The 144,179-nt window shown below is 41.7% G+C and overlaps 5 protein-coding genes and 2 long non-coding RNA genes across 46 annotated transcripts in view; 5 read left to right on the top strand and 2 right to left on the bottom strand.

The window, feature by feature from the left end:
- The first annotated feature begins 28,878 nt into the window (after positions 1 to 28,878).
- On the top strand, positions 28,879 to 40,183 carry lancl1 (LanC antibiotic synthetase component C-like 1 (bacterial)). Its single transcript, XM_031291673.2, has 10 exons — positions 28,879 to 29,121; positions 29,494 to 29,628; positions 29,724 to 29,841; positions 32,973 to 33,183; positions 34,108 to 34,255; positions 34,704 to 34,850; positions 35,287 to 35,469; positions 36,832 to 37,008; positions 38,501 to 38,573; positions 39,423 to 40,183. Exons 2-10 carry the CDS (start codon positions 29,542 to 29,544, stop codon positions 39,497 to 39,499), a joined length of 1,221 nt encoding a protein of 406 aa, XP_031147533.1. The 5' UTR covers positions 28,879 to 29,121; positions 29,494 to 29,541; the 3' UTR covers positions 39,500 to 40,183.
- A 3,549-nt stretch (positions 40,184 to 43,732) lies between these two features.
- LOC116044471 (myosin light chain 3, skeletal muscle isoform-like) lies at positions 43,733 to 47,239 on the top strand. Its single transcript, XM_031291674.1, is given in 7 exon segments — positions 43,733 to 43,778; positions 43,781 to 43,827; positions 44,320 to 44,350; positions 45,837 to 45,980; positions 46,256 to 46,426; positions 46,541 to 46,618; positions 46,718 to 47,239. Coding segments are annotated over 7 exon segments (531 nt in total). The 5' UTR covers positions 43,733 to 43,747; the 3' UTR covers positions 46,747 to 47,239.
- A 2,680-nt stretch (positions 47,240 to 49,919) lies between these two features.
- Positions 49,920 to 56,622, top strand: acadl (acyl-CoA dehydrogenase long chain). 2 transcript variants are annotated; one of them, XM_035998614.1, is made up of 12 exons: positions 49,920 to 50,341; positions 51,253 to 51,429; positions 51,785 to 51,922; positions 52,015 to 52,179; positions 52,270 to 52,336; positions 53,192 to 53,356; positions 54,176 to 54,277; positions 54,936 to 55,049; positions 55,534 to 55,661; positions 55,763 to 55,849; positions 55,940 to 56,073; positions 56,116 to 56,622. In XM_035998614.1, exons 1-11 carry the CDS (start codon positions 50,253 to 50,255, stop codon positions 56,031 to 56,033), a joined length of 1,326 nt encoding a protein of 441 aa, XP_035854507.1. In that variant the 5' UTR covers positions 49,920 to 50,252; the 3' UTR covers positions 56,034 to 56,073; positions 56,116 to 56,622. The 2 variants fall into 2 exon arrangements, with proteins under 2 accessions (XP_035854507.1, XP_031147532.1); XM_031291672.2 differs by having other exon boundaries at positions 55,940 to 56,622.
- A 1,117-nt stretch (positions 56,623 to 57,739) lies between these two features.
- Positions 57,740 to 116,314, top strand: LOC116044463 (microtubule-associated protein 2-like). Of its 16 annotated transcripts, none has more exons than XM_035998600.1 (19): positions 57,740 to 57,949; positions 79,013 to 79,078; positions 88,352 to 88,420; positions 95,206 to 95,350; positions 96,644 to 96,718; positions 99,101 to 101,803; positions 102,019 to 102,216; positions 102,417 to 102,551; positions 103,317 to 103,372; positions 105,464 to 105,481; positions 105,979 to 106,164; positions 106,291 to 106,405; positions 106,679 to 106,729; positions 107,655 to 107,965; positions 111,530 to 111,622; positions 112,231 to 112,323; positions 112,873 to 112,954; positions 114,188 to 114,300; positions 114,418 to 116,314. In XM_035998600.1, exons 4-19 carry the CDS (start codon positions 95,212 to 95,214, stop codon positions 114,625 to 114,627), a joined length of 4,578 nt encoding a protein of 1,525 aa, XP_035854493.1. In that variant the 5' UTR covers positions 57,740 to 57,949; positions 79,013 to 79,078; positions 88,352 to 88,420; positions 95,206 to 95,211; the 3' UTR covers positions 114,628 to 116,314. The 16 variants fall into 16 exon arrangements, with proteins under 16 accessions (XP_035854493.1, XP_035854489.1, XP_035854495.1 ...); XM_035998596.1 differs by having other exon boundaries at positions 95,174 to 95,350; XM_035998597.1 differs by lacking the exon at positions 57,740 to 57,949 and adding an exon at positions 78,825 to 78,859 and having other exon boundaries at positions 95,174 to 95,350.
- Positions 116,315 to 125,206: 8,892 nt separating this feature from the next.
- On the bottom strand, positions 125,207 to 130,605 carry LOC116044466. Its single transcript, XR_004103676.1, has 2 exons — positions 130,560 to 130,605; positions 125,207 to 125,538 (listed from the first exon to the last, which is right to left on the bottom strand). It is a non-coding gene; the product is annotated as an uncharacterized LOC116044466 (long non-coding RNA).
- An 89-nt stretch (positions 130,606 to 130,694) lies between these two features.
- Positions 130,695 to 131,466, bottom strand: LOC118494461. Its single transcript, XR_004896598.1, has 3 exons — positions 131,274 to 131,466; positions 130,916 to 130,969; positions 130,695 to 130,793 (listed from the first exon to the last, which is right to left on the bottom strand). It is a non-coding gene; the product is annotated as an uncharacterized LOC118494461 (long non-coding RNA).
- A 6,694-nt stretch (positions 131,467 to 138,160) lies between these two features.
- The window catches only part of LOC116044460 (protein unc-80 homolog), a 53,887-nt gene continuing 47,868 nt past the window's right edge, over positions 138,161 to 144,179 (top strand). For 23 of the 24 annotated variants that reach the window (XM_031291659.2, XM_031291655.2, XM_031291658.2 and 20 more), the window contains exons 1-7: positions 138,161 to 138,423; positions 138,897 to 138,945; positions 139,285 to 139,441; positions 140,098 to 140,438; positions 140,909 to 141,032; positions 141,112 to 141,176; positions 141,471 to 141,613. In XM_031291659.2, the coding sequence (XP_031147519.1) occupies positions 138,332 to 138,423; positions 138,897 to 138,945; positions 139,285 to 139,441; positions 140,098 to 140,438; positions 140,909 to 141,032; positions 141,112 to 141,176; positions 141,471 to 141,613 (971 nt within the window). In that variant the 5' untranslated portion in view covers positions 138,161 to 138,331. The remainder of the gene's footprint in view (positions 138,424 to 138,896; positions 138,946 to 139,284; positions 139,442 to 140,097; positions 140,439 to 140,908; positions 141,033 to 141,111; positions 141,177 to 141,470; positions 141,614 to 144,179) is intronic. The other variant, XM_031291651.2, reaches the window with a different exon arrangement.

Here is a 144,179-nt window from a genome sequence, read left to right as displayed (position 1 = left end):
CGCGAGTTACAATGCATTTTAACGCAACATTTAGTGGTGCATTGTTTTTTTAAGAATTCACCAACACCGCGACACATTTCTTCACAGGAAAAAAAAAAAGCCGTATTATTTTCCTGTCGCTGTATTCGATGGTTGAGATGACTGCAGAGACAGATACATTTGCGATATGGACATTTTCAGGAGTTATTACGCTGCGTTGAAGTGAGCTGTCCTGTTTCTGTTCCCGTGGTCAGAACCAGAGACTGTACGGACAGCATGTATGTCCCAACAGGTGACGGTACGTCAGCGGCTGACCGATATAAACATGTCGGGAATTAATGTTGAGGCTTGCTACACGTAAATATCATTGCATTTTTATCAGCCGTGGAGAGTAACTATGCCTGTAGTGGAATGGCTTCGAATGACGACCAAAAACGCTTGTCTTTTACTGTGACCATTTACTGTTCAATATGTTGCAGTTTTACAAACAAGAAAGTGAACAACTTGAGCCTGACGGACATGTTGCTTCTCAGTAAGCTAGCAAGTAGGCTACACAACAGACAACTTCCGTGTAGCCTACTTCAAAATAAAAGCACTTCCTGTGACGGTTCGCAGTAAAACTATATTACTGTTAAATAAGGTTGTGTAGGCTACCTTTTCACAAATCAGCTGTATATCAAGTACTGTAAATAATGTTAATAGTGAGTTTTAATCACACTATAATTGAACATTTCCTTTAGAGTGTTTTAACCTAAACAACATGAATTTCTTATTGAAGTGCTATAAACAAACATTTTACAACAATGCCATACTTTTGAGTATTTTCATTTTCTCCTACTTGCCTATTATATGTTTTACTTATCTATTTTGTATAGCTTTAGTTACTTTGCATATTTATATTAATTATACAAAATATGAATAATCTATGATGTATTAAAGTGGATAAAGACGAGACTTTATTGATCCGGTGGTGAAATTCACAAGCTAGCTACCAAATCAAACTTCCCCTGTTATTTTGGTGAAAGTAACTCAAAAGTAATGCAAAAGTAGTGTAACGCATTACAATTCAGAGACAGTAATATTGTAATATAACTAATTACTCTCAAATGACAGTAACTAGTAATCTATAATGTATTACATTTTGGAAGTAACTTGCCCAACACTGATAATAAACAGGTACATTTTCAATAATAGTACAGGTTTAGGCTTTTAAAAACCTCACAAATACAGAACAAACATCCCCACCCTCCCCCATCCCACGGCGACCCCCTTACCGACCCCTGTCCCTGATCTCTCGACCTCCCCAAGAAATAAAAAGGAAACAATACAAACATACAGATATAATACCTGACATGATAAAAATGAGTCAAATATATTTATGCTGCACTCTTTCTTTAACCAACCAACCACAGATCTCTCCATCATAACTATGTCTAGAACAGAGTTGGCCCACTGCTGCCATGACAATGTGTGAGGCGGTTGCATCGCAAAGCCAACATTTTCTTTGCTGCAATGAGACCAGCCCATAGTATACGCCTCTGCTGTAGAGACAATTCTAAGGCAGTCTCATCATTAAGTAAAAGCAAGGTCGGTGAAAGTGTAATATTCACTCCAAGCAGATCACTAAAAGTGAGACATACAGTATATGTCTCCAAAAGGCAAACACATTGGGACACTTCCAAAACATATGTGTAAATGACCCTGAGACATCAAGTGTAGATAGCTCACAATTAGGAGATGGGATGATTTTCATAGCATGACGTTTTCTTGGAGTAAGATACATTCAGGCGTGGAGTGTGTGTGTGGAGTCTTGTAATCTGTGTATAGCAAGTCTATGGAAGCCCACTTCCACGAGGAGAAAATGAATAAAAAAAACTACTGAAAACTTGGGAATGATAAAATTCGTAATATTCATGGTAAGACACAATGAAGAGATACCAAAAAAGTGAAAATATTACTATCATACTTTTACTATCTCATAATTTAGAGCTGCTCTATGGACGGCAAAGTTGGTCTGTCGCTCGTCCCACCACTTTGATTCAGTCTGATAACAACTACTGAATGAATGAATGATTGAGTCATGAAGGAATAGTTGTAGATATTCATGGTGCATGGAGGATGAATCTTAATTACATTGGGGATCAGTAGGTCAACATTTTTGCTTATCCTATATTTTTTATTTCCAACCGTTTTTTACAAATATTAACAAATACTTCTGCAAAACAAATGACATTCCCTATGCCTCACCTGTATGTTTAGTGCCAACATGCAAAACTAATATAGTAAACATGGTAAACACCATACTATCAGCATGTTCACATTGTCCTGAGTATGTTAGCATTCTGACATAAGCATTTAGCTCAAACTCACTAGAAGGGCGGTAGACTCTTGGTCTCATTAGTATCCCTTAGTATCTCATAATTTGAACGTACCATGGATTTTTCATGGTACGTTTTTCATGGACAGTGTCATTGTTCTTTAAAGTTAAAGGTCCAGAGCTCTGCAAGAGAACGGCTTTTTATGACTGTCAACATAGCTAGCATCTAACGTTAGCTACTCCGCTGCGCTGTGGCGTAATGTCTGGCAATGCGAGACTAGCGTCTAGCTAACATTGACATTGTGGGACGCTGCGTTCTCAACCTGGCAACCCCCGTGAACTTCAAGTCTGGGGAGGAGGGGCCGGGGAAGACAACTCTCTCCAGTATTTTGAATTTGGGCTGCGGTAACCATTTAAAACGTGACATTGCACCTGTTTTGTAGGTCTTCCATGCACAAAGGTGATGGCAGAACAGTATCATATTGACTATTATGTAATGGCTTTTCTCATCTAGATCATCTTACAATTTTCTCACCTCTTTTCCTTTTTATCACTCATTCAAGCGCTCCCGACGTTTTAATCATTGTAAAAGGTGGGTTCTGATAAGATAGTGAATACAGAAGGGATATCATGTGGAAAAAAGGTGGACTCTAGATAGAATCAAAACATACCGATCTCTTGAAGTCTCTCTTTGCCTTAGGAAATCCATTATTTGGATGATTACCTTCCGCTCATTAACCAAGCTGCAAGCGCAACCGACGGCATTCAAAACGGACTTGCATTAAAATGCAGCTCAAAGTCCACACACTCTTTTGGATCCTATCAGAAGGTGAAATCTCTCAGCCAAATTGATCCGTTTCAACACACATCCCTAGATTACTTTGTACAATAGATTAAAGGACTGTCGGGGGGGGGGGGGGCATTAGCAGATATTCTCTTTTGTCAGCAGAATGGTGAGAGAGTGGAAAGTCCATGCTGACTCTGTTTAAGTCTGCTCACTGATGCTTTAGTCTCACTGTTAAAATCATAAAAATTGGTTTTCAGTATTGGGGACGAAGCGTACAACACAGAAGAGCGCACTATATGGAACTCATAGAATTGTAATCTGTACTCATTATATTCAATATTTAAGATATTAAACAATGTTGCTCAGTCAGGCCTGGTATTAATTGTCTGTGATCCGCCCATTTAATCCAAAGAAGTAAAATGTAACATTTAATTAACACAATATGGTGGGGTTATAAAGTTGCTTTTAAAGCTTTACTGCGTAACTAACGAAGCGGACCAATTTGCGGTTTCAAACTCTTTTGCGGCTAACAGAAGGATTCAAATGGACTGTATTTATATATCAATTTTCAAGTCCAAACCACTACCCAAAGCGCTTGTACATATTACAGGCACTATACACACACTATACTCAACCTTCCGATTGGTAGACAACCACCTGAGCCACAGCCGGCCTTAGAAAGCAGGCTAATCGCCAAAAGTCAAAGCCGCAGGCAGCATTGAACGGGTTTCGGTCTTTACAAAGCGGAGAAAGTCACTTCAGCTGGTTTAATTCTGTATTGAAAAAGGGATGAGATCAAGTACACACCTCTTTCAACAATACGAATGATGCAGCAATTTAATAAGTCCCGCAGAATTGCGCAAGAAGAACTTGAGTTATGGGCAATTTCCTGCTAAGCCCTGCCCTTTGCCAAGTTCTTTGATTGATGGTGGCCATGTTTTTTCACCAATCTTGCTTATTTACAGGAGAAATACTGTATGTATCTCAGTCCCGCAAGGCCGTACATCAATTTTGATGTTGATAGAATGTTTTTCACATTATGTAAATTAGCAAAACACCATCATGGCAGATGGTCCAAGAGGCTTTTTTGTAGAGCACATTGAGCTGGACTTGTTTGAGAAATTTCAAGTCAATCAGACTCACCGCCCATCACCATCCATCACCATCAGTTATGGTGACAAATGTAATGTCTCTAGCTCGTTCCAACCCACAGTAACTTAAGAAAAGGCATAATTTAGCATATAATGCTAAATAGGCCACGCCCACAGGGCTTAGGTTTGAACCCTAATTCGTTTTTTTTTTTTTTACATTCTGAAACCCTACACATATTTGGTTATCTAATCTTTATTGCTCAATATTACAACTGCTGATATCACTTTTAGTCAGAGTTGGGCCTCCTACACAAATCTGAAGGGTCGCAAAAATGATTTACAAGATAGGAAATTCTCTTTAAAATGCCAAGTACATCTTGCAGACAACTATTTTATAAAAGCAGGAAAAGGCCTTGTAACAGGATCATTTAAAGTATATGGAATGTACATAGTTTCTTTACATTTGTTTTTCATCTTGCAATTTAAATTCTTTCTTTGTCATTTTTACCTTTCATCTATGTATATGCCCCATTAGCCAGCATTTTGCTGGCTGTTTCTCCTGCATTTTAAAGCTGTAGTTTACTGCCAGCATGCTCAGTCAGGCTTGTGATCCACAGAAAATGATGAGGCAAAAGCATAAAACCGGCCAAAAAATATATGGCTCTGGATGAAAATGGATGTCCTATATTTGAGCCACTTGAAGGGGGTGCTTGATTTAACCAACCAGAAACTTTCACTACCTTAAAGTTATTCATCCTCCAAACCTTTAAAAGCCCCATGTCAAGATTATTGTTTTTTCACAATTCCTGTAAGGAAAATTCCTTTTGCTGTACAATTGTGTAAGCCATCAACCTTTCTTTAAGATAGACTTTGAGCACCATTGACTTTTTCTGACCCACTTCCATTATTTTTTTCAAGCTGTCTTTATTTAGAGACGTTGCTTGTGAGCATGACTAATAATGTCTTTTACTTAACTGGGGGGAGGAGATAAGTAGAAGAGCATCTGAAATTGATAAAGGAGGACCCTGGGGCTTCCACCTTCACTATTCAGACTATATGCTTCTTAGCACCACCTTAAAAAAGAACACAATAGTACAATCACTGTGCATGATACAACCTCATTTTGATGGTTCACCAATCTTGGTAACATTTCATCGAAACCAACTGTAGAATGTTTTCGCCTGGAGCCATCCGCTTTTATGTTTATTGGATATTTATGATAAATTCTAAACATTATTTGGATTTAAAGTGTTGCTTTTTCTAATAGGAAATGGTGACTGTACTGTACATCACAAGGAAACACAGGTGGGACCTTTAAAGCTGACATTTCAGTTTCAAATAATATATGAGGACTTTGAAAACTGTGCCGTCTTGGAGATGCTGGGGAATTATGGAAATGCAACCTCAGCAAGGAATTGACTGCCCTCAGCTAGGAAATTACACTGCAACAAAATAATTAAAAGCCATGTCTAATTTAAATACATGCCACTGCACTCTAAAATACCCCTCAGAACCCTCGGTGCGAGTCTGGAATATGCCGCCTCCACAGGTTTTGAAGTAAAATCACCCCGCAGGCGTCTGCGCCCAAGCAACAATGATTGGACCTACCTTTGAAAAGTGTAATAGAGAAGAAAATAAGATGTAACTCTTTCCGCAGAATCAAAACGGTGCCTTTGACTCTGTGTCTGTTTTGTGTGTGCGTGTGTGTGGCAAAGAACAGTGTGGATGCATGCAGAGACAGGGAGCAATAAGGTGAAATAGAGACGAGTGGCTGCAGAGAAAAATAAGCAGTGAAGATGGGGGGGGGAAAAGGAGAGGAAAATGGTGTGTGTCCGTTTACAGCAAGCATCTTTTTTTACTGTACTTCATGTGTGGGCATCAAGTCTTTCTCTTACTTGTATGCACCTTCCACACATGCATGCACACATATCTATATACTATACGTGGCTGGTATAGGTAACAGCCCTATTATAAGGCAGTGAAGCGGCTATGCCACTATCCTGGCCTTGCTGACAAAACTCTAATGTATGGAGCCTTGTGCTCTCTGTGCTGGGATTCAATTAGGATGCCTAACAGTAGGGCCTGCCTGGAATGGGATGGAGGAGTTACAGCCCTGTCATATGGGCCCAGTGGGGCGGCAAGCCTCCACTCTGTCTGTCTAATACTGGTGTCACAGCCGCAGGGAGTAACCCACTGCCTTGGGCTCCGATTGACTGAATTACCTCACTTTGTTTTGTTTTGTCTCCTTTTTACAGCTGCACTATGTAAGACTTTTATTTAAAAACAGCATTTTGTCAGCCATGCATGCACAAATGTATGCTCTTTGCCCGAATGAAATTCAAGTATTTACTGTACACTTCTTAGCCTACAGGAAGGAGACTTGAGAGCCCAAAAATGTCAAATGTTTGCCAAAGTGTGAGATTGCTTTTTGAATCCTTAATAGCGTCTTTAAAATTGAGTTAGTAACATACATAAATTAAAATATCAGGACCGCACAATGTAACCTGGAGGCTTATTCTGTAGTGGTCATTTAAAAAAAAGTATAGGGGGGTAGGAATGGGAAAGTATGCAAAAACTAGATACCAAATGCCTTAGTAAGACAGACTGTTTTCCTCAAACAGCTCGGCACTGTAGCAAATATTACTCAAACAGGAGGAAATAGTGCATTTGTTGGGGGGACTATTTCCACCTGTGGAATAATACTTGTGCACTTGTGAGTATTTACAGAAGCAGGATGGTGTGGGACCTCTCCTGGAACCATCACCTTATCGTGGTGGAGAGGTTTGTGTGTCCCTATGAACCTGAGGGCTGTGTTGTCTGGAGCTTTGTGCTCCTGGTAGGGTCTCCCAAGGCAAAGTGGTCTCAGGGGAGGGGCCAGACAAAGAATGGTTCAAAAACCCTATGAAAAAACGAGGTAGAGATGGAGTGACCCTGCCTGGAGGAAGCCCGGGGCCCCCGTCTGGAGCCAGGCCCAGATGGAGGGCCCGTCAGCGAGCGCCTGGTGGCCGGGTTTGCCACGGAGCCCGGCCGGGCACAGCCCGAAAAAGCTACGTGGCACCTCTCTCTCCAACCCATGGGCCCACCACCTGTGGGAGGAACCGCTGGGGTCGGGTGCGCTGCCACATGGGTGGCAGTGAAGGTCAGGGGCCTCGACGGACCAGACCCGGGCAGCAGACGCTGGCTCTGGGGACTTGGAACGTCACCTCTCTGTGGGGGAAGGAGCCGGAACTTGTGCGGGAGGTGGAGCGCTACCAGTTGGATCTGGTGGGGCTTACCTCTACGCACAGTCTCGGTTCTGGAACCATACTCCTGGATAGGGGTTGGACTCTTTTCTTCTCCGGAGTTGCCCAGGGTGTGAGGCGCCGGGCGGGTGTGGGGATACTCACAAGCCCCCGGCTGAGCGCCGCTATGTTGGAGTTTACCCCGGTGGACGAGAGGGTCGCCTCCCTACGCCTGCGGGTTGTGGGGGGGAAAACTCTGACTGTTGTTTGTGCGTATGCACCAAACAAGAGCTCGGAGTATTCGGCCTTCTTGGAGACCTTGAATGGAGTCCTGTATGGGGCTCCAGTGGGGGACTCCATAGTTCTGCTGGGGGACTTCAACGCGCACGTGGGAAATGATGGAGACACATGGAGAGGCGTGATTGGGAGGAACGGCCTCCCTGATCTAAACCAGAGTGGTTGTTTGTTGTTGGACTTCTGTGCTAGTCATGGATTGTCTATAACGAACACCATGTTCGAACATAGGGATGCTCATAAGTGTACTTGGTACCAGAGCACCCTAGGCCAAAGGTCAATGATCGATTTTATAATCGTTTCATCTGATCTGAGGCCGTATGTTTTGGACACTCGGGTGAAGAGAGGGGCAGAACTGTCAACTGATCACCATCTGGTGGTGAGTTGGGTCAGAGGGTGTGGGAAGACTCTGGACAGACCTGGTAAGCCCAAACGGGTAGTGCGGGTAAATTGGGAACGTCTGGAGGAGGCCCCTGTCCGACAGACTTTCAACTCACACCTCCGGCGGAGCTTTTCGTGCATCCCTGTGGAGGCTGGGGGCATTGAACCTGAGTGGACAATGTTCAAAGTTTCCATTGCTGAAGCTGCGGCGGGGAGCTGTGGTCTTAGGGTCTTAGGTGCCTCAAGGGGCGGTAACCCACGAACACCGTGGTGGACACCGGTGGTCAGGGAAGCCATCCGACTGAAGAAGGAGTCTTTCCGGGATATGTTATCCCAGAGGACTCCGGAGGCAGTTGCAAGGTACCGAAGGGCCCGAAGGGCTGCAGCCTCTGCCGTGAAAGAGGCAAAGCAGCGGGTGTGGGAGAAGTTCGGAGAAGACATGGAGAAGGACTTTCGGTCGGCACCAAGGTGCTTCTGGAAAACCGTTCGCCACCTCAGGAGGGGGAAGCGGGGAACCATCCAAGCTGTGTACAGTAAGGATGGGACGCTGTTGACCTCAACTGAGGAGGTAATAGGGCGGTGGAAGGAGCACTTTGAGGAACTCCTAAATCCGACTAATACGCCCTCTATGGTAGAGGCAGAGCTGGAGGATGATGGGGGATTGTCGTCAATTTCCCTGGTGGAAGTTGCTGAGGTAGTTAAACAACTCCACAGTGGCAAAGCCCCAGGGATTGATGAGATCCGTCCAGAAATGCTTAAAGCTCTGGGTGTGGAGGGGTTGTCTTGGTTGACACTTCAACATTGCGTGGAAGTCGGGGACGGTGCCTAAGGAGTGGCAGACCGGGGTGGTGGTTCCCCTTTTCAAAAAGGGGGACCAGAGGGTGTGTGCCAATTACAGGGGTATCACACTTCTCAGCCTCCCCGGTAAAGTCTACTCCAAGGTGCTGGAAAGGAGGGTTCGGTCGATAGTCGAACCTCAGGTTGAAGAGGAACAATGCGGATTCCGTCCTGGTCGTGGAACAACGGACCAGATCTTTACTCTCGCAAGGATCCTGGAGGGAGCCTGGGAGTATGCCCAACCGGTCTACATGTGCTTTGTGGATCTGGAGAAGGCGTATGACCGGGTCCCCCGGGAGATACTGTGGGAGGTGCTGCGGGAGTATGGGGTGAGGGGGTCCCTTCTCAGGGCCATCCAATCTCTGTACGACCAAAGCGAGAGCTGTGTCCGGGTTCTCGGCAGTAAGTCGGACTCGTTTCAGGTGAGAGTTGGCCTCCGCCAGGGCTGCGCTTTGTCACCAATCCTGTTTGTAGTATTTATGGACAGGATATCGAGGCGTAGTCGGGGTGGAGAGGGGTTGCAGTTTGGTGAACTGGGGATCTCATCGCTGCTTTTTGCGGATGATGTGGTCCTGATGGCATCGTCGGCCTGTGACCTTCAGCACTCACTGGATCGGTTCGCAGCCGAGTGTGAAGCGGCTGGGATGAGGATCAGCACCTCTAAATCTGAGGCCATGGTTCTCAGCAGGAAACCGATGGAGTGCCTTCTCCAGGTAGGGAATGAGTCTTTACCCCAAGTGAAGGAGTTCAAGTACCTTGGGGTATTGTTCGCGAGTGAGGGGACAATGGAGCGGGAGATTGGTCGGAGAATCGGCGCAGCGGGTGCGGTATTACACTCAATCTATCGCACCGTTGTGACGAAAAGAGAGCTGAGCCAGAAGGCAAAGCTCTCAATCTACCGGTCAGTTTTCATTCCTACCCTCACCTATGGTCATGAAGGCTGGGTCATGACCGAAAGAACGAGATCCAGGGTACAAGCGGCCGAAATGGGTTTCCTCAGGAGGGTGGCTGGCGTCTCCCTTAGAGATAGGGTGAGAAGCTCAGTCATCCGTGAGGAGCTCGGAGTAGAGCCGCTGCTCCTTCGCGTCGAAAGGAGCCAGTTGAGGTGGTTAGGGCATCTGGTAAGGATGCCCCCTGGGCGCCTCCCTAGGGAGGTGTTCCAGGCACGTCCAGCTGGGAGGAGGCCTCGGGGAAGACCCAGGACTAGGTGGAGGGATTATATCTCCAACCTGGCCTGGGAACGCCTCGGGATCCCCCAGTCAGAGCTGGTTAATGTGGCTCGGGAAAGGGAAGTTTGGGGTCCCCTGCTGGAGCTGCTACCCCCGCGACCCGTTACCGGATAAGCGGAAGAAGATGGATGGATGGATGGATGGAGGATGGTGTGGGATCGACTCAAGAGTGGCAATGTTCATTGTAATGAAGGAGCATGTCAGCCAGTGCTACGGTGCTCTTTCAATCCTTGGTTTGTATCCATTGTGGATGCATTTCCCAATTGTCCCGTAACCATAATTTTCTGGGTGATTAAAACCCCATTCATACCCTAAAATACATGCTAGGAATTCAACAGCTCCATAAAGAGTGGATAAGAAGATGAGCAGCATGAAAGCTAAAAGCAAATACCAGTGGATTAACACTGCTACCACAATTCTCCTATAAATTAGACCAATTTAATAATTTATTAATTTATTCAGTACTTATACCTTGTTGAATTTGCAGAATAAACTGTGTGGAGGTAGCCTGGTCCTACCAGACTCTCGTACATTTCATTTGTACAGAGAGTCAGGCCACTCTCCATTGACAAGTATCCTTGAAGGCAGGTACTCTGTTGAAGTTTAAAACTATTGGATCTGCCCAGAGCCACCCTGGATCTGCCATAACCAATCGCTAACATTTGGTCGTGACATATGTCATGCGCATGTGCAACAAGAGGGGAGACCGACAACTATCGGCTTATATTTAGCATTAGCATCACTAGCGTTAGCCTTAGCCAACTCCTTCACCACTAACGGAGCGAGCTGGAAAATCTAACTTTTCCCGAACCCCGTGGGGAGGAGGGCCACAACATCATGGCCACCAACAAAACTCAGCAAAGATTGTTCTTGCTCGGGCTTTAACTTCTGGATATTGGGCAGCGTTGCCACAACGGACCAAATGGCTTCGCTCGCATCTTTCTAACACACGTCCTCAACGTCATCGTTCTCAGCCATTCCCTCTGTTCGCTGATTGGACCAAATATTTGGCCGGAGAAAACCCAAGAATATACCACAAAACCCAGACGGAGTAGTGAAGGGAAATGAAAATTGAGCGGAAGTACGTAGGAAGGCGGAGCCAGGCTAGTGTGGAGGGGCATCAGAATGTATTTTTATTTTATGTGTGGAATATTTGACTGTGTAAAGAGTAGTAGTCATGTTTTGAATTGCCAAAAAAGGGGTCCTGCTAAAGACATACAGTAATTCATGATTAAATTTGGATAAACTGGGAAAAAAATGTCAGCCTGCAATTTGCCCTAATTCACATGGATCCCACTTTAAACTACTATTTGCCATTTTCTGAATTGTCCTCCTTTGTGCCCACTCCAAACATCACGCCAGTCTCCTTTAACCTTCCTCTGATTGGTGCAGCTGCTGAACACAATACATTTATTTCAGCCTCCCTCCTCCCCATGTGAGGCCGTGTCTGCAAGCCAGGCCAAACAACTTTCCCGACATGAAAGCCAGATCGGAGTGTAATCAGGGACGGAACCTCAGAAGCACACACCCGCTTCAAAACACTCAAGGTGAGCACAAACACGTAACCAGGTAGAGTTATTCCTCCACCCGACGCTGAGGCCTCAGCGGGACGGTGGCCCCACCAGCGGTGACTCAGCGTGGAATTATCAGGGTGGAGGCCAGGCTGTGGCCGAGCAAGGTGACAGGGATTCTGGTGAGGAGGGGTTCTCCCGCCATCAGCAGACCCAGCGTGAGATGTGATAATCACCGACCCAGCACGGGCCCAAACCAGGCCGCTAACCAGCCATTATTGAGTACAATCACGAAGAGGGAGGCCCATCAGAAAGAGAAAAACAAAAAGACACAGCAGTCTGACAGAAACACTATTGGGATGAAAGAAAAAAAAAAAGTAAAGTTACTGAGTGAGCTGCAAGCTCCTGGTACTTGAAATCAGCACGTACGTGAAAATCTGCAGTGAAATATTTTCCAAGAAGAGTGCAGAAAGGGGAAGTTGGAAGTTATTTTATAATCAAATCTGATGGGATGAACCAGAAAAGAACAACATTTCCAATATATGAAACCCCAAAGAGTTAAATATTAGATAAACTGGCAAAATATTAAACACGTTGGCCCTCCGTGCTCTATAGTCTATATAGCACATACTTTCATTATCATACAAATACATATCTTACAAACCCACTTTTTTCACTTATCTGATTTCGGCTCATTTGCTTATTTTGCCCAAACTAAACAAATGTGTATTTTTCCTGTAAGATTTGCATTGGGATCCTTAACACAAGAGCTTTTTTTCTTTTAATGTACCTAATTGCATTGCGCTTCACAGATGATTGCACACATTGAGAGCGGTTTTGTATGATAACTGCCAAACGTACAATTACAAGTCCCATTAACGTCCTCTTGAAAAGAATATAGATGCACAAAAGAGATGGACTGAATACATGAGCCTAAATTACAGACAGTCGATACCTCTGCTCTTTGATTGTCACGGAAACACAATGAAGTCTTTAGTAGTTTTACAGAAGAGTTGAAGGTATGGTGTTTTTGTATCTTGGGGTGACCAGGCAGGAAAGTGCGGGGGTAACTTTAAATCACACTCTAATTCAACAGAAGATGACAGCCATTGTCAACATGCTTTGTATCGAGTTTAATCCCTGAAAGAGAAAGTAATTCAGTGCCTCTGCATGCTCTGGTAGATTTTTTATTCACTGTATGTGTGGAAGGTGGGTGGTGGTGAGCTGTGTGTGTGTGTGTGTGTGTGTGTGTGTGTGTGTGTGTGTTGAAGGTGGGTGGTGGTGAGCAGTGTGTGTGTGTGTGTGTTCTTGTTTGACTATATTCGTGGGGTCCAAAAACCGGGAGTCCAGTATACTTGTAGGGTCCCAACAGCTTTGTGGGGCCAAAATGCTGGACCCCACAAGTTTAAAGGGCTGTTTGAGGGTTAAGACTTGGATTAGGGATATAATTAGGTTATGGTTAAGGTTAGGGTAAGGATTAAGGTTTGGCATTTAGCTGTGATGGTTAAGGTTAGGGTAAGGGGCTAGGGAATGCATTATGTCAATGACGGGTCCCCACAAAGATAGTGAAACGCACTATGTGTGTGTGTGTGTGTGTGTGTGTGTATGTGTGTGTGTGTCTCCATCAGTGGCTGCATGATACTTCTCTATTTTGTTGTCTTTGCATAAGTTAATATGAGGAAACCAGCCCTGTCTCCTAAAAAATTACGTTCTCATACAACTAAACGCGCTCAAAGTCTGCATAGGGACGAAGTCAGAAAAAAAACACAGAACTTTGGCTCAGGAGACTGCTGTTTGTGTCCCGTGTCAAACCAAAAGTCAATGTTAACTCATTAGAACTTACGTAACGTACTTAACGAACAACACATACTTAAGTCACTTACGTAACATAGTTTAAAAAACGTTCCCTCGAGGATGCAATTTTAGGAGACAGGGTTGGAGGAAACACATTTAGAGATAGACAAAGCTGGTCAACAATCAACATCCACATACTTAAGGACAATTACAGTATGTGCTTTCGAGCTTACAGTCAAGTCAGTTATTGCATTATCATTCCTTTGTTATGCCTCAGTTGTCTCCATTATATCATGCCTCTGTTGTAGGTGCAAGAAATGTGACATTTTATCTCAGGTGCATTAAATAAGAATTACTTTCTGAAAGCATCTCATTTTTTTTTGGTCCAGTGCATGTTCCAGGATCTGATTGTGTGCCACGTATTCACATCCTCCAGACTGTAATTGCTAGTTGACTCCATGCAGCTTTTTTTGCCATTAGCACTTAGAAGATAACTTTGGATTTTTACCCTTGGCTGTTTTCAGGCCAGTTTCTGTGGTGATGAAAAGTTTGTTTTTTTATCCTTTCAACTGTTTCTGAATAACTTAAAGGACATATCAAAACACCTGTAGCATACAGGATGTTGACTTTGGGAAATATTGCAGTGCTTTGAGCTGAAATTTAATTGAGTCTCGGGTCTGAGAGCAGGTATAGAGATGGGGGGGTTTTGTTGTGCTGGACTTTATTGTTGAGCTCAGTGAAGCATCTGTGGCTGTGAGCTTCACATGAAAGAAGTTTTTGAAAGAAGAAATAAAGTCTTAGAAAGTTGAAGTTTGAAAATGTCCTCAATTAAATAAGCAGGGACAATGATAGGGATAGACTCAGCCATCTCTAAAAGCAGATAAGAGCTTGGAAAAGATGTTTTGTGCATCCATGTCTGTCAATCTGTAGATATTTGTTATTGTGAACTCTTTATCTGTGTGCGTGTGTATGTTTTCCAGACTCCAAAACCGCTGAAAGAAATCTTCAAAAAAAAATTCATATTATCTCTTCGACAACAACCTCAGGTTTTGTTTTGTTCTTCCTGGCAAATAGAGTTTTTAAGTTAACACAGAAATCGATTATTGTCCTATCTCGAAGCATCAATATGTCTGGATACAATAATAATAATAATCAGAATTAACTGAGTGTGTTCCACAAAGACATATTTTTTGAGACTCTACACAGCTCAAACTTTTAGTAGCTAATCATTTTATGGTGTATAGCTGCACTCGCGGCACCCTTTCTTTTCTCTGCTTCTCTTCATAGTCGTCAGATTAATCTACCATATAACCAATGATATAATCAAAGTAGATGGAGGCAGGCCAGTATAGCCCGATCCGGCAGGGAAGAGTTCTAGCCCGACCAGGCTCCTCTCCTCAAACCTGTCTCTCCTAGTTATGCTGTTATAGTTTTGGACTGCCGGGGGACTTCCTTCCTTTGACACACTAAGGTCATCTCTCCTCTCTCTTTCCATCTGTGTGCATCCATGTCCCAGAAATACTTGTTACTAACCTAGCTCTGGGGAGCTTATTCCCCAGAGTCCTTATGTGTTTCTTTTGCCCAGCATGTTTTCTTGGATTAGGGTGGAACCTAAATCATGATTGCAGCTGTCCCGGTGGTCCTGCTCCGCGCCCTGCTATGCCCTGTTACACCCTGCTACGCTCTGCAGTGCCCTGCTACGTCCTGCTGCATCCTGCTACATCCTGCTACGTCCTGCTATGCTCTTGTTTCATTATCTTTATTATGACTATTATTGCCATTGTTCATCACACCTCCAACCGGCACCGTCAGACACCGCCTACCAAGAACCTGGGTCTGTCCGAGGTTTCTCCCTAAAAGTTTTTCCTCGCCACTGTCACACTAAATGCTTGCTCTTGGGGGAATTACGGGAATTGTTGGGTCTTTGTAAATGATAGAGTGTGGTCTAGACCTACTCTATCTGTAAAGTGTCCTGAGATAACTCTTGCTATGATTTGATACTATAAATAAAATTGAATTGAAAATTGAATTGTATTTTTATTCTTACATACGCAATTAACATAGACCTTTTTCTTAAGTTGGTGAAGACATATTTTTGCAACTTCCAAGGATTTGCTGTAGTTTCAAGAGCTGATTTCATAACTGAAACATTACCCCCTGGAACCCGAAAAGGAAAATGAAAGTGATTAGGAAGAAGAGAGATGAAGGATAACTGCTGAAAGCGAGTCCTTGAATAAGAATCTATGAATTATGACAGATTGGTCCTGCTCTGAATATAAGCAATTTGTGGGACAAAAAATAAGTGTATTGAATTATACATGTCACGACTCCAGTTCATCCTCACACGTTATCCCAGAATCCTTTTTAGAAAGTCTTAAATTGACTACAACGACCTTTTGGGCATCATTTCAGTTGATCTTTTTCCATCTTAATACCATTTTGGAACCTGAATCTCTGCCTTTGTTTCCAGTGCTTTTGTTGTGATATATACTGTATGTCACCCATTCTGCCTCTCAGGGAAGTACATCCATGGACAATGGCTCGGTCTGACAGCAGAGATAAGCCTCCTCGAGGTTGCTTTTGTATCAGTATGAATCACTTTCACCAGCACTTCACTGGGTGTGTTCTCACATGGTAGGCGGGATATCCGTCAGGACAAAGACATGAGTATAGGGACAAGCTTGTGTTGAAGTGCGGCCTGCAATCCCCTTGGCGGCTATCCTCTGCAAACCAAAATATTCTTTGACTGTATGTATTCGGGAGCTTCAGGGGTGCAGTTAGGCTGATTTTGTCAGCTACGTTCACTGTTTCCCCCTTTTTCAGTCTTCACGCTAAGCGGGATGCAGTGATGTGAGGGTGGTATCAATCCTCCCATTTAACTCTCAACAAGAAAGCATACAGTATAAGCATGTTTTCCAAACAATTTCTTCTTTTCATCTGTTACCTCTAATTATGTTTTTTTTTTTTTTTTTTCAGAATTACGAGCCTCTTCAAAGAACACCATGTTGAATGTGAGGCTCATTTGCGCCTCCCCCCCCAACAAATTGTTTTCCTTGGTTAATCCATTTAGACGCTGTTCTAAGTAAGCTGAAACTCCACTTTCTGTTTAAGTCGGTGGGCATCCTCAGGACCTATTTTTGCATTTAAAGAAATCAGTTAGCAACATACACACACACACACACACACACACACACAGAGACAGCCGCGAGAGACAGACGGGACCACACCTCATCCTCGCTCATTATTAATGTAGGGGTCAGGTTGGACACGAACACTAAGCAAGACACAAAAAGCAAGAAACATGATGTGAATTTTAAGAAATGAAAGGAAACGGAGCGGGTGAGGCAGGCTGTGGTGAGACGCTCTGACTAATGAGTAGTCCTGTGTTGCTGTAGCATCAACGTTTCCCATGCTGCGATATGTGTTTGTTCAACATGTTTGAAAAATGCATAATTGGGTAAGTTGATGCTTGTGAAGAAAGAAAAACTCCCACAGTGCTGGACTTGCGCTGCTACTCCTTACCACCTAATGGTATTATTTTTTTAGGTGAAAAAAAGGTTATTAGCTAATGTAATACCTATGTTTTAATAATACATATTTGGTTTTTGTTCAAGCTTCTGCAATTATAAAAATTGATTGTTTCTACTGTTCTAAAAATGGGTTCACGGTGTGTTAGGATTTACATACAACAGAACCTCTCAAATACTGTGCAATTTGCTTACTAAGCAGCCATTTTACAGGACTTTTACATGAGTAATTTAAAAGCATTTTGCAGTTTTACATCTGCACATCTTCATGCTGTTTAGCTTTGTTGGGAAACATTTTATTTCACTACTTGAAACAAATGAATGAGAGATGAACCTGTCACATGATGCCTTTACTCTGCACGGCAGCTGGATTCAAAATCACAAGATCACGCAAGACTCGCAGGATCACATATCACATGGAAACCTATCTTGTCAGGCTTCAAGTGAATGTATTTGTGTCCAAACAGCAGCCGACCGAACCAATCAGCGTCCGGGGAGGAGCTACAGGCAGATACGGGCGTAGTTTAGGCGTGTGTGCGACGGCCATGGATGTTCGGCCGTGACGTTCAAAACAACAGTGGCGGACATGATAGTAAGATGGTTCATCCACTCACCTGTCAGGTATTATTTGAAAGTGCCTGCCCTTTTCCAAACCGTTTCCAGTGACGGCTTCTCAGAAGGTTCTGTGTTAACAAACCATCTGGCGCCCAGATTAATGTTGCCCACCCTCTGCCGCCAAACTTTAAAATCTTAACTCACAGTACAGGCTTGATATGCCACTCAAAGCTGAAGGAGGACTGTCTTTATTTCACTAAATGCTGTGTTCAATGGAGTTTATTGGTGTTCAATGGAGTCCCTCAGTGGCTTTAAATATGGACTATGTCGCAAAGTATATTTTCTGAAAATGAACTTGAATACACTTGGAAATAACAATTTTAACAATTGTCAAAACAACTGCTCTAATTAACACCAGAAGCCTCTTCTTCAATCCACAGATTCTGATTAAAAAACAACCCTGGTGGCACATTACAAAAAGAGGGTCATTGGCTTCCAGGCTCCAAGGCAGAAGCTCCACTAGCTGGAGCCTGGACTACTAGCAGGGGGTCCCTCTCTCTGCAGGGGAGACGTTGTGGGGAGCTAAGGCAGAGAGTGCACTGCCAGCCTTATGATTCCCTCCACGTTCCTCTGATTCCCAGCCACTCGCAGATCAATAGTGGTCTTTGAGCAAAGCAGGGGCCCTATTGTGGCTTCATTCACCAGGGCCAAGCTACGGTGGCCATTGGTGCAGCTAAACCATGACAGATTTATCCTGGCCTGGTTCTCCCATTAGTCAGCCACCACGGGTAAAAAGCAAAGACCTAAGGTCCCCTAATGGGAATTTAATGCACTTCAATGTACCTGCAGCCAAATAGAAAGAAAACGGCAGCTGTTTTTCCCTCCACCAATGACTCAAGTGGATATTAGATCTCCAGTCAGGCTGACATGTATCATAAGCAGAGAGTCTTTGTGTGCAGAAGCAGCTCTAAATTGGAATCGGGACATTGAATGCACTTGTGTGCCGCTGTTGGGTATACTGCTTAGTGAAGGGATCGTTTCTTTTACTGGGAAGGAAGCATGTGCTTTATGTGGAGTAGGAGGTGTAGGTGTGTGTGGTTGGACATAAGTCTGTGCGTGCGTGCGTGTGTGTGTGTGTTACCTTCTTGGTTAATTTGTTACATGTTACCAGATGAGAGGAGATAAATTCTTAAAATGTGTTGGCTTAACTTTCCCGATAAATTGAATGAATTTACAGAAAATTCTGTTTTGGAGCAATATAAGCACAAAAAAAAATCCTAATTTTCCACTAAAGTAGCTTCCATATGCAATATGTAATCTAGATGGATAAATGCATCATCCCATACAACCCATCGTGTATCTACTGTGTAGGCCTTGTTTTTTCTGCTTGGCTGAGGCCTTAATGAATTGAAATGACCCACTCAATTTGACTTTCCAATCCAAACTTCTCTTGAAGAATCCTCGTTTTTAGTTTTATATTATAATTGTGTCTGTGTCCTTGTTTAAGCACAGAGGCAAAAGTAAACACTGTTTGTAATGCTAAATACTTTCTTGGGTGGATCAGCCAAAGAAGTATTCCATACACAGCTGTATTTCTATCTACGAGAGACACTAAATGCTCATTTGTGAGGTGCAGCCGGTTGTGGTTGGTTGGGATTTTGCAGAGCGGCGTGTCTCAACAGGCCGGCAAATTTTTTTTTTGCATTTGTTCGGTTGCCCTTTTACTTTGCTGTTCATTTTTTCGTATAATAGTGCTTCCCCTGCTTTATCAGCGCTTCCAGTAACTATTTACTATTACAATTCTCTGTCTGTGATTTTAGCTGTGCAGTCAGCCTTAACATAACTGGGAAGCACACAGGCCATGCTCTCTTAAAGCACTGTGCTGTGGCCCTTCTGTGCTGTTCATGCCAAGGGCCACGACACTGACTCTCCAGCTATAAAGAGGGCAAAGTGCTGGGCCTGGCTAGCTGGTGGTCATAACCTTAGGAACCCTCTCTTGGACACAGATGCATGCGCACACAAACTCTTGAGTGCAGGATGAGTATAAAACACGACAGTATTGGCAGGTCCCGGGGTGGCTGGGCCTTTGTCTGCCCCCTCTAAGGTGTTGGGATTCATAATGACCCTGTACTCTTCTATCCGATATTGAGCGCTTTTGACACATAAAACCGTTGTGGCGTGACGAGAAATATCCACTGTCAGCTCACATCTGCGCTTGAAAGATTTTAAGCATGGATGGAGGAGAGGGGAGAGGGGATTGAGGGAGAGATGGACCAGAGAGGGTGGGAGGCACGTAGCAGAGGAGGAGGCAAAAGGCAGTCTGCATGGCAGCACAGCATGATTCATGTGCCTGAAACAGGACACAGGCTTTTTCAAAAACACACTTCTGTTACTCTGGCTTAGTCACTGGTCTGCTGACTAATACCAAAATAGTGATTCAAGCTACAGCACAGTGTGCCCAGCTCTGGCCTTTCCTGTTCTTAACATTGGTGTCTGGTAAATCCTGGAGAAACTTGGAGAGGACAACAGATCAGTAGGTGCACAGATGGATGGAAGTTTGACAGATTAATGCATAGATGGATAGACGGATGGATGGTAAGGAGATACATGGATGGATGTTAAATGATGAGGATGATGAAAAGGAGGATAAATGGATGGATGGATTTATGTTAGATGGTAGGTGGCTGAAAGGAGGGACACATTCACGGATAGATGCGTATATGAACAGACATATAGACAGATTACACAAACATAAATACAAGCAAAATATATTTTAATCCATTACAAAACGTTATATGTAATACCTTCTTTAGCACATTTACTTTCTCTAACAGAGCAAGAGCTGGCTCTATGTGCAGTCACTGTGGCTGAACAGACAAACAAGTGGCATCTTCAGAAAATGATAATTAACTTTAATAACAAGTGAACACACTGTTTATAAGGGTGTGTTGACAGGTAATCTTTTGACAGAGGCAGTGCAACAATGACTTATCAGCTCCAAAGATGTAAATTAAATGTATTTAGTTAAATACTAAGTCAAAAATCAAAGCCACATTGTTATTCCCAGTGTGGCTATTAAACCTACAAAATCAGATGCACAATTTATGGCAAACACAAGTAAACAGCCTTTGATTTTTACTTCACTGTGATGTTTTCAAGCGGTGGGCTAATGTGATTTTGAATGATGAGACGTGCTCAGCGTGTCTCCTAACTCACAGAGGGGTTTCAGGTAGTTGTACCTGTTAGCCGGCAGTTAGCCTAAGTGTCTGATCGGGCTTCCCTGCGGTGAGGCGAGAACTTCAGCTCCGTGGGGGAGGAGACAGGAGGAAGGTGGAGGCGATTAGAATCGTGTGCCGCCTCTCAATCATGTCATCAGTCTTTTGAAACGAGGGAAGATTGTTAGTGTGTGACTGCACAAGTCAGCCCAACTGGAGTACCTGCATGCCTGAAATGTACACAAGTGCATGTAACAACTGTTCGTGTGATTGAAGGTAAAAAGTTTGTATATCTGCAATAATTTGTTTCATGACAGATTTAATTTTTGTTTTTTTGATTTTGAAAATGAGAAATATCTAACTTAAAATTTAGACAATCCCAAATAAGAATGAAGAAAAACTAGTCCTGGTTTTACACACCTTTTATATTTGGCAGATGCTGCGTTCTAGTCATTAAGTCATCTCTTCTCACTTCAGAAGCTCAGCTATTCTCTGCCGGATTTCAAGGCTGCTAGTTGCTGAGTATACCGGTCCGACTGCCCTCGCCATAGATTGATGTTTGTTTTTGTGCCTGTCTCCATACATTTGAGTATTCTGACGTCTCTACTGGTTTGCATTGATGCGTTGATTAAGCAAGCTTTGATTAGCTTTGACAAGCTCTGTTCCTTATTTAGTGCCCTATCTAACTTACAAGTTAGATAGGGCAAGTGTCTGCTAGTTTAAGACCGACGCAGTAGTCAATTTCCCGTCCAGCACCCACGTCATTTAAATAGCAAATGCACCTGCGCTCATCTGTGCGCCCATGGGCGTGCTGATCTTACAGGGAGGTGTGTTCAGGTGCATTCTTGGCATATTGCTATCTTCAGACAGCGCGAAGTGATCGCACCATTGACCAACAAAAACCTGGTCTAAAGTCAATAACGCAGCATTTCATTGTTATTTTAACAGCACATTAGTAAAATGCGCCTAGGCTTATGCACAGTGTGTGCACACTATGCTTGTTACACACACACACAGGGAAGCGCAGCAGCACACAAACATGCAAAAGATTACAAATAAAAATATTACGTTACAAATCCGCCATCATAATAGCAATGCGCCAAGGTACAAACGCGCCTGGCTTTTAAAGGGAATGGGAGACACTGATTGGTTTTTGCATGTTACGTCCAAAACACACCTCTGATTAATGAAGACACTAAGTACAACCCTTTTGAACCATGGGCCCGGCACACGGACCCTTTTTTCTGCCGTCAAACCAGCAAAAGTGGATTCGGACACGCCCTAAACGCACCTGCACCTGCGCTTAGATCGTTAAAATAGGGCCCTTAGTCATGAATTTGTAGAGAAATACTTTTTTTTCAGGGGGCTTTAAATTTATAATGTTTATCTGTTTGATACTGCTTGCATCCTTGCCTACACACACGCAGTGGCAGCTCACCTGCACACAGAAACACACAATCACACATCACAAATCTGGTGTTTTTTTGTTATAATCTACTGTTGCGTTCACTACCTCAGTCTGTTCCTGACCAAATATTTGATTTTCTATTCCATCTTTTATCTTTCCAGCTTTAAACTCCAGCAGCACTGTTAGAGCCACCTCAACCCCCTCCTTTATTCCTCTGTAAACTGCTTCCCCTCTCCATCCTCTCCCTGTTTTTCCCATGGACAAGTTACCCTCCACATCCCTGCTTGATTTCTTGATTTCATCTCCTTCTTCATAACTCCAGTAGCTTACAGTACTACCTGCCTTTTCTGTGTGTGTTTTATAAGCAGTGGGAGGTCTTCGGACAGAACAGAATCTTAATTTCAACCCCTTCCCAAGCTGTCTTGTAAGAGCTTATGTGTGCCTCTCTCCATGCTGGAGGCCTTCATGGGTGCTGAGTGAGTGAAGTAAAGCATGGGTGGACCGGTGGCATGGTGATTGTGGTGTGGTCTCATGGCTCTGCACAATCAGAGTGTTTTTTTAATGAGGTGCCTGTTTGTTAAGTCCACTCAGGGAGGCTGTGCAAGTGCTTAGCATTTGCTCTCTAATTAGGAAAGCTAAACAGTCCCTATTGCTGAGGATCAACCATTAGTGGGGAAAGGAGGCGCTCAGCGTGGCTGTGCATGGGGTGCAAACTGCTGGAAGGAAAAAGAAAAGAAACAATCAAATGTGGAGTTATTGTCATTGCAAACAATAGACTCACATTTTTTGGAAGATGGGAATCGATTTCCACAGTCATAGCAATGATGAAGAAACCAATCACACAGTGTGCCAGCAGGTACGTGAGGGTAAACTCATCAAGCATGGCCAAGTCATTGCAAGGAGTCCACCTAGCGGTGCTTATCAGAATTGCAGCGAAACATCACTTTATTTGTCTGAATAGCAGCTGGAACTGCGAAGGTGTTGACCATTTCATCATCTTTAGTATACGCAATTTACAAAACTGAGTGGTCACAACCATCAACTGCTATCAAGTGGTGATGGCCCACCTTTCCTTAGTGTGTGTGTGTGTGTGTGTGTGTGTGTGTGTGTGTGTGTGAGCGGAAAACATGTTTCCCAAGTCCAAGTGCAGCACAGGGAGAGCCATGATGAGGGTGTTGACAGGGAAAACAACGCCATTCTGCCACAGCTCCTTTTATCCACAAAATAAATACCTCCCTGATTACCCCATTCCCTGTCATGCAGACTGCTGTTAAAGTGCAAGAAGAGACAAGCGCTTTTTAGATTAAGACCCTGATCAAATTTCTCAACTCAATTTCAGGGTGAGAGAGAGAGAGAGAGAGAGAGAGAGAGAGAGGGGGGGGGGAGTATTGCTGTGGAAGGACTGGAAGAAGAGAGAGATGTAAAAGTGTGTGTGCTGCTCGTAATCAGCTTTCTTTGTCTGCATCCGATTCACTTTGAGTAAAGCTGTCTTTGATGATAGTGTTAATGTAAGCTCCGGCTTTCAAATAGTCGTAGCAACTAGGTCACCTTTTTGGTATTAAAACTGCCAACAATTGCTGCTGTAGCGATCATTTTCAATATTTACAAATCCGGTCTTTTCAATAGCAAACTTTCACTTCAACAAAGATTATTTTTCTCTAATCAACACATTGCCATGTATGTGGATGTATTATATAACAGGCCTATAGTAGATATAATGCAATATAATGAATAAACCAGTATTTTCAATACACCACTAATTACCCTGAAATGGTTTGGAGAAGAAGAAAAAAGTTCTTAACACAACTGGAAATTTTCTGGAGCTTTCAACCATACCTCATGGCCTTCATCCCCACATGCTTGTCCCGTGGTGACAACCATCTCCATGACAACTGAGCGAACTCCCTCTGCTTTTGAAAGACATGAGATGAGGCTGTAAGATCTGGAGAATGTACAGAATGTGGACAAATGTGTTAAGAATTCCTTGTCCAAAGATTGCTTATTGCCTCTTTTACAAATATATATTTACCATATGCACCATATACATCTGAATAGAATAATAATAGAATAGAAGAAGAAAAATATGTGATGTTGCATTTTTTTGAGATGTTTTTTTTTTTTTTGCCAAAAAGTCCTAGAGTTTGTCAATGTTTATATTTAACAAAAACCTCAAAAGTGCATATCACAGCGCATAAATGGTATGCGTGAAATACCATAATGACCCATGCTGGCAGTCTCATCCTTAAAATCTATGAACAGTAAACACCTAAAGCACTGTACATGACCCTTTAACGTGTGATTGTGTTTATTATGTGTGCTAATGTGCATTTACAGTCCATAAGCTTCTCCTTTCAATCTATAGAGCTTCTAAATGGGATCAGATCAAAAGAGATTTACAGTACAGGCACATTTCTCAGTGCAACACTCAGTGTTTGCTTGTCATGTACTGGATGAGCTGAGAAGGTTCAGTACCATTGGTGTGACTCATGTACACTACTTCTCTTTATCCCACGATAGCATTGAATATTACAGTGAGGGTAGCACCCTCCCCTCTCCCCCCGGCTATGTGCTCCCTTATCTATTTCTTATGGACTACTTTCACTCATCTCTCTCTTCCTTGTTTCAGTATTTTTCCCTCTCCTTCTGCTGCTTCAGGTTGTATGTGTCTATGTGTCTGTCACCTCTCTCTTGCCCCCCCCCTTCTCTCCCAGACAGTTGACTGGTATGGCAACACCAGGCTGCATGTATTTTTAGCATTGCCACAGATGGGGCCATGGCAGAGACCAGAATGTTCTTTGTCTCAGCTGTCAGGCCGTTCCCCGGGACCAAAATGGATCCCGTCCGCTTGGTAGACCCCCCCCCCCCCCCTTTTTCTCCAAATTCACGGTTTTGATTGTGTCATTTGGCATGGCTAAATAACAGTTGAGGGTGCAAATGGAAGGTGGTGAAAGGAAAAACTCACAGTTGCTGTATCAGCTCTTCTGTGGGAGCTGTATCCACACCTATGATCAAGCAGAGGTGAAATTGCAGGCCATACCTCGGCAGAAAATAAGATTTATTTCAAAAGCAAGCTCCCTGAAAGGACAGAGCACAGCAGATATCAGTACATATTACCCGGCTAGTCATGAAAAAGATAAATGTTCTAACATACCACATTTTGTAGTGGGAAGAATATCCATATGAAAAGTTTGTTTGTTTTTTTACATGCAGAGGGAGTAGAAAAATATGCTGCAGGCTACGACTGGGGGTCAAGTGATCGGCTTTGAGCATCACAGAATGGAGTCCGCTGAGACTCTCCTCTGGCAGCGTTCACACACTCTAAGCCAAAAACCGGCCACGTGAATCTCAAGGATCAACAGGGAGGTGGTGGGTGGGAGAGGCAGAGAGGGGAGATGGTTTTAGGGGCAAAGAAGTCACAAATGATCCAAAGTTTGGTTTGTCAGATTGTATTCACGTGATCATATTTATTCGGTGAGTATGACATGTTGTGTGACTTTCATTTGCTATATCTCCATTACCATGGTAACACCATTAAGAAGTGTTTCTATGGCTCTAGTTCACAGGTACTGTGTACTCAATACTACTCCACTGTGGATTTTAAAGTATGCCGTTAATGCAACAAATGAAAAGACAAAAACCAACAATGCATTATTAGTCCATCTCTCAATGGCCGCAAGCCCATTGGTTCCTAAGCCTTACATTTTTAAAAACAGCTCAAAAATATAGTTTAATTTTCTTTAAAAGGGGAATTCATTTCCCAAAACAGCTGGGCGCTGTAGTTTTTTTAACAAACGTCATGAAACAGGAGTAAATAGTACAATTGTTGGGGACTATTTTAACCTTCCTGTTGTCCTCGGGTCAAAATTTGACCCATTTTCAAAAAGTTTCTATGTCACAAATTTGGGTTTCTTTCAAACAAATTGTTACAAAAAAAAACCGTGGCTGGTTCCAAACAACTACTAGTAGTAGTAAGTAAGTTATCAGTTCACTATTTTCATTGAATTTGGGTGTTGTATTCAATTTTATGGCATTTGGAAAAAAATTATAAAAAAACGTTGAAAGAAATCGTCAAAAAAATCGAAAAAAAAAGTTCCAAAAATATCGGGGGAAAAACGATGAAAAAGAGTTTTCCCAAGTGTCGAAAAAGAAAATTTGACTCAGAAAAATGGGAAGACATCACAAGGCTTAAGCATTTGTTGTCAAAAAGAGAAAAAACAATAATCAATATCTCCTCTAATTCATATTTATAGCTGGTTTTCCCAGTGGCACAGTGGGAGGGAGATTCAGGTCAATAATGTGTCTTTCAACAAGAAGTTCTAATCAAGCCCGAAGGTCTCCTTCTGAATGGTGTTGCATTCTGAGCCGCATTTCCATTCCCCGTCCCTCAAGGCAAGGTAAAACAGTCCCCAGGTATATGAGCAAAGGCTCTATACTTTGTGCAGAATGACTAGCCTTCACCTGCAGCTCGGTCAGTTGATATGGAAATGACGGGCGGCCAAGTTCTTCTAACTGAAGGGAAATAATGGAGCATACACACACATTAAAACAGGACGGTAAACAAAAGAGTGACAGTGATGACTGTAGCAAATCTGGTGCTTTGGTCAATCTAAGTGTCAGCTTAATTTGCACTTCTCAAAGACAAGGTTACACACATCATTAATATTGGGAGCATAAAAGGACAACACATCCTGCATTTAAGCAACTCAATGTTTCTGTTGCATACAGTCAGGATGAGTGTTCAAGGTTTGGACAACTCGAAGTAAGCAAAAGAAAAATTAACAAAAAAAATTTAAAATAGGCTGGGAACTTAAACTTCAATAATTAATATTGTTTTTTAAAGCTTTTATCCATTGAGTCACAAAGGATTGTCTGTATAAAAACATGTCAGTACTCTTGTGGGAACCTATTGAAGTCAGACTACATGTTCAGTCTATAGCGTAGTTTAATTAGGACTCTGTTTTGATGATGTTAACTAAGTCTGGAGCAGAAAGCCAACTAAAACCAGAGAGAATCAGGAGGATGAAACATGGGAAGAAAGGTGAAGCGACTGAGGCATATTAACAAAGAGAGAACAGTAATCACAGCCCTTCAGAGGACGTATCCCATTGCACACTCTCTCTCTTTTGAATGTGCAATGTCTTGCTGCCACAACAATGTAGTCTTTCTCCACATTGTGCCGTTCATAGGGCTGAACATTCAAAGGGGGAGATTACAGGGCTGGTGCAGCTTCCATCTCTGCAATAAGTGAGAATGTGGAACACCAGCACTGAGACTTAGCAGTGTGCCAATCAATACCAGCGACTACAGTAACTATAATCACCATCCACACGAATGACATGTTTTCATGGCAGTGAGTTAATAATGTCACCACCTAGGAGGAGAGGGTAAAATATGTTCTGTTCCCCAGAACTTTAATGATGCCGCACAGCCATGGTTAGCCCATGTAGAATGTGTAGTGATAGCATAAATCCACATTTTGTATTCAGATGTGAGAATCTTTGAAGCTCTTTTAGTGTGTCCAACATAAACCAGACCACAGGGACATTTCAGCATAGACATGTGTGCTGCAGCAGTTTATGCAAGTGTACCGCCACCACAGCGGTGAAATAAAAAGCCTGATTGATTGTGCAACCTTTGGAAATGTTCATGTTGATGGGCTAATGTCTGAGATTAGACACCTGTGTGATAAAGTCATTCACGGCTCCACGGGGAACATTGTGCATTGAAGTCAGCTATTGTCGCAGGTCGAGCTCTGTTTGCACACAAGACCTCCATGTCATGCAGTCCCCAAATACATAAGGGCATAGATCACCATTTGGTTTCTGTTTCACCATTTTGTCTGTGATTTGTTAAATAGGGTCATTTCAGCTTCACCTTTGATCAAAGCAATCTTCCCCATATCCGTCTCTGACTGTGTTATTTCATTCATTTATAAAATGGCAACGTAATACTGTGTCTCATTGAGTGGGTCCACAGTTGAAAAATAAAATTACTCGGAAATGCAAGAAGGCCTTTGTGCTTTTCCTCCAAATAAATATATTGTAGGCTTTATACGTTTATGGTCTCTGGCATGTTAGTTATGTTGCAAAAAATATATAGTTTTACATTCAAAATATACAAATAAACTGATAAAACATGATGCATTGTTAGTTAAAACCCAACAGTGTATGGAGTATTAGACCATATCAGCATACCCCAGTGTTTTTCATGTTTTTTTTTAGAATATTTTAAAAATATTTCTACTACACATATTCCCTATACTGTATGCATTTTTTGCAAGGGAATCTGGGACTCCTTACTATTATTCCTTTAAATGTTAGGTAAAGGATTGATATTGAAAAAGAATAACTCTGATTTGGAGATTTGAAGAAATGTAAGTTCATTCTTGAAGTTGGAAATAGTTGTTTGAAAAAAACAAATCAAGGTCCACTTAATGGCTTTTTCCAGGGCTTTCATTTTTCATTGGAGGATGTAGTTTGCTGAGTTGTTGAAGCTCCCTTTTACGTCAACATAGATGAGATATCTTAAAATGAAAATGGATGATAGCTTAACAGCTGCACGTCTTAACAAAGTATCTCCATGACTGACAACTGCACAAACTTCTAATGAATCACCTGATGAAGACAGACAGACAACAATGTAACGCTCTAGGAAGTAAGTGGACTTACTTCAATATATGAGTGACTTATTTTGTATTTTGTATTTATCACTCTAGTATTAAAATGCATCTCCCTTTTTGTCTTGTGGGGATGGTTGGTTATTTATTTATTTACATTTTTTTCTGTACTTCGTGTCTTTTGTGATTCGTGTTTAGAGGACTTTTTCCACTACCACAGCATCCATTTCTTGTTAGCTGTAGTAACACCTGCGTAGCATTAGGTGGCAGCAGCGCGCAAGCTAATGCTACAATCCCCCCTCAGGAAAACATAAAGACGAAGAAGATTTGGCATCAACAGTGCACGACTAATAGCGGAGGTAACTGTACCTATTCAATGTTTGAATCCTACAGTTTAACGTTACCATAATTCTTGACTTTGAATAGAAATTGCATATCTCCAATTCATTGAAGTTATAATGTGTTAATTTATGCTATTGCGACAGTAGTTGCACAAGCGAATGTTAGCCGTTAGCCTTAGCGCCGTAGCTTAGCTAACCAGAAGCTATAGCGGGCTAAGCTGTCATTATTTTATGCGTGTGTGGGTGTATGTAGCTCTACAGAAGAGGCTTACTGCGTTGTGTGGCTTGATATTTCGCTATAAGATCGATTGCGTACTATTTTTAGCCTTCTATTACACTCGCGTCGAGTCTTCTGTCTCCTGCGCCTTACATTGCCTCATCTCTCTGCAGATTATTGTTTTTCTGGCCCAGATATTTAGCAGAGCCAAAACTGTGAAAATGGACACAAGAGCCTGGAGGAATCCATATCATGACTATGATGGAAACCCTGCGTCCACACAGGCGTTGTTTGACTGTCAAGGAAAGGTAATGTACAAAGGACGTATATTGCGTATGTGCATGCAATTAATTTGATTACAATACGTTAACTCTCATAATTTAACGTTTTCTGTGTCTTTTAGCTCACAGCAGAGTTTGCCCAGCGACTGAGCAGCAAGATCAGTGAGCTTTTAGCTGTCATGGAAAATGGCCTGAAGTCTGCTGACCCAAGAGATTGCACCAGTTACACCGGCTGGGCAGGTGAGAACACCATTACATGCGTGCATGAAAATGTTTTGATAATGCTTCGATTTTTCATACTGATCTAGTGGTGGGCAATATGACAATAAAGGTTACATTATTTTTTTTTTTTGCAGGCAGGTTCACGATCTTATCAATTCTTTTTCATGTTAGTTTTTAAGACTATTTAGCAAATTACTGAACAGTACAAACAAATGTCCCTATTTAAAAACTATAGTCCTACAAGGTAAGAGAACACCACATTTCATTCTCAAATTTAACACTTTAACTTTCTTTTCCAAATATTTATCATTACTTCTCAAAATCCATGATTTAGATTCTAGGGCTTGGTCGTAATGCTTTTTGTCCTTCGATTCTTTCATGATACTTGGGTGCCGATTCGATTTGTATTGCAATTTTTCATGTATTGCGATTCTAGAAGTATTGCAATTCTATAGCATTGAGTATTGCAATTTTCTTTTCTGTTTTTAACAAAAACAAAAGTTGAATAATACACTTCTACAGACAATATACCATAAGACATTTCTTAAAACAAATTGTTTTCTTAAAAGAATGCACATAACATGCATTTTTAAAGAAGTAATAACATGTACAACGGAGTGCATTTACGTTAACAGCTACATTTAGCCTAGCTGCCCTAGCATATTAAGATAAGAAGAAGGCCCACAGCACAAATAATCTAATAGATTCACTTTACAGCACTCACTTACTGTTAGTCCTGTTATTTCCATCTTCCAAAACTGTATGCCAAGTTAATTAGAGCACACAAGGCCAAATGCTACATAAGTTACCATATGAACGGCATTTAGTATTAAAAAGGAAATTTTTTTTTTTGACAGTCCGGTGAACACTGGCACGGTGCTGACTCAGTGCGCTGGGGTTACGTTACATAACTGCGTGCCATGTTGGCCGAGAAAGCTGAGTTTTCCAGTTCGCAGAGTCTACATTTGCCAGGTTGCATTTTGCATGAGCTACTGACGCCCCGCCCAAAAAAAAGTGTAGCCGAGGGTTAGGAGTTACGCCTATACTTATGCAGGTAATAAAAATGTATGCAGGTAATTTAAAAAAAAACAAAAAACCCTGAGGCTCCACAGTCCAAACCAGCATGAACCAAGAGTAGGGTTGGGCATCGTTTGGATTTTAACAATTCTGATTCCAATTGCGGTTCTTCCTTTCGATTCCGGTTCTTATCGATTCTCGATTCCGCTTACTGTGCTCCATGGCTGCATCACAACAAGCGCCTGGCCGCTACCGAAACCAAAACTTGCGCATGTTAAATTTGGAACCCATGATCAGATTTGAAACCAAATCCTCCAAACGATTCCAATAAAGAAACGATTCCAAGTAGGAATCGGTTCTCGATGCCCAGTCCTAACCAAGAGGACAACAGCTCCTTTATAATGTTCCACATTGTCCATGGCAGCCATTACAGCTTCACTACTTCCATTTTTACATTTCACAATAAAAGCCCAACTCAAGTTCACTCAGCATTTGCTAAAAGGCATCTTAACAAAAATGGCTTACAATAGCCTCGGGTGACATCAATTCTCACTCATCCTCTGCCCTCTCGGCCCTGCTGCTCTTGGTTGTCTTTTTCAGTTTGAGTTCCTGAAAAATATCTCCAGCACACTAACAACAACAACAACAACAACAACAACACACAACAAAAACTGCCCACGCAGCAGAATGATTCCGTTTCTGTTGGCATCAGAAGAGCAAAATGAGCAAAGGCACCACCAGTCTGTGTTTGTCCTTCAGCTCAGGTTCTGGAGGGTCCCCGCCGGCCACATCCTCCCTGCCGCAGCCTCGGCCTCTCTCTGCTGCATTTCTTCGGCCGTATACTCTGGCTCGAATAAATATGGCTGAATATCAGAGTCAGCCAAGACACTGTAAAATGTATCATCGTCCATAATATCATCAGCGCTCATATTTTTGGAATGCCATTTTTAGCTGTTGGAAACGCAGAGCGTTTGCAATACAGCTCAAGGGAAGAAAACAAGAAAGTTCTGTTTTTGAGCGCCATCCAGATCACGCCCCCTGGCTGCGTGGAGCCGAAATCCAAGCTGAATAGCCTGTAGTTCTTCCTTGCCTCCAACGACATCCCTGTCATGTCAATGGATGCAGGAAGATCAACACGTTTTGCCGCTGCAAACTTAGCGTTCTCCGTCAATATAGCACGCATTGAGGAATGTATTGCTTCAGTCGACTGCATTTGCCATCCACACTGATTAGAAATCCACATTAACCCTTGTGTTGTCTTCACTGTCGTCCATGAGCTTGTCATTCTGGGTCAAAATTGAAAAATGTGGGGTTTTTTTTTAATCTTTTTTGGTGTTTTTTTTTTTTTTTTTTAAAAACGTTTTTGTCCCTTTTCAACGCTTTTTTTTTAAATTCATGGACAATAAACCTAATAAAATGACAAAATACCTAATTTTTGAGTTTGAAAAAAGCAGATATGAATTATTTTGACTAATAGAATCGTTACGATCAGATGATGAGTGAATCACAGACTGGTTTATGTCAAAGTTCGGTCAGGATGCTGTTTTGAAACCATTTTATCATTTTGGGTTTTTTGTTTTTTTCCAATGCCATGAAATTAAATGAAACAACCAAAATTCAGTGGATGTAATCATTAATTTTACCTGCAAAGAACATGGATGTTTATGTTGTATAGGTTCCATACAACGTACATGCATGCATCCAAGTTATTTTGGGGGAAAATTTGGTTGTTAAGAAACCCATATTTATATAACCCATGTTTCTGATATAAAAAAAAAAACTTTGAAAACTGGTCAAATTTGACCCAAGGACAACACAAGGGTTAAAAAGTCGCACAATTTTTCCTTTTTTTTTAAAGAAATTATTGAAAATGTGAATCCATAATCAAAATACTTGCATTTTGTGTCAATTGATTAATTGACCTATTGTTTCAGCTCTACTTCGATTTCATATTATTTGCGTTTCAGTCGCTACTCTTTCGTTCTTCGGCGTTGTGCACATATTCCAAGATTAGGTTAGATTCTGTAGGTAACCAAATGTGCAGCCTTTCTTCAGTTACGGTTTGAAACGGCCAACTTTCCCGAGTCGGCTTCCAAAGTTTACAACAATAACGTGTATCCGTCTGTCCACAGGCATTGCTCTGCTCTACCTGCACCTCCACAACGTGTTCAGGGACACCTCCTTGCTTCAGAGAGCTCTGGAATATGTGAGCCGCAGTCTGAAGTGCTTGACCCGACGTCATGACGTCACCTTCCTATGTGGAGATGCAGGGCCCCTGGCTATCGCTGCTGTGGTCTACCATCGCCTGCAGAGGGTGCAAGAGACTGATGAGTGCATCAACAGGTCAGTCGGGAATACCTATATATGCCATATGGGTTTTTGTAGGTATTTGTTTAGATAGTTATGGTTTCTTAGGTATGTAATTCCATACTTTTTCCTTTTTGTTAATTTTTTTGCTTCTTATGTTTCGTATTACAGGCTTGTAATGAATTGATCCCGATCACATTGTGTCACATTTAAGAAAGAGTCTTCTTTGCCAGACATAGTATTCTGCAAACAGAGAAATCTATTAAATTTGGTGGTGGTTTTGCACTCTAGGTACTTATAATATGCAGTTTATGTAGTTTGCAAAGGTATTATTACTCGGCTAAATATGGACATATAGAGCTGCGCAGCTCTATATATTATATTTATTTAATATTTATAATATTAATAATAATTAATAATATTTATATTTAAATATTTTAATTTTTAGCTACAATTTTCTATATATAAAATATGATCACGCTTATAGATCAAATATATAATGCAACATACATTTCTTTTTTGCACCAGTGTATTTTCTTAAATATAGTTTCACTAGAAATAATGATGCTATTAGAGCATGCTATTTCATTTTTTCTTTTTGAACAATCGGTGTTGTTTTCCAGTGTAGTGAAATGCACTCACATGTCGCTGCAACAGTGTTTGGGAACATGCTGCTTAAACTAAATGCTTGTGATTGGTCAGACTGTTTATCTGTGGCCACTTGATTGGATGAACCAGAGCATTACTTCAAACACAATGGGTGAATATCGCTCCTGATCCAGAGGTAGGATTGTGCTCACATTTATTATACTATTATTTTTTTTGTACACCGTTATGGGTCATCATGGATAGTTCATTCACGATGTATGTGACATATGTGACATATCACAATAGTCGGTCACTCATGACACAAGGTCCTGCCGATTCATGAACACTGTGTCTTCTGTGCTACTCTCCCAGACTGCTGCAGTTTCACCAGAATGTGGTGAAAGGTGTAGGCGGGCTGCCTGATGAGCTGCTCTATGGGCGGATGGGTTACCTCTACTCCCTCGTCTTCATCAACCAGCAGCTTGGGCAAGACAGGATCCCACTGCAGTACATCCAGCAGGTATGGTTAGAAACGGGGCACAGTCTGACAGAAATTGCACTTCAAAAAGGACTTTTTTTTATTTTTTATTATTATTTATTTTTCTAAATCCCGGACTGGCCGACTGATCATCCATGACTTCTTAGGCAGTACTGTCCTTAATGGTACATACAAAGATCTTTATACAGTAACCATAGACAAAGAGGACATTGAACCAAATTGGATGAAAGAGTCGGGTGTAACTTCAAGAAAAAGACGTGATGTTAAAAACTTAAATTTAAACGTGAAACAGAATTATGGGAAGTATCACTTTTCAGGTTATCATCCTGCTTCTTCACCGTCTAGTTTGCTGCACCCCCCCCCACCCCCCCCACCCCAGCAGTCTTGATTTACTGCTGGCTGCTTATCTGCTCGCTCTTGTACAGGTTAGGTGTGTTTGTGAGGCGGGATGTGTTGTTTGCGTCCTCAGATCAGCGAGTCCGTGCTGGTGTCAGGCGAGCAGCTCAGCAGGAAGTTCAGGGTCCAGAACCACAGCCCTCTGATGTTCGAGTGGTACCAGGAGCAGTACGTCGGCGCCGCCCACGGCCTCGCAGGCATCTACTACTACCTCATGCAGGTAAAACTGCTCTCTGAACCTATAAAAACCTATCAACATGCCCATCCCGGGTTGTCAGAGCCCAAGATGACATTTTAAAATTGCTTATTTTGTCCGACCAACACTCCAAAAGCTAAGGATATTCAATTTACAATACGATATAAATCAAAGGAAAGAAGTAAACACTCACCATTGAGAAGCCAGAAGTGTATTTGGCAATTTTGCTTGATAGAGCACTCCAATTGTTGATGAATTTATTAAGTGACTTATAACTTTAATCAGCCCAGTGTGATATGATTATGATTGTGCCTATCAGGCTAGGTTAGGTGGGCTCAAAAGTTGATTTCAGACTTCTTCTTCTTTTTCTGTCAAACTACCAAAATTGCCCCACGTTTGATTCTTCCACCTCTTACTCCTTCACTCATCTGTAAACACGGTGCGATCTCTTCCCTCGCAGCCCGGCTTCGTCTGTGTGGAGGAGTACGTGCACAGGCTGGTGAAGCCCAGCGTCGACCACGTCTGCCGTCTGAAATTCCCCACAGGCAACTACCCTCCCTGTATCGGAGACGATCGCGACCTGCTGGTGCACTGGTGCCACGGATCCCCAGGGGTGGTCTACATGCTCCTGCAGGCATACAAGGTACGAAGGAGTTGGGAGTTCTGAGTTCTTTTGAAAAATGTGAGACGTTCACTATCTATCAGTTACCAAAGGTCATTCACGAGGTGCTTCTCATGTCGCTTAAATTGCCTCCTCGGGATAGCTCAGTTGATAGAACGGGCGTCCATATATAGAGGCTTACTCCTCGACGCAGTGGGCCTGGGTTCTACTCCGACCTGCGGCCCTTTGCTGCATGTCATTCCCCCCTCTCTCTCCCCTTTCATTTCTTCAGCTGTCCTGTCAATAAAGGCCTAAAAATGCCCAAAAAACTGGGAAGAAAAAGAAAGAAATTGCCTCCTCCACTTGCCTCCCTTCCTCGCGTCTTAGTCCCTCCCACCAAGGAGGCACGGGAGACGCGAGGAAATCATGGGAGTAGAGAGGAAACGAGCAAATGTGTTTTTAGAGGGACGAGACGTCCTTTCCTCTGAACCGTCACATGAATATGTCAGCTGTTTGGGCGGAGTTAGCAACTCCTTCAGCTGCACGGCTTCCGGGAAGGCTGCTCTCGTGCATCCTCGCCTATAGCTCCTCGATGATCCCTCCTCGATGCTCAGTCCTCAGGGCAGAAATTACAGCTTTGAGACGGCCTTCACCGAGGGGGGACAGAACAGCTTCCGGTTAAGCCGAGGAGGAGTCGAGGAGCTATCAAATAAGGGCCATGAGATGCAGCTATGGAGTCCAATCGTTTAGAGATTAAGAAGAGAGCAAGAAGAGAGCTCATCGACAGTCATGGGGCCATCTTGTGGTGAAGTTTAGTCAATTTCTGTTTTTAATCTCAAAGGCACTGTATTGTATGAAATGTATTTAGCTGCTTGAAATGTCAGGTGATTCATATGAATCACATCTCCACAAATATTGTTTTTTCCATTTCTTATTTTGAAGTAACAGTGACGTTTTGAACAAACATGCTAACACACCCTGAGGAAGGCTCAAGCCGACATGCGTCGGTGTATTTCTAATGTCTTGCCCATATTCATTAAAGGCCTTTTTTTTTTTTTTTTATATCACTTTTTTTTACATGATTTTGTCTGACTTTCTTGGTCATAATTCTTCATCCTTTTTGTGAAACATGCTTGATGCTTGATTAAGGTTATTTTGAACATGTTAAAAAGAAATGTAAAAGACAAATTAGAACATGTACATTTCAGAACAAGCAAGAAAACCAACAAAAACAAAATACTCGGCAAACGAGTACTTTTCAATGGATGTTGTAAATGATTCAAATAAGGATTTCCATGTTAAAAAAGGAGAACTTTTCTAGCCCTATCCCCTTTTTTGATCCTTAACATCAATCCTTACATTTTATTTTCACTTCCTTTTTTTTTTTTTCTCCCTTTGTCGCAGGCCTTCGGAGTACCCCAGTACCTGGAGGACGCCCTGCAGTGTGGCGAGGTGGTGTGGCATTGTGGCTTGCTGAAGAAGGGCTACGGGCTGTGTCACGGTGCGGCGGGAAACGCCTACACCTTCCTGGCCCTCTACCGGCTAACGCAGGATCCCAAGCACCTTTACAGAGCCTGCATGGTGAGAGCACATAACGTGATGTAATCCGTTTACATCATTCACACAGTGCAGCAGCCATTTGAGGGACCAAACGACTGCAAATATTAATCGTGGAATGCCCGCAGTGGATCCATCTTAATTAGTTTCCAAATACTTTGATGAATGCCTCACAGTTTTAGAGTGAGGAATAGGGCTCAACAGTGTGGTTCCGGAAGCAAAAATCACATTGATTTTTTCTCCTTAAGGATTTAGATTATTAGCCATAATGTCTAAACCATCAGAAGGCAGACTGACCCAGAGCTACGTGGTTGTGAAACGGAAGTTTCTGCTCCTGTAGGAGCTAGAAGGCTGCATGAAATCAACCCTCGTTTTAAGAAAAAACATGTTTTCTCCGCGATCTTATGGAGAAAAACTACAGTACCCCCAATCCTAAGCGTAACTGCAACGTCTCTGATTGGTCCAACTCGCTGTCGCCATAGAAACGTTTACCGTGCCCGCAAAACCGCGAACGGCTAGAGCGAGAGCTTCTGCTATTGAAGTCTATGGTATAGCTAAGTTTGTGTTATGTATATGTTTTATGCAACAAGCATACGGAACGCATGCCTCTTTGTTTTCACTTCTAGTATTGGTACTATGCCAAAATAACTCAAATAAATACATATTTGAGAGGATTGAAATATAGATTGATTGATTGATTAACTAAAGCCTATTGATTAAGACATACAATTTGAGCAAATCAATCAAGTTCTTCCACTGCCTCTACTGGTCTATGGATTTGAATGCTTCCTTACTCGTTCAGCTAATACTATAAAAGTTAATGTATGTACCGTATATAATGCCATAAGAAATAGGTCATTTTATTTAGATTTTTTAGATGTTGTCTTTCCTTGGCTTTCTCTGACTTTGACACTCTCTAAACTCCGCTCAAAAGGACTTCTGTAACCCCTCGCCCAGCCTTAAAATCGAAAATGATCCGAGAAGCGGAGGGCATGTGAGAGGCAGGGCCTTTTATGTTTCTTGACAATAGGTCGGTAGCTGTCGAGCGGGACTGGTAGCGAGCTCTCTTTGGATGGGCTCCAGGTGGCACGAGTCCCACGTGTACTGTCATTAATATGAATCTATTCATAGCGGATGGAAATGGACTCTTCAGATGTCCTGCTGAAGCTCTGTTTCAAGCTCCCAGTGCAACAATTCAATTAAATTTTATTTACAGTATCGAATCATAACAAGAGTTATCTGAAGACACTTTACAGATAGAGTAGGTCTAGACCACACTCTATAATTTACAACGACCCAGAAATTCCAGTGCAACAGAGCGACCTTGTGGTCATAATCCCATGGCTCGACAGATACTAAGATTTCACTGAGTGGAGCACAATTTTTTTTTTTTTTTTTTTTTTGCAGTTGTTGACATTGCTCGTTCTCCTGAGACTGTTCAGGTCCAGTCCACTGTTGTGATAGGAATGTTATTATGACACAGCCTGTCTCTCTGTCTCCCTCTGTCTCTCTCCAGTTTGCTGACTGGTGCATGAACTACGGCAAACATGGATGCCGAACACCTGACACTCCCTTCTCCCTTTTTGAAGGTAATGCAATATGTGATGACATGTCCCGCTTGCAAAAAACAAGAATCCTGTTCTTGTAATGCTTGGTTTGGCAAAAAACAAATACAGTTATGTATACATTTGTACATGTACAGGAAGCAAAACGACAAAAACAGTAGCCTGGTTGACACCAGACCCTTCTCAGTTGTAACTGAGAGTGGGTCTGGGGAAGGTTCATTAACAGCCCATTTCCAAAGGGGCGTTACCAACGGACGCCGCTCAAATGCCTCTGGGCGCAATTGGATAGTCCTTCAACCAATCAGACCAACGATCCGGGTGACGTAGCAGCTACAGCGGCATCAACGGGTTGCTGCGCTTTGGTGGCCGTCCTGTTGAATGTAAACAAAAAAGCTGCTTGCCATCGCTGCGCTATCGTCATCGTGTAAAGCCCGCCTCAACGGTTGTGATTGGTGCCTCGATTTGGAAAAATTGGAAATGGGCTTGAAATGCAAACTGACAAATCTAATTTGCCGGAAGTTCGTCAGGGTTTTCCCAGGCTACACAAACAGCCCTGCAATAAATACAAGTTTGCTTATTGTGTTCAGTTGTTGTTGCGATTGTCACAGCTAATGGGTCAACTTAAGGGTAAACTGTGAGGACGTCCTCAGTAGTTTTGTTGTTGATGTCCATCTGTATTGGTGGCCACTGGATCTCTCTCTCTCTCTCTGCTAATGCAGTCTTCCTGCATTTGGCACACTGAACGTCACCATACTGTTTGACACTTTCACAGTTGCAACATTGCATAATTTTGCACTTACTGATGCACCGTATTGTGTCTGTGACATTTTGGTACCGTAGCTGTAAACTCACCATGTCGCGTTGTGTTCACAGGCATGGCCGGCACCATCTACTTCTTGGCCGACATTCTGCAGCCAATGAAAGCGAGGTTCCCAGCCTTTGAGGTGTAAAAGTTTCTCCACAGGTAGTCCTCCCCCACCCACACTGTGGGCAAATATAACAAGGAGAAGACTCCACACTTTTTCCTCTCTGTCACACACACACACACACACACACACACACACACATGCATGAACACACTACATTCACAAACAACACGACATTGTGCCATGTTTTTCCTGCTCTTCTCTCCCGGGAACTTTACATGTTATTAACAGGATAAATCCTATACTCGCATCTCAACTACATAATTGTCTCAAAAGAAATGTCAAAGGTGAGAGCTTGCCTCGCTTTTTTGGTTCCTTTTTTTTTTTTTTTTTGTGTATAAATTAAATTCTTGCTTTAAAAACTGTGGCTGTTGCTCAGATTGTGACGTCTTTTGACAGTTTCAACAAAAAGGAAAGAAATTGATTTCATGGCTGTCAAAACATCAAATAAAATTGTGGTAAAACTAAATGGTGTTTTGTTAACCCTTAACAACTGTGTATTTCTATTATTCTGTAAAGCTTGACATGTTGATAAGGAAATGGATGCTTTGGTTTGCTATTCTGTTTTCTTTTTCAGAGTCAACAGCAAAGCTAGTAACAATGCACTAAATATAATGCAGTACCATGTGTTAGGGGATTAACCCCAGAGTGTAAACTGTTGCCTGTCCTTTGCACTGTCTGAGCAATAAATCATGTCTTTTTACAGCTGTCGCTCTGTAGTGAATTTCAGTGCCTCCTGCTTTTGTTTTGGTGAAAATGATGCAGCAAGGAAAAGCCACAAGGGGGCAGCAGAGAGTCTGCAACTAATATGTGACTGTGAATTAATGAATTAATAATGAATTAATATGTGACAATTGACCACCTGGCAAATTAAGTACATTCACCTTGTCACTTCATGAAAAGGTTATTTGACAGTCAAATGTTATGCTAATCAGGTTACATTTTCCATATTCAGTAGATGTATGGATACTGCTTACAATATGGTATTAAATGCCCATGATGTGATCTGCTTTGACCCTTGTGTTGACCTCGGGTCACATTGACCCGTTTCAAATTTTAGTTTTATATCAGAAAATATGGGACGTAGAAATAAGCGCTGAAGATGTGTAGAAGAAAAATTTAAAAATTTAAAACGTTGGAAAAAGCAAAAACAAACTGTTAAGAAAAGGTGTCAAAAACGGCGAAAGAAAAGTGTGTTTTTTTTTTTTCAAGGTTGACGGGAAGACAACACAAGCGTTAATTATGTAAGGACTGTCTTAACAGGAATGGGGAAGACGTACACCTGTCATTGTAAACGCTCGGGCTACATCTACACTGCTACGTTTTCATTTTTAAGCTGCGTTTTGAGACATAAAAACTAATCTCCTTCGACACAAAGAGTTTTAGCTCCAGCAGCAGAACCAATCTTGGTTCGTATTAACACGTCTGACGACGCATATCACATGACCATTCCCATACGCTGGCCATGCGCGCGCCAGTGCGAACAGGAAGCAGATTGTTTTGGAGCTACTCTGCGGTTCAAAATCATGGTTGTATAAGTTGAAAATACTTTGTAGAAAGAAAGACAATGGATGAGAAGTTTGATAAAACAAAACCGTTTTAAGGCATATAGCTTGCAAAAGAAGCCACAAAGGTGTCAAAAAATCCTCCGTCCCATCCTCCTCGGGCCACTTGGCTCGGGGTCTGGTCTCTATTCCAAATAAGGCTCATGTAACACTACTTCTGACCATGCGACGACACAATGCCACCACTCTTTTTTAAGCCCACTGCCCATGCTTCTTTTTGACATGACTCCAGCATGGGTCTTGGAGGGTTTGCTGTCAGAAGGGGGGGGGAGTTTTGAAGAGCAGGAGCGTTCCTTTTCTCCACCCCCTTTCTCCACAGAGCTGGCCCAGCGTAAGGAGAAACTGAACACCTACAGTAGGAATGGGGGTAAAAATAGAGCTCATCTGTCCATGGGCGTGGTCTCCTGGACATGTCTTTCACTGTGGTTTCACTCCGTCTCACAAATGGCCTCCAACTATTTTCTGTTATTCAGCTGCAGGACATAACCATTATGGTCTGACAGCATGTATACAGAAGCTATTCACACTGGTAGTGAGCTCCTCTAATCCTGTGCACGTTGCCTGTATGTGTATTTGCACTTGCTCTTCCTCTCAACTTTCGTTTGAAAAAAAGGTTTTCTTCCCAAACCAAATGCTCTCAGTTTGACATTTTTTTTAAGTTAGCATTTAAAGATTTCCGGTCCATAAAAGACACTCACTGTACACTGCACGAAATCAAGTACAGTCCTCCATTAATTATTGGGGGAAAAAAAACGTTTAAAACATCATACTGAATATACAGTGGCCATCCGAAGCTTGTGTAGCAAGTGCAGAGCTAGATATTTGGGATGTGGACTGCATCTCATACTACTTCAACCTTTTAACACAGTGAAAAGTTACGGGTCAGCATATGAATGTATACACAGATTAAAAGACATGCATCATTTTATGGGAAATGTTTTGCAGTTTTAACAAATAATTGGAAAATATGACCAGAAGCCCCATACTTCTGATAACAAATTTGAGTATTCATTTAATGCAGATGCCATAGACAATACAAGAATTATGTTTATAAGAAACATGGGGGAACAACAAAGTAGATAACAATTTTTAAAGAATTAACTTTCTGTTAGAATAAGAGTAATACACACATCACAAGTTCTTCAGTACTTTCAACAGAAAAAGCAAGCAGGGACCATCGCTTTTTATTTGGTTCCACAAAGTATAACAAAGTTGTCAATTTTCCCCATTTCTTTGATTTTGCAAGGGACTGTTGCCTAGAAAGATAGTTACTCCGGTGAATTTGTTTTATAGCACATGTTACTATTGTGTTTTATGCATCTACTGCATTAATAATACATTCGTTTTGATATTGGCATCAGCACCATGGAGAGCTCTGGTGGAGATGGAAAAGCGACTGCTCTCGGGTTATTTAACCTACATAGATTATGCAAGTCTTTACTTCTGGGTAACTTAACCAATTGTTATCGTTTTACAACCTCCATTTCACTCCAATGCATTATAGTGCTCAATGTAACTGCATTAACTTTGGGACGTCTGTATTACTTAAATATTGCAGATAATCTGGCGCATTGATTCTTTCATTTACGAGTTTCTAAGAAAAGGTAATGCATAAACCTCATGCAGTAGTGTTTTTGTGAAAGTATATGAAATTCAGTTCTTATGTGAACTGCCACTCAAAGTTGCCTTTTTTAACCCTTGTGTTGTCTTCTGGTCGTCCATGCACTTTTGTCCTTCTGGGTCAAAGTTAACACTTTTTTTGACCGTTTTTTAAATATTTTTGACACATTTTCTGACATTTTTGTCACTTTTTTTCCTCACTTTTTTCAATGTTTTTGTCACTTTTTTCCACATTTGCGATGCTATTTTTCACTAACACCAGCTTTTCATGGAATTCATGATCAATAAATCTCATTTATAGGAGATTATACCTAATTTTGAAATTATGAATGATTTTGACTAATAGTATGTCGGTGGAGAATCACAGATGTGTGTATGTTAAAGTTTAGTCAGGTTTTGAAACCATTTGAATTTTTTCAAATGCTATAAAATTGAATACCCACAATTCAATGAAAGTAGTAATCAAGTACTTGCAATTGTACTTAATTTCTTGAGTAATTTGGTTAAAAAGAAACCCATATCTCTGATATAGAAGTTTTGAGAATGGGTCAAATTTGACCCGAAGGCAACATGAGGGTTAAAACCTGCGTGAATGAAATCAACTTTCCAAACAGTTTTTTTGCCCTGCTGTTATTTAACCATAAGAGGAGGAGCACTCTCACTGTTTAAAAATACCACCTTGTAAAGGAGCTCTCTGGGCTTGGAGCCCCTGAAGTGGCCCACTACTGTAGGTAGATGAGTTTTCATTCTTCACACTGTCACGGTTCAACAGTGTATCCTCCAAAATAAGTCAACTTTAGATACCAAATCAATGAAAGCATTTTTTTCTTAATAGAAATAAGGATATATATATATATATATATTTTAAACAGTTTCATATCTTGAGACAAGATGCACGTTGACAGTTATTTGGCCTTCTAAAAATATCCCTGTCCCCTTCTAAAGGCCTGCTCCCACTGCAGAGGGCGCACAGCTCTCCTTTCCGTTTGCCCTAAGAAAGTTAAAGATGTTCCGACGTGTCATCTGATCCGCCCTATTAGCATACGTGACGTCTCACGCCCGGAATAAATAAGAGGGGGCTTTGACCATGGCTCAGGACCACTCTGTCTTGGGACTTCGGTTTGCTTCTCTGTCTTTCCGCTACTCCAGCTGCTACTCTCCAAAATGGTGTGTACATATTTGTGTTTTGGACCTTTTATGGTGGGGCGGTGCCATTGGAGACTTTTTTTTTTTTTTTTTTTTTTTCTACCAGGGAAAATTCTGTGTGACATTTGGATTTGGATACCATCTTTTCAAAATAAGCTCAAAATTGGGTCTAAATTGGCATCACTGAAATTGTGATAGGGAAGAGAAATCAAGATCATTTGTGAGAAAAAGGTTGAAAAAGGTTGTTACTTTGGGCCCAGGACAACTGATTTAAAATACATCCATATATCCAAATGCCAATAATACAGATATCTAGAATTTCACCATGCATCACATGTATTTAGTCCAGTTTTTGCCAGTTTACAGAAATAAATTCTTACATTTAGCATTGGTAGTAAATCTTAAAATAAACTGGATTTTGTATGTTCAACTTCTATACTCATTTCGCTATTTGTATGCATTCATAAATGTTCCTTCTTGTTTGTGTATATTTGCATTTTTGTGTATTTTCAGGCAACGGAATTCACACCCGACCAGATTGAGGGTAAGTGAAGAAACAGCGAGATCCATCCTCATCCAAATAACTTGGCATGTGAAAAATGGGTTGTGAGAATACTGCTCTCTCATAATCATGCAGGGTGACAGTTACTAGATTAAGCCCCCCCCAAAAAATGTAAAAAAAAATGTATCTTCCACAGCTCAGTTTGTCATTTTTGTAGTGAGAGATTTTTTTTTTTCACAATAAACAAACTTATTGAATCTTTTAGGCCAAACTAACTCCTAAAAGTTATAAGAAGGGATGAAGAAAGTTACATACTAAAGACCGCCATAGCACATGCTATTCCACGAACTTGTCCAGTTGGCAAGGAGAATTTGAGATGCGTCTATTCTAAGCCGACGTAGCCCAGTCTTGTGTCCCTTACACAGCAGAGGTGTTAATCCCCAGGTCAAGGTTTAAGATGCACGCCTGGCAGCATCCTGTTACACAAGTACATTCAAACTGCGATCTCATAGCACCATCCCCAACTTTTTTTTTTCAATTCTGAAAGATGTGTCCTCTATAAACATTACCGTATGTTGCGTGGAAGACATCTGTTGTAGCTCTGTCAATGGGGGGAGGACAGGTCTACATAATGTTCTAATATATTCCTTTTAGAAGTGATAGATAGTAGTAATTTCCCAGTAGTTTGTCTTAGAGTTAGAGGGCCAACGTGCTTTGTGTCAAGTTAATAGGTATGTATTAATGCCACAAGCTTTGCACCCAAAAAAAGGAAAGAAGTGCTGCTTCTGCACATTCTGGTACATTTATACCACAGTGGAATACATTCAGGACATGCAAGACAAAGTGTTGATTACAACACAGTCAGCATTCTTATGTTCAACTCGAGCAGGGCCATTGGGCCATGACTCTATATGGCGTTTCATGGGGTGTATCAGTTTGCTCCCTAAATGCCTCCCAAATGCAAGCGGAGGCAGGAATGGAGAGGGGTCAGAAGTGTGGGGGGGGGGAGGGAGGTGTAGGGTACAGCTGTTCCTGCTGCTGCTGTTCAGAACATGAATCTATCAAAAAGGTCACTTTGAGTTGGCTTCCCGGTAGGATTCATAGAGATAGCCAACCTTTGTTTAGGCCCCACTCTGTACCTTCCTTCTCTCTGCTTGGGTACAGCTGTCGCTTCCAGTTATCTGGGAACAATGACGAAAGTATGTGGCTTCTGCTGCCGCTGATCCTCCGACACAGTGTGGTGCCACACAGCTGCCATAGCTGACTAAGAACCCTGTACAATTAAGAATAGAAAACCCAAAGGCGATGGATCTACACAAAAAGAGAACATTGATGTCTTAACAGACAAATCAACATAAAAAGGATTACACTATTTTGCCATTTAGGTTTTTTTTTTTCCAAAGCCCCTTATGCTACCATAGGCCCATTTCCAGTGTATTGGGAGGACATCATTTATTTGTTTGTTTCTTTTGACCAACTTGTGTCATTACTTTGGAACTCAAAGTTCTCTCTTCGCTCTCTTGGCCAGACTTCAAGGAGTCTTTCGGCCTCTTCGACAGAGTCGGTGACAACCAGGTGGCCTACAACCAGGTGGCCGACATCATGCGCGCTCTGGGCCAGAACCCAACCAACAAGGACGTTGCAAAGATTCTGGGCAACCCAACCCCCGATGGTGAGTTGCGAAATGCAGACAATCATTCACAAAGCTTATAGACTTAAAAGACAATTCTGATATAAAGGTGAATGCTAAAATATAGCCTACTGTAATAGTAGCACAAGAAGAGAGTCTTCAAGTAGGTAGAACTCACCTAAGCGTAGATTTAAGGCTGTGGTCAACAGCTGGTTTTCTGTGACGCTGAAACATTGAATGAAAGCAGTCTAAACACAAACGCGTGGTCTGTGCTGACTTATGATGTCGTTCATGTGACATTTTTTTTTTTTTTAAAGACATGGCCAACAAGAGGATCAACTTTGATGCCTTCCTGCCCATGCTGAAGCAGGTTGACGCCGCACCAAAGGGTAGCTATGAAGACTACGTTGAGGGTCTGCGCGTCTTCGACAAAGAGGGCAACGGCACAGTCATGGGCGCTGAGCTGCGTATCGTGCTGTCCACCCTGGGTGAGTCTCAAGTTCCCCAAATATAGAAGCACACAAATATAGTCTGCTTGGCGCGTGCAGTATGTGAGCATGTGTGTGAAATGGAGAGTGACATGGATCCTTGTGCGTCTACAGGAGAGAAGATGACTGAGGCAGAGATTGAGGCCCTTATGACCGGCCAGGAGGACGAGAACGGCAGTATTCACTATGAGGGTAAGCTTTGATTTCCCAGCATTCAGTGTCTTTTTTTTAAATTATATATATATATTTATATTATGCCAAATATTTAAACGTGGGTTTGTCTTTCTCCAGCTTTCGTCAAGCACATCATGTCTGTGTAAGAGGCCAGCAGTAGGAGTGCTAAAGAAACTGTAGGTCACCTACAGACAGCCTGACAGTGTTCTAAACATCTACACTGTACCAAAGACCAACCAAGGAAAGACAAGGACTATGTACAAGGGATGTTGAAGCAAACCCATCTTGTTGTTTATTTTGTTTTCCTTTCCATTTCGTCCCAAACCCTCCTCTCTCGGGACATCACCATCAACTCTCCATTGCATACCACCAATCACATGGCCTCTACTCCACCCGGGGCGCGTCTCCACTTGCCGCATGGGGTGAGGAACGGGGGAGAAGGGGTGACCGCTCATCAAGTGAGGGTAGATCCCTCCACTCCCACCGCCACCTCATTCAGTCACGCCATCACTGGCCCAGCAGTGCCAAAGGTGCTGGAGAATGGTCGTGGATAGACGGCCAAAAGTCTCCCACTTCCCTGAAAAGTTTTGTTTATCGTCACTGTTCATTTCAGAATAAACTTTTCCAACGTACATCCAATACGGGTTGATTGTTGATCTTTTTTATTTCCCACATACATACAGTTGTAGCTATGCTTTAGTATAGGGCAACAGTACAGTGTAGATGTATGACTTTTCAAAGACAAAAGTCCGTTCATCCTCCCACAAATAAGAACTTGAGGGCATAATAATTGTATTTACACAGTAAACATACAGGTGTGTACTGTAGGTGTGTACAGTACACAAATAGACAGATACAAACAAGGAGAACAAAGACAGTTGAAGTTAAGCTGTTTCTGTTACAATACAAATAGTCAAAAAGCAATATATACATGTGTATATATATATATATATATATATATATATACAGTATGAGGTGGTTGGTTATGTACAGTATATGTATGTCTATATATAGAGTATAGGGTATGCAGGATTTATATTTGAGAGTGATGGATGATATGTCACCCAGCCTAAAAACAGCAGATTGCTCCCTTACTGCACCGCAGAGGAATGCTGACACCTGTGAGGGAAGACGGTGTTGGGGATTTCCTCCTATGTGTCCCCCCTTTTGGGACATTGTGTCTGACTCCAATAAAAGACCTATATATCCCCGCGCATTTGTTGCAAATAAGACGATAAGATTAAGTCAAATACATTTGTTTAATCAGTCAAGCATCGGAGTTTCAATACACAGATCTATGGGATCACAAAGCACGCAGAGACTAAGTTTCCCTAGCAACAGACAAAAAGACGGAGCCAGTCCACGTATTTCTAGACTGTCAGACCTTGTGAGCCCCGATCTATTCTTCCCCTCATCTCTTATACTTTCTTTCTTGGGCCCCCTCTTCTTCTTCTGCACCGGGACTGTTATCTTCACACAACACCCGCCAGGGTGGGGGCCACTGTATTATGTCTCGTCCTCATTTGCTCTCACGCACAGCGGTACATTCTGTTCCTGTTACATTTGTTATTGTTACTCATTGTACTTTGCTCGAGGCCACTGTGACCTTAACTATCTTATATTTACCCCTTAAGCGAAACCATCTGTGCGAAAAGCATACACCAGAACACACATGGTCTCTTATGGAAACCTTTTACATTCTTATTATATTTATCTGCAAATAGTAAGAACATTATTCTGCAACGGACACATTGCAGGGGAGTGTTTGAGCCAAATCAAACTTACAAACCAAAGCAAGTTTAAATACAATTTTATTTTATTTTCAGTCATAGCATGTTTAAGTGTAGTCAAGAATCCCTGAATTGCATCAGACTGACAACCGTTGCCGGCAAACACAAAGTTAGAACTGCTTGTTACCTGGATATTTATATTATTGGATAGTCTTAAGGAATTGGTGACACTCTTGGCCTCTTTAAAAAAAAAATCTGCCAACCAAGAAATACTCTGCTCACCCTCTACTAAGAAACTTAAACTGCTCTCTGCTCACTCAACTTAGAACCCAGGACAGTCTCAAATTACCCCCTATGTTGCATTCACGCAGCCTGGACTCTCCCTTGCTTCAACCCCTATATAATGATAACACTGAGGACTATTCTGATTAAATGTTTTTTTTTCTTTTTAAGTGTTTATATATATATATATATATATATATATATATATATATATATATATATATATATATATATATATATATATATATATATATATATCACATAGCTCCAGTGATCTGTTGAAGAGCAGTTTAAAGATGGGGGGTCCAGCTGGAAAGCACATATCGTCTGGGCCTATCAACAATATGTCTAGCATACAAGGGGTCCACATTTTAAAGAACGTCTCCTGAGTGTATGAGCTATATCAAATAATGTAGGCATGTGTTCAATTATAAAACTCTGCAGGTCTTATTTCTCACATACAGCTAGGCTTGTTGTGTCCTTGTGAAGCACATACAAGGAACATTCTTGTATGTGGAACAAGGAACACACACACACACACACACACACACACACACACACACACACACACACACACACACACACACACAGTATGTAACTATTAGTCTTGCATTGCCATACCTTCCTATGTAACTATTGACCTACCTTACACAAGACAGCCTGGGGCAGACAGGTTCAAAGTTGCCCCCTTGTGGCGTAGAGAGGCTGTGTGCTGACTTATACACACGTCATGTAACTTTAAAAAAAAAAGCCAAGGTTTTGTGTTTAAATCATTTTCTGCCACCACAAACATTGTGAAACAAGGCAGTGAAACGTTAGTTAGTAAGTTTTTTTTTTTTTTTTTTTCTTTTTTCAAATTAAATTATGTTACATATTAGATCTCTGCCTATGCCAAAATAAGACGGTACATCTAAAGATTAAACCCTCTTATTTCGGTTGGATAAAATACTACATTTCTTTACCAAACAATATATGGTTATTTGTTTTTGTTGATTATGTCTTATTATATTTTTATATTATTATATATGACAATGTCTCTTATTTCTTTATGATGTTGCTGAATACATGCTATCGGATTTTTTATTTATTTATAGGCCTATGTATTTTAAATGTGGACATGTGATTGTTCGTACTAATTGTGCATGTATTTTAGCAGCGCTTAAAAACAATAATTACTGTAGGCTAATACTACAAGTGTGTCTGCAACAATTGTAACCTACCAATAGGTGGCATGGATGTGTAGGAGCTAAGTGAGTCTACAGGGTGTAATGGAAGAAGAAATCTATCTGGGCAGAGAGAAGGAATCGGCGAGAGGTACCACACATCTGCTGTTGTCATGGACAAACCTTCTCCGAAACCTTCTCCTCCTTCCAAGTCACATTTTAAGTTTGTTTGGACAAAATAGTACACAAATGGACGTTAGTGGCGACACACTGAAATAAAAACGTATTTAATTGCTACACGTAGGCCTAAGCATACGGTTATGGTAAAACGTACTTTACTAGCTCAGAAGGAGGAGCCAGTGACCGACTACAGTGATCCATCCTCCTGTGTGATCCTCACACAGACGATCTTTGTCTCGTTTACTGTAGTCTACGCTTGTACTTTTGTACGTGTGAGTTTGCTTGCTTTTGTCGAGGATGTTTGTTAAAAAAGTTAGCAAAGCTTGTCTTTCTGGGCTGAAAAATGTCTCTGGGCGAGGACAGGTGGTCTCCGTGGCTGCTGCAAGGTAACATTTTATGTATAATATTAATAATATAACTTTTGAGGTGGAAATATGTGTCAATGATGGCTAACATCGAAAAATATCTAAATTCCTACACGGTTTGATTTATGAATTAATTATATGAAGTATTTATAGTCCATTATATTAGGAAATAGTATCTTTTTTCGATTGTAATCGACTCGTAGTTGTCTGTAGCAGAGGTTAGCCTCCAGGTCGCAACAACCTTTGACACACTTTCCTTGATAAGTAGCCTGTTAAATAGATGGAGCTTTATTTTGAAAATTGTAACCAATAGGCGGAAATGCAGACTGTAAAAGCACACTAGATTAACAACGGTTGTAATATTCAATGTCAACATTTTAATGGTCGCTTATTGTTTTTTTTTGTTGTTTTTTTTTAAACATTATTCTGGTATAAGTACGTACAAATAAACGACTTTCAGGACTCTCCATGTAGAGCTGACCCATTAGTTGATTAGTCAATTAACGTTAAAACAATATGCAACTCTTTTAATAATCCATTCATCTTTTAGTCATTTTTCAAGTTCCAGCTGTGATGATTTGCTGTTTTATCTTATGTTATCTTTGTCTAACAATAACCTGTTGACAAAACAAGACATTTGATGACATTACATTGGGCTTTGGAAAGTTCCAATTAGCTTATTTCATTTTTTTTCTGTTGCTTTTAAACATTTCACGATTAACTGAGAAAGTAATGGATAATAAGAATATACCATTAGTTCAGCCCTACTGCCAAGCTAATGGTAGCATCTTAAACTTAATAATATTATACTTCCCATAATCACCTGCTGCTTTACCAAAGTGAATGCACTTGTCATGGGTTGCCAAATCAGCGACTCGCTGGCTTTCAAGAAGAGTAGGCTTCTATTGGTTGAATTCTCTAATTCCTCCCAGGCTGCACAGTCAGGCCCAGGAGCTTGGGCAGCAAGTCCCCTCGACCCGCCCTGAGACCTCCAGCGCCAAGACCCTGATGGACATCGGGACCCGCCGGATCTTCAACGAGGACCATGATATCTTCAGGCAAAGCGTCCGCCGCTTCTATCAAGAGGAAGTGATTCCACACCACAAGGAGTAAGTGGAAGCATTGCCCAGGCCCAGGCCCTCTGTTTGAAGTCACTGCCAACATTTCTTGTTGCAAAGTCAATCAGACGACTACAAAGACAATATATCATGAGCCATTTCTAAGAAGAATGCACATCACATGTCAGTCAGTCAGTCGGACATTTATTTTATTTGTAAAGAAGTACATGTATACATATTTAGGTGAATCATTGGTTAAAAAAAATATCATTCTAGGGAAAAGAATCGATTTTAAAAATCGTCGCAACTCCCCCCAAATACATACAATTTTCACCCCACCTCTATTACTTACTTAACCTTCATTGTCTTTCCCCACCTCACTACAATTCCCTTTTCCTTGTTCTAGGTGGGAGAAGGCAGGTCAGGTGAGCCGGGAGGTGTGGGAGAAGGCTGGTGAGCAAGGCATGCTGGGAGTAATGATACCAGAGGAGCATGGTGGCATCGGCGCAGACATCTTTTCTGTGGCTGTCACGTGGGAGGAGCAGTGCGTTTTCTTTTAAAAAAAACACAACTAGTCATATCTGAGATCAAACACACATAATTTTTTTATAATAAGGTTTTATTTTGGTCTTCCAGAATGTATTCCAACTGCACAGGCCCGGGTTTCAGCCTGCACTCCGACATCGCCATGCCCTATATCTCTAACTATGGTAGCAAGGGACAGATTGAACGCTTCATCCCCGAGATGACTGCTGGGAAATGCATCGGCGCTATTGCCATGACGGAGCCAGGAGCAGGCAGGTCCGGACTCAAGCATAGTTGGGACATCAGCATGCATAGCACTAATGTGGTGTATCTTTGGTGACCACGGCATCTTTTTATCTATTTCAGTGATCTTCAAGGTGTGAAGACGTACGCTAAGAAGGATGGCGGTGACTGGATCCTCAATGGAAACAAGGTCATTCAATTCAATTCAATTTTATTTTATTTCAAGTGCAATATCACCATAAGACAAAACACTGTACAACAGGGAATTCAGTAAAAGTTAGGATTAAAAATGCTAAAAAATTCATCAAAAAAAATCATTGCGGATATATAGGTACATAAAAGTGAAATAAAAAGTGGTACAAGGGGAAAAACAAAAGATAGAGGAAGTCATATTGATGGTCCATAATGTTTGGAAAAAAGAAATGTTTTGAGTTTTGATTTAAAAGTGGTGATAGAGCTGGCTTCTCTGACATACGATGGAAGGTTATTCCAGAGGTACGGTGCTCGATAAGAAAAGGCGCGGTGGCCTGCCGATATCTTTTTGACCCTAGGAATGTTTAAAAGATTGGTACCCAGGGAGCGGAGTGGTTGTGCGGGGGTATAGGGGTTAATCAGTTCGGCTAGGTATGAGGGTGCAAGGCCATTCAGCGTTTTGGGGGTTAAAAGGAGGATTTTAAAATCTGCTCTTGCCTGTATGGGTAGCCAGTGGAGTGAGGTTAAGACAGGAGTTATGTGGTCATATCTCCTGGCCCTTGTCAGTACCCTGGCTGCTGCATTTTGGACGAGCTGCAGGCTTCTAAGTGAACATGCAGGGAGGCCAGAAAACAGGGCATTGCAGTAGTCTAGCGTAGAAGACACAAAGGCATGAATCAAACTTTCTGCATTGCGCTTTGTTAAAATCGATCTAATCTTTGCAATATTGCTCAGATGGTAGGAGGCAGTTTTTATCTCCTATGAGCAAAAACTCGTTCACTCGAGTCATTTCATTGCATCTCAACTTCACCTTGAACTTTCTTTCCCTCCCCCCCCCGTCTCACCTCTCCAGGTGTTTATCACAAACGGTTGGATGGCCGACCTGGTGGTGGTAGTGGCCGTGACGAACCGCGAGGCCAAGTCAGCGGCGCATGGCATCAGTCTGTTCCTGGTGGAGAACGGCATGAAGGGCTTCCAGAAAGGACGCAAGTTGGACAAGATCGGTCTGAAGGCCCAGGTACTGGAGCTCAGTGGCTTGGGGAAGATGGTGTTTCCATCACAGTGTTTCCTTTAGGATTCTTTTTAACAGTGGGGGAAGGTCTGTCCGAACAACACCCCCACCCCCCCAGCCCTGCTGCCAAATGTTTTACGTATGAAACGGAACTGACGCTTTACTGCAACACAAACAAATATATTTATTCACCTCTATTCGCTATACGTTTTTTTCAGGAACTATAGGGCACTTAACGTCTACAACAGGTCTACAAAATGAATTATACAAGAAATTCTTCATAGGGAAACCAAAACACAAAGTATAGAATGAAATATTACACTGACTCCCTTACCGTGTTAATGTTTCCAGGTGTATGCTATCAGGACGATGAGCTGACAGAACTGACAAGTTGAACGTTGTCCAATTAGAACGGACCCACCGCGGTGACGTTTTTGGTGGAGCTGTTCTTTCAATAGTCGACTCGGAAGAAAGAGAACGCTTTGACAATAAACTACATCAACACAACAGTATGTGGAGTTAAACCGGACGGGCCCAATAACCTCTGAATAGTTCTACTTGTTAAATTGCAACGTGAGAGGCAGACAACCGGGGGGGTGCGTTATGTCGGCAGGATCATTTAAAAGGCAACCACGACTACATTGTGCATGTGCCCTATTTCTGATACCGTGGCGGCAGGAAATTTTGCCGTGGCGGGCCGCCATAAAAAAATCAACATAGAGGAAACACTGCGTCAATCTTCTACCATCCCGCTAGAGTCAATCTTGTGTCATGCACAGGACTGGTGATTCTTACTACAATTTATTTTTTCTTCTTGTTTCAAAGGATACAGCTGAACTGTTTTTTGAGGATGTGCGTCTCCCAGGTGACGCCCTCTTGGGGCAACTCAACAAGGGGTTCTACTACCTGATGAACGAACTGCCTCAGGTGAAAGGAACATAGGGAAAAAGGTTGAACTGACTTAAGAACTGTTTAGCATTCTCATTCCTTTTTTTATTACAAGGTTTTTTCAAACTGGGAGAATTGAGGGGGTTCAGTTTAAAATTCAGTGGGACTTACACTTTCCAATAATGTCATTATTTCTGATGTCCATTATGAACAAAGATCCGATTAAACACCTTAGAAATCATGGGGGGAAAAAAGGTATTTCAGAACTCGCCCGAGATTGTTCACTTTTTTCTGATTTTCTCAGTATCAAAGAAATTCAATGATAGTTGTCTGTACGTCCATGGGTACGCAGCGAACAGAAACTGCAAATACCTTATTCAGAGCCCCCCAAATATGGGAACTGTAGTTCCAAACCTGAGAGCGTGATTATCCTCAAAATGGAAGCAAGACAAAAATGATAATCTGTGTCAAAAGCACAAATATCAATGGATATAATGGCAATCAATATGTTTTTGAATATAGTATAGCATCTTTAATTTTTGCCTTTTGCTTTACTGATCTTCCCTGGCATGAACTTGGTTCTGTTTGTTTAGTTACTTAGATACTGCACACAAGTTGCTCTGTCATATGAGTTACCAATTAGTTGTTTCGGTTTGCTTAATTTAACGATTGATCACCTTATCGTTTCTTGGCGAAGGAGCGTCTCGTGATTGCTGGCATGGCCATAGCGAGCTGCGAGTTCATGTTTGAGGAAACCAGGAACTATGTGATGCAGAGGAAGGCTTTCGGCAAGACGATCGCTCATCTACAGGTCTGTATAACAAGTTTTTTTTTTTTTTTAGAAGTATTCTTGTGTACTTGCCCGTGTTTTAGCTGTGACTGGCAGCCAAGATTTTCAGAATTTCAGGTTTAGGTTTTGGACCACTTCTCAGTCTTATTCAGCTTTTTGATATCTTTATCATCACACACTCACACACGCACACGCACACGCACACACACACACACACACACACACACACACACACACAAAATACCACTCAAAACTAATTCATTTTAGGTTTTTATGTGCTGGCCTAAGATAAGATATACTTTATTGTCTCCGAAGGGAAATTTGTTTTGGATTCTGTCCGTTCCGCAGCTTTACAAAGACAAGACAAAATACAGAAAATAAGCATCTCTCAACACATACTCTCATGCAACACAAACATGCTTCCGTGTACATTAGACAGAATCAATTAGACAGATTAGAATCTGATTGTCTTGAAGAGAATGAATATATCATTGCATCTCCACAGACTGTGCAACACAAGCTGGCCGAGCTGAAGACTCAGATCTGCGTGGGCCGGGCCTTCATAGATAACTGCCTTCAGCTCCACGCTGAGAAACGCCTGGACGCCGCCACAGCTTCCATGGCCAAGTACTGGTGAGAATGGGCAGTTGTATTAACCAGCTTCTAATCTTAAAAAAAAAAAAAAAACAGGCCATTTTGCTACTGTTTGCTAATGTTCTTTGCGTTCTCTCTAGGGCTTCTGACCTCCAGAACACGGTGGCCACTCAGTGCCTACAGCTCCATGGAGGCTGGGGCTACATGATGGAATACCCCATCGCCAAGTAAGTGTTTTAACTTCTGGGAGGAACGCCACATTGTTTGTATTCCAGTCATCCACAAGTTGCTGAACGGGTCTCTCTTGTCTTTTCCAGGGCGTTTGTAGACTCCCGTGTTCAGCCCATCTATGGAGGCACCAATGAGATCATGAAAGAGCTCATTGCTCGCACCATTGTCAGCCAGAATTGAGAAATATGGATGCTATTGTGTCGGAGGAGCACCGGGGAAAGTGTGGTGGTTTGCACAGATGTTTTTTTTTTTGTAGTTGAAAATGTGTCTGAAACTGGGTTAAAGTAGAGAAACAGTCGAGTAAAGCCAGGGAAGGTATTACAGGATGTTTAATCATGCTTGAATTCGTCACATCAATCAAAGGATTAAAGCGAGAAATTACACTTTCTTCCTTTTTACAAATGAAAAGTTAAATGAGTTGATTGACAGGTTGACAAAAAAAATGAGAGTGCACTTGTGGATTAACAATTCAAAGGCTTCATTAAATGAAATATAATGTTATATTTCACAACTGTAGTAAAATCATGACCTATGTTTATGTCCGTTTCTGTCCATTTACCACCCACTGAAGTGTTTTCTTTATTGCACTGAAAAATAATAGATTACAGCTATAAAAAAAAGGATTTGTTGTAAATGAAAGTGTAAGTAGTTTGTGTGTCCAATATACAGTATAATTACAGGGGGAGATTTATTAATCAGAAACAGGACTAAAAATGTCCTACTGTGGCTGTCCACTTGATGAAATAAATAAAGTGTACACAATGTTTAACTGGCCAGTGTTATTCAGTCAAAAGAATATCGAATTTAAAGTTTACACATTCTTTTTTTAATAATTTAAGCACTATTGTCAGCAATCCATTGTGTCAGCACAGCATTGAAAAAATCTGAGAGATATTATTTTACATCACCTTTTAAGGAGTATGCAAGGGAGTGAATTGAGCTGAGACGTGATAGAAAAGGTTAGAGATAAAATGTAAATAAAGAAGAAAAAAAAGCATCCCCTGTGCCATGTCTTATTTCCACCAATAGGTGGCAGTAAATACATGGACAAAGCTGGCGGAGAAATAAATGACTGGGTGTCCATTTGATTCCACTGCAGCACAAACAGCAGGCAAAAGCAGACTGTTGAATGTAACCGGATCGTTCTTAGTTTCATAGATTAAATGGCACAGCGTACAATACTAACACATTTAAATTAGATATACCAGTTATGCACTTTGGGTTTACGTTTAATTAAAGGTGCTATACAAATAGTATTGACATTGACATGTTAATCCGTTGCATTCCCATGTATTTGCATATATGTGGATCGCGTGAATGTGCCTGTAAATGCACAGCATGCCAGTCTGACTCTCTGATGCTCGAAAGCCCCACATCAGTACCAGTTGAGGTGGCAGACAGCATTCCCACCACGCCTCACCTGGGTGGGGGCGGGGGGGGGGGGGAGACACACAGAAGTGCAGCTACTGCTCACTGATGCTTCTTCCATCCCTCCTTTCCTCTCTCGCTCTCTCTCTTATATTCTCATAGTTCTCTTCCTCTGTCTTCCCCCTCCTTCCTTTCCCTGCCCCTCCTTCCCAATCTCTCCTTTTGGCATCGCACCCACGTTATTCCCTTCCCTCTTCTCCTCCTCTCTTCCCTTCATTTCTCAATGTTTCCTCAGCAACAGCCACACCCCGATCCTCAGCTCTGCACTCATTTCCACTGCGGACACAGTGCTTCCCCTTTTCAGCAAAAGCAGCCCCATTATGGAGATGCAGAAGCTCTTTAAAATGACTCGACATTTGACTGTCTCGGCACCTGCTGACTGTTCTGCCCGGTTTCATGTCAAGAGTATGTCTGTGACTAACTCTGTGCATGCATTTGTTGCATATTTGCACTCCAAACATGTTGCACACATTTCATTTAATCGCAAGAAGGGATTTGCCCTGTCATGCATATTGCAGCCACATGATTCCGTTGCGCCTACACTGCTGCGTTTACGGTAGCTTAATTTGCGATGGGAGGGATCAGAGGGCCCAATACCACTCTCATTGTCACTACAGCTCTCTTCTCACACAAGGGTATTAGTGCCGCTCAGCAGCCTGAACCTCCAGGTAAGAGCTGGAGCTCTTTGTTTATCTTTTACTGGCAAATGAGGCTTTATAATTGCACAAACCAGCATCAGTGTAGAGTTCCAGCTATTTTAATGCAACACCGGCAGCTGTAAAAGTTACTTTGAAAAAAGATAAAAGTCAAGTGTATATTATTCATGTTGGCATTGTTGTCCACTAATCCTCAACTGTTGTGTGTGAGCGAGTCATGGTGTGATGTACAGTAATGTATGAATTTAGAGATATGAAAAGATGCAATAGAATCTCGACATGACGTTTGTAACTTAGCGTGGCTTTCTAGTGAAGATTTTGGAGTACAATTCCGGTGTTTTTGCACGTGGAGAAATGTGTTAAATTATCTTTTATTTTGCGGTTATTTGTTGCTGTCTTGCTGCGTCCCTGGTGCGCCTCTCTCCGCTGCAGCAGCCTGCGCCTTTTGTTCTGGTCCACGCCTGTATGGTGCTGAAACCGGCGCTGCCCCTCAGCTATTCACTGCAGTAGCCTACAAGGGGGGCAGACTAACCTGTGAAGAAAGGCAGGGAATTTAACATGTGGAGGAGTACGTTATTTTAACCGTAGTCATCCCTGTACAATGTACATGTCTACGGTATATTGGCTCATGTCTTGCCCGTGGTCATGCCTTGGTGGATATGGGAGTAGCCCAGCTTGTAGTTGGCATCTTGTCTGCCACAGCCAGTTGCCCTTGCAATCATTACCAGCTTGCATCAGCAAAAGGTACCATGGCTTACCTTGGATGTACATATTTAAACACATTCATTTTAATAACATTCGTGTTGTGTAGTTAAGTTAAATTGATTGCAGTAATTAGCCTATGTTATGACAGCAGTGAGCCTCCTAATAACCAAACCTTGATTTTCCATGTCTGCAGGCTATAATGGAACTCTGCCTCAATGGGTTGTAATGTCATATATATATTCAGCCATAGACAATGATTACAAATGTCCAGACTTCCATTTCAAGCATACATCTGTTTTCAAACCTGCCTCCTTCTCATGGATTATGGATTAGCCATAGATTACCAATGTCTGGATGTGAAAACATTCCTTTTCTGAAAAGGAATTAACGCTCCCATGAATCTGCACTCCAGTATATGTATTGGCACATTCCGCTTGCTGTCTCATAAGACCCATAAGATATATAATGAAAACCTTCACATGATGTTGGGTTTTGAATGCAATCTCTCTTGGTTCACAATAGGGTCAGTTTTGACTCAAACCACATGAGATTTAGGTGTTGCAGTGTTAATAGATTTCTCTTGAGAACAGGTATGTTTTGCATCTCATTCCTGCATTCAGTCAGCTTTCTTCTTGGTTTGAGGTTTAGTAACTTGAGATGCTGTTGAAATAATGTGTAATACACCCTGTTTGCTTGTTTATTTAAATTTAATTTCATAACAAAGTACAAGGAATTTGTTTTACTGGCATGATTGAATAGTACATTAACTATTGTATGTGCCAATGAAAAAAAGCCTTTAAAATGTGTCCTCCTACCTTTGCCCAGTGCCTTTTCTGTAAGAGTTAGGAATCCCTTTACAGTGTGATGTTGACTTTTATTGATTATTGATTTAAAGGTCCAGTGTGTAACGTGTTTAGTTGTTTCTTTTTCATGAATATTTACCATCACCATCAATTCCAAGTATTCCTTTTTGGCTTGAAATTTTACATTTGCATTTACATGAACTGGGGTAGACGCTCCATATTCATGCGCCATCTTGAAATACGTTAGCTGGTAAGAGACATACAGGATATAATGCTCCGCCTTTCGCGTTTTCGCTGTCACATGATAAACTCACAGGTGCTGCTAATGCGTATCGTAGCTTTCCGGCCCCGGCAAGTTTGAAGAATTAAACATGGAGGACCACACGTATTCAAAATCCAAATTTCAGGAACAGGAGTCTTCTTCTTCGCCCAGAAAAAGAAAAAGGATATCGAAAAGAGCAAGAGACTGGCTTTTTGAAGCGTGAAGGCTACCGTAGCTGTAATACATACTTTGAACTGCGTGGCACGAGAGAGTCGATTGCGATATATGATCTCAACGCTAGATGGGAGAAATTCCTACACATTGGACCTTTAAGGCTAAACTTGGTGGTTGGTGGGTGTCAATTAACTTCTCATACAATGCATAAAAGGGGCAGAAAGATGTACATTCAGTATATGACCACACATACAGTATATTCATATCAGTGTGGCCTGCCAAGGCATAAACTGGAAACATGAATTCACGTAGATGCATACGTACGTAGACTTTGTGTTTCTTGGCTCGGGCCAAATGGAGGTTGACAAAGTGTATTACAGTCGAGATGTGCATCAGGTTTCACCTACTTCTCCTCTTAGGACCAACCTCTTTCAGGCCCGATTGGGCTGTGTCTAATCACTGATGAAGTAATTGAAATGACCTTAATCTCGTAGCAACAGGTTGGGTTGGTGTGTTTACTTGCATAAGCTATGAAAAAACAACTTATTTAAATCTCAAATTTAAATCTGGTGTACTCCTTCTGTGTACATGTGAGTTGTAAGTGTGTGTGTGTGTGTGTGTGTGTGTGTGTGTGTGTGTGTGTGAGTGAGAGAGCCATACATTTAGCCACTTTTTGCTTTTCCAACCACTAGGAAACCCAATCCACCTCCCTGCACCACACGGAAACGTTAAGTACATTTCCCAACGTCAATTCTGGTTAGGTGCGCCGTCAAAATCCTGAAACCACAGAACCACTCTGCGCTCCACTGAAATTAAGACACGCCGTATTGGCTGGTGCTTTCTTCCTCCTGGGAAGGAATTGTATTGGAACAACGTTTGGTAAATATCAGTTTCTGGATTTGTTTGTGGATTGATGGTCTGAGTCAGTTTTGCTTGTTTGCGAAGAAGAGCGTTCGGTTTCACGATAGCCATGATGGGATTTGGGGGGTATTTAAGTGGTGATGTGGATCTTTTTAGTGTGGGTTTGCGTGCACTCTGGTTCAGAATCAGTGACGTAGGGGAACGCAATGTGGTCTAGTCCCATAGTCACAGGTGTTTGAGGACTTGATGCATCTTTGTTCCCTGCTGCTCCTACCGTCTGAGGCCTTTTGCACTACAAGTGTCTAATGGGATCTGGCAGAACTGTGCTTTGGTACATGATTAAGTCTTGACTGTGAGAGGAACCCTAATCTATTTCACATACGTCAGAGGAACCCAACAGCCCACTGACCTGCATGTGGAGCAGACCCACACACACTGCTTGGCACACTTAAGTGCTTTTTGTTGGAAATACTGTAGAAGAATAACATTGTCGATGGGGAGTAAATCAAAGAATGGGACCTAAATAATTGACAGATTGAGGTGCCAGTTGTGCTGCCATCATATGTGCACCAACATCATCCATTTTCCAAGGTTGAATCAAGTGTGATTATGCACTTTTCCAAGGCTCCTTTCAAATACTGAACAGGCCAGATGTCAGTGTCTTGCTCAAGGGCTCTTTGAAAAAGAATATGACTCTTAAAGGGACATTGGGGCAAACCAACATGCTGGACGGGTCGCGTGGACATTTACTCACCGGCAGTGAAAGCTGTTAGGTAGCAGCTAAGGTGGCAAAAATCTGCTGCTAAGCGCTGTGGTTATTTGTATTGCATCACATTTAAACAGCACCTATAATCTGCACTACAGATATTGTTGAAACAGCTGTCAAAATCCAGCCCTGTGTGTCTTAAATTAAGATTCTTGAAGTTCATTGTCGAGGACACAGGTGTCGAGTTTATTGCATTTTTAAAACCCTTTAATCTGGCGCTAAGATCCATTCTGTGACCTCCTCAGTACTGGACAGTCTCTGTAACCATTCATGCCTCCTGTTTGCCCTTGTAACATCTCCATCTACGGCTGACTAGCACCCAGTCTCCCGAACGAGCCCTGACAGCCATTGTCACATTTCATTCCTTACGGAATGATGCCCTTCGACAGAGAGGACACTCATTCAGGGCATTCTTACACACAGATATTGGCATCTATAATATTCTCTGATCGCGCTCGCTTCCGATGTTGTGTCGTAACAATGTTAGCTAATCCATGAGGTCAGCGCGATAATGGCGGGTTTGTACATGAGAGGCTGTAGAAGACCAGTCCAGGAGTAGGAAGTGGGGAAGAAGTTTATTTCTGAGAGACAAAGAATACAACACTGCTGACCACAGTGTTTACAAGGTTGACTTGGCTTGAGTACAGCAAATCCACACAATGTTGATCTATGTTCCTCAAACTTATTTCCCTCCCCCAGAAAGCTTTCTTTATTTAGATCAGTTTGTGTGGACAAGTGCCCAAAAGCACATTCCAAGAAAAAAATGTGCTGGATGTTCACACAGAGCTATTACAGGAAGTTTATGCGTCTCTGTCTTCGCCGGGTTATGACATATAGTCCAGCTTTCACTTAATGTTGGCGGTTTCACACCCCTAATTGCCCCACGAGAATGCAGGCAACTGGGCTGTTGACATATTCTGGATAATATTATGACTGTATAGGTTTCTATATGTAGCCAGCTGCGTCCTGCATCTGTTTTAATGTGCAAAGCACTAAAGCTTGGCTGGATTTGATTGACCTTGCAGTTAAAAGTGTAAAGTAACTTTCCATTAAATGCATTTTTATTGACGGACAATAAACAATGTGTTTTTGGTGGTCAGGATACTTAAGAGAAAAATTAGTTTTTGAACTACAGGTGGAAGCATGAGTTCTTGAAAAGGGAAAAATCTTTTTCTCACTTGTCCATCAAAGACAGAACTATTTTAAGACTTAATAGTAGCCTAAATCATGTACTAAAGGCAGCACTACACTCAGCAGTTGCGTTGGAGGCTGGTCTGGTTTTTCGGACCCTGACCCGAGCCAACGGCGGGAAGAAACCACTAACGAGCCTTAGCGTCTTCCTGAATGGGCCAGGGACCTCTAGTTAGCCTTGCATAACGGCTATGAGCTATGAAGCGCCGAGCCTTTTATGATTTCCAGATGTTCAAGCTAAACAGCTAGATTGTGTTCTCCGCATCCTTTTGCAAACAGTGGACTGGCAGCAATTGTAGGCTAAAACATCGGGTGAAGTGTACTGGAGGAATCAATGAGCGTCATTGTTGAAGTCCCTGGACTGTTAGAACATACAGACCCTATATCAGCTTTCTTTATGCTTTTTTTTTTCAGTTGCATATCAATGTGAGTGTGTTTTTCAGATGATCCATTAAGGAATCTAATGTCATGGAAATATTAAGTCCCCAAATGATTCAGGGACTGGAGCTTCATAAACGAAAGCAGACCATATCTTATGCTGTGTTAGTGTGTCCATCTCTGTTCCTGTGTGCATCTGCTTGTCAGGGTTGTATTTTGGATGAATGGAACCCCAAGATTCATAGGAACTTCACACACAGCAGCTCTGTAAAGCCAGTGTGAAACGTAGAAACAGATGCACATTGATGGTACATCACGTTCCTGTAAGGCTGTTTTTAACTCGACTGCTGGAACACAGCAGCTGAGTGTGTATGGACCACCTGGCAGGCTTCCAGGAAGGGTTTTTACTGTGACCACCACTGAGTACGTCTGAACAGGGACTTACCAGCAAATCTAACATCCGCTCTTAGATATGTAACAGACGGAGGAAGATGAAGAGAGATGTAGGATATAATTAAGGGCAAATCCAACAATCAACTCAGGGTACCCACTTTGGCTTTGCAGAGTTGTGTTAACCACCTTTTTATTACTCAATTGTTTGATTAGTCTAATGACAGAAAACCAATTAGCATTTTTAATAATCAATCAATTGCTCACTCATTCACAATGAAACACTAATACAAAAGTAATAACGATAAAGATATGAAAATGCTTCTCTCCCCCCTTATAATGCACTGTAGAGTATTTCTCATTCACAAGTATCTCCTATCTGGACTGTCTGTGTTGTTTTCAAGTGTTGACTGTGCCTACTGCCCCCATTGGGACCATCAAGGGCCTCCCCTCACCACGGCAACCCCTGCCATGGAAACCAGCCGCTCAAAGGAATGACCCTTTTGAGTACCAGTGTGTAGAGACCCTCTGTGTTGCTCTACCTCACTCTGTAGTAAGAGGATACAGGCAGGAGCCTAGAAAACACGTTTTTTTTCTGTTCTCTTTTCCCCATTGCGTTCCCTTCCCTTGTGCTTCTTTTCTTTTCCACACTTTCCTTTCATTCCCTTTTCTTCATCTTCCTTTTCACCTGTGAATCCCCTAATTGGGACGCAACCTTTGACCCTACAGCAGAGCGTTAGAGAAGGGACTAAAGATGTGGAATCTCTCCTTGTTGGTTTGTTCCCATTTTAAAAGCATTCCTCCTCTTGCACCATTCAAGGGATCAATCATGTTGAGTAAATGGCAGAAACAGAGTTGATGTGCATATACAACATATATCCCCAAGGAGCTGTCTACTAGTGGAGGTGGGGGTGTGAGACTTCTCTTCCTCAGGTCACCTCATAAAATATCATAAATCTTGGTAGAAAAAAAGGAGCCATTGGCTTCATTATGGAGCATCAACAGATGTTTGTGAATGGCCTCTGGGAAAAGGAAAGTCTTTCTTTTCAATGCTGACAATAGCTGGTGATCAACTGGGGATAAACTGAAGAATTTGAGCTCACAGGCCCAGAGTTTTATCCATCTATAGATGTGTACAAATTTGGCAAGCTATGATTAACTGTTTTACTTTTATTTTGCATTTTATACAGCAGAAAAAGTGTAAATCTTAAGGAATAAACATGCTTTTGAAAAAAAACAAAAAAAAACAAGATTGGCTCAGTGTAATAATTTGGAATTACATTTCAAAACAATGACTGATAATTCCCCTTGCAGTTAATAACACCATATAGCGTGTGTTTAAAGTCATCAAAAGTACTGTAGGTAGGATTGCGAAGATCCAGTACGTAGCCAAAAAATTTGAAGATCGACAACTTCTCAGTCCCTCCCCTCTTTCTGCAAAAGCCCAAGATGGTCTCCTAAGCCCCTCCCCCCACTAGGGAGAATGAATGTGTGTGCATGTGCAGAGATTAACACGCAGTTAGGACCCCAGCCCTGATTGGTGCATCTGAACAGGGAGCTGTGGATTTTTGCAAATCACACTACAGGCTGTAGGTGGTGCCAGAGGAGCCGGATTATTTTTTTTTAATTACCTGCTTCGTGTAGTTCTACTGGAACATAGGGTCAGTTTCAGCAAATATGACAGAAAGGTAGTTTTATAAGTCTTACCTACTGCACCTTTAAGGCAAAGTACTCCTTTTATTATGAGAAACTTTGGAACTTCTGGATATAGTAATAAAGCTTTTACATCCCCTAATGCATAGTCTTTATTATTTAAGTCATACCATATATCATGGCAACTGTAGCCCCAGTTTGCTTGTATTCAATGTTCTTTGTTTAGGTTTTATAGATTGTATCATAAAATCTGTTCAGTTGCTTTGTCTCTTGGGAACAGCAAACCTGGCCTCTGTGTTTTAGCTCTACATCTACACCGCCTCACATTCTTCATACAGAAGTCTGGGCTGCAGCTCATTGTTGAGACCAGCATCTTTTTTTTTCTGACTGTACATGTAGCAATGAGAGTCCAAACATTACAGACATGCACAGAACTTCAAAGCTGTATGTGGTGTGATGTTATCTCTGCTGGGGTCATGTCTACAGGAGCATGAACCCCTGATTGCTATCTCCTACTACTTTTTTATGCAGGCACGTTTCTGTGTTTTATTACATTTATATTTTGCGTGCAACTCTTCAGTGTTGAGTAAAATGCACAGAAATCCGTATATAAAGATTGTAGCAAAAATAACTAGGTAGTATATTCAGAGTCTGCAATTAGCCATTTCTCCTGCAAAATCACAACGGTTTAAAGCCACCAGCAGTTCTTTGGTCCGCGCGGTGGGTCGCCAATTATTGATTTTGTCTCTCCCAAGCCTTCTTTTCCACATCTCACCTACACCCTGTGGGGAAGCAGGAGGAGAGGGAGACCCCCGTGGAGCTGCATGTCCACATTCAGATGGTAATCCCCTGCCATCTGCTTTCTACTTCAGGGGGTAGGCTATGGTCGCTACGGGGTAGGGAGGAAAATCCCTGAGCTCCTTGTGCCCTGAGGGCTTGCCAGGCTGATTGCCACCTTTACCGCCTTAACGAGGCACACTACACCCGCCCTCCCCCCTTAGCCCCTTTCTTCCCCTCGCCCCTTGTCTTTCTCCAAACAGGGGTCGTCCATAGAGAAGGCTAAGAAAGAATCTAAAGAAGTTAAACCTTTTATCTAGGGGCAATGGACCTTAGAATAATAGACCCCTTTTTCTGCATGACCCCTCACATCGCCTGGTCAAAGAGCCAGATGAGTTAATCACTGCCGGTGCAATGTCGTAGGCTGTTCAAAATCGCCACTAGTCTAGCTAATCAAATGAAAAAAGTAACCCTAGAATTGTTGGAGTTTAGCTCCCACTCTTCTGAGTGGGAACGCTTCTCAGGCTTGTTTTTCAGAGTGGTTGCAGGTTGACGTGTGTGTGTGTGTGTGTGTGTGTGTGTGTGTGTGTGTGTGTGTGTGTGTGTGTGTGTGTGTGATCTTGGATTTGCAGCTCTGGGATGACATAATAGAGTATATTTTGGCAGTCACTGCTGGAAGTCCCTCTTCATGCTTGTAGGCTGTATTTAGAATAACATTATTTCTTGATTATTATATATCTATAGACTACTTACTGTAAAACAACTCCTCTCGTGGGTGAAGTAGATGTAGTTGTATGATGTAGTTGAAAAAACATGTGGTAAAATGGCTGTAGAGGTTCAGATGCTAATTGGGGAGCCAACATTTTTGAATTATATATGAAAGTGCATTGTCGGGAAACTCAGATTAAGGCTGTTTTAATGTACAGTAGATTCCAAGAAAATGTAATATGACAGATCACCAACTTGAGCCACAGATAATAATGGAAAAAAGTGTAAATAACGCTGTAATGAAAACATTACTGCCGAGATAATAACTGTGACAAATGTCCCCAAAGTTCAAATACCACTTGTATGCTTTTTTCATCGCAGATCAGATAAAAACTCAACACGGAGCTGGAGCAAATAGGAAAATAAAGTCCCACTCCCGACAGCCTTTATCTCCCATATTCTCAGCACTAATTCAGCACAGCTCCACGTATTTCAAACCAGGAGACACGGAATGCATTTTGTCTGCAGTAGCCCGTATGTTCTCAAGCCCAGCTATTTCCTGCGCAGGGCGGCATTCCCGTCAACAGACAGCCAGTTGTGATCTAAACCACAAAGACGGAGCTTCAGATTCAAGACGCTGTAATCTGCATCCACATCTGAGTAATGAAAACACAAAGCTCTGTCTGCTTTGGCCTGCACTGCATTATTCTGTCTACATGTGGCTTTATTTTGTGTGTGCATTTCTGCCTCTCGGTGGTGTGTGTTCGCATAATGTGTGTAACACTCAAGTCAGTTGCATTGCAGACGATGTCACTGCTGCAGAGCTGGTGATGGGGGCGCCCTAAATGCTGATGATGCTCTGACAGCAGCTCTGCTAGGTGTCCCTTTCTGACGGATGAACTTACCTGCACTCGGGTTCAGTTTGTCTGTCACTCTGGCTGTGTCATCACTTCCACCGGGGAAGCAATAACAAATGACTCATGACAGGAAGTCAGCCGTCAGCCCAGTTTGAGGCAAAAGGTTTCTGACTTTGAACTCTTCATCTTCCCTCCATTCTTTATTGTTTGACCTTTTCCAGCTATCCGTGGTTTAGTTCAGCCCTTTTGCAGGCACTTAGTGATGCTTTGATCGGTTAAATGGGAATCTGTCTCATGTGTGATTTCCATTCGTTGTTTTCCTTAGACCTAAAAAATGAAGGCGTTAGTGGAATCTGTAGAGGAATGTTTTGAATGTAGTTTTTTTTCCGCACAATTGTCAAGTTCTGGGTTGCGAAAAGTGAGTGAAATGAGTGAGGACTGTGATATCTTGGCCTCGCGTAGTTTTAGATTTCAGTTGTCTCCATGGATTTAATGTCAGAATTCAAAGGTTCCAGATTTATGTAGGTTAATACAAAAAAAACAGGTTCCTTTAAAATATATGAACTACCCACTACATCACCTCTCTGCCAATAAAGCTCCACCATCGCAGCCATTGGGTCTTCCTCCTTAATTTGAACTTTGTTTCCTGATGGAGCCGTATCCATAGCGACTCATCTCAGTGTCATGGAAACAAAGCAGCGCTGCAGCAATTGCAGCAGCCTCCAGAACCCCATAGAAACTTGTAGCCCACACAGCATCGCCAACTGTGCAGTAAAATATTGGACTGGATGAAACCATTTAGTTCCCCATTTTGAATATTTCTAAGCGAATTAGGAAATCAGCAAAGTGAAATTTCAGTTGTGATTTAATCGCAGGCCTGAAGCAATGCATTAGGCTTTTAACAATGATCTGACAAATACACCCTTGCTGGGCATGATCTTTCATTTTCATTTTTTTTTTTTTTAATTATGGGATACAATAGCAAATATGACTTTACAGAGGCCACGGAAATAATCAGAGAGACACATCCTGAACTCCAGTTGGCTCCAAGCATGTATAAGTAAGTTAATGAAGGATGACCTCACCCTTGAGTCCCTCAAGTGCATGAAGTCATTATCGCTTCACCACACCAAACCCCATGTCAGCACATTATACCTGGGATGCTGCTCTTTAATAACTCCAGCTTCATTCTTCACTCCTTCTTCTTGTCTTAATGGAAACTGGCTAGAGATTCCCAGGCAACGAAGCCCTCCCCACCCAGCCTCCCTCATCTGCATTAAAGGCATGCTCATATTATTGCCTCCCCCTGCATGCCATCCAGGCTCGCCTCTCACTCTAACCACAATATTGCTGTATCACTTACACTAATAGCCTGCACTTAGAGTACCTCAAGGTGAAAGCGCTGCCGAGATGCTTCCTGTCGACTGAGGAAAAGATGATTGTACATTGTGTTTGCTATTAAGGCGCAGTTTAAAAGGCAGTCTATTTGAGTTGATTGAAAAGTTATGTTGTGCCGACTACATTAACACTCAACTGTCAACTGGCCTGGGCTTGGCACCTGATGCTTTTAATTTCTTGCCTGCTTTGTTGTAGTTCAATTGTAAAGGACCATGCTGGAAGTGAACATTTTCAAATGCATGCTGCACAGTTCTACAGTTTTGGATGTTTATTTACTATGATTCTAGGCAGCCATTGTTTTCTATTAATTCCAGTACATATGAAAATGAATTGTCAGAGTCTTAAAATCAAACAGGAGTTTGAATTAACCTCACTTTTTGTGTAAGGGAGTTTTAGCCTGATTTGTGGAAACTATTTTGAAGGCTCCAAGCCTCTGGGTAGACATTCGAGAGCTGGTGTTAGTGAGTGACCAACTCTCCAGTTCCGTGGTTCGCAACAGAGTGGATAATATTAAAGCCTTGTGTAGCCTACAATCGCACACTCAAGATGCTTTTTTACAAGCTCACACAGCATTTGTTGTGTATCATATTTGTCTGTTTATAATGCTGAAAATATAGGAGGTTCCATCATGTTTTTAAGTTTTTATTCCATTCAGAAAGTGCAAGCTATAGCTCAAATTGATTTTTCATACCATCCACACAGAACAGCACAATTACATTTAATGTATAGTAGTTTACTAAATCAGTAGCTTTCTTCATAGTAGCTAGTACAACTGAAATTTCTTAAACTAAAAGATAGTGAAAATAAGTATTTGAAGTAACTGTTAACATAAGTAAAAAGTATTTATTTTAGTACGGTGCAGAAATGAATGGAAATGAATAGCTGCTTTCAATGGGGAAAAGAATAGAGGTTTTCAATGCAGTTATCTGGCTAAAACATGCAAAACTATTTGTTATAATCCTTGAGGAGCAGCTGACATTTTGTTTTCAGTTAAAAGAAGATGTCAAAACATAACATTGTTATTAATATCTCATGAGAGTAGTGCTGTAGTGCAGTTTTTCCTCATTCAGAGCAGCCAAAAATCAACATCATCTCTGTTCCCAAGCGTCCTACCATGACTCATTCGTTTTTTTTTTTTGTTTGTTTTTTTTTGGGGGGGAGGGAAAAAGTGTCGGCTTGCTTGTTTTGGATGCTTTACTGACGGGGCGGTTTCCCATGACTTGCCTGAATGACAGAGTTGCCCCATAATACTTGACAGCTGTTGACTCTAACTCGGGAGTTTGTAATTTATTGGTGTTTACACTTGGCAGCATCGGGCTGCGTGTTTGCATGCCGGGCCAGTGACCTGCCAGCCCAGGATGTGGTCCTTGCTGACGTCTTTTTGCATGTTGTGTGTTTCGCCAAGTAGTATTTTGTATGTGTGTTAATTTACTATATTTGAATGCATTCTATGTGTAATGGATATCACTAAGTGTGTGGCCGTGTGTGCATGCGAGTTGTGAGTGACATCCTCCTCCACTGCAGTAAAAGTCTTGTGCAGCTGACCCACCCCCCTCCCTCCCCGTCTCTGATGACTTCCAGAAACTTCCGCTCTTCACTCCGTCTCAGTGACACGTGTGTCCTCTCTCATCCAAGCCTGAACACCACGGCAACTCGACAGGGCTTATCGGCTGCTTCTCACACTTTTCTCTGGAGAAACAATCCAACATCTGGACTGAAATATCATGTAGCCTAGCCTAAATAACCAAAAGCCTTGCTATCGCTCTTGTGTCATCTGTATTGAGTCCTGAAAGAAAAGTATTCTTTTTGCGTATTCTTCCTCACATAAAGCCAGAACTGGAAAAGATTTAGTATTTTGCTTTTTTAAATGTCCATCTTAATGACAGAGCTCATCTTATTCACCTGCTGCTATGGTTGTTTTTTAGTAATCTCTAGCTGTCCTCCTGCTGGAGCTTCATGACTCTAAACCCCAGCATCTGACTCCCTGTGTAGGTGCTAATTTAGAGCAGATGGCATGTGGACACCGAGGCTCAGAACTCCTATCAACAGGAAATGGCTTAGAAAAGGGTGCATCCCTGCTACAAATTACAGCCGTTTACCTTTCCTTGCTGGTCACCTGCCCTTTCAAAGATGCACTGAAAAAAATGCTATTATGAAAGACTCTCTAGCTCAACTCAAACACCAAGGGAAAGCCAAAATGAGATTTTACTATTTTAAGACTTTGGATCCATCGTTTTATTCTCACTTTAATTTGGCTTGCTGTTTCTGTGCACTCTGTAGGCGTGAGCGCAACATCTCTGACCTTTGGACTCCCTCTTCTACTTGATGAATTATTTCTTGGCTGCATTCAGACACCCTGCAGGTACATACAGTACACATCATACAATCCAAACATAAGAGCAAGACAGCTTCTAAATTAGAGAATGAGCACCTGAGGCCAAAGTTCTTCAACAGGGTGGGGCGGTATAGTTTAGCAATTACAGTTTTATTGCAGCGATTAACGTCAAATATTTGCTTGGAAATCATACAAAAAATATGCTACTTATAAGCCCAGAACTTGCCTTAGAATCATCACGTTTTTAAGTTTTCTTTCAAACATGAACAGCTAATAGATAATTTAGCGTACTATTAATAGTGCCATCGAACATTACAATTTCTGTTTGCGTCCACCAACTAATTATGGGAACTATAGTGTGTATCATACTTTGAAAACCCTCAGTTCTACAATTATGACAATTCCTAATTTTGATAATGAATTGTGTGTCAAACATTTGCTAATTCCATAATGTGACTTAAATAACTTTGGGTTTAGGTGTGCTGGTCAGACTATTTCCCCACATCGTATACACTAAATGTTGAATCTATTAATAGAAAACTGTAAATACTTGTTAGCTGCAGCCCTACGCTGTGCCCTTCTGTGCTGTTTTTCTGCTTTTTCTGCCCAGTGAAGTTTTTACAAGGGCAATAGAGAGGGCTGTGTTCCCTGTGAGTAGAAAACATGTAGTGATTTTTCCATGGAGTAATATGGGATCTTGTACTGTACAGTAGCCTGTGTTTGAGTTCAGCCCAGGGTGTATGGACGACTTCAAAGCCCACGGCTACACCCTGTGGTTAGTGTAAAGCCAGGCACACGAGAGCTGGATCGTTCACACACATACACACACAACCAGTTGATATATACGCCATGATACACACGCCCTCAGACAGGCGCAAATTTACTTAAGTCCATAAAAACAGTTGACTGCGTACTCACCCCTGAATTCCCCCACAGTCGTGGCATCAGTCCCCTACGCCCGCCTCCCCCTTTCTTCTGCTGTAAAACACACACACACACACACACACACACACACACACACACACACACACACACACACACACACACACACACACACACACACACACACACACATGCACGCGCAGTCTCTCCACTTCCTGTCTATTTCTTTCTGCTCAAATCACAACATTTTAAACAGGCCTCTTTTGGGAATATTTCACATTTTAGGAATGTCCTTTGTTCTGCTTATATCAGAGAGGAATGCCTGTCCAAGAGTAGCGCACACACACACACACACACACACACACACACACACACACACACACACACACACACACACACATATATCTTTAGCCTGTCAGTGTGGGAGAGAGTGTGTGTGTGTGTGTGTGTGTGTGTGTGTGTGTACGCCTCCACATTGTACACATGTAAGTGATGAGACACTATGCACTACTGAGAGGCCATCTTTCTGGGTGGTAGAGAAGAAGGATGACCTTCCATCCATCCAGTATTTTATCCAGTGGTGGTCCGGCTGTAAAAGACATTCCCATGTGCATACTGTATGTTATTGGTTGTGTTGTGTGTTTGAGTTATGTTATGAATGGTGATTGAGATGGCGTGATGCTCACTTTGGGCAAATGAGCAGCCTGCTATTTGTTCTTGGCGGTTGCAAACAAGGAAAGCTGCACTTAACAAACCACTAAGGTTTTAATGCACTGAAGTGCTTTTCACAAGCCTTGATACAGTCACACTCGCTGAATAATGACGAGTGGCTGGTGGTTGTTGGGTAATTATGTCAATATTAGAGAGTAAACTGCTTATTTTTTTCTGAAAATGTGAATGGAGTTGAGCGTGTGACTTTAAATCTAACTTTGTCACCCTCTTTCTGGAGAGTAATCTTGACATTTTGGAAGTTGGCCTAGGCGGAAGTTTGACAGAAGCAATGAACAACGTGCTGGACAGATTTGTCTTTTTACCGTTTAAACATTTGGCCTGTGCACTTTGGGAATAACTGAATGAGCAGGTGGAGGTTCAAAGTCCTCAAAGACCCCTTTAACAGGACACTATATTTTAAGTTGAAAGCAACTGCTTTCTTAATTTCTTCATGGGATTAAAGGTGATCAGTAGTTTGTGAACTACTCTTCCTCAGGCTGAGTCTACTGACTCAACAGTGTCACTGGCAAAATCAGTAGCTTTAAGCATTGAAGCTCTGAAAACACCATTGTCGTATAACTAACTGTAATATACGGTAGGCTGCGTCCAGGTTTAAAGTTTACGGAAAGACTCAGAGAGCCACAGAAACCATCATGCTGGCTAATTCTGATGCAGTTAAGTGGTTGACCGTATAAACAGTGCTTATATAGGCCTAGTTTTGTACTGAACTAAACAGTCTGAGCCGGCGACAGACTGACATGATCAGCAGGTTGTTGGATGTGCCCAGGGCTTGAACAAGGTGTAGGACTTTGGCTTTGGTGTGAGTCATGCTGTAGTGTCTATATGCAGAGGGCTTTCGGGGGATGGAGAGGATCAGCTTCTGTCTAGCTACTCTGAACAGACTCACCTATGACCTCTGACATCAGAGTCCCCAACCAGCTTTTGATCAAACAACAGCAGTTTGACAGCGTCATGCATCTTTGAATAGTTTTTGTTATTGAGTGAATTGAAAGCTCTGGGAAAATAACGAAATGCGAAACAAGTGAGCTCCAAATTGATCTCATATCAAAGGAAGCTACTTAATCTAATAATCATAAATAACCTGATGAAATTATATGAATATTATATGATTGCTGACTGAGCCTGAGACACACGAGTGGCTGTCGACCTTTGAACAGACAGACGGATCAGCACGGATTTGGGTAATTAGATTTCCCATGGTCTTAAATCTAATTTACGATTTGTTTAAAGAAAACAACAAAACAAGCAGATGCCACTGTATTTTCTACAATTTCAAGCCATAAAGAGCAGTTGTGGGAATTGGATATTTGTGCTGGAAAGAGATTGTGATCCTGCTGATGCTGCAGTGGTGACCCAATCCTTAGTCATTAACATGCGTTTGCCAGTTAGAGTGATTACTAAGTCTATGTCTGGGTGAAAGTATTAACATGGAGCTGGCTGTAAGGCTTGTAGTTATTTATATACTGTTGTACTCAGGAGGAAAAAGCATGAATACATGAGTATTTATGATATTTCTTTTTTTCCAGGAAACAAACTGAGGAGAACTTTTTGAGTAGACCTTCATTTCTTAAACAACATTTACAACATCTTCTGTTGCTCTGTAGGAGCTTTGTCAAGTCTGAGAAAAATAACCCCGGTGATAGTGATGTCATCAGGGTTATCTTGAATTTGGGCTTCAGATTTCAAATTTATTGAGAGAACCTGTTACAAACCGGCGACGTGGAGTTAGAAAGACGTGGGTGTTTACCAGACAGGCAGTGTCTTATGTAAGTTGCCTTGAGTTGCATTGTGGGAAGTGTAGGATCCAGTGTTTATTGGCGTTTTGACCCATGCTACGGACTGAAAGATTGGATATTTTGGCCTCTGCTGCATCGATTATTACAATTGTTTTTTTAATCTGTCACCAAGTTACAAAACTTTATGGAAGTTCATTAGCACTTCAGTATGTAATTTATTCTGCTAGTTAATTGTTTAACCTTTAAAATGTCAGAAAAAAGTGAAAGATTCCCAAAGAGGTTCCTTCAACTCATTTTTTTCCAACAAACAGCCAAAATGAATCAACATCAGTATTGAAATTGTTGATGAGACCATCCTAGAAATTCTATAAATGCTGTAAAAGATTTGCTCTGATGCTACATGCTCTTTTGTTACAACTCTCCCAAAGCACTAACCCTAAACCTTAATCAATATCTGTATTCATATTAACTGCTCCCCGCTCTCTCATAAAAAACCACAGCAGTTCAAGTTATATGGTGGCATACTGAAACAGAGCTGGAATTACAGCTTTGATAAGTCTATATTGACAACGTTTTAATTACGTCATAGTTCCGGTGCTGCCGGAGGTTCCGCTGGATGTCCCTCATTTTCGGCCGGATGTCCCTCACCTTCTGCTTTCTTTGTGTTGGCATTCTAAACTCCGCTTGATTCGTGAAACATCCCCCGAGCTAGAACTGACAATCAAATTATATTTATCTTTATTTTGAGTAAAGTTCTAATCACACACTCGACAGCCATTTTAATTCCAGAGTTCGCCTCCCTACGCGCACGTTCCACCAAAAAAAAAGTTCCTTCCCGAGGCTATTTTGCAGAGGCACCGTGGCTGCGTCCGGTGCTTTGCGCCGCCCAAGAGGAAGGTGATTGGTTTAAAGAAATGCCAATAAACCAGAGCACGTTTTTCTCCTATCCAGGAATGTTGTGTGGACTAGCCAGACAGAGATAGGTCTGGCAATGCGAGACTACAGCTTTGATGACACTTGCGTTTGAGGATGCAGAACCATTGAAGCCCCCGCCGTTGTGTTCTCAAGCACCTGCAATAAATGTGCCCGCTCAGTGAAACCCAGCTTGTGCTAAAGTTGCTGCATTAAAAAAGAAAAGAAACGCATGAGTCATGCTTTTAGAGGGGTCCGATGAGATGACAGTTTAGGAGACAGCTTTTTTGAATATGATGATACATCAGCAAGTCTGAAATTCATAGGCCAAACAAATTCAGCACCTGTTTGTTTTTCAGAAGAAGCTGATGATGCTTAATCTGTTGTCATTCACACTGCAGAAGAAAAATGATAAAGGTGCATTACAAACCATATTACACAGGCTTCGTATTGGACTCATTCTTGTAGTTGTGGTTGATTTGGTGGGTTTAGGGATACAAAATTGATTGTTTCTCTCACATAACATAACAAAGAGGAGTGCTCCAGACTTTTTTAATCAGAAATGAATCTCCCATCCAAATCTGGATGAAGGGGTCCAGGCAGATTATGCACAAGCCCACGATGATCCATTCGGCTAATCCTGATCATAGTGAGTTGTCACTGCTTGGGAATCAAGCAGCAACCGGCTACCGCGATCAGCCTGCATCCCCAATTTCAATATGATTGACCTGCCTTTTAATTTGGGATTAGACATCATGTTTTATTGTGACCCTTGAGAATAAATTCTGTGATAACCATATGTACATATTTGATTGAAGAAAGTGATCAAATCTGACACGGGAATGAACAAATTTGACTCGTGTGAAAAATGTTGGCATTTTTTTGGTCTCTCTTACTGTTCCAAAACTGTAAAATCTTAAAACGGTGCCATTGTTCCATCTTAAGGTGGTTTCACTGTTCTTAACATGTTTAAATACAGTGAACTCTTTAACAAGTGGGTGTCTGATGTTTAACTGTCCATACAGTATGTCCTGCTCAAACACAGGGAAAACAAAATGTGGAATCTGGTGACGGTGAGTCCAGCCTGCCGCTGTGTTTGTTGACAGTTGGTAGTGGAAGATTGGCGTTAGCTCTACTAGCGTCTGCAGAGGCTGAGGGGAGATTAGATGTTAGTAACTGTGCTAGCTGGCTCTGCAGCTCCGGTCCAGGCCTTGCTCTGTAATCAGTGCTGGCCTCCCTAAAGGCGGCTGGCGTTGACAGGACTGTCTGCGCCTCTCTGCGCTTGGATTCCCACTCTCTCCCGCCCATGCCACCCAGCCTTCCCTTTATTGTCCTTTCTTCTTATCTCCCATCTCTTTTTCCTTTCCCCCAAAACTCCCAACAGCAACGCCATGCCTCTTGGTTCGTCATAGGCTCCGAACCAAATGTGAAAATTGAAAATGATCTCCTAATTCAATTTGATGGCAGGGTTATTTTTCTGCTGCCATTTTAAAGTTTTTTTTTTTTTTTAACCTGATCCAGTCCCTGACGCTGACAGGTTGATTACAGTCTTGCTCTGATGTCCTCGCCCCCCCACCAAACAAGACAAGCTAATGATGGGACTGAGGGAGGATGTGATGTGGGATGATGATTCCCTCTCTTCCTCTAATTTCTGAAGTGGTTTTGGGAAGCGTATGAGGATGTATCCTTTATGATTCAGCCTCACCTCAACCTCAGTGGTCTCTGTGAGGTTTGGCGATCATGTGAGGGAGTTTCTCTTGACATCAGTCTGGTCATACTGGTTTGCTTTAGTGGGGTCATTTATTTCCTTCTTAAAGGAGAGATTCAGAAGTCTATTGTTTTGAGTATCAACACTTGCTTCAGTACCACTATAGAGTGGTAAGAGTGAACCAAAACAGTTGTTCAACATGGAAAACTACAACAATGAGCCAAAGGACGCTAATACTGTCAAGCAGTTAGTGATCCATTGTTAATATAACAATGGTTATTACATAAACTAACTTAAAGTATGGAAAATATTTAGCTAGTATAGACAATGTAATAGAAAAAGTAACCCTAAACCTATTAATGATGCCTTCCCCCTCATGAATCATAACACATGTATTTTTAATAATAGCAATCAATATGGGTATAGATATTGGTGATTCTGGTCCTGGTATTAACTTTAATGATCAGAGCCAAAGCAAATGTTGTGGTACTGTCCACCAACTCTGTTATTAAAGATGTGGAACGAACTCCACAGTCCTCCAAAGTTAAGCCAAAGCTAATATGACGCTAGCCAAGTGGAGTGGGTGTCTTCATCCTGGCTATCGGGTGCAGGTTTATTTCTGGTATTGCGTCCTGCTAAAAAACCTGCTAACAAACCTGAAAGTATCCCGTTTCTGCAGCTCAGCAAGGAAACTCTGTCCATCGAAACTCAAAGAGGGGATTTAGCTTTAAAGACTATAACTTTGGAAGGTACCCACTTGATTTCCCACTTAAAAAAAAACCTATCCTTTAATTCACACATTTGTTTGAACTCATCTATATTTTTAGTTGTCCTAATTTGCACTCATTCGTTTCATTGATTCATCTACTCTCTAGCTCATCATTTCTGTTATGTATTCACAACTTTGACATCTCTAGTAGGCCTACTGTGGGTGATTGATAGCTGAAGACTGGGACCATTGTGAGCCCCTGGACTTGAAATATATTTCATTTCATGTGGTTTGTGGTTGGAGTAATGAGCAAGGAATTAGGCTTTCAGCAGTCAGCGCTCAGTGCTACTGAGTTGTATGCTTTTGCACTGCTTGTCTGGCCTCTGCAGTCTCTCTTTCGCTTTCCCCTCGTCTCTCACTCAGACCCTCTTTTCCCCCTGGTTCCCCCTCTCTGCCTTTGTGTCAGTGCTGCTGCTGCTGTCGGCCATGCTTGCAAATGAGCACCAGGACAGAGCAATTATTCAGCACGGGGCAAGTCCTGCACCCCTCCTTTTTATACACTCATGCTGCACTCGCTGTCATGTTTAGATGTTTCACGCATTCATCATGTGAAAGTCTTTGAGCAAAATTTTACGGATGGGATATACACTGAGAGGAGAATGAAATATGATGCTAGAACATTTCTTGGATAAAGATTTATCTTGGAACTCAATTCCCTCAGGGGTGGATGAGCTTCATATCTCTTTCAAACATGAATTAATGTGACTGACACATGCACACAAACACACACACACACACACACACACACACACACACACACACACACACACACACACACACACACACACACACACACATTTATTGTGCCCATCCCCCCCTTATCCACCCCTCCCCTATGCTATGGAGACACTGGTTTGGTTGCAGAGTGTGTGCTGGTGAAGGGGAAGTCAGGGAGGGGGAGACCTACATGAGACAGCATGCATGTGTGAGTTGCAGTAGTGTGCTTGCCGGCTCTGCTCGCCGGCGAAAAAGCATCAGCCGTCTCTGTCAGTGTGGCGCTGCACCTATGACTCCCGTTTGCTTCTTTTTCTATCTCTCATCTTTTGTTTTTCTTGTCTTTTTCCTCCTCTCTCTGCAGAAGCCGCTGCCTTGCCCCCTCCCCTTGAGCCCTCTTTGCAGACAAAAAGCTGCCCTACCTCACCAGGTAAGACGTTCTATTTGTCCTTTTGCGGTGGAATCTTTTTGATGCGGTTGCTTTATTGCTTGAGAAATCACCAAAGCAGCAGCGATAAAGAATACATTTGACTATCCTTCAGTGTCTTCTTCTCCCCCGAGCATGCCTATTATCTCTAATCAATGTCTCCCTGCGTATCATCTCCCCTTTGTTTGCAGAAACTCTAATTATTCAGGATATTTGCTGCGGAAATATTCAAACAACCGATTGAAAGAGCTGATGTTGTGATAAGCCAGGGGCTGTTTCTGTGTTTTGGTGACCCATAGTCTTCGTGACGTACCCAGTCTAGACATCGCTGATTATTCAGCCAGTAGGACAGTTCGCCCTGAGTGTGCTGCTGCTGCTTTGTGTGCATGTGTGTGTATGTAAAAGCAAATGTTTACCAAGAGATATAAAATCCTGATCTATTTGGAAAAAAAAAAAAAACATTTAGAAATAATAGGCGATTGTGATCTATTTAGAGGCTGAGGCTGTGATGGCATGTGGCCTTTGGCGGTTAGCGACTCATAGCCAACAGATTGTTGGTGGTTTCTCCGTGGGAGTGACACCAAGCTGAGCGAGACCGCAGGACACATTACTCTGCCTGTATGCGTCGACAGAGCCGGCTGTCACAAGTTTGCTGATGGCTCGTTCGGGAGGTGTTTTCGGGCCGACGGGCGGTTTTGATTTGGGCTGCGCAATTAATCCCAATTTTATATGGACTAGTGCAATATACAAATCGCAGGGGGAGGCGCAATATTTGTTAAAGGCAAAATATGTGTCAAACCATTCTGAATTAAGGTATCGTGGTGCTGCAGAGACATCCCGGCCTACAAATCGTATCCTACAGACTAAAGAAAAAAAATCTTTCTTTGGTACCAGAGCCTCACAGAAATCACACTATAATCATTTAAAAAATATATATTTCATTGAAAAGGAGAATAATGATACAAAAACGATCGTTCCCTCCAATATCGTGAATCATATCGCAATGGCAATATCAGTCAAAATAATCGCATTTAGATATTTTCCTCATATGGTGCAGCCCTAGTTTCGATGTGAGCAGGTGGTGATGGAGTAAACTCTGACTCGGCCTTTGCCTTTTTTCTTATACCTTTTTCTTTTCTTCTTCCCTCCCACTCTGTTTATTCCTCCCTCTGCATGTCCCTGCCTTTATCTGTTTTGATCTCTCATATCTCTCCCACTCCCCCCCCCTGTTTTTTTTTTTCTCTTTCTCTCACACTCTTTCCCTTTTAAGTTTTTTGTAGTGACTGGGCATTTTATATTTTAAGGGAGTCATTGCTGCAGTGGCACACTCTGGGTCAGTCCCTGTTCTATCTATGACTGTGTGCCAGAAGTCACCAGGGTGTCTATCCTATCCACAGTGACGTGCCCCCCCCCCACACACACACACACACACACACACACACACACACACACACACACACACACACACTTCCCCTCTCTTTATCTATCTCTGTCTGCCCGCATGGTTGCTTGGCAGCTCTGAGGCGAGCTGTCGTTTCCTGGTAACCAACTTCGGATGACACGGCATGGTGTAGGAGGGGAGGACGATGGGGTAAACGCGCCCTCTCTCTGTCCTCCTTTTTGGGGTCACAAATGAAGTCCTGTCCCCCCAATCATCATCATCCTCCCTTTTCCCATTTTTCCTGCATCCCTTATTTGCCCGAGGTCGCCGCATGGAAGGGAGGCCGCTGTTGCGGTTGGTTAACAAACTGTTGGGCAAAGCCAGTGGGAGACAGAGACATTGTTTTGGAGTCAGCGTTGCCCTTGGTTCCAACTGCTGTTTGTCAGCAATGCATTTGAGATGTAATGGAGCTTAATGTAGGCGTCACAGAGATGTGACGCCTGCTTCTCTGACTGCCAGTTAGAAACACATCTCAAACTAGAACTTTGTAGTTCAATCCTGCAATGCACAAATGTTATCACGTTGCATTATGAGGATTGTAGAATCCAGTTTTTTGGGAGATTGGCCACAATTTAGGATATTTAGACCTCTTTAGCTTAGGTTTTGAACACCGTTTTTTTTTTTTTTTTTTAAATCTACCCCCCTGAAAGTATACCACATGTATTAAAATGCAATAAAAATCGCTGTATGTTTTGTATTTCTGAGAGAGATTGTATATACCCTACATGCTTACCCTGTTTTAGAATACATTGATTCCTATGATAAATATATGCGTTGATGCTAAAACTGGGTCCACTTGGATTTTTTTGGTGCTTACAACCACATCTCATGGTGTGCATCAGCGCAAGAAGTTTGCTCTTGGTATCTTGTAGTGTAAATACTGAGCAATGACTGTGCAATGAAGTGGACTTTGAGTTGAGATTTTTTTCTTTCAAATCTCTTAACCTAACCAGCTGGTTGATTATCAAGCTGCCATATGAGATGTTTTAGTCGTCCAGTAATTGCAACAGGCATCTTTCAACATCAACCTCTCGTGCTGCAGTGTTTTGGGCATTTGATCCCCATCAAAGATGAATATGTACTGTATGTTATTTTCAGAGGCAAACAAAGAGAAAGGGACATTGCGGTCGAGTCAAAACCACCCTCGACTTTGACAGAATGCCCTTAAGTTTCTGTTGACGAGTGACACTTGATGGTTATGTAGCTTGATGTCACTGTCAAAGATGAGGAGAGCCATACAGACAGATGCTGAATAAAAAAGACAGCATTTTATTTTGGGCGTTATTGAAGCCGAGCTTAAATGTAACGCTGTTGAGGAATGCATGATATACGCTGACGCCAAATATCAATTTTTTTTTTATAATTGTTAATAATGAGGCGCTCCAAATAGATTTCCCTGCTCCCAGCATCGCTACTTCATGGCTCCTCGAGGTAGCGCTCAACACATGAATGAGGGAAACTTGAACATAAGTTAACTCGCCGAAGAGGTTGTCAACGTTCTCTTGGTACATCCATGGTGATGATGGACAGCAGTTTACATGCCCCAGCCACGTTTAAATCCAAAGTCTGAACCCATAGTTGCTCTATAGTTCTGTAATTTTAATTTACAATAAAACTGTGCTGCAGACTTGTGCTGTTTCCTAACAGTTTGGACTTGCAGTGAATAAAGGGAGAAAACCTGCACTTAAACTATTCATGGGCGTTATGTATTCAAGTTAGACCGATATTATGATGTATCATTATAGGATTGTCTAGCAATATATTGGTTATCACAGAATTGCTGTATCGTAATATTATCAGTATCGTGAGCCATGTATCGTGCATGGTATTGTATTGTGAGGTACCCTGTGATTCCAACCGCCATGAAGAAGTGGGCATCATTTCAGTAAATCAGCAAAGCACCACTTTTGGTGTTTGCTATGTCAGGAGAAGAATTAATAATGATAAAAGAATGCGCCATACATATACAACTACAAAACCTGAGGCATTTACAGCAGTCCGACTCAGCTCAGTCCACATCTGAGATCAACAGACCACCAGACCCTAACATAGGGGTTTCTAAAAATGTAACACACATTTTCAGCATCTTCACATTCTTGATGGTGAAAGTTTAAAATCACAGCCTGCAGCCCGCAGGCCCCATTTTGGACCGCCTTGTCGCATCATGTTGATTGATGAATGTGTGTGTGATGCTTTTTGGCCACTAAGAAACCTACCTATATATATGACTATAGACCAGTTCTCCCACCTGTTTTCACTCTTAAGTGCAGCTGTTGCCTCGGAGGCACAAAGACCTGCACCTGGTTCTGCCTGGTTTACGTAACGCAGTGAGGAAAAGTGCTGCTGGCATGTGTTTGAACTTGTAGAATACTGGATGCGACAGGCACAGAGCGTTTGGTTTTTGCATATACAGTATGAGACGTGTTAATATGTGGATCAAAGGTCTTCTCCACTGTTTTTTTTTTTGTCCAATAAGGTGTGGATACTGCAAGTAGCATAATCTAACATATGTCATGTTATTGCTCAGCACCAGATGTGTTAAGGCCAGATGATAAGTGATATCTTATGCAAGTTTATATAAGATCATTTCCATCTGTCTAACATGCGGCAATGATACATTATTCTAATCATTTCCTGAAAATAACTGTAATTTTGTACTAGTTACAGGGAAAATAGAGAAAGGGTTCTGCTGCTCCAATTCAATTTTATTTATAGTATCAAATCATAACAGGAGTTATCTCAAGACACTTTACAGTTGGAGTAGGTCTAGACCACACTCTATAATTTACAAAGACCCAACAATTCCAGTAATTCCCCCAAAAGCAAGCGTTTAGTACGACAGTGGCGAGGAAAAACTCCCTTTTATGAAGAAACCTCGAGTGGTGAGGAAAACTTATTTTTAGAGAGAAACCTCGGACAGACCGAGGCTCTTGGTAGGCGTTTGTCTGACGGTTCTGGTTGAGGGTGTGATGAACAGTGGCAATTATAGTCACAATAAAGATAATGGAACTATGACTAGAAATAGTAGTTGTAGTAGTTCATGGTGTAGCAGGGCGCTGCAGGGCGTAGCGGAGCATAGCAGGGTGTAGCAGGGCACTGCAGGGCATGGCAGGGTGTAGCGGAGCATAACAGGGTGTAGCAGGGCACTGCAGGGCGTACTGCTCCAGTGCTCACAATGCCCTGCTCCACTCCCTCTTCAAACTGGTGCTGCAGTCATGCTCATCTCTTCTCTATTCTTTCCTTTGGATTAGTTAATGAGCCTCTTTCCCGGCAGAGTTTGGCTCATTAGCCACTCAGGCCACTCTGTACTCAGTACCGAGTGTGTGGAGGTGTGGAAATCAGCCTCCCCTCTGTCTCTTTACACCTGTTAGATTGCAGAGTATGCAGAGGCCCCTGCTAAATAAAGGAGTTCAGGTCTACGTGCAGAGTTGCGATAAGGAAAGGCAAAGTAAATCATGGATGCAATTACTCTACTACTACCTTGACGGCAACTCCTTGTGGCTTTGATGTATTTGAATGCGTTTGTGTGTCTGTTTTATGGAGGCGTGCATTGACCCAAGGGAGTGTGAGTGCATGTTGGTCTTTGGGGAGAAGGAGGCTGTCTTTGTGAATTATAGATGAGGAAGTGGGGGGACGGCCAAGTTAAAAGGAGAAGAAGCGGAGACCTCAAAGGAGACAGCAAGGACAAACCACAGCAGCTTTAACAGCCACATTATTAGCATACATTATGTCATTTTCTGGCACTTCAAGATTCAAGATTAACTTTATTTAAATACAGACAGCAAGTACAAACAACAGATACTGTACATACTGATGGTGTATAAAACCCAACATGGTGTCATGCAATGCATTAGTTAAACATTACTCAAAATAAATGAAATAAATTAAAAAAAGAGAGATCACAGGTACAACAATTACAAATCTCCATCGGCATGCAGGCCTGTTCTGCCTTTTACTTGCGGCTATTTAGGAGCTTAATAGGCATTAGGCACTGGGATAAATGAGTTTCTGAAACCGTTAAGTCTGCAGCGAGGGACTCTAAACCTCCTACTGGATGGCAGCAGTTCATATTCTGCGTACAGAATGTGAGACTTGTTTCCTTTTAAAACACATTTGTTATTTTTATTATTTAATTGAAATCCGTGTGTGGGTTTTACATCTTGCTGTAGGAGGTAGGAGTAGTTCTTGAAGTAGCAACTAAGCCTTCAGGTGACATAATGCAACAAATCTTCCTGTGATGATGATCCCCTTTATCTCTTCTGTTGGCTCATTTGAATTCATTTCCTGTTTGCCTCGTCTCTGATGATGAAGTCAAATCTGTGGATTAGGTCAGCCTCTGACCTCCTTCCTCTATTTTTGACTCTTCCCTTCCTCCATCTCTTCTCTCTTTGTCTTCTGTTTGACATGTTGACCTCCCTCCTCCTGGGAAGAACATGCAGGTCAAGACAAATGCCCAAAAAATGCTGTTTTCTTCCTTTCCAGAGACTCAAGAGAAATTGCTTATTTGTTCACATGCTCACTGTTGGTGGCCATCCATTACACATCGACCCACGAGACCGGAGGTTGATGATCATCTTGTGCGACTGATAAGATTTTCAAAATGTAAAAATATCAGCTTTTCTTTCTGTAAAAGCTGTAATTCATGAGTTTGGATATTAGATAAGACACGCTTCAGATACTTTATGTTCAGACAGGCTGTGGAAAGTAGAGGGTAGTTGCAGTTACTAGTGCAATACATAAGTAATTTGGTAACTGATCAAAAAGAAGACACTTGTTTTCAGGAATTCACTCATTCATTCCTTATTTCCCCCCAATTACAGTTAACTTGCATCAATTAGTTAATTAGTTTTGTTTCCAAGATCACAAGCTCCAATTGTGAATTAATCATTTATTAAAAACATGGGTGCACTTTTGGAAGAAAAAAAACAAAGATAGAGAAGAATTGCGTGGAGATTTAGATTTCAGGTCAACTGCTTTATTAGAGAGGGATCATTTAGTGTGTCAGTTAAAAAGGTGGCTTAGAGTAATAATGCTTCGATTTCTATCACTTTCCTGATAATTTTGGGTTGGGTGGTAACTATGCATCTCTTTATATCTTCCTCTTTCCTCATCCCTTTTCTTTTTCTAGCTAAGCTTCCCCAGCTGGCTAGCCTTCCCCCAGAAGAGCCATCACTTCCTGTGTGACCTTACTGTTTCTCTTCTCTTTTACCCATTCTGTCTATTTCTCTCTTTCTGCAGACAAATAACAAACCAGAGGAAAAATAGTAACATTTGATCCAATTCCTTCAAATTAAAAGAGCGTACCAGCAGTGGTTTTGCATGTTTTAGTCCATTTAAAACAAAGTCCATGTTTTGTTGCCAACTTTTTTTTTACGAAGACTGAACGGAGTCCCTGAAGTGACATGAGCGAGCAAAAAAAAAAGAGGTTTTTTTTTTTTCACATTTCTGGTGCTCAACATTAAAAGCTCACCAGAAAAATCACACAGTTCTGGGAGAAATGTTAGGTATAATTTGATAATGTTAACAATGCAAGACGAAAACTTTTCCGTAAAATGTGAAAAATGAAATTGCAATTATGAAAATGAGTTAACATGAAAAGCATGACCACACAATCACGTGTTAACAGCATAAGCAAAACAATAGAATTCAGTGAGACAACAAAAAGGCTTTTCCAAACTGTGAGTCCGAAGAGGCAAGAAACATGAGTGGGTAGGGGATAAACAAAGACGAAATGATTACCCAAACTACCCACTAAGTTGCGATAAAGCAGAATTATCCTGTAGGAGATAGGAGGTGAATTCTGTTTCCTTCTCTTTTTCACTCCAGGCCTCTTTGTTCCTCTCCTCTCTAATAAATCACCCTCCTTCCTGTTTGGAGAATCTCTGCTCAGCTCTCTTTGCGTCCCTCTACTTCTACATCCTCTATCTCTGTCTTTCTCTGCCTAACAGCCTGTTTTGGCTCCAGGCCCCAGCCCCGACGGTCCCTTCACACTGTTTTAATGTTAACAGGATGCTCTGTTTTCTACCTCCTTACAGTCCAAAAGCAGCGTAAACGTGCAAATCTGTTTTTCTTCATGGCTGTCTTAAGCCTGAACTCATCCCCTGGCTCAGACCCAATGGACCAATCCAAGAATTTCACAAATCTCAAAAACAGCTCCCGAGTGGAGTCTTTTGGCGCACAGATGACACGTTCACTTGTAATCACTAAAAAATAATCACTTTGATTTCTTTTTTTTTTGGATTATTATCATCCCTGACCTCTGTTTCTCTTTTTTTTTTCCATCTCACGCTGGCTGTAGTCACGTTCATTAACTTTTTTCTACCTATTGTTTCTCAACAATGTTGGTGTTATCGAGTAGTCTCGCATTGCTAGACGTTCCTCCACAGCGCTGCGGAGGAGGGTCTGGCTAATCCACACAACGTTCCGGGATGGAAAAAAAAAAACGTGCTCTGGTTTATTGGCATTTCTTTAAACCAATCACAATCGTCTTGGGCGGCGCTAATTAAGCGCCAGACGGAGCCACGGTGCCTCTGCAAAATAGCCTCGGGAAGGAACTTGTTTTGGTAGAACACGTGTACGTTCAAAAGTTGTTTTAGTCGTGCAACAGAAAACTCAGATTGGACAGATAGTCTAGCTAGCTGTCTGGATTTACCCTGCAGAGATCTGAGGAGCAGTTAACCATAGTCCTCAGAAATCGATCTCATCATCGAACTCTTAGCAAGAAAGCAAATAAGTTACTATCCCAAAATGTAGAACTATTCCTTCAAGTTTGCATCTGTGCCAAACCACATAACTTCTCAGTATTCCAAATGGATAATCAGATTGTGGAAAAAACACAATACTTTAGCTCTTTTTTAGAGATATTTCCAGCACTTGCATATTATGCCATCTTCACTTAGAGTATGCAACAAAATCAATTAAAAGATGAAAAGAAATGACAAGCAAATCATACACTTCTGAGGACGATTTGATAATGTGAACAATGCAAGTGATGCCATTCATTTCAATATAAAACATGCAAGTGCAATTATAACTAAATAAATTAACATGAAATGCATGACACAGTCCTGTGATGACACTCATGATCACAAAAAAAATAAAATGTCAACAAAAAGGCGTTTTTAATGTGAATGGACACACTCGTGCATGGACACTGAACAGACTAGATTGCCTTTGGTTTTGTTGTTGTGTACAGCCCATCGGTGCGGCAGCTTAAAAGAGAGACCAGGCCACACTGAGGTTGGGATTAATGTTGCTGGCAGACTCCAGGTGACCGAGCTAAGCTGCTGTGTGCATGCACGGCTCCATGCACGGCTGTGTTTAACACAAGGCTGACATGAGAGCTGTCTCGTTAAAAGTCCCTCGATTTGACTCTGGACTAGCCACGCTGGATTCAGAGGTTAGAGCTCGAAGCTGTCTGAGAATTAAATGGGTTTAGGCTTTTGTCAGACCCAGTGATGTCTTTTTTTTTCTTTTTTTTTTTTTATAAAGGAGAAGTGTAAAACTTCAGTGCTACACATTATTGATGTCCTAACATCTACACATTTTTATACAGCATGTGATTATTTATTTATTTATTTATTCCTGTCCATGTTCAGTATGACAGATTTACCTGTGTACTGTCCAATTGGATTCTGTCATTGGTTTTTGGGGGAAGGAGTGTCTCCATTGATGTGATGATGTGTTGTGTTTACAATGTTGTTGGCATGGTGGTGCTTTTTCTGTGTATGTGTGTTAGACATCCTGCTGCACATTAATTTCCTTTTCTAAGGATAAATAAAGTAAAACTTGAACTTGTATTCCCTCTTTTTCTACCTCCCTCTTTCTTCATGCAGGTCTGAGCAGACGCTTCAACTCAGCACCCGTCTGTTTAGTCTATCAGTGAAGACAGCTCTTCAAGTTAGGTAAGCAATTAAAAAATAAAAAATTAAATGTAAATAAACAAGAGTCTAGAGTCATCTCACACCTAAATAAGTTAGAAATTTAAGAAAAAACATAGTACAAGTCTGGACCGCTGCCAGATAGCATCCTATGCATGACATTTCACACTCACTTTTCCCATGACTCATGGGGCCTCGGGAGTCAGATCTAAGTGGCTGCACTCAGCCAGATGATTAGCTTGGCTGTCCATGGATGTATAATAGAGGGGGAATTATACTCTACAACATGTTGGACGGAAGAAGGGGCGATTGTTTGAGTTGATGTCATGCAAGATATTTTTGACCGGCAAAAACTCAAAACTCGTGTTTTGACTCTTTCGCTGGTCAAATGTGTGTTGAGTTTCCTGGCAGGAAATGAGATGACAGAGCGAGTGGCAAAGATTTGGTGGTACATTCAGAGAAGTCTTTTGTTTGTGTGTGTGTCTATATTTAGCTCATGTTAACAATGTGTTTGTTCCCAACGAGTCGTGGCTTTAGCTTAGTGGATGCATTTCGGGGGGCATCATTTAAAGGGTGTGTTTGTTTGTTTGCGTGTGCGTGCGGTTCATTTTTTTTGGGTGTTTGTGCATGTGTTCAGGTTGATTTGAGCAGGGAGTGTGTGTGTGTGTGTGTGTGTGTGTGTGTGTGCTGAGCGTGGGTGTGTGTGTGTGCTGGGCGTGGGCTGTGGACAGTCATCATTATCCTCACAGCCATGAAGGACGCGTAATAATGTAAGACGGCTGGTGAGGGAGGGAGGGAGGGACTGACTGCTAAAGAGACAGACAGACGGGGAGTTGTTGGGAAACACAGCGGATGGCTCAGTGCTGTGTGTAAATGTCAGTGTCGTTGCTCTATATTTTTGGTTGGGACAATTACCAGGAATTATTATGCAGAAATAGCTGGTGTCCTATTTTTTTTACATTCTGGTTGCTTGGGCTTTAACTTAAGTGTAATTATAAATTCATGATTTACAGTAATACGTATTTATCACACATCTGCAACAGTGTGGGAGGTACTGAGACATCCTGTTTTATGACTTTGACGTTGATGCATTTTGAGTTTTTAAAGATGGCCCTCTTTTATTTATACTGTATGTTTAGCCATGCTATGTTACTTCTCGTGGCCCATTTCTTCCCAACAAATTGCTGTTGTTGGTTGCAGCAAAACAGTGATACACTTACATACCAACCCTTATCAGCACCAGCCTAAAAATCTAAAATGACATCAACAGCCCAACCAGCAACCAGTCATCAGTGTATTGATGGATTTAAATGGCTTGGCTGCCATTTGTGTCAGTGCAGTTAGGAAAGACCCCTGGAGCTGCGCCTGGAGGATCTGGTGACCTATTTCAGGATCCATAACATGTTCAAAGTCCACTCTCTGCAGCCAGCATCCTCTCCTGACCACCACCTGCCCCTCCCACTCCGGGGCTCAAATCACCATGGGAACAATGACATCACCGTGGGGCTGATGTGTGCCAGGAAGCATCTACTCCTCTGATGAGATTGAAGAATCTAACTAAAGAGAAAGGAAAAGCAAGCACGCCGGCAGTGAGGGAAGGGAATAAAATTTAAAGTTAGGATGCAGAAGAGACACAGCAGTCAGTTTGATTTAATCAATCATAAATCATCTTGAAGGAGGACAATTCAGTGTGCAGACAGATTTTACTCTGAAAACTCACTAAAAAAATCCAATAATACCAATCAAGTCCTCACAATATGCCATTTGAAATACAATACATTTGATAAGCAGGTTGCTAATAGCTCAAAAAAGCACTATTGACTATTACTGCTGGGTTCGTAATGGAGATTCATGTTAATGATCATTTACTTAATCACTTAATGTTTCTTTTACTGGAATTAAGTGACAGTTTATTATGAATAAGTTACAATGTTAATGTTGGGTAGATGTTTGTAATCAAAACTATTTCATCTGCGTTTTATTTAGAAATGTAAGCGTGATACTGAAGTAGTTCAGAGTAAGAAACTACAGTCATTTGGCTAACAGCTGATTGGATGTGACACACTGCAGCGTCATGGTGGCATGAAGGTTACAGAGATCATTATGATCATCTCGACACTTGGCAGCAGACATCCTAAATATTCATTCCATCAGAAAAAATTGGATTTTAAAATCGTTATCAGTCCTGTGAATAAATGTCTTGCGGTCGGTAGATTCATGCTCGGATTCTAAAGACTGTGATTAAAGATGGGGAGGAATAACCAGTACTACCAGCACTTATTTAAAAGGAATGTAGATACTGCATACGACACACTCAATTTTTGGAGTATACATATTTGATAAGATGAGCACTATTTTTGTGTTTTTTGACTTGTTCACATGGAAAGTCTAGTTTGCAAAAAGTTGATTTTAAGTCTGTTTCACATGCTTACATCGCTAACTACAACAGAATTTCAGAAAATATATTCTAATGTTATGTCATTGTTATTGTCACAGTATCAGTGTTGCTTAATTCAGATGTTTTGGCATGATGAGATATGTTTCTGAGAAGTACCAAAGCCTTGTTAGTTCCCAGTGCACCTATACTGCTGTTATTACGGTACTTAATCTGCAAGGAGAGGAATCAGCCCTGCACTTCTTATACATGGGCGTGTGTGTTTGTGTGTGCCTTGCCCGTCATGCTGCTGTTCACCATATACACAGTTCATTCACACTTCAATGGCAGCGCTCATTATTGCCATGTCAGTCCCCCACATGTCTTGCTGAGTCAACACAACATAATCCGCTGCTGCTGAGGAGGAAGCCGCTGGATTCTGGGTTGATTACAGGACAGGGCAACCTTGACTGTCCTGCTGTCCTCCTCAGGGCTACTGTTTAGTGTGACATATCCAAAATGCCCTTCAGTAGTGCAACTAATATTTGAATGCCAGGAAATATCACTTTTACGCCAACTTTGACCTTATCCAGTCAATTTCTTTTTAAGTCATTGTCTTCATTGAGATAATATTGGAACTTGCAGTCCATATAAATAAATTATGAAATTGTAATTTACATAAATGAAAATATGTTTTCCTGGATGTTTCCCCTTAAGGGTTGGGAGAGTAAAAGGAACTCAACGGATATAAATAAACAATAGGTTTAAATGGCAAAACACAGCATTGCTCAGGAAATGTTTGGTCACATGGCCTCCACATCTGGATGCAGAAATAATATGTAGATGTAGAAAATCATACCTAAAGTTAGAGACCGCACTCAAACACACACACTTACAGACAGAGACACACACACACTCAAGCGCTCCCACAGAGGATTAAGGCCAGGTTGGCCTACTGAGTCTGGCTGCCAGAGATTCCATCCTACCTCCTAAATGGATGGTGACATTCCGATGTGAGCGGCGCTCCACGGAGGCGTGATGAGTGACCCAGATTGGGGTTGGGTGGATGGAGGGGGGGGGGGTGCGCAGACGGGAGGGACGTGAGGTCGGATTAGGGACGGGGTGGAGTCGGTAGAGAAGAGGGCCAAGCTGCGGCTGGAAGGTAGTGCGAGGTGCAGCAGGGGGGCCATGAGAGTGCGAGACGAGGGCATTGAAAGACAAAAGAAAGAGGGAGAAAAGAGAAGTCAGTCGAGCCTCAGGCCTGCTGCCACAGCTCTCTTGTCCCATGCTGGCATGTTCAATTTAAGAAATCAATCCCAAGATGTAATGGGATTTGACAGTGCTTTTTTGACTCCCGGTGCAATTGATTTAACCCTTTTGAAGATTAGGACATTGTGATGGTTCGCATGCTGTGCACTTATGGGCTAACTGCTGGGGTTCTTGCCTTTCAGAAAGTTTAAAAGTCAAACATGATTTAATAGTTTGAGATTCTCTAAAAGATAATGCTATAACCTAGTTTCTAATAAAGTGTCACAGCTTAAGCGTAGGTGGTTATTGTTGTTCAGGTTTGTTTTAGTGCAGACCTGACCTGTTGTCACTCTAAATGGCACCAGAGATCACTTCTTGTCTGCAGGTGAGTGCCACATCAGTCTAAAGTATACCTCGTTTTTCCTGCTCATAAAAGCAATTTAATTTTTTTTATTTTTTACTTTGTCAGATACTCACAAAGCTAATTGCAGATTTATTAAAAACCTGCTGCTGTTTTTGGTGTTATATTTGGAAAGAAGCCCATTATGCAGTTTTTCATTTTCTTTTTAACACAATAAGACTGGTTAAAAGCTAGAAGGGAGCCATGGGAGAGGGCAATGTCAGATCACGTTAACTGCAAGAGGATGACAAGGTGTGCCTGAAAGGCAAGGTCCTGAGCAATTTGGCACTGCATTGTGATCTAACAGGACAGTTGTTAGCTTTGATTCACATAGGTACAACTACTGTTACTCGCAAACCAATGCTACCAGTTTTTCTTAATCCACTTTGTATTAAAATATCAGTGGTTCTTAGTATTTTACATGCTGCTGGTAGGGGAGGCAAAACATCAACACAGCAAACAAGCCAACAAATAATAGAAGAGGTATTTGAAGTTTATCTAGACCCCTGGGGGTGTAATGCATTTGGATTTGTGAGAAAAGGTGCGATGTGCATGTGTATTTTCTCTGCAATGCAGAGCCTGTTCATCAAATGTTTATGTAAACCGCCAAAGTTGATGTCATCCTTTGTAGGGACAATATGCAAATGCCAAGTGTGGCGTGACATTGCCAAAACAGCAGCTGAAAGCAGGTCAATGCAATTCTAAACCACCATCAGCACAATCTGGCTGTCCCCGCACCAGTTTTCTTCCCTTAGCAACAGCTGGGACGAGACTGAGCCCTGGGCTGTCTGGGATGTCTGAGATCAGCTTCAGACAGTCTGGTCCCATGTCTTTAAGTGTCAGTAGGGCTCTCTCTCTCTCTCTCTCTCTCTCTCTCTCTCTCTCTCTCTCTCTCTCTCTCTCTCTCTCTCCCTCCTCTGATCCTCACATCTTCCCACTGCAGCAGACATTAGCCCCGATCACTGTGAGTCTGTCGTCCTGCAGCGCTGCGGGGAAGGAGAGAGACTTAGAAAGGAATGACGAGGGAAGAGAGATTGAGACAAAAGAGAACTGTATTTCACAAAGGCATATACTTATTTTAGGACTGAAGCTACCAAGAATTTGACATGTCCCTGATTAATTTTTTTCTTAACAGGGTTGAAAACATCAATTAGATATTCAATTTTAAAAGAATAGTGACATTTTAAAAAATATGTTTTCTTGCTGAGAGTTTTTTTTTTGTTGCCATGAGACGACTGATACAACTCTCATGTCTTATGCTAAATATGTAGCTTGTCAGCCGGTTAGCTTATCTCAACATAAAGAATGGAAACAGCGACAACATCTGGACGGGCTCTGTCACAATTTAGATCAGATTCAGATTGATATTGATCAACTACACATGTCTTCAAGCTCTGACTCTGACTAGTGGATATATGAGCTTATTTTAATATAATCATATTTTGATGAATATGTTTGCAAACTGATCAGCGTGACCCGAAAATGCGAACTACATGAGATTTGGCAGGAGAGGAAGACGGAAGGAGAATCAGGATGAAAAAGATAAATGTAGACATATAGATGGTAGTGAAATGGAAAAGAGGAGAGAAGCAAAATATATATATATATATATATATATATATATATATATATATATATATATATATATATATATAAATTACTTTAAGCTAGACAAAAAACTAACAGCTAACGGGTTTAGTCCGAGAGAAAGAAAGGGACACGAGAAACAAATGGAGGAAGAAAGGATGATTTTGTTATGATAATATGAGCTGCTGCAGCTGATGATGATGATGCAATTTAGCTAGGCTGCTAGCAAGGGAGGGCCCCCTGCTATTCTTGTTCAAAAAGCAACATTATGTGTTTCCTCTAAAGGGGAAAAAGACTTTTATGAGGGTGCATACTTAATTAGAATGTAGATACATTGGTGGTGCATACTCGATTGGGACAAACCTTTTGTCATTATAATTGGTGGATAAGAGCTTGTTGCACTGTAGTGAAGGCAGTGAGAGCTGTAATAGGTGCTGCAGTCTGCCATGTTCTGCACCTGTGTGTGTGTGTGTGTGTGTGTGTGTGTGTGTGTGTGAAGCACTTTTTTTGTCTGAATAGGGCAAGACTGTCAAACCCATCTGCTGGACCCCCATAAGACCTGTTCAGGTTGCCAGGGTAACAACCTCGTTATCATTGGTGAGGGGATATGAAGGGTGTGTTTTCATCATTTCGCAAGCTGCTTGCTGCAGTGCACCTTAACAATGTTGTCTTTATTTTATCACATATTCAAGATTTATATACATTCTATTTTAGATGCAATTTACTCATTTGTTTATTGTTGTGTTTTGGATTGAAGCTCACCTCTTAAGCAGTAAAACATATGCCATTCAGGCAATACTTCAGTAATGAAATCTCATCCACAGGCAGGTGACGGTGTCATGCTCCACCTGTTACCAGAAACACACATTTGGAAGCCTTTGGGAGCCACAAAAAATAGAATAGAGTAGGCACAGCTCCTTCCTGTCTCAGCACGTGGATGCTGAGACAAAGACCAGTTTACTGAGCCGGTAGAGGAACAATGTTGCACCTCACTCCCTCTGGTGGCTGATTTGTGATCTTCACCACGCAGTGTGCATCCTGTGTCAGAGTTAGCTGAGATGACTCCTCTCTTATTCTTTATCATCTCTACATCTCCCTCTTTCTTCTACATGAGCGAACCTCATAGTCATCTTTTTTTCCCTTTTTCCCCCACCACTTGCTCTAACAGGTTGACCTGTCCCCTCCCCGGTGTCCCAGCAGGCAGGCATGGCAGACGGTCAGCAGCCAGACGAGCACTGGGCCTCAAACGGCCAGGAAAATGGCGAGAATGGCTACTCTGCCTACAGCTCTGCCTACAGGGAGAATGGATATCACGGTGGAGCAGCTGCCCATCCTGGAACGACAGGTAGGAACGCGGACACAGTGTGTTTGTGAGCGTGTGTGTGTGTGTGTGTGTGTGTGTGTGTGTGTGTGTAAGCTTGTGCATGCAGCACTGGGTCAATGGCATTGATTGGACTGCCTACACATACTGCCAGATGGGTCTTGGTAAATGTGATTGGTTCCATGGTGCCAGGCAAGGGCAGCCAATCCCCAAAAGGCATGTATTTCATATTCAAATGAGTACTACTGAACATGAACAATCTGCTGTAGCAGTGTTACTAAAGGTTGAAGGACATTGCCGTGGTTCTTCAAGACTGTGTAGAGGGCATCTCTATCTTTTCTGGAAGTAGACCAGAAAGCTCAATGACTCCTACTGTAGTATGAAATACTCCAAGCTTTGAGTAAAAATATAAGGAGAGGAGGTATCTTGCAATAAAGCTGTTTTATTTTATAGTGGAGCATGTTGAAGATGGGAAAAAGTTTATTAGATTAGGAAAAAATATATCAGATTAAAACTCTAACTTCTGATAATGGGGTTGGATAAGGGTTTTACATCTCACTAAGAAAACAAAGCATCATATCCATCAAATAAGAACTTGAAAACACAGGCTGGGGTATGTCAGGTTTTCAGCAAAATGCCAATATTATGATGATATGTCGCTGATATGTCTGCAAAATGATCAGCCTAGCTTAAAGGAAAGAGAGAGAAGGGAAAGATAGAGGGGGAGAGAGGAAAGAAGTCGAAGAAGAGAACATTAATAAAAGGGGAGATGGAAAAGAGGATTAAGCTGCTTATTAGCTGGTACCTTTTTATGTCATGCTTACATGTCAGACACACTTTAACAATGTGCATGTTTACATCTGGATTAACCTGTAATTTTCACTTTTGTATAGTGAATTGAATGTAAATACTAAGTTTGTCAATGTCTTTTCATGGTTTTATGGTTGAATCGAATGTTGAGCCACTGCAATGTGACTCTGTATATGTTGTGTGACATTTTACACCATCTGAGGTAAGTTGATGCTCTAAATGCATCCATCTGCACTTGACATTGAGTAAAAGGCCCAACTGGCCACAAATCAAATCCTAGAGGAACATGAGATTCATCAAACACACACACACACACACACACACACACACACACACACACACACACAAAAGCACTGTTCCCAAACTCAAAGGGAGGCCACCCATGGAGATAAGATCAGAAAAGATATACGTTTTTCATTTCCTACCTCCCATCCATGTCTTGTCTTGCCGGTGTTGTCTGTCTCTGTCTGCCTCTCTTTCTCTCTCTCTCTCTCTCTCCCTTCGCAGTGGATGACTCAGCCAATTTGCCTCCCTCCCCTCCCCCCTCTCCATCCGCTGAGCAGATTGGGCCCGTGGCACAAGGTACACCCATTCACTCTTATAACCACTCAGACCACTCAGGATGAGAGCGTGAATTGTTGTGAGAGTGGTAACAAGAAATATCGCTAAAAGAAGACCCCAAACACACAGTCTCGAAGATTTCAAGTTCTCAAAACGTGGCAGCCACTCGCATGATTAGAAATACTCCTCCTCTTTCTTCTGGTCCCTTTAGTGTTTAATGTCAGTGTTATGCATGTCAGCTAATCTTTAAATCACCTTTAGGGGTCCTGTTCACAATTTGGTCCATTTTTTTCAATATTAGTTTAGTATTAGTTTTCTAACATATACCAGTAAGTTATTGCTGCTGGATACTCAGGCTAGACAACATCCAACAGCATCCTTCCTCCCTTTATGCTATAGTAGATATATAACCTGCCACTGGAGCCCTTGATCACACACTGCTTTCCCTTCAAAACATCTCCTCTGTTGTTCCTTTGCTCATTGTGTCTATTGATTTTCTCGAGGAGTAAATCACAGATTGGCTTTCAGCTCGTTACTCACAGAGAACAGCATAGTCTGTTTTCCTTGCATGTGGATGCAATCACCAAAGTGTAGAATCATATAGTCCCACTGCATGGTTTATGGCCACTTTCCATTCAGATTAATAATACTAAATAATAAACTGAACTAATTCTAAGAGTATTTTGTTCATATCTTTTTAGATTTTTCTATAAAATGGGATATATATTCTGAGAGAAGACTGAAAGATTGCATCCATGTTAGAGTTAAAAATATATTATTTACAACTGTAGTCAGATGCTCTAATTATTATTTCTAAGGCAAAAACATGCATTGATCATAGATAGACTAGAACTTGCATTAATTGCATTCCATGCATCTCCATCAGAGCTGAAAGTAACCCATGTAACCCCAGCTGTGTTGTCCTCCATGTCTCATCTACTGTATGTGTCACCCTTCCCTGCTCAAAGAAGATAAAGTAGAGGTTGTCAGTCAACAGCACTATGAGGAGGAGGAAGAGCCCCACAATTACCAGGAAGAAGTGGCGTATGAGCAGCCTGGAGACTTGCTCTTAGAGCAGACAGATTATTTAACAGAGCCCCAGGCTTTGGGCTACCAGAAAGCCCAGACACCTGAGGTCCTCAATGGAGGAAGTCATCAAGGTGAACACAGCCCGTCACGAAAAGGTGTGTGTGTTTTTTATGGGGTTTTGTGTGCGTGCATACAGTTTGTGTGAGTGTGCTATATGTGTGAGCAACTGTACATCCATTCTCTATGAAAGCGCGTTGGAGTGAATATCCATAACCTATTTTGCATGATCCTCTTGTGCTCTGTTAATGGGTACTAAGACTTCCCGCTCTTGATTTATAAAATGTGATGTGACTCAGGCTTTGCTGCCAACCTTCCTGCAGCTTTGTTGCTCTTATATCCTTAAGCTTTCGCTTCAGTACCTGAAGTTGCCATGTGCAAAATGATGTGAGCATTTTGATTTTGTGCTTTCCATGCAAAACATAACCATTTGCTTTTCATTGGAGCAACATTAGAACACCTGATCAACCATATTGTAGTTGATCATTTATGCACTTTTGTATTGCCAGCTACATTGCAAATGCAAATATCACTGTCTATACTGTTAAGTGTTGCTAGAATTACTTGTCTGTATATTTTTACGTGGGGTTTGCTGGAATATTGTGTGCAAGATGGTGTTTCTGAGTACACCCACCTGTATAGGTGCTTCATGAATCAGTTCTGAATGTATTTTAAGTCTGTTGTATATCACTTGCTTTGAGTTTCAATGTTGTTCTCATTTCATTCCCATGCAAAGGATAATTCTGTTTTCCTATTGTTACTAAGGACACACTTTGGGCATTACAATCCACCCTCACTGGACATGTATCATCATCAGTATCTATAAGGTTAATTGAATTGAACATACCCATAAAATTAACTTAAACATTTTTATCCAAGCAATATAAAGATTCATTCACATCCACACAGTATTCCTGTAATTGCAGTACAAACTGCAATGATGCCATTAATAGTTAATTACATCAAATAAAATATGTATTTATCATCAGGTTAACCATTTTTGTCAATCCTTGTGTATTGCAATAGGAATTCAATATATTAGTGTACATTTATTTATTGTCATTTTACATCATGCAACTCATTCCTTCATTCCACTTATGCACGCTATCTTACTGTAGGTGCTGTGACCCCCTCTGTGCTGTTTTGGCCTGCTGCAAAATACACTATGCTGTGTGTTTTGCTTGATGGAGAGCTACTGTATCTATGTGCAGAAGGCCTCAGCTTGATTGTATTGGCTAGCTTTTGTTGATGCTTCAAGCAAAACTTTTAGCTTATATGACCTGGCACAAAGTTGTACAGTATTCTTCAAACTCACAGCCCAGCCAGATGAATGTATCAGTAAGGCATCTTGTGAGCCTGCTATGAAAGAAGATGAACCTCAAGTGGCGTCGCTGCATGAGAAGCAGTTGGCATTTGAAAGAGCAACACCTGAAGGTGCAGAACTCGCTTCGATTGAACCTCCTCTTCCCTCTATGAAAGAGAAAGAGCTCACTGACACCTCCTCAATTGAGCAAGGTAACCAAGAAACTAAGGATTTAGTAGAAGAGGCTACTGAAAGCCACCTGCTTGTAGAGTCCAAAAACAAAGAAGCAAAACAACCTCTGACCGAGGAGTCAAATCTTAAGGAGGAAGACAAAGAGGGAGTTATCTTACCAAGCAAATCAGAAGCCCCTATGAATGAAAGCAAGGAAAAGCCTGGGATGGTTGAGGGGATAAATAAGGAGGGCCTAGATAGTGGCAGTGACATTATGTTGCATAAGACGCCAGTGACTGACATTCAAAAAGGGGACCAAAGTCAAGAAACAGTCAAGTCAAGTCCAGAACTTGGCAATGGGTCGAAAGCAACATCAGATATTTCTGTAGGCCATGAGTCCGGAGCAAAAACCTACTTTGAGACATCCTCAAAAAGCCACGAACAGGAGTCATCACAAACCCAGAGCTATTACGAACTCAGCACAGCAGCAGAGAAAAAGTTAAATGAGGAAACTAAAAGCATTGTGCAGAAGCTCGAGGAACAACAGGAAAAGACAGCCAGAACTTCCTCGGGTAAGATGTCACTAGAACAAAGAAGCCTCTCCCTGAACATTGCTGTTGAGTCTTCGGCAGGACAAACAGTGAAGGGAGAGAAGTCAAGGACTTTGTGTCCAATCAGTGGAAGCTTTGATGAATCTGAAGTTCCTTCAACACCATCTGTGCAGAGCCAACACCAGATTCTTCCAGCTGTCTCCATTACCCCAACTACCACTGAATCACCTGAAGATACCCCCACCGAGGCAGACACGCCTTTGCCTTCTGATAAGCACAAATGTTTTGAACATTCAGGAAGCCTCTCTGAAATGTTGGACCTGGCTGGAGACCTGCCTCGACCATCATTAGAGAGAAGGGAGCTTGATCACATGAGGCGAAAGTCTGTGCCCGCCAATGTATCGGCTCTGGTGGGGAGCTCTTTGGCCAAGCTCGCCTTGGGAGATCAAACCTCAAGAGTGGTGGAAGGGGAAAATCAGCTAGAGGAACTGGGCTACTGTGTCTTCCATGAGTATTTAGGGCCCATGCCTTCTCCTGCTGATGTACCGAGTCCTGGAGACTCTACGCACCAGCTTTTCCCTTCTATGGAGAGTGAAGTTGAGGAGGAGCTTGGGGCAAAAAAAGTTGAAGGTGTTCAAAAAGGGACTCCACAACAAGATCATAAAGGTATTCCCCCTGAGATTTCTCAAAAAATAGGGTTTGAAAAGAAAGATGCGCCAGTAAAGAGTACCCTGATTCTTGAAAGAGCTCTGACAAGTGGAGTAAAACCTGATCGCCTAAGAATCCCAATGACTTCTTCAAAAGACAGACTGAATGAGTTTCGTTTGGAGAGTGGCCTGCCTGATGACATAAAGATCCAAGCAATCCCTGAGGTAGACATTGAAAAAGACCCCTCCAGAGAGGCTTCTCCCAGCCCACCAGACAGTTCCTTTACTTTCACTCCTTTGGAAACTGGAAGCAAGGTTCCCCCAACTCCCACCACCCCCAAGTCCCCATATGATACTCCCACAGATACCCAAGTCCTTGAAGAGAAGGCAGGGAACGATGTCCTGCCGGAGGTCAAAGCAGAGAACCATCCAGAGTCTGTGAGAATTGATAATGAACAGACAGAGTTAGACAAAGAAATACAGAAATCTGAGCAGGAGGAATTAGAAGAAAGAAGGGAGGAACCAGAAATGGCAAACACAAACATACCAGCATCATCTCAGTCTTCAGAAAAGAGCACAGAAAAAGATGACAAGAATATTGAAAGTGAGAATGGGACACCTACAAGATTAGAAAGAATAGAAAAGCAAGAGACCCCAGAAGCTGTTCAGAATGTAAGCACTGGAAAGCCCTTAGATGAGAAAGATGCCCAAATCCAGTTACAGGAGGTGACTCTGGATAAGGTTGCACCAAAAATGCCACAAATATCCTCCCCAGTCATCATTATACCTCAAGCACAAGTAGAGGAAGAAGCAGATGAAGAGGATGATATTGAGATTGCCGAAGAGCCTCAAGAGGTAATTGAAGAAGCTGAAGTTCCTGAGAGTCTAATTAGGGGGAGGCTGACGGTAGGCGATCAGATGGTAGAAGAATATCCCAAGTCTGGAGCAGAAGAATGTAGTCACAGTGCGCAAAGCAGTGATAATGGGGAGCCTGTGACAGACAGTTCCCACTTGCCTCTATGCTCCGACCATGATCTCCCACAGCAACTGGATGAAGGTGGCATAGATGATGGGATAGGTGAGGAAAAAGTAGAAGAACATACACAAATAAATAGGGATAAAGAGGTGGTAGAGAAAGACCCAACAGGAGAGGAGCGAGTGGAAGAAGTTGGTTCTGATGTGGTACGTGAAGAGAAACAGAAGAAGGATGAGGGGGAGGAGAGGATGGTTGAACAGGAGGTGGAAGAGACCTCTGATGTACTGCGCCAGACCAGTCAGGCAGCTAATGATGAAACCACCATGGACGTCTCTATCCTAGATACAGACAGTGGCTGGATGGACTCACAAGGTACCCAGAGCTTGTAAAATTAATAAATTAATCACTTGTAAAATAAATGTTTAAGACACATTAATGTATATTTAACATATTTTGAATACCAAAAACTAGCTTACACCATGAACTTTGTTTGATAGTAAATCTTAATGTGTCTTTTGTACTAAGCTAGCTCCCAGCTAGCGAGGAATGTGGAGAATTAGTTCTCTTTTAATTCCTCTCCACTGCAGATGATGACAAAAGTATCATGACTGAGCAAATTGAAGCCCTTCCTCAGGTCCAGCGTCCTACTAGTACACCTGTGGTGGACAGACCCGCTAAACGGGCCCCTGGCAGAGGAAGGGGCCACCCTGGCATCACTGAGAGTAAAGTGTCCCGCAAAGTACCCAGCCACCATCCACCAAGAGAGGAGATGAAGAAGAAAAAAGGTTCTGATTCTGTATTCAAGACGTGTTGTTTAGCTTAAAACAAATAGTTATGTACATTTTCATTTACACATTTTATTCTTTAGCGAATCCAATATAGCAATGTCACTTGTGTAACTTGTCAAGTACAGATTTGCCTCTCTGCAGTACATTTAACCGAGGTTTGCATATTGGTATAATCCTCTCTCTCCTCTTTGCTGTAGCTGTGAGGAGGGCTGACCTGAATAAGGTTTCAGCCCTCCAATGTCGTTCTCCATCTCGAAAGAATGTAGCCAAATCAGCAGCCAGACATCCTAGGCCCGCTCTGCTTCACGGCTCTGCTAGACGCAAGGCCACAGGTGAACACTCTTCACCGGGAATCAGTGCTGTGGATAGAGAGAGTGCAACCAAGTTCTAATGTACACTCTGCAACCTTCCCTGTATTACTTTTTATTCTGGCTTTATATGAACTGAACATATCCATAAAAATAACAGAAATAAATATTGCTAACTGAGTTCCACAAAACCTGACAAATGGTAAATTCTTTATTTAACGCTATTTAACTGCAAATACAGTCAAACCTGGAACAATTTAGGGTTTGAATTGTGGCTACAAACGTACAGTAACAGGTATTTTGATGACTTTGCTCTCTCTCTATTGATGGCTCCTTGAGAAATCAAGGAGATGCAATGTAGCTGGCAAACATAATGTGTCATGGTCTTTTTTTTTTTATGAGCTCAACTGCTTTGTCTTTTGTCTGTTCTCATTTTGTCAAACATGGAGTATTTACTCCTGCTTGTCCTCATAGCAACCCTGGTTTCATTCTTTTTCTAATCGTTAAATGCAACTGTAGGCTATATGTTTACTGGAAATGGCTGCATGTCGAAGGTTGCGTGTTTGGTCAGCTTGTGTGAAAATGTCTGACTAAAATCTTTTGATGTGATTCAACGTGTAGAGGAGGGTTTTTGCTGATCTGATGATGACGTTTATACGCTTGGACAGTCTATTCGGAGTACATTTATGGGAGTTTATGTGTGTTGTGTGTAAAAACAAATTAACACTCGCAAATGTCTCCCCTTTGCTGGTTTACATTGATCATTACAGCAGGACTCTTTCTTTACAGGTATGGAAAGCCATCAGCCCCTCAGTGTGGCCCACCAGTCCAGGGAAAGGACAACTGTAAGTATTATCAACTACAACACATGCACGCACACACTCAAAACGGCTGTGAATATCATAAGCATGACTTTTTTTTTTTCATTTATTATTAATGGGTAATTACGATATTGTGCTTTTGTTATAAAAGTAGGGGTTAATGCCCGACGAGGTGTCCATTCGAATGGCATTAATCTGCTTATACCATTAAAACCATTATTTTATATTTTAATGCGTTTTACAATCAAAATCTAATGTTTTTTCTGAACGACCACCTCGCTCTACATTATCCCTTACTTAGGTACCCATGGTCTGGGTGAATACTCGATTCTGATTGGCTGAAGGGTGTCCATAAAAAGGAGTTCCGTTGAAACTGACTGTTTACCGTTCTAAATTAATGCGCTACATTAAAAGAAAACGAAAATGTGAATGTGTTATTTCCAACACTGTGTTGTGCTTTAGCGCGGCAAGAAGTAGCTAAGTTACACTGCTCCTCTGAACTTAATTTGTTTCACAGGGAATAACGTTATCTCATCCCGTTCGTTGTTCAGGTCGCTAACTACTTCCGGCTGCGCCTGACAGTAGCTAGCTAACTTTACACATGGCGGATAATTGTTCGTGAAAATCGTTAGCTATATTGTTTTGGGGACAATGACATGGCTGGCTAGCTAGCTTGTCTTGTTGTTAAACATGCTTTTAAATTATATTTACTGCTTTTTGCTGATTTTTAAACTGATTTTTAAACAAGGTTATTGACTTTGAATCAACGCTTTCTGGCTCGTGGCCGAGCTAAAGGGTTCTATGAGCTGAGCCAAAGAGCTAAATACAAGGGGGTAAGCCTCTCGGACCGCGAACCTCCTATGGCGCCATTTTAATGCTACAAAGCGATCACCTCCCGTTAGCATTCCATTGACTGCCATTCATTTTGGCGCCACTTTGACAGCGAATAACTTTACATCTGAAGCGTTTTAAAGACTCTATTTGTCCATTGTTTATTTCTAAAGAAACACAACAATGTATAAAAGGCTCCATTACCTTGTACATCACGTTATGGCTCCGTAGCAGACGTTTTTATAAAAATAGGCTAACGATTGTGTCATAACCACGCGACTTACTGTCGCATAGTAGAGGAATTACCGTATAGTACAGGAGAAGCGGGCAGGCAGTTTCGTCTCACATTAGCTGTTTAAGTGTAATTACTAATGTTAACTAGCATTTTAGTTAGCAATACTTAGAATTAGCCTGTGCCTATGTTATCTCCTTACATATACTTACGCTCTCCATCTCTGCTAGATTGGGAATGATTGAGATTTCTCTTGGCACAGCTACCAGAAGACTTACAACTTTCAGACACGTTGCTCACGTCACATTTACGTCGTCTCTCTCAGTTGGAGGCTGCGCAGTAACGCTCAGCGCTCACCGGAAATGTGCTTCTAACGGCCTTCACTGGTCTCCGTCCAGAGCAACGGGATCTGTTGGTCCACTCTTATATACTGTCTATGGCTAAATATCTCGTTGCTAAGGCTGGCAAGGCGTATCCAAGGTCCGTCCTATTTAATGGAGCAGTGAACACGTAATTGTTCCAGGTATTAGTCTAACTCTCAGGCGTAACCATGGAAACAGAGTTATTGTTTAGAAAAAAAAACTTTAGATTTTGATTGTAAAACGCATTAAAATATAAAATAATGGTTTCAAAAAAAGTTACTCAGCAATTGACCATGGTTTAAGTGGGTTAATGTCGAGGTGTCCGTTGTAAGGTAACGTTAGGTGAGGCGTGAACCGTCCGACGCGCATTACTTTAGTGTATTAAATACATTCCTCACATCTAATAATATACACATTAATTCTATTTCATGGGACGAGGATATTTCCAATGGATCTTTATTTATTATCTCTCAAATCACACAATCAGTACTATATTGTTGCAAACACCTGTGTCGCATCAGTACATAGGCCATCACAACATAACTGTGTAATGCTTCATGGACCTTGTTGTTTGCATGACAAACTGGATATTTTCTTCCTTTTTTTAAATTTCTGCATGTGTGTCTTTATTATTTCTCTCTGTGTGCACGTTCATTTTGTCTTGCATGCCTGCTTCTGTCCTTGTGCCAGTCTCGACAGAGGACATCTGTGAGTATAGAAATCAAATGAGAGTAGGCAGACACAGGCAGTCATGTGCAGATTTTACTATTTTACCCACAACGCTAATAATGTGCAATACAGGGGCAAAGGGGCTCTCGCAAATATCTGGAACTTCATCTTTCACCGTTAACCACTCTTGCAACAAAACATTTTCTACCTCTGTCTAGTAGTCTCATTATGACATATCCTTTTAACATCTCCATCCATCCAAGGCAAATACTTTTGTTCTGTATGCTGTAAGTTTTTTTTTGACATCTCAGTTTGTAATAATATACTACTGATACCTTAAGTTCAGCTGAGAACTTTTGCTAAAAATAGATGCTGTGAAATAACAAAGCATACAGTTCACTTGCATGTAGTATGTCTCTCCCTTCACCTCCACTTCATCCCATCTCACTTCTTTATTTCTCCATCTGTTTGTCACCTCCGCCTCCTTGCTCGCACATCATCCTGCATGCTTTCCTGCCTCTTGTCGCGGCTTCCAGAGCCCCACGCGGGCCGTTCTGTTAAAGATGGCATTTCAGCGCCGGGGATCGGATCACCAGCCCCCCCGGCCCAGCTCTGCCTGTAGCCTTAAACGGAGCCCCTTGGTGCAGGCGGAGCTCAATGAGGCCCGCTGCTCCTCTGCATGTTCCGGCCCATCCCCTCTGCCAAACGAATGGGCAGAGAAGGTAAAATGAAAGGAAAACAGGGATTGACAGCCTGATAGGTAACCAATGTCCGTGCACGCTGCATGTGGTTGAGCCAAGGTATTGACTCTTCAGTGTGTGTGTGTGTGTGTGTGTGTGTTCATTCAGGAGAGAGCGTACCGCAGCCCAGAGAAGAGGTCGTCCCTGCCCAGGCCGGCCAAATCTCTGACACGCCACATCCCTGCTGCTGAACAAGAAGACAGCACCCCCTCCAGGCCAACCTGTAAGAATATGCACACAGATGTACAAAACATAACCTTCCAGCTTGTTTTGCCTCCCAAATTAACTGATCTCTTACACAGCAGATTGCCTCTTTTAATCTCTTGCATTTATACGTATGACTCCTTAACCCCTTCTTTTTAATTACTTTATTAAAATCTAACTCCTACCACCGTACACTCCCTTCCCTGCTCTTCTCTTCCTCCCCCCCATTTTCCTTTATCACCTCGTTTTAATCTGCCCCTTTTTTCCTCCTTTTGCCTCTCCCCTCTGAAAGCGATCCAGTCCAGAGGGGACAGCAGGTCTGGAAGAGCCCCTGGTATGGCAGGTAGACCACCTAGTAGCTCTCGTTAGACCCATCAAAACCTCGTCAACATATACGACATCTGGTTATTAGCGTATTAAGTGTTTTTTTATTTCAAAGCACTCCAAAATAAGGATCTACATTCTGTATAGAGGCGAGCATCGTCCACCGACAAAGCCTTCATTCATTTATCTTGTTCACACATTATACTGAAGGGTGTCTGCAGGTTTCAAAAAGTCTTAAAATAATTCGTTATTCAAGTCTCCTTACATTGCATTCCCCTCTTTAATACATAACCGGGTTGTAATATGCAAAACATGCCTGATTTGCTGTATCTGTCTAATTTCTGCCCATTTAAAGTTAAAAGAAGATCATCTTCCAATCAGAAAGGTCAATTTGCCAGCTTGCTTATTTAGTTTTGTTCCCCAATTTTGCATTAATTCGTTACAATTTCATTAGAATATAGAATTTGGCTTTGTCAAACCTGCAGTGACCTTATCAGAGCAACAGGTGGGATCCATAACAACAGGTTGCTGCTACTTGTTCTTATTCAGGATGTTGCCGACTAATATCCTATTGGATCTGCACCAGTATCCCAGCAACAAGCCGCCAGCGTTGAATGAATTCGGTTGCTTGTGTGTGCTTTCACAACGTCCTTGTCAAACACTCTTGTTTGACCTGGGTTGTTTGTTTTGTGGAAACTGAGCAAATTTAGTTCCAACAGGCAGTGTTGACCGCTCCACGAATGTTGTTTCCTTATCATCATCATCATGAGAACCAGATGAAGGATCATACACTCCAATCCATCTGTTGCTCTAATGTTTTTGTCTCTGTTTTCCCACCTGTGTTTTTTTAACTCTTTGTCCAAAGTCTTTCTGTCTCCATTAAGGGTTTTCATTTCATTCCATATCTCTTTTCCTAATCCAAAGATATCTCTTCTTCTCTCAAGGTACAGAGTCCGCGCGTTCCCGATCAGTCCGTAGCGGTGCCTCCACCCCCGGCTCCTGCGCCGTCACACCTGGCACACCCCCTAGCTACTCCTGCCGCACCCCCGGCTCTCGCACCCCCGGCAGCCACACGCCCAAGTCCTTCAGCATCCTCCAGGAGAAGAAGGTGGCGGTCATCCGAACCCCGCCCAAGTCGCCGTCCTCAGCCCAGCGGCAGCTGAAGGTTCTGAATCAGCCCCTGCCTGACCTGAAGAATGTAAAGTCCAAGATCGGCTCCACCTCCAACCTCAAGCACCAGCCGAAAGGCGGACAGGTAACAGGCCACGTTGAAACGTGACGCGTCACAACGTTGCGCAAGTAGTAGAATCGCACTCGGGATCTCAAAAAGAATGTTCAGATTCTCACGTGTTTGAAGGACTTTAACGGGAAAATCGCATAGTATCACAAGAAGTCAAGGTCCAAGTTGGTTAAATCTGCACCCTGCGAGATTTTAAACCGAATCCATTTTGTGACTTTTGTAACAGGAAATCTCTGCAGCACACAGACATTTCTTTTAGCAATCTACAAAGTAGTCTATAAACCACAGATTTACATAGATATGTATTTAACTGACATCATATTTCATGATTTTTTTTTTTTTGGGTAAAGAACTCCTTTAAACTTTCAAATGCCACACAGTTAACTGTTTCTGCCACATGGGGGCAGTAAATGACAGTTATATTGTACACCTTTTAATTAAAAACAACGTGCTATTTATACTAGTATAAGACAAATAATTGCATTACATTCAACCTCTAATAGTTGAAGTTTATAGTTAGGAGTAATATGTGTTATTTAGAAAATACTGTTTACACCTTGGTTCATTGTAGCTGTATCCATACACTACTATTGGTACATACAAAATGCAATACAATGTGCTTCTGAAAGATAAAACATACACGTAAAAAGACAGATGCAAGAAATAGGAACATTAACACCAAAGCTAAAGGGATTAATTGATCATTATTTGACCATTAACCTTTTACTTATTATCAGAAATTACATTTTTCATCTGGCTTTATCCGGCTTTAAGAATGAGTTGTTGTTGTTGTTGCTGGATATTGTTTTTTTAGTTGACTTGTGATTCCGCTGCAAAGTGTCTATTGTCAGAATATAGGAACATTTGTAAGAACCCTCTACTTCTCTGTCTCTCTCCGAGTTGTTGAAATGTTTTAAAAATATCTCTCTTCACATCTTCACTGCCTCTACACCCCCGCCGTCACTTCCTCTCCCCGTCTGCTGAACCTCTCCGTCATCAGCTGCCTCCGGCTTCTTCCTCTGACTTTCCCCTTTTCTGTCTTCATCTTCTTACCTCTCTCAAATTTCTCCTTATTGAAGACGGACGCAAAATCAGCTTCAAGCGCTTAGTCCTAGGAGCAGATTTAAAATGGCAGCTATTCTCTTAAGATATTCCTTCAATTGCCTCCCAAGGAGCAGTCAACCTGCAGAATCATTTGCCCCGGGGCATCTGCTTTCATCATCGCCGTGCAGGAATTCCCCCTCCGGCTCCGAGTATTAATAATTGCAAGCGGAAGGAATTACTTATTGAGAAGTTGCATCAATGACACAGAATGAAAATATATTGCCTCGCATCACTTTTTCTTTGCATCAGTCGCTTGCTAGATTAAAAAAAAAAAAAGAGCCAGATTTCTGATTCACTTGAACTGAAGGGAATTGCGTGCTGAAAATGTAAACAAGAGGTGCAAGGTTCAAACCAATCAGGTTGAAGTTCCCTTGCATCTCCGCTGAATAACGTCACCTGAAAATATTATTATCGACTCTGAAAAATGTCTACACGCACACACGCACGCTCCACTCATCTTTGTCCGCGGCGTGTAACAGATGTGTGGTCGACTAATAGACTGCAAATTTGTGGTCCCGTAACCAAGGCAACAGGCAGTCTTAATGTTCCAGAGGTGTGACTTTTCATTAACCCCAGTGATGTATGGAGGAGGGGGACAAGTTGTCTTTCCTCTTTGGGGAGAGATGTGACACAGAGGCAGACATTTTTAATGAAGCTGGGTGACAAACGGCTTTGTGGAGCACAGTCACTGGTATCACACTCAGAAACTAATGTCAGACTAAAAAAAAATTCATACGTTAAAATGACACGTAATGACATATTTACAATCATATAATGTCTTAATGTCATTGTATTTTGACATGAAAAGACCTATTTCAAAATAATAATAATAATTACATTTGCACAATGAAAATGAGACTGCAGCCTCAGTGCTTTGGGGATATTTTGCTGTAATTGTGGGTGATTTGTCTCCGCTACCGTGACATCGATTTAAATAATTAAATGAAGCTGTTGCATAATGTATAATGCAGGGCTGCCAGGAATAACGGTAATGATATTTTCAGTATTGAATAATCCGTTGAATATTTTTCCATAAAATGGCAGAATAGCCACACTCGCAGTCTCCTGAAGCCCAAGTTGAATGCTCGCATTGCTTGTTTTGTCTAAATGACAGACCACAACCCCAAAATATTTAGGTTATTATTATTATAGAAGATGGGGGGGGGGGGGGGGCATGGCAAAAAATCTAAACAGGCTGGACCAGTGAACTTTCGTATTTTTGCTTAAAAAATAAAAAGATTGGATCATCAAAACACTTGATCGATAAATTGACCAATTGTTTCAGCTGTAGTATAATAGATTTTGAAATATACATATTATTCTTAGTTTGACTAGATTGTCATTGGGGTTAGTCAAGTCAAGTTTATTGTCAATTCTGCAATATGTGCCAGACATACTGTCAAGTCTCTTCTAATTTTTGTGCAGATTCCCCACTTGAAAGACATTTGATGCATCCAACCCCGAAATAAAGAACTGGATTTTCACTCAATGACCAAACACTTCTTTTCCTTTTTATTTTGGCATACTTCAGAAGTTCCATTTGACAAGTTCCTTTGCTTCAGCCAAGGAAGGCATTTGGATTTTTTGTAGGTCTTAAGATGCTTAACAGTTTAGTCTTTTATAGCAGTAGCAGTAGCAGGTGAAAAACCTTTAAACACAAAGAAAGAAAATAGCAATCGAAAATACGTTTTCTCTCCGACCCACGGTGCAGGTGCATTGTCATTGGTTGACCTTGCGGATGTCTGTGCTGCAACAGCTGGAGAAGGCATTGTAGGAATGCAAAAAAAACAAAAAAACAACCCCAAATGGATAGTAAGAACAGTGCGTGTCACAGTGTGTGTCCATATGTGTGTGTGCGTGCATGTAAGAGGAAGAGCTGTCAAGAGAATCCAGGTCAGGTCAGTGTGAACCGGAGACAGAGGCTTGCTGTCAGGGCTCTTGTGTGTTTTCCCAGAACCTCTTTCTCTTTTCATTTTCACTCTCCCTGTGTTCATTTTTGGCCCTTTGAACAATGGAGTAGGCATTTTTTTATTTTACAAAACAACAGAATGGTGCACAAGGCATTGGTTGTATTAATCCACAATTGAGCATCAGCTAAATTATTTATATATATATAGATAGATAGATATAGATATAGATATATATAGATATCTATCTATATATATATATATATATATATATATATATATATATATATATATATATATATATATATATATATATATATATAATTTATTTATTTGCTTGTCCATTTGTTTTCAACTTGTAGGTTTAGGCTTCATTCATGATATTAATTACCACCTCTGTTACCTTTTGCATTTTTAATTTAGCATCAGTGTAAAATGTATTCAGCCAAGTGGTTTTTGGCTCTAGGGTAAATATGCATGTAAAGACACATGGATCACCCATCCCACAATAATCTACATGAGGCTCATATAGGGTTTTCTTTTTTTTTTAAATTCGATTTTGTTTTAGGTTCAAATTTTACACGAGAAGCTGGACTTCAGTCATGTTCAGTCAAAGTGCGGCTCCAAGGATAATCTGAAGCACTCGCCCAAAGGAGGCAATGTATGTACGCCTTTCTCCTTTCTTTTGTCTTTTTCTCTTTCCTCTCTTTCTCTTTTCAGCGGGGACTGTTGTCGCACCCTCTCACGCTACTTTTATGTGTTCATCTGTCTACCCATCTTTCAAGCCAAAGAAGAGTTCATCCAAAATACAATACATCCCATGTTACTTCTTTTATCGACCAAGAAGTGCAAATTGTGATATGTTTTTGTATGTATCAGGTGGCGTCCTTTTTATCGATTTGTCTTTTATTAAACTCTTTCAAATATGCTTCAGGCCGCTGTAACGACTCAAGGGACAAGTTCAGGACTCAATGCCCCAAGTGTAGTTTCTGCTCTCTGATAAATGCCTTTATCCACCCTGCATACAAACTAAACTCCATCGACAAAAGGCTTCAGATTGTTTTCTGTAGTCTGGATTGGGTAAAAATCAAATTCCCCCAGCGCTGAAGTGAGTGCCGACAGATTGATAGGTCGAGGATTTAAAATTGGGACACTTTACACAGGATTATTTGGAGCAGGAAAGGGACGGGGGGACATTTTTAAGCCTCTCCTCTTTGCTCTCAGTGTTTTCTGTTTGCATTAAAAAAAAAGTCACCCTGTCATTCCCAGGTCATGATTCCAAGTGTTAAACTGGACTTTAGCCACGTTCAGGCTAAATGTGGCTCCCTGGACAAAATCCAGCATGCAGCAGGCGGGGGAAACGTGAGTGACTCTGCAGAACACATTTAACCTATACATTTAGGCATGTCTATAACCACAGTGAACTATAGTTTTCATCTGTATCAACGGTGTTTTGTACCTCTGCATTTAATATATTTAATATTTGCCCTAGGCACACAGCAGACAGTATCTCTGCTTAGTGTATCAAATCGTAATGTAAATATCCCCTTTACAGCACGCAGTGCTGTCTCTCTATCTTGTGTTTGTGCTCACACTAATTCATATCACCCATGGACAATAAAGTTTAATTGAAGCACCTGCTCCCTGTAGCGTCACATACTGCCTGTGCTGTGTTTGTTTGACGTCTGTGCTCTTGCTGCTCCCTTTTCACGTTAACCTATCTCCAGGGAGCCGACATCAGCACCTCTGTGTCTCTAGATTGACTTAATCATACTTTCCTTTTTTTTTATCACCACAAAACACATCCTGTCTGTTACTTTCTGTAGCTTCCATCTCTCCAAAGCATATCGTTTTTTTTTGTTTTTTTTTACACTTTCATGTTAACATGTGCTTTCTGCTGCTGCCCCACAGGTCCAAATCCAGACCAAGAAGATCGACTTGAGCCACATCACCGCCAAATGTGGCTCCATGTCTAACATCCGCCACAGACCAGGTATGGCAGTTTTTGTAGTTTTTGTAGGGTTGCATGTACTCCCTCTTACATTCTTCACATACAGTTGATTATATACACACATTGACATCTAACAAGGCATTCCAGGATGCTTTTCTTAAAGGAACATTGATGCTAGGTCTTTATGGAATAGAAATACTTGAAAACAAATGAAAATATCAGCTTTTAACTAGTCTGGCTTTGCCAGACCCTCCTCCAAAACACGCTGACGGAGGGTCTGGCTACTCCACATAGCATTCGGGGATGGGAGGAAAACGTGCTCTGGTTTAATGGCATTTCTTTAAACCAATCAGAGTCGTCATGGGCGGTGCTAAACTCCGCACAGAGCCGCTGCAAAATAGTCATGCGATAGAAAACTCCGATTGGACAGATAGTCTAGCTAGCTGTCTCAATTTACCTTGCAGAGATCTGAGGAGCAGTCAGCAACAGTCGTCATAAATCCACCAAATTTAAAATTCCAACACAAAGAAAGCGGAAGGAAACTGAAAAGACATGCATCCGGCGGAATTTCCTGCAGCACCGGCGCAATCCCGGAAGTGGAACGCCAAGGATATAGACTAGCTTTTAACTGACCCTTGTGTATACCCAATATCTAATATACCATTTCATAAACAATAATTGGGTTACACTTCACTTGAAGGTATCTACATAAGAGTGGCATGACACTGTCATGAACGTGTCATAAACATTATAAACAAGTCATAAACGTTTATGGACAGTGTCATTCGGTTTTTGTTATGACAAATTAGGGTTAGGGTTAACGTGTCATGACTGTGTCATGTCACTCTTATGTAGATACCTTCAAGTAAAGTGTTACCCAAGATTGTCTTTATCTTGCCTTGTATTGTGACATAATAATATGAACAATTGGTTATGTAGTGTTTTGTTATGCATACATTTAGCGTTTGGTCTCATGTAATGCAGGAAAGTGGAATGCACCTGGTTGCTTTAGGCATCAGTTGTGATTGTGCATCTTTTTTTGCCATGATGTCGAAATAGGAAAATATTCCTGATGATGATTTCGACCATATTGCCATGCCCTATGTGATACTGTATGCATCATGATGGTAAATGGATGAAGCGGCTGCGTGTCCTTCCCGTGCACTGCAGTGTGCACACTTGGATTATTTGCCCCGAGCGTTGCTCAGGAGAATCCTGCAGGCGAGTGATGCCCCGTGGGTTTGATCCTTTTCTTCTCTTTGTGTCCTGTTCCAGGGGGAGGGAATGTGCGCATTGAGAATGTGAAGCTGGACTTTAAAGACAAGGCCCATGCCAAGGTCGGCTCCCTGGGCAACACCAGCCACACTCCTGGAGGGGGGAATGTTACGGTAAAAAAAAGAAGAAGCGCACAAATACAGCGTCCTGTCGCTGGCAGTTTCTGTAAAGAAGAGAATACACCCCTGACCTCAACTCTTTGTATTTATTTTTTTTCCTGCACCCAACAGATCGAGAGCCACAAGCTGAGCTTCCGGGAATCGGCCAAAGCTCGGGTGGATCACGGCGCTGAAATCATCATTACCCACTCCCCTGGGGTCGGGACGGGAGGCACTTCCCCTCACCTGTCCTCCTCTGGCAGCATCAACGTGCTGGAGTCGCCCCAGCTCTCCACGCTGGCCCAGGATGTCACCGCTGCCCTGGCCAAGCAGGGCTTATGAGCGGCTGGCTGCCACGGATTCACATCACCCTGCAAAGTCCACACCATTCCTCCCATCAGTCTCATAAGCATCCAGTGTTCTCCCGAGGTCCTTCACTGCAACATGACCCCACACACACACACACACACACACACACACACACACACACACACACAATAGACCCCACAGGTTCTACAGTTGTAGTTGATTGACTGTCTTCGTCTATCAGCGACCCTTCCAGCCCTCCGAATGGGATTTAAAAAAAACTGAATTCTAAGATTACTCTTCATTCCCACCCTTAAAAGCGAGTCACACCCAGTCACTCTTTATTTGTTTCTCGTTCATTTTTCAATCACTCGTTATGGAATCGTTTTGTTTCGTCTTAGATGAAGGCTAAGGTTTGAGTGGATGTGTTTATCTAAGAAAGCATTGACGGTTTTACATTTATACAGTGATTTTAAAGCGTGAAAAGCATCACATTCCACTTGTATGGGGATAAATGGCAAGGTGAACTCGTGCATAATGTTCATTCCGAATTTATGTGGTTCTGAATGCAAGAAATAGCTACTAGATACTAGACGCTAGTCTCAAAGATCAACTGTGTGAGAGACTTAATTTACAGCAACATGGCTTGTAACTGTACCTACAAAAGAATGGCTGGCTGATAAACATGTCTGCTTACAATGTGACATGACATTCATTTTTTGTTTGTTGGTTGGTTGGTTGGTTTTAATTGTATGATTTCCTGATATGTGCTGAATTGTTTGGCAAATTGTTTGCTCGTTAGGTTTTCTTTTTTTTATATATATATATATATGTCACTGTAGTGGAAGTTGTTCCAGTTTTGTATGTTCCCTGTGGCCGCACTGGCTTATTAGCACTTAAATGTGGATAACCACTGCAGTTCTGTCGAGTTAAGCGCTAAAACGCTAGCTTTCCAATAGATTTTCCCCTTCTTTTTTTCCACAAACCAATGGGCTGCTCTTTTTGTTTGGTTTTACATTAGCTCTGTGGTTGTATTAGACTACGACTATGCTTTTATGCTGGCATGGCAAATAAATGATGAATAAATTAGATCTATTTGGAGCAATCTTTAAACTTTTCAGTGTGAGTATAAATGGCCAGGATGCATTCTAGTGTCTATACTTCATGGTCAGATCTTCAGATCCCTAAAACAGCCTCTCTTGGCGCCTGTGATCTTTCTCCTTTTGCAGAGACTGGGTTGTACAATGTATTTGAATGGGCAAAGTTTGTTTCAAAAGTGGAAAGTATGAAGCTTTTGTATGAAAACATTCCTTTAAAGAGCAGCTACTTGGCCCTTTTTGTGCGATTGAACCAGTAACTTTACAGGAAATGAAAGCGGAAACGAAGAAGAAATGGGAAGAATGGGAGTAACCCTCAACTTGCAGTTGTTGGGATTCCTTTAAAATAAAAGGATAAAAGAGCATAACTGTTTTAGCACATTCTCTGCTCACCATTGTGAAACTATCTCTGCCCCCTCTTTTCCCCCTTCCCAGATGTCAGTTACCCCTCCAGTGTTTTTCTGTGCTTCCTATATTCCTGCCTCCCTCCTCCCCAGCCCCTCTTTGCCTGTATTGGTGTATTTAAAAGACCATGTAGATGTGTGCACACTTTCCGATGTTTGAGATGTACTGACGACAAATGCTCCAACAGGATGATGACAACAGAAATAAAGAACATAAAAACAGATTCAATCTAGATTCTTGTCAATTCTCCAAAAAAAAAAAAATTGTGATCAGTTTATCTGAAGCATGCTTTAGTTGTCGTTGCCAGTATAGAGAAACACAAATATGTTGCAGTGCAGGTAGGTAAACTTGTTCAATCTAAAACTAAATTATGCATTTAGATTTATCTTACCACTTGTATTGTGAAAAATGTGTTTTTGTGTACACGAAGGCGAAAAGTGTTGTGGATTGCTAGCACATTTTGATTTCATTTATTTACTTAATGTAATATGAATATTCACGTAGTGGGACCTGGGGGACACAGCGAGTCTGCTGCAGTGTGGTGGCCCTGCATCCAGGCAAAGACATAATATGTGTGATAAAAAAAAATCATAGTATAGTATGTTGAAAAAAAAGCCATAATATAGTACGTTGAAAAAAGGCATACAAAGCCATAGCAAAGTTTGTCCAAAAAAGTCATAAAAAGTCATAGTATAGTATGTTGAAAAAAGTCAGTATGTCGAAAAAAGATGAAAAAAAGCCATATTATAGTATGTCGAAAAAGTATAGTACGTTGAAAAAAGGCATAGTATAGTATGTGGAAAAAAAGTGATAAGAAATCATAGTATAGTATGTCGAAAAAGTGATAAAAAAAAAAAATAAAAAAAAAAGACATAGTATAGTATGGCGAAAAAAGTGATGAAAAGCCACAATATAGTATGTTGAGAAAAGGGATAAAAAAGTCATAGTATAGTATGTTGACTTGAGCGGATGAATTTATGGATTATGAATCAGCTTCATAAAGACGAATGGAGGACGTTATGAGGTCAGTCAGAGGCTGGACTGCATGCCACATAGCAGTCTCTCCCTCCTTAGGCAATAATCATCCGTGGCACTATCCACTCGCCATAGCCCGGATAGACAACAAACACACGGTTCCTGTGTCCCGTGGCTAACTTAACAGCTAGTTTATGCTAACGTCTGTACAGTTGTTACTTTGGCTGTTCGGGGCGAATAAACAGACGACCCCGCGGTCACATTCACCGGAATGATGCTAGGCGACCAGTATGCATCGCTGTGAGAAGGAATATGGCGTTTTATATTGGCTTTGTTTGTGTTTCGGCAAATAGACGGTTGCGGGTGGACTGGTGTTTACATGGTCCGTGGGAGCTGGAAGTCTACAGGTTTGTCTTTGCCATTGTATTCATGAACATGTCCACATTCCAGTGCTAATGCAAACTATAACTATAACTATACATGACATAACAGTTGATTATTGTTGTATGCTTTTCACTTTGACTGTCAGCTGTGTCGCGACTGCAGTGCTTTTATTTGTCTCATACCTGCAGATATGCAGCCTCAATGGATGCCATCTGGGAATAAGTAGAGGAACCTTCTACAGGCCCATAGATATATATATACTGACTCAGTATATATATATATATATATATATATATATATATATATATATATATGTATGTATGTATATGGAGTAACTGAGACACTGTTTGTGGAAATTACCTCAAATGAAATGTTAATGAGAAAAGACTTGATGGCTCACATGGTTGTGTTGTTAGGTCAATGGTTAAGTGTTTGCATGGGTTTAATTCCTGCTTGAGGTATTTTCAGTGGCAGAACTGTCACCTTCTGTATGTTAGACCCAGGTGTTGTAGTGTTGTGTATAATGCTGAAGAAGTCTAATAGGACTATGTAGTGATAGAGCAGAGTGTAAACTGCTGTCTTCCCTGTGGTACGTCTTCTAAAACCCGCTGGTCAGGTGGCTGCTTTGGTGTTCAGAAGGTCGTAGTTTGAAGCCCTCGGCAGGTCTGTCGGGTTTCGAAGGAGTAAACGCGCAAAGCAATGTGTGAAATGTTTTAGAGAATTTGTGCTGAAGCTGAATGTTCTGTCAGCTCATGACAACGATGGCAGCGTTAGTTTTAGAGTTGGTGGTAAGCTGTCAGAGAAGACGTGTGAGTGTGGTAGGCTTGGTGGTGTAGTGCTGCTGTTAGTTGTCATAAATCTCTGAGAACGTTTAGCTGGTTCCATCTTCTCCACTCAGATGGGTTTTGAATTTGACATTTTGTAGACAAAACAGTGAAAATAATGCAGCCGAGTGTGAAAGTAGATTGGAGTTCTGTGTGGTACCTTCATCGCTTAATATTGTTCTCCTCCCGCACCTCAGCTTCATGCATCCCTGAACACACACATTGCATTTTTTAACACCTGTATGGCATAGAAATAAAATTAGAAATACTTGGCATCATAGGCTATATAAAATCATTTATTTAAATTGTGAAAGTGCCACACAATTGTTTGTGAAGGCTGACAAAAGTTTTAAACCCACACCACTTTGCTGGTAATTTTTGCCATAAACGACCCAGAGCACTGAATATCAGGCAGTCAGCTGTAGGAGAAGTTGACGTTAGCCAGCAGTAACTAAACAGCTTTGGACAGGCGCTTTCCTCCGGCATGGATTAAAAACTCACAGGTCAAACACTGACCCCGGAACAATTTCTAAGAAAACTAACCGTTGTTGATGTCAGCAGATGTGTTTTCTTGTTGGAAATGTGATGGTGACGGGTTGTTGTACGTGGGTTTTGGTAGGCGGCTGCTGTTTTCACTTCCTGCGTACCGGCACTGAATCTTTAGTGGTACGGAGTATCGGACCGCACCGGCCTTCTCTCCCCCCTCCCACCTCCGGTTGCAGCCATAATATTAATATGTATCACACAATTTCATTTGTTACGGTCTTTGTGTCAGCTGGATTGCAATGCAGCTGCATGTAGTTGACCTTAGGGTGCAGCTCAGATACTAAATGATGTTAATAAAACACTGCCTGTCCTCTGCATGTGAGCTCCAGTTCTCAGCACTAGTAGCTTCACCTTGTGTCTCTGTGTCTTTTATTCCTCCTTAAGGAAAAGAAATGGACACAAATGTATTGAAGCAGAATAATCCAATAAACTCTTGTTTTCTCTTGTTTTCTCCCCAGATGAGTGCAGTTTCCGGACCACGACGGAGAAGTTCCTTCACTCCATTCATGCCTTCTTCATACTGTACTAACAGTATACTCATAGTATTGTATGTCATGATGTTTGTGCGTAAAAAAGGGATAAAAAAAAGTAATTGTATAGTATGTCGAAAAAGTGATAAAAAGCCATAGTATAGTACGTTGAAAAAAGTGATAAAAAGCCATAGTATATTATGTTGAAAATAGGCATAAAAAAAACATAGTATATTATGTCGAAAAAAGTGATAAAAAAGTCATAGTATAGTATGTCGTAAAAAGTGATAGAGTCATAGTATAGTATGTCGAAAAAAGTGATAAAAATCCATAGTATAGTATGTCGAAAAAATTTGATAAAAAAGTCATAGTATAGTATGTCGTAAAAAAGTGATAAAAAAGCCATATAGTAGGTCAAAAAAAGTAATACAAAAATTCATGATATAGTATGTACTCATAAAAAAGTAAGTAATAGTAGTAGTAGTATGTGTTATGTCAAAAAAAATTCATGTAAAAGTCATACAAAATGTCAAAGTGTTGTTACACAGTTAAACTGCATTACATAAAAGTGGATGTACATTTTTTGGGTGTAAAACCTTTAAATAAATTGTCTGTCGGGATGATTGAACCCATGACCTGCGTTTCCTCAAACCAGAGTTCTATCACACTGAGCTAACTCCTCCAATACTAAAAGGCTTTTCTGTAATTTCGTGCTGGGAGGTTGGTTGGGTGGCACTGAGAGTGTGCAACAATAGTCTCGACCAAGTGCGTTGTCATGTTCAAGACCTGCTCGCTGCCAGTGTATGTGCAAACACTTAGATAGGACACACGTAGGAAGAGACAAATGAAAAGTGTGAACAACAAAATAATAGTACCAACAGCTGATACGTCAACATCAGGGATAGCTCACTGAGATAAGCTACTAACTCAACAATCTGAGGTTGAAGGATCAAATCCATGTTTGTCTTGACAGTTTTTCAACTCTGAAATGTGAACAATAAATACAACTTCCAACCAGTCTGGAGTATCAGATCAGATAGCTCAGTGTGATAAAGCACTGATTAGAAAAACACAAGGTTGTGAGTTCAATACTTGTGAGGAGCTCACCTTATGATGAGGTCAAACACCCAGGAATACAAGGTCCTTCACCCAGGAGTCTGGGGTTCTTGTCCCATGTGTCATGGAAAAGTACTTTCCAAAACTCAACTGTCTGAGTCTCCATAAAGATGACGAGGACAGTTGGGATTAGGAAAGTACTTAACCATGACAGGTGGGACACGAACCCCAGTCTCCTGGGTGAAAGCCCCGTGTTGTCTTTATGACACTTAGAGAAAAAAATTCATTGTTGCAGTTGGCAAAAGGTTAGGTGCGCACAACCCCTTCGGGGTTGTGCGCACCTTTTAAGACAGTTGGGGAAACCCTGGTGGCAGTCGGGGTACTTTACTACTCCCTGACTGCTACCAGGATTTCTCCAGCTGCTGGTGGGCAGCATCCCTACGGTAGGCACCACCCCTTCGGGGTGGTGCCTACCTTACCTTGCGCACATCCTGCCGGGGCACGCTGGACGTGAACCCGGGTCTCCTGGGTGAAGGGCTGATGCTTATTCGACTCTGCCGCCACCTCAGCCGCCACCTCCAGCAACTACAGTACGCAGTTAAGACGAACTTTTGGGTTTAGGAAAGAAATAAATTTTCTGTGAAATGCAGGATACAAACCCTGGTCAGTCAGGGTGATTGAACCCATGACCTGCATATCCTCTAAACAGTGTTCCATCACACTGAGCTATCTGATCTGATACTCTGCACTGGTTGGAAGTTGTATTTATTGTTCACATTTCAGAGGAGCGAGGTTGAAAAACTGTCAAGACAAATGTGGGATTTGATCCTTCAACCTCAGATTGTTGAGTCAGGAGCTGATCTCAGTGAGCTATTCCTGAAGCTGACATTTCAAGTTTCCATTCTATTATTGGTTGTTCACACTTTGTCCTTGTAGACTAATTGATTTAATGTGACAAATAAAAATGATTGATTAATTGGTTGATTGATTTATCTGCTAATTGATCCGGTAATTGGTTGATTAATTTATTAATTGATTGGTTAATTTGTTGATTACTCAAATGATTAATTAGGAATAGCTCACTGAGATAAATTACTGACTCAATAATCTGACATTGAAGGATTGAAGCAAGCTAAGGTGACGGTTAAACTCTCATGAAGACTGGAGACTTGGAATGAAGACTTTTTTCAACATACTATACTATGATTTTATATCACTTTTTTCAACATACTATACTATGATTTTTTTCAACATACTATGATGACTTTTTTAATTACGGAGTTTTATTTTTTAACTTTTTTTATTACTGTTTTTTTCTGATGTTTTATTTTATTTACATGTTCAAAATAAAAGATATCAATCAATACTATGACTTTATCATCACTTTTTTCGACATGCTACTATGACTAGGGTTTGGGACACGTGTCACAAAATGCAATAATAGTCGTCAGGTTCAAGACCTGCTCGCTGCCAGCGTATCTGCAAACACTTAGATAAGACCCTTAGAATAGGAAAAGGTTAGGAAAGGTAGTGCAGGGTAGAAGAGATTAGTAGAGTAATATGACAGGTGAAGCTCAGAGAAGAGTAGAAACTAGAGTAGAGAAACTCAGAAGAGTAGAGAAACTCAGAAGAGTAGAGAGTAGGGGAACTTAGAGAAAAGTAGAAACTAGAGTAGAGAAACTCAGAAGAGTAGAGAGTAGGGGAACTTAGAGAAAAGTAGAAACTAGAGTAGAGAAACTCAGAAGAGTAAAGAAACTCAGAAGAGTAGAGACTAGAGTAGAGAAACTCAGAAGAGTAGAGACTAGAGTAGAGAAACTCAGAAGAGTAGAGACTAGAGTAGAGAAACTCAGAAGAGTAGAGACTAGAGTAGGGGAACTTAGAGAAAAGTAGAAACTAGAGTTGACGACAAAAATTACATCCACTTTTATGGCATGCACAGTGTAGAGTACATAATATATACTACCACTATTACTTTTTTATTTAAAAAAATCATGACATACAATACTCTGCACTCTGCACTCATCTGGGGAGAAAAAGAGAGTTTACTGGATTATTCTAGTTCAGTAAATTTATTTTTCTTAAGGATGAATAAATCCAGCTGACACAAAGACAAAGTGCGTAACAAATGACACGTGTGATACATATTAATATTAGGGCTGCAACCAGGATTGAAAGAAGGCTGGTGTGCTGCGATACTGTGGATTGGTTACTCTGCTTAGAAAAGTACTTTACACATAAAGCTCTTATAAATATAATATGGTGCAATAAACATACACATTCTGCCTGCATGACTACTTTTACTTTAGATACTTCCTGTACATTTAGCAGCATATAAAACATCTTAAAAAGCAGTCAAATCAAATGTTTGAAGAAGATTATGCATAGACTATTATAGTTACTATTAGTTATTGTAATCTAATAATATATTATAAAATAACTGATGTGGGCCATTCTTCTACATAATCAGTACTTTTACTGTTGATACTTAAAGTACACGTTGCTGAAAATACTTGCGTACTTTCAACTAACTAACATATTTCAATGCATGGCTCTTGTACTTTTTTATGGTTCCTGCTTCTTTTATCAGTTTGACTGATTAAATTAATTTACATTTTTCTGCATTTAGTACTTTGAATAGGTCAAATACATTTTCCTGATTGTACATACTTTTATTCAGGTAACATTTCCAATGCAGGACCTTTATCTGTAACAGAATATTTCTACAGTATGGTATTATAGTTTTGCTAAGTAAATGATCTGAATACTAATACATGTATATAAATGGTCTAGTAAAAGTTAGTATATTCAAACTTATTAATTAATTTGTCTGCCTTTTTTTGTTTGAGGAGACTGATGTGTAAACACCATACATGAAGGGGTGAAGACACGTCATCGTGACGTAGGGTTGTATACAAGGAAGTGGATGTGAGTGTGCTGGCTAACACATTCTGGCTAGCTACGTAGCTTTAATTTACAGCTTTTACGCAGCATGTTAGCGGCACTTCTAGCGGTAAATCTGACTCAAGCGTTTAAACAGCAACACCGTGTAAAAGTCTACCAACAACACACAACTCGTTACGTCACTTACTAAATGGTGAGCCAGGAGCACGTGCAGGTGGATAGCGAGTCTGGTAACTGAAGAGCATAGATATATACCCTATATCTATGACTGAAGAGAACATATCTGCAAGTTATCCCCATAGACTGTATATAAGGTTATCCCACACCACTTTACTGGCACACAGGAAGAGGAGACTTCCGAGAAGTTTACGAGCCGGCGGAGGACTCTTTCCTATTGGCTGACGCCCTGGAGAAAGACGCAGACAGGCTGCAGCTGATGACGTCAGGCACAGCTCCGACCTGCCGAGGGCTTCAAACTTCAACCTTTCTGAACACCAAAGCAGCCACCTGACCAGCGGGCTTTAGAAGATGTAACACAGGCTACTTCTACATTTCTACATAGACTTATGTGTATATGACATTTACTTTATTCTGTATTTGCGTGTATATAAATGCAAGAAATGTATGACTCGAATAATTACCAGCAGTCATTTATTTTTGTTCTGTCATTTCTTGTTAAACATAGAAATAAACACAGGTAATCATAAACATAGACACATAGAGAGTGAGAATACACTTGATATAGAAATGGACACATAGACATAGAAGCTAAGCATAGACAATGGACACATATACATAGAAATGGACACATAGGCACAGAAGGTAAGCATAGACAAGTATTTAGATGTTACACAGAAACAGTTATGAACATTAACACTATGGACCCAATTTCTGACCAGAGAAGTGGCTCAGCAAGGTAGGCTAATACCTAAAGGTCTGAAGTGAAAGGATCAAATCCCAGCTCCCCTGTGTAGCTGAACAATCTTGAGATTGTCCAAGTATTCTCCTCAGTAGTGTGAACTACAAATGATAGAACAAAAAAACAAATTGTTAGAGCTCACTAAGATAAGAGGCTGACTTAAGTGATATTTAATAATTTGAAGTGGAAGGATCGATCCCACCTCTGTCAACATAGTTTTTCATTTGCTCTCCTCAGTAATGCGAATGATAAATACAACATCGAACCATAACAGATAGCTCTGCAAGATAAGGTGGTGAAGATGAATACTGGAGGTTGAGAAATAAATTCTTTTGAGGCACAGTCAGAGTAAGCAACCCTGAGAGTCAGTTAAATATGGACTCTTTTTTTAGTCAAATGGTCTTCAATCATACAGTTTACTAAGACTATGCCAAAAATGAGTTGTGTACCTGCCTCTTAAAAAACACTTGACTGTTCCTACATTCCATGAACTAGGTCATTTAGTATTCTTATACTGTATATCTGCATGTATGAATATCTGTATATGCACTGCACAGTTTGACATGTCACTGATACAAAATTTAAGTACACTATGTGCCTGTATTTTATATATATACACTATTTTATTTACTTTTATTTTATTTTTTATTTAACTTCCTTCCCCACCACCCCTTTTTCTCTCTTACCTCTGAAACATGTCTGAAAGAAGATCTCAGAGTAAAAAGTATAATGGAACTGGGCTGGGAGTTAAGTGAAAACAACGGTCATAGTTCTGAGAAAAATATTTCATTTGTCATAACCTGTATGTGCTTTCTGGAATAAAGTGAAGTTAAAAAAATAAATAAAAAAGGCGACTGAACCAAGCCATTAGTAAAATGTTTTCATTTCAATCTTTATTCAAGATATTGGTTTTTAGAGCAGGATATAAAAATTTGAAAGGGGGAAAGAAAAACAAAATTTAGAATTTCGTATACTTTTACGTATACACTTTACGTCCACTTGTATGTACTGTGTAATAACACTTTTTGACATTTTTTATGACAGATTTTCTGACATAACATGTTATAACAGTGTTATTACAATGTAATAACACTTTTTAACATTCTGTACGACTTTTTGACAGCTTTTTGACATAATACAAGTTATAACAGTGTTATTACACTGTAATAACTATGTAATAACACTTTTTGACATTCTGTGTGACTTTTTCAGCGATATTTTGACATAATACATACTACTACTATTACTTACTTTTTTATAAAAAAATTTCATGGCATACAATACTATGAGTATACAGTGAGTACGGTATGAAGAAGGCATGAATGGAGTGAAGGAACTTCTCCGTTGTGGTCCGGAAACTCTGCACTCATCTGGGGAGAAAACAAGAGAAAACAAGAGTTTATTGGATTATTCTGCTTCAATACATTTGTGTCCATTTCTTTTCCTTAAGCTACTAGTGCTGAGAACTGGAGCTCACATGCAGAGGACAGGCAGTGTTTTGTTAACATCATTTAGTATCTGAGCTGCACCCTAAGGTCAACTACATGCAGCTGCATTGCAATCCAGCTGACACAAAGACCGTAACAAATTAAATTGTGTGATACATATTAATATTATGGCTGCAACCGGGGCGGGGGGCGATACTCCGTACCACTAAAGATTCAGTGCCGGTACGCAGGAAGTGAAAACAGCAGCCGCCTACCAAAACCCACGTACAACAACCCGTCACCATCACATTTCCAACAAGAAAACACATCTGCTGACATCAACAACGGTTAGTTTTCTTAGAAATTGTTCCGGGGTCAGTGTTTGACCTGTGAGTTTTTAATCCATGCTGGAGGAAAGCGCCTGTCCAAAGCTGTTTAGTTACTGCTGGCTAACGTCAACTTCTCCTACAGCTGACTGCCTGATATTCAATGCTCTGGGTCGTTTATGACAAAAATTACCAGCAAAGTGGTGTGGGTTTGAACGTGCACACACATATTGTTTGTATCACAAACACAGTCGGTCAGTGAAGGAGCAGTCTCAGCGGTAGCCGTCGTTGCCGGTAACATACTCGTATGACAGAGTGCACGGACCAAAGCTTTGTGACTAGCATCTAATGACTAGCAAGCACTTTCTTACCGCTGCTGCCGTACAGTATCTGTCGGTACACGATCCGTTCTGCCTGCACGATCCGTTCTGCGCACGCGCATGATCATTTTACCGAGGATACGACCAGGATATGACCATGGATGTATTAAGAGAACTGTTCCACGCTAGCCTATGGCTAGCCTCCACCGGGAAGCTAACGTTAGTTTAGCTAACAGCTAATTCGGCTAACCGCTAGCTGACAGCTAGATTCAGTCTAAAATAACGTTAAGTCAAACTTAATGGGAAAAGCAGGCTACAGCTAAATTAAGACTTAACAGTAATAACAATAAAGACAAATATTGAGTGATTGTATTTTAAATGAGCACAAGTAAAGTAGAACTGACGTAACAGCTGTTATATATGTTAACGTTTATTTTCAAGTTTTATTTTGAGGGTCTTTTAAAGTTATTACATGCTGTCTCAGCTAGGAGGCTAACGGCAGACCGCTACAATCAGCCAGCGGTTAGCCGAATGAGCTGTTAGCTAAACTAACGTTAGCTTGGCTGTCGACCGGAAGCGTGGAGGCGTGGAACAGATCGTGCAGTGTCGTAAATCCTCGTACAACAGCGCATGCGCGAACATTTTGCGCATGTGCAGAACAGATCGCGCAGGCAGAACGGATCGTGTACCGACAGTATCTTCTGATAAACTTTGCATCCATATTTTTTAGCCGCGTTACCACGGAGACCGCACCGCACTCTCGCTTTTCGGCAAAGACCCGCCCTACTTTGATTCTGATTGGCTAGAACTCATTTCATTGGTAGGTGGTAGTTCGATGATTGGTTAAATCCAGCGCATCAAAACAAATCCCATGTGGACTTTTTAATTTATTTATTTTTCTAAAATAGTCAAACGCCAGAAATCCGGCACCAGGCCTCGAGTACTTCAGCCCTGCGTTAGTTAGAGCTACGTTCCTCTCATATGATTGGTAGGTGAAATCAATAAACGGCATGAAAGTTCCCAATTTTTTTTTTTCCCCTCACGGCCGCACGCCGGAGATCCGGCACGGTGCCGGAATACTTTAAGCCCTGCATTTAGTATCTGAGCTGCATCCTAAGGTCAAGTACATGCAGCTGCATTGCAATCCAGCTGACACAAAGACCGTAACAAATGAAATTGTGTGATACATTAGGGCTGCAACCAGGGGGGGTGGGGAGAAGGCCGGTGCGGTCCGATACTCCATACCACTAAAGATTCAGTGCCGGTGTGCCAGTTTAGCTGGTGATCATGTTAACTGGTGATATTTGCATGAAATCAGTGAATATTCAACAAGGCCCTGCCCTGCGTTCTACTCTGCCTCCGCCCCTCGAGTGCCAGAGGCTCACATTTTCATGAAGTGTTTGCAAGTGAGACAAAATAATGGATATTGCTGAAAACATCACCAGTTTACCCCAAGTGAAGGAGTTCAAATACCTTGGTGTCTTGTTCGCGAGTGAGGGGACAATGGAGCGGGAGATTGGTCGGAGAATCGGCGCAGCGGGTGCGGTATTACATTCAATTTATCGCACCGTTGTGACGAAAAGAGAGCTGAGCCTGAAGGCAAAGCTCTCGATCTACCGGTCAGTTTTCGTTCCTACCCTCACCTATGGTCATGAAGGCTGGGTCATGACCGAAAGAACGAGATCCAGGGTACAAGCGGCCGAAATGGGTTTCCTCAGGAGGGTGGCTGGCGTCTCCCTTAGAGATAGGGTGAGAAGCTCAGTCATCCGTGAGGAGCTCGGAGTAGAGCCGCTCCTCCTTTGCGTCGAAAGGAGCCAGTTGAGGTGGTTCGGGCATCTGGTAAGGATGCCCCCTGGGCGCCTCCCTAGGGAGGTGTTCCAGGCACGTCCAGCTGGGAGGAGGCCTTGGGGAAGACCCAGGACTAGGTGGAGGGATTATATCTCCAACCTGGCCTGGGAACGCCTCGGGATCCCTCAGTCGGAGCTGGTTAATGTGGCTCGGGAAAGGGAAGTTTGGGGTCCCCTGCTGGAGCTGCTCCCCCCGCGACCCGACACCGGATAAGCGGACGAAGATGGATGGATCACCAGTTTATGTGTAATACATGTCCGTTTAAGCATTATCCACACAAATACGACACATACTGTATGAACGGAAAAAAATAAAACGAAACAACGCGCTAGAGATCTAGCTGGGATTCGAACCTTGGATGTCATGGACAAAAAAGTTGACGGACTAGCTTCTATGTCATCTATACTACTACACTACACACCACTGAAATAAGTCTGTGATTTCTATCTATATATTGGACGTTTAGTCTAAGTTAACACAGGTTAACATATGAGAGAAATATACGCCCATGTTAACTGGTGATATCACAATTTAACATGGGAAACTGCAAGCCTCGAAACATTAAAGTAGGTTCATCAAACGGAATAAAGTGTTAAGTGTGGTCATGCACATGCACATGGTACATCAGTTAGGTTTTGGTATGTGAGGCAAAGATGAACCTACTTTAATGTTTCGAGGCTTGCAGTTTCCCATGTTAAATTGTGATATCACCAGTTAACATGGGCGTATATTTCTCTCATATGTTAACCTGTGTTAATTTAGACTAAAAGTCCAATATATAGATAGAAATCACAGAATTATTTCAGTGATGTGTAGTGTAGTGGTATAAATGACGTAGAAGCTAGTCCGTTAACTTTTTTGTCCATGACATCCAAGGTTCGAATCCCAGCTAGATCTCTAGTGCGTTGTTTCGTTTTATTTTTTTCCGTTCATACAGTATGTGTCGTATTTGTGTGGATAATGCTTAAACGGACATGTATTACACATAAACTGGTGATGTTTTCAGCAACATCCATTATTTTGTCTCACTTGCAAACACTTCATGAAAATGTGAGCCTCTGGCACTCGAGGGGCGGAGGCAGAGCAGAACGCAGGGCAGGGCCTTGTTGAATATTCACTGATTTCATGCAAATATCACCAGTTAACATGATCACCAGCTAAACTGGCACACCAGTACGCAGGAAGTGAAAACAGCAGCCACCTGCCAAAACCCACGTACAACAACCCGTCACCATCACATTTCCAACAAGAAAACACATCTGCTGACATCAACAACAGTTAGTTTTCTTAGAAATTGTTCCGGGGTCAGTGTTTGACCTGTGAGTTTTTAATCCATGCTGGAGGAAAGCGCCTGTCCAAAGCTGTTTAGTTACTGCTGGCTAACGTCAACTTCTCCTACAGCTGACTGCCTAATATTCAGTGCTCTGGGTCGTTTATGGCAAAAATTACCAGCAAAGTGGTGTGGGTTTAAAACTTTTGTCAGCCTTCACAAACAATTGTGTGGCACTTTCACAATTTAAATAAATGATTTTATATAGCCTATGATGCCAAGTATTTCTAATTTTATTTCTATGCCATACAGGTGTTAAAAAATGCAATGTGTGTGTTCAGGGATGCATGAAGCTGAGGTGCGTGAGGAGAACAATATTAAGCGATGAAGGTACCACACAGAACTCCAATCTACTTTCACACTCGGCTGCATTATTTTCACTGTTTTGTCTACAAAATGTCAAATTCAAAACCCATCTGAGTGGAGAAGATGGAACCAGCTAAACGTTCTCAGAGATTTATGACAACTAACAGCAGCACTACACCACCAAGCCTACCACACTCACACGTCTTCTCTGACAGCTTACCACCAACTCTAAAACTAACGCTGCCATCGTTGTCATGAGCTGACAGAACATTCAGCTTCAGCACAAATTCTCTAAAACATTTCACACATTGCTTTGCGCGTTTACTCCTTCGAAACCCGACAGACCTGCCGAGGGCTTCAAACTACGACCTTCTGAACACCAAAGCAGCCACCTGACCAGCGGGTTTTAGAAGACGTACCACAGGGAAGACAGCAGTTTACACTCTGCTCTATCACTACATAGTCCTATTAGACTTCTTCAGCATTATACACAACACTACAACACCTGGGTCTAACATACAGAAGGTGACAGTTCTGCCACTGAAAATACCTCAAGCAGGAATTAAACCCATGCAAACACTTAACCATTGACCTAACAACACAACCATGTGAGCCATCAAGTCTTTTCTCATTAACATTTCATTTGAGGTAATTTCCACAAACAGTGTCTCAGTTACTCCATATATATATATATATATATATATATAGTAATCCTTACTGTGGACAATGTTGTTGAGATTCTGGACTCTGTGTGACCTGACCCTTTCAAATGAACTCAATCTCTCAACATTAAACACAGCAGCTGTTCATCCTGAGAGAAAGCATGTCCTATACCTCAGAGCTTCAGCACAGAGAAGATGTTCCTTCACTTGGTCTGATATATACTGAGTCAGTATATATATATATATATATATATATATATATATATATATATATATATATATATATATATATATATATATATCTATGGGCCTGTAGAAGGTTCCTCTACTTATTCCCAGATGCCATCCATTGAGGCTGCATATCTGCAGGTATGAGACAAATAAAAGCACTGCAGTCGCGACACAGCTGACAGTCAAAGTGAAAAGCATACAACAATAATCAACTGTTATGTCATGTATAGTTATAGTTATAGTTTGCATTAGCACTGGAATGTGGACATGTTCATGAATACAATGGCAAAGACAAACCTGTGGACTTCCAGCTCCCACGGACCATGTAAACACCAGTCCACCCGCAACCGTCTATTTGCCGAAACACAAACAAAGCCAATATAAAACGCCATATTCCTTCTCACAGCGATGCATACTGGTCGCCTAGCATCATTCCGGTGAATGTGACCGCGGGGTCGTCTGTTTATTCGCCCCGAACAGCCAAAGTTACAACTGTACAGACGTTAGCATAAACTAGCTGTTAAGTTAGCCACGGGACACAGGAACCGTGTGTTTGTTGTCTATCCGGGCTATGGCGAGTGGATAGTGCCACGGATGATTATTGCTTAAGGAGGGAGAGACTGCTATGTGGCATGCAGTCCAGCCTCTGACTGACCTCATAACGTCCTCCATTCGTCTTTATGAAGCTGATTCATAATCCATAAATTCATCCGCTCAAGTTGCTACATGTTCAGAGGTCGCAGAGTCGTCTTTGGGTCAGTTTGAAGTCGGCCGGGGGTCTGGAGTGTCAGTGCCACATGAGGGTCATCATCAGATACTTCTCATTTATCATCATCATCATTGATCTTGATAATTTACAGAGGTATATCAAAAGAAGGGAAAGGGCAAAGAACAACAATACAAAAACTTATATATGTCACCAAATCGGTGTGTGCAAGACTCTGTGGTTGCGTCTGCAATCTTTTATGCAGTAGCCTGCTGGGGAGCTGGGGGCACAGAGAGGGACAGGAAAAAAAAGGGCTAGCTCTGTTCTGGTCTGCCCTCTGGACATCATAGAGGAGGTGGGGGAGAGGAGGATGTTAGCCAGGCTGGCATCAATCATGGGCAACACCTCTCACCCCCTACATGAGACTGTGAGTTCCCTGAGCAGCTCCTTCAGCAGCACACTGCTGCAGCCTCAGTGCAAGAAGGATTGCTACCGCAGGTCCTTCATTCCAGCAGCAGTCAGACTCTTTAATGCAACATCATAATGTAGCACTGCTACTAGCTGTTTCTGCAATATGAGCCATCACTGGACAATATTCTACACTCTGCATATTTATCTATTTATCACTCTTTGTTACCTCCAAATGTGCAATATGTAATTTCTATTCATCCGCACCTTATTCATCTGTATATGTGTTTCTTATACTTTATGTACATTTTTTCTCCTATGTATACTTAATTTGTATTTATGATATTCTGATGTGTGTACATTTTTTCTTTTGAGCTGCTGTAGCACAGGAATTTCCCCAGTGTGGGATTAATAAAGTCCATCTTATTTTATCTTAAATCACAAGTCTAGTAATAGGCTAGTACGCTATAGTTTGATAATATGTTTTTGATAAACAATTAGGCTACAAATACGAGTTTCTTTCAAATCACATATAAGGTAAACACATTGGGGTACTGGACCTCAAAATTCACTAACACACTCAAGATTAACGCCACCAAAATCTGTTAATTTCACTGAGCAAAAGCACAGGATGTTTCTGGGTGTTAAACCTCACAATAAAGTGTGCATCTCATAAGTATTTGAACTCACGACCATTGTGTTCTTCCAACCAGTGTTCCATCACACTGAGCTACCCGATCTGATACACAGGTGGGTACCTTACCTTTTACAGACTGCAACCACGATCTTCCCTAACTGTCATAAGGACAACACAGGACTTTCACCCAGGAGACTGGGAGTCGTGTCCCACGTATCATGGTTAAGTACTTTCTTATTCCCAACTGTCCTCATGTGTTAACCTGTTAAACCTCATAATAAAGTGTACCTCATAAGTATTGAACTCCCAACCATTGTGCTCTTCCCACCAGCATTCTGAGCTATCTGATCTGATACTCTGTACATGTTGGAAGTTGTATTTATTGTTCACATTTCAGAGGAGAGAAGTTGAAAAACTGTCAAGGCAAATGTGGGATTTGATCCTTCAACTTCAGATTGTTAAGCCAGTATCTTATCTCAGTGAGCTATTTCTGAAACTAACATTTCAGATTTTCGTTCTATTATTTGTTATTCACACTTTGTATTATAAACCTCTAAATAAATGGCCTGTCAGGGTGAGTGAACCCATAACATGTGCATCTTCTAACCAGCATTCTATCACACTGAGCTATCTCATCCAACACCAATATCTGGTTTAGTGGAGTATTTGACTTCTTCATGCCAGGTGTTAGACCTTAAAAGTTAGTGCACTGACCCATATTGAACCTACAACCTTCAGAACAAGTCATGGGGGATTTAGCATGCTGAGCTAGCCATGAAGTTAAAAATAATAGGGTTGGAGGTTGTATTTATGATTCAAGTTACTGAGAAGAAAAAATGTAAAACTGATGACTGAGCTTGGATTTCATCCTTCAACCTCAGATTGTCATGATGGCATCTTAACCTGATGAGCTATTCCTCAGGCTAAGATTATCGTTTGTTCTATCATTTGTTTTTCACACTACTGAGGACAATCCTTGGACATCCCAAGCCTCAAGCATCAAGCATCTACACTGGCTCTCCTATCTAGTGCTTGATGCTAAACACATTGCCACTTCTCTCTCTGCTTAGGTTTAAAGCTCTAGCATCTAGCATCTACCCTGGCTCCCCTGTCTGGCTAAACAATATTGGAATGTTCAATATCAGTCAAGTGTAATACTCCACTAAATCAGGGCTTGGTACAGGATAAGATAGCTCAGGTTGATAGAACGCTGGTTAGAGGGCACATGGGTTCAATCTTCCTGGCAGACAATTTAATTAGAGGTTTTTCAGCCGGAATGACAAAGTCAATTAAACCAAAAGAACTGTTCTCACCCACAGTCTCTGCCATAATTTTGCGAATGGAGGTTGGCTTGGGTGGTTGGATGGTGTCATGGAAACATTCATTATTGATTTTCATCACAATCTTTTCCTAAACCATAAAGAAATGTAATTTACAGAGGAGGTGGGGGAGGTGGTGGGTGAGTCAATAACTCATCAGACTTTCACTCAGGAAACCAGGGTGTGTGTCCCGCGTGTCACAAAATGCAATAATAGTCGTTGTCAGGTTCAAGACCTGAGGGCTATTTCACAAAACCAAGATAAGGGATTAAGCCGGGATTTCCCAGTTATCCTGGCTCAATTTAGCCTTGACTCAGTTTCACAAAAGCAGAGGCACCTAAGTTACCATTGAGATTTATTCTGTACAGCTAGCCTGATCCAGACCAGGCTAACAGCCAGGATTTATTAATTCTCCTGCCTTTTCTGTTCACTCAGCAGTGGTTTTACCTTATTATTATAATATATTTAATATAATAGGTGCATATTGCTGTTCATTTAAAACTGTGATTATAAGGCTGATAAAGTTGCCAAATGTGTTTTAAATGAAGTCAGTTACTAAGGGCAATATAGAAAGTGCTGTACATGTGGACCAATGCACCTTTAATTATTTTAGTTGATTAATTTTTTTTTTTTTGTATTCTTTAACAATAAAGGATTCAATAAATTGGCATTCTTAGCACACCATTTGTGTTGTCCATTAAATTGGGACTATAATTATTTGGGAGGATACAATCCTCCCAAATTATAGTCTTAGTTCACTGAACCAGTAACTATATAGTATAGGCTATTCATGTAAGAACAGGGAGAGGACACCTCAATGGTTTTTGACCTTATATTTAGCTTGGGGGAAATAACTGATGAATATACTCTGTTACATTCATGTTTACAGTGTGCATGGAATTTGTCACTTAATTCTCTTCATAGTTTCTAGATTGTAGAGTCCAATTTCTTCAGTGTCTTTCTTTTCTATGTCCATAGGCTTACGAGGAAGCAAATCATATAATGATTTACTCATAATAACTCATGAGACATCTGAAACAATCTGGCCTGGTTGCGCAATTATAGAAGATAGTGCTACAGATGGGGGAGTCACAATTTAGCACAGTTTACCTCACACTCAAGTCAGTGCAGGACATATACCCAGAGCTACGGGAGAAGCTGGAGAGGCATAGCTTTTCCCCCACCCAATTAGGATAATAAAGTAATGATTAAAAAAAACACAAATGCTTGATCAAGGGCCTGGCCCCCCCGGCCCAGCCCGGCCCGTGGGTCAAATTCGGGCTCGGGCAGAGAATCTAAAGTCTACTTGGGAGGGTAAAGAACAAAAAGGTGAGCAGAACTTACAGTGTTTGCTTCTGTTATCCTGACTCTAGTCAGTAGACTACAATGGGGTAGTCTACAGACTACCCCATTGTTGTTGGCATTAAGAGTAAAATACTCCCACACTTTAGAAGACCGTATGCGAGCCTTTTTCGCAATGTGTTGTTAAACCTGCGAGGAATCCATTCTCGCGCCGTTGCTGGAGGTAGCTATGTTTCTTTTTTTATTTCTATGCGATGCGTCGACGCAAATTATTTGTGTCGACGCATTTACGTAATCGATTACATCGACTACGTCTACGAATCGTCCCAACCCTATCTGCCACGCTTGTTTCTTTTTTATTACAAATAATGTGTTTCACGTTATAATACTTCCACAAGAAGCTGCTGCTCACTCTGTATACAGTATGAACAATGTGTATTCTCTATTTTAGCATCAGTAAATCTGTTATCGACCTCGTGGTCTGTTAAGGACAGCCGTGAACGCGCATCTATCCGAAATACATCAGCCTGGCTCGACCAAGTCGCTCCTCCTCAGCCTGGCTTGGCCTTCGTGAAACGCACCAAGCCAGGCTGCACAGATTAGACTAGGTCAAGCCTCGCTTGATCGGTTATCCTGGACTTATAAATTCTGCTTTTGTGAAACAGCCCCCTGCTCGCTGCCAGCGTATGTGCAAACACTTAGATAGGACACTTAGAATAGGAAAGAGGTTAGGAAAGGTATTGCAGGGTAGAAGAGATTAATAGAGTAATATGACAGGTGAAGCTCAGAGTAGGGGAACTTAGAGAAAAGTAGAAACTAGAGTAGACGAAAAAAATGTTTTACGTCCACTTTTATGGCATGCACAGTGTAGACATATTACATATTTAATGTACGGTCATGAGAGGTATCAATCTGGAAGCAGCTATTGCTTTTCTGCCTGTATTTATTTCTGTTGTACTGCTGCAACAATGGAATTTCTCCATTAGCTATCAACAGTTGCAAACATCTTGAGTGTAAACCCCATGCTTTAAAAAATGTAAAAAGTACTCTCTATTAGAATCTATGAGTGAGACAACTCACCAGTATTCTGTCGCTGTCTATGATGGTGTTGAGATGATGAGCGATGGTGAGTACGGTGCATTCTCTGAACTTGTCCCGTATATATGGCTTTCTGGATCAGTTCATCTGTCCTGCAGAGACACGGCACATGCATTAAAGATAGGGATGCATTTTTTGACTATGCTATAGTATGACTTAAAAAAAAAATTCAACATACTATACTATGATTTTTTATCTTTTTTTTTTCAACATACTATACTATGACTTTATATCACTTTTTTCAACATACTATACCATGACTTTCTTTTTAATCACTTTTTTGACGTAGCCTACTATAAAATCCACTTCCTCTCACATATCACGGCAATAGGGCTGCACAAATTAAACTAGATGACATCCTTTACTGTAAACTGGGAAAACAACAAATACAGTGGGATTAAGAAGGCTAGTCTAAACATAACTGTTGTGTGCATGTAATAAATCTCTTCTGATTTTATGTTTGTTAGGCTACTTATTAGCTACAGGGCCCTACAATGTAATGCAATACAAGGATAACCAGAGCTTTTCACATCTTGAAGTTTGCAGGCCAAAGTAGCTGGAGATATTAGCTGAAGCGTAAACGTGGGGATATTGCCATCCAAGAACATTCTGAGGAGGGAAATGAAGAAGGAGAAGACAGTAAACTGGAGAGACCAGGCGGGTCAGAGCAGGAGAAGACCACAGAAGGAGATGCAGAAATAAGTGAAAGAGAAGAGGGAAAGGAAGAATTGACTGTGAGGGATGAAGAGGAGACTGCAGATTCAGAGAAAGGGACAGAGGCAGGGAGTGATCAGGAGGAGGCAGATGAAGATGGCAGGGAGGAAGAGGCCTGCAGTTACCCCTGGACCATATGGTTTGTTTATATTCTCCTTCCATATAAATTGCAGTACAGTAGCATAAGTTTTCAGTTTGGGGCTATTTTTATTCGGTTGTATATGTTATAGGGTTAGATATGTAAAGACTTACATATATACATAGATTATCTAATAATGTTTTACAGTTTCTCTATCATATCATTTGTTTGATCATAATTACTGATAAAATAAGATACATTCTGTTCTATTGTCTGTTCTATTTGTCTGTATCAGTAAATATGATCAAGCCATTTAATTCAATTTCAGCTAATTCAATTTTATTTATAGTATCAAATCGCCATTAAATTCAATTCAATTGTATTTATAGTTTCAAATCATAACAAGAGTTATCTTGAGACACTTTACAGATAGAGTAGGTCTAGACCAACACTCTATAATTTACAAAGACCCAACAATTTCCCCCAAGAGCAAGCATTTGGTGCGACAGTGGCGAGGAAAAACTTGCTTTCAGGCAGAAACCTCAGACAGACCCAGGCTCTTGGTGGGCAGCCATCTGCCGCTGCCGGTTGGGACACAGAGACGGATACAGATATACAGATATAGAGAATTATGAATCATAATAATCATAACGGTTAGTATGATGAACGGTGGCAACTATAGTAACAATAAAGATAATAGAACTATGACTAGAAATAATAGTTGTAGCAGTTCAGGGTGTTGCGGGGCATAGTAGGGCATAGCAGTGCGTTTACATGTGGGGGTTCCCATGCTCCGTCTTCCCCTGCTACCCTGCCAAGATCTCTCGCTACCCTTTTTGCCACCCCATGTAAGATGTTCTAGATCCGCCACTGTTGTGCATGCTGTCGTTTAGCCCACTACCTTGTCCACCTGGAACCTGTTGATATTCATTTGGAGGATTAGGCTATTTCTCATGTGAACACATCATCCGGGTGCAATTCAACGTGCGTTTACAGCGTTCTTGTCTCAGTCATACGCTGTGTTATGTATTATAATCATGCACAAATCAAAGGGTTGAGAAGGAAAACATCTGGCTCAAATGCACACTGCGTCTTTAAGCTCCGCCGCCGATAAATTAGCACGCCGATCATCTGTCGCTGTCCGGTGAGGGAGGTGCTGAAATCAGAGCGCCTCTACACCACCCACCACCCACCCTCCACCCCTCTCTCTCTCTCTCTCTCTCTCTCTCTCTCTCTCTCTCTCTCTCTCTCTCTCTCTCTCTCTCTCTCTCTCTCTCTCTCTCTCTCTCTCTCTCTCTCTCTTGCCGCCGACCGACCGACACTTGCAGCCATTTTACGCAGGACGAACCCAATCATGTCGTGAGAGAAGCTCGCTGGTCACCTGGGCAGAGTCACCAGCCACCGCGCGCCCCGGTGGTCGCACACAAGCGGGCAGGCAGGTCCGGCCAAAATGGTGAAGAGGAAAAGCTTGGACGACAACGAGCCGGAGTGCGGGAAAGGAATACCGTTCCCCATCCAGACCTTCCTATGGAGGCAAACCAGGTTAGTGTGCTTCTGGGGAAATTGATAACAGGTGTTTGCCATTGCTGAGAATAAGGAGGATCAAGGATTTGACAGCCGTGTCAAAGTCGCTGCCTGACACAAAAAAAAGCCACTTGCATTTCTGATGAGCGCAAAAAAGATGTATTGCCTTATTATAATTCAGCCCGTACCACTGTTCACTGGTTTCATTGAATGTTTTAAATGTGGGTGGGATGCCTGTTTTTGCAAGGTGTTAATTGTGGATGGAGATGGGTGTAGATTGCGTGATGTCACACCTGTAAAGCAAATATAGAAAGTGGGCCAAAGAAAATAAAGTGGTCTGTGGATCAGCTGCAGTGTTAGTGCCAAATATCACGTTTGCTAAAAAAAAAAAAAAAAAAAAAAAAATGACATTGTAGATTTAATGATGTAACCTATGTGTAGCTATCTCTTTTTTTTTTTAAATCACATATCATGCTTTTTATGTTTTTCAGTGCATTTCTGCGTCCAAAGTTGGGAAAACAGTATGAAGCCTCTTGTGTGGTAAGTTATTTCATAATGCCATGTGCGTGGTGAGGAAAAATAATCGCTCCCTTCCCAGTAATCTGTTTTTACCTTAATGCACCTGCAAATCAAGTGGGCTCTTGCTTTTCCATTTAGCAAATTCGTTTTTCCCTTGCTTTCTCCTATTACCCAGGAGCCAGGCCTTTGTAAACTCATATCCATAATGACGCTTCTCCAGATCCCTTTTGGATCTAAACAGAGCTGCCAGTGTCTCTCCCACAGGAATTGCCTTGCTTGAGGCCATGTGGGACATTTAGATAGTCAAAGAAAGAGGCTTTAGTTTCTGGCTGATGTCTCTTTTCCCCTTTTCTCTGGCAGTCCTTTGAGCGGGTGCTGGTGGAGAATAAGCTCCACGGGCTGTCGCCGGCCCTGTCAGAGGCTATCCAGAGCATCTCCCGCTGGGAGCTTGTCCAGGCAGCCCTGCCTCATGTACTCCACTGCACCTCCATTCTGCTGTCCAACAGGAACAGGCTGGGTGAGGACACTCAACACACACATTACCATGCTTTAGGCATTGAGTTGACAGGTTATCCTGATTCAACAAAACACAAAATTGATGTTCTTTCAGAAAATTAACATACTCACTATTTAAAGCACCCAAATATATATAGACCAGATTCATAATTAGACAAGAGCATTGATTATGAAAAAAGTATAACTGATAGAAGGGCTGTCACTAACGATTATACGTTTGGTCTATATAATGTCAAATTTCCTAAAGCCCAATGTGATGTCTTTGTATTGCTCGTGTTATCAGACCGACAGTCCAAAAACAAAAGGTGTTTAGTTTACAGGCACAGAAGACGAAGAAAAGCAGCAAATCCTCACATTTAAAAAAGCTTGAACACTGTAACGTTTGGCATTTTTGCTTCAAAATGACTTCCACTCTCAATTATCTGTTGGCCTGTATTGTTTCTGTTGAGTCATGGTAAAAGTCATGGGTCTTCACGACGTCAGCAAAAAAATATGGCAATGCATGTTGTCATTATTCAATTGGATTTGATATTTTCCTCATCACCAGAAGTTATGAAGTACCATATATACCATCCACGCCGCCCCACTCATGCTGTCCATTCATTACCTCACTAAGCAGAACACAACATTAACCCCTGGCCTCTGACCCTTCGACAGGCCACCAAGACAAGCTGGGCGTGGCCGAGACCAAGCTGCTTCACACGCTGCACTGGATGCTGCTGGATGCTGCCCAGGAGTGCAACCACGAGCCCAGCCTGGGCCACGGCTGGTCTGCGGGCAGCAGCAGCAGCGCCTTCCTTCAGCCTGTGGGCAACCAGGGATCGTCCCCAGGGGCTCCCGGCTCATGCTCTGGCTCCGTCCTAGGGGGGTCAGGGCCCCAGCATAGCGGTTCCCTGCTGGAGGAGGATGAGCATGCTCGTACCAAGCTGTTCCACAAGAGTATGGCCACAGTGGAGCTGTTTGTGTTCCTGTATGCTCCGCTTATTCATCGGATAAAGGTCTGTACCTGGTGAAATGTACAAATGTGTACAGCCTTGAAATGGATTCTTATAAGAGAAAACCAATATACAGGGTGAATACCATCCATTGTTACTATGCAGTTTTAGTCTTTTCTTTATCAACACACACATACTGTACTTAGGGTCATCCTATGGCTATTGATCTGTGTGTACAAACAGATACAAGGGTCAGGTTACGATACTCTGTGGTGCTGTGTTTCCCAACTGAACAATGAATTACTGTATCTTGTAAGTGATCACATATTAGCAGCACACTTTGAAATAATCCAACAGCACGATAATATCTAAACATTTCAAGACATACAACTTGTTTATTAAGATAATACAACTTGCAAGTTGCTTCTTTCTTTGATTGATGATGATGATGATGATGATGATGATGATGATAGTTGAGAAGGAGTGCAAAAAAATGCTTCCGCTATAAATGAGTTTCTTCACTTGTTTTTAAGGAGTCGGACCTGACCTTCCGATTGGCCAGCGGACTGGTAATATGGCAGCCAATGTGGGAGCACCGCCAGCCTGACATCCCTGCCTTTACTGCACTTATTAAACCCGTCAGAAACATTGTGACAGGTGGGGGGAAAATCCTTACTCACAGCCTTTTTATTTCTTCATAATTAAGATGTGTAATCTGCTACGCTTGTCTCAACAGCAAAGAGGAACTCCCCAGTCAACAACCAGTGCAGCCCCTGTGGATCTGGCAACCCGGGTCCCATGGTGAGTGAGCGTTTTAAGCTCAGATCTTGTCTGCTTTTGAATCCCATGTTGATTTAGTGTGTTCAGGCAAGACTCTGAGGCTTCTTCCCCTCCCCCTTACAACATCCCCCAGAGGCTGGAGGCCAATATTCATTAGCACCAGCCATTCGGAAGCATTGGCGTAGTTAGCCAGGGTCATAACAGAAACCCCACTCCAACCTCAGAGCCTTTAATTATCAGGAACTGTCTGTCCCTCTTTCTGCCTGTTTGTCCACTCATCTACAGTATCTGTCCATCTCTCCCTCCCACCCACAGGGCTTCCAGGTGGTTTGCGAAGCCGCACAATCAGATTCCTCCTCCCCCGCAGCTGGAGAGCGGAGCTGTCGTCGTGGTAACTCAGTCGAGAAAGGTGGTCCTTCCCAACAACCCCCACCGGTAAAGGGCCCTTCCAAAAAAAAGTAAGCACTGGTCATCGATTTAACCTCAAGAAGCACTTTTGGTCCCATGTGTGCATTATTCATTTTTTTATTCTGGGTTTATGTTGGAGCTTCATACCCATTCAGGCTTATTAAGCAGGAGGACGTAGGTAAATATAACAAGGCCACTCCACATGGGAATTGTGAACATGATAGATATAAATTAGGCTTTCCATCCACCGTTCTCTTTCTCCTACGCTTGTGCTCACATATATGGTACATTTATTTGGGTTGGAACAACAAGGGAAAACTTTATTATATGGTTTGGTGTCACTTTAAAGTACTGTACATACTGGTTTGTATAAAAGTGCTGCAATGGCTTATATATAGTCTATTTATGTAGCCCAATATCGGCAGTTTGTCTCAAAGGATTTTGCAATTTGGGAATAGGACACCATCTATCTAGACCCTAGATTCAGATTAATACATGGGATAAACCTCAGCAAGAACAAAGGAGGTAGCAACGTATAATGATACTTGGAAAAACAGTTACAATATACTACCAAGAATAGCAATGTAGCAGAGCTGAAAGCAGAACCACAATTATTAATAACTGAAGAGGAAGACAATACAAACTCAATCAAAAGTACCCCAAAACAGGAGTACAGAGACACTAATGCATGAAATACATCAAGTATGTCAGACATATCTCAAATATAAAAAAAAATGTAATGTAAAAAAATAATAATTGTAATTCACATGAAAGAAAATTTCATTTGAGAAATTGATTTTGGATTATTACGTCCTTGCATTTAAACCCATAAGACCTTAGTTATTTGGTTTTCAGTGACTCTGTTGCTGTTTGAGAATAAGCGCTTACAGTTTGTATCGAAGAGTACTGTTTTTTTTCTTCATGCAATTTGAAGAAATGGCACCAAAATGTGTGCTATTAATCTATACAGATATGAGACACGTAGAGGTTGTCTCACGCAACATGAACGGTCTTAAGTGAGTGAAATCATGCAGTTATATTTGATATTTGTGATGTACCCAAGAAGCCAGTTGTGCGTTGAAGCAGTGCGGTGACCCGCACTGACACAGAGCGTGTGCCATCATCTTCTTGATGGCTAAACATTTAGCCCTGCGGCGGCGTCTGTCGAACACACTGCACAGCCCAGCTCGCTCCGCTAGCTTGTGAGAGCTACTGTATATGAATAGCTCCTCCTTCCCCTGTGTAATGTGTTGCTCTAAGCAGTACTGTCTCTTCAGTCAGTGCAAACACACACACACACACACACACACACACACACACACACACACACACACACACACACACACACACACACACACACACACACACACACACACACACAAACGAACAGAGCCTTGTCTTGCTTGAGCATTAGCAGACCTATCTGACGTTTGTCCACATAACCAGGGTAATTATGCTGAAGTAATGTGCTACATGTCTAATGCTGGCAATATCACTGGCCTGGCACAACATGGCCTGGCTCTGCCCACGGCAAGTCTGGCATTGTTTGGTCTTCACTGCCAAACGAACCGCTCAATCTGTGCTCGCTTTGGCACAGACAAGGCTGGCAGTGAACGATAACTCTGTATAACAAAAGTCTGATTTTCAATGCAAAGTCATGCAAAAAAAGGAAATTCCATGAATAACACAATAGCTATAATAGCTACTTCCAATGTTTGTGATCAATGATTGCTGTTTGAATTCTGCAGAACTGCATGAATATGACGCACTGCGTTACCGGAAAATACCAGCTCTGCAGAGAGTTCCCAGATCAACACGTGAAAACATTTGCATTCAGCACATCCCATGTGGGCGTTTTCTGTTTTTAAGTTTATCATGGCTGGCCTGTCATCATTCTGATTCACCCAACCAGTGGACTGAGAGAGTGATGTGGGAGAAGGCTCTGAGAGGTTGATAAGCTAGCCATTGCTCATCTCAACTCGTTCTGACAACCAAATAAGTCTCTCCAATGCTTTTCGTGATCACTATGACAGCCAGCAACTGACTGCAAATCAAAATAAGCCCTCACCCCCCCTTCCATAAGCACCCCTCATACATTCCAATACCAAAGGATTTTTGAGCAGTCACGTGGTAATGCAGGAAGGAAGAGATTTATCCCTATTGTTTTGCAGCACACACTCAGTAATGACAGATTAATTGCTTTCTATAAGTGTTGGTGGTGGGAATTGTAAGCTGTTGTGTGTGAAACGCTGGATAGGATGAGAGCGAGGTCAGGGAGGAAAGTCAGCTTAATGTAAATTAGACGTACAGCAAGATAAAATTTGAGGGGATTTAAGTGTAAGAAGGAATTTATTTCACGCTTTGAAGATGTAGAGTCGCAAAGAGGTTGGGCCATACAGTTGGCCCACATCAGCAGATTTAAATACAAGGATCTAATCAAAATAGCCTCTGAATCCAAATCTTTTCCTCTTCTCTGTCAACTCAGAAGCTCTATCAGAGTTATATCTGTATCTCATACTCTTGCCGTGCTGCCCAGATAAAATCATTTCCACCATCAGGTCCTGTGATTAATGCAGCTTACTCATCTGCCGCCGCATCGTGCTCCACTCAGAGCAC

Source organism: Sander lucioperca, chromosome 24 (assembly GCF_008315115.2).
Source record: "Sander lucioperca isolate FBNREF2018 chromosome 24, SLUC_FBN_1.2, whole genome shotgun sequence".
NCBI lineage: Eukaryota > Metazoa > Chordata > Actinopteri > Perciformes > Percidae > Sander > Sander lucioperca.
Note: the sequence above shows the minus strand (reverse complement) of the source record. Positions and strands in the feature narration are given on the sequence as shown.

Bases quoted from the DNA above. Each gene is read 5' to 3' on its own strand.
- lancl1 (XM_031291673.2), top strand. From the start codon at position 29,542: ATGGACACAAGAGCCTGGAGGAATCCATATCATGACTATGATGGAAAC. The intron at 35,470-36,831 runs GTACGAAGGAGT...CCTTTGTCGCAG, and splicing joins TGCTCCTGCAGGCATACAAG to GCCTTCGGAGTACCCCAGTA. The intron at 38,574-39,422 runs GTAATGCAATAT...TTGTGTTCACAG, and splicing joins TCCCTTCTCCCTTTTTGAAG to GCATGGCCGGCACCATCTAC.
- acadl (XM_035998614.1), top strand. From the start codon at position 50,253: ATGTTTGTTAAAAAAGTTAGCAAAGCTTGTCTTTCTGGGCTGAAAAAT. The intron at 50,342-51,252 runs GTAACATTTTAT...AATTCCTCCCAG, and splicing joins GTCTCCGTGGCTGCTGCAAG to GCTGCACAGTCAGGCCCAGG. The intron at 55,050-55,533 runs GTCTGTATAACA...GCATCTCCACAG, and splicing joins AGACGATCGCTCATCTACAG to ACTGTGCAACACAAGCTGGC.
- LOC116044463 (XM_035998600.1), top strand. From the start codon at position 95,212: ATGGCAGACGGTCAGCAGCCAGACGAGCACTGGGCCTCAAACGGCCAG. The intron at 106,730-107,654 runs GTAGACCACCTA...TCTTCTCTCAAG, and splicing joins AAGAGCCCCTGGTATGGCAG to GTACAGAGTCCGCGCGTTCC. The intron at 112,955-114,187 runs GTATGGCAGTTT...GTCCTGTTCCAG, and splicing joins TAACATCCGCCACAGACCAG to GGGGAGGGAATGTGCGCATT.